At 40.2% G+C, this 133949-nt stretch overlaps 2 protein-coding genes and 1 non-coding gene across 3 annotated transcripts in view; 2 read left to right on the top strand and 1 right to left on the bottom strand.

Annotated features, from left to right (window-relative positions):
- Positions 1-26255: 26255 nt before the first annotated feature.
- On the bottom strand, positions 26256-75880 carry jph1b (junctophilin 1b). Its single transcript, XM_036556096.1, has 6 exons — positions 74797-75880; positions 69026-69791; positions 47476-47594; positions 33952-34613; positions 32956-33053; positions 26256-28808 (listed from the first exon to the last, which is right to left on the bottom strand). Exons 1-5 carry the CDS (start codon positions 75173-75175, stop codon positions 32973-32975), a joined length of 2007 nt encoding a protein of 668 aa, XP_036411989.1. The 5' UTR covers positions 75176-75880; the 3' UTR covers positions 26256-28808; positions 32956-32972.
- trnav-uac lies at positions 35802-35895 on the top strand. Its single transcript has 2 exons — positions 35802-35839; positions 35860-35895. It is a non-coding gene; the product is annotated as a tRNA-Val (tRNA).
- A 48161-nt stretch (positions 75881-124041) lies between the features above and the next one.
- Positions 124042-133949, top strand: part of pi15b (peptidase inhibitor 15b) — a 15635-nt gene continuing 5727 nt past the window's right edge. Inside the window, exons 1-4 of the mRNA XM_036556773.1 lie at positions 124042-124621; positions 128592-128710; positions 131304-131436; positions 131904-132019. Coding sequence (XP_036412666.1) covers positions 124352-124621; positions 128592-128710; positions 131304-131436; positions 131904-132019 — 638 coding nt within the window. The 5' untranslated portion in view covers positions 124042-124351. The remainder of the gene's footprint in view (positions 124622-128591; positions 128711-131303; positions 131437-131903; positions 132020-133949) is intronic.

Raw genomic sequence — 133949 nt, 5'->3', positions numbered from 1 at the left:
TGACCGTGTCAAGGCCTCAAAAAAGCTCAGTTCCTTTTTTTTTGTCTTATTCCCTCCATTGAAGCACGAGTTCAGACTCTCAGGTGGATTTGATTTATTAGTTAGAGGCTTTTTTTTACAAACTTGTGGAGGAAATCTCTAAAATTCTGAAATTCATGTTAAAATTTCAAAGACTCTCTTTACCCTTAGGTGTTATCAATCAGCAGTAGATTATCATAGTGAAAAATATCGAGAACATAATGTAAAAAATGGGAAAAGTCTTATCAGTAATCAGGAGATGTGCGGCATGTTTAGCTCCGACTCACTAAAACTAGTGTCCCAATCATTAGTACGATGTAATTTAGATTATTGCGCTGCAAAATGGTCAAAAACAGCAAAGAAACATTGGATGAAACTGCAAATAATGAGCCAGTATGAATAAAATGCATCATAAACTTGAATGGTTTAGGGTAGAAGACAGTGATCCTATAACCCCATTTCCAAAAAAGTTGGGAGGCTGTGCAAAATGTAAATAAAAACAAAATGCAATAATGTGCAAATCATTTAAACCCTGTATTTCATTGAGAATAGTACAAAGACAACATATCAAATGTTGAAACTGAGAAATTGTATTGTTTTTTAAAAATTATACGCCCTTTTTGAATTTGATGCCAACAACACATTACAAAAAAGTTGGGACGGGGGCCTGTTTACCACTGAGTTTCATCACCTCTTCTTTTAAGAACACTCTCTAAGCTGTGGGAACTGAGGAGACCAACTGCTGTAGTTTTAGTCTTTCAGTCTTACTTGATATGGGATTTCAGCTGATCAACAGTTTCAGGGTCTCCTTTGTCATATTTTTCATCTCATAACCCTCCAAATGTTTTCAGTGGGTGACATGTCTGGACTGCAGGCAGGTCAGTTTAGCACCTGGACTCTTTTAATACGGAGCGATGCTGTTGTAATATGTGCAGAATGTAGTCTGACATTGTCTTGCTGAAATAAGCAAATCTTTCCCTGAAAAAGACGTCGTCTGGATGGCAGCATATGTTGCCACAACATGTATATATCATTCAGCATTAATGGTGCCTTCACAGATGTACACGTCACCAATGCCATGTGCACTAATGCCCCCCTATACCATCATGAATACTGACTTTTGAACTGTGCACTGATAACAAGCTGAGTAGGACACTTTTCCACTTCACCTCAGTCCATTTTAAATGAGCTCAGGCCCAGAGAAGGTGGGAGCGTTTCTGGATCCTGTTTATATGTGGTCTCTTCTTTGTGTTTTAGACTTTTAACTTGCATTTGTGGATGCAGCAACGAAATGTTTTCACAGACAGTGGTTTTCAGAAGTGTTTCTGAGCCCATGCAGTGATTTCCACTACAGAATCATATCTGTTTTTAATGCAGTGCTGCCTGAGGGCCCAAAGATCACGGCCAGCAAATACTGGTTTTTGGCCTTGTCCCTTACATACAGAGATTTCTCCAGATAATCTTTTAATGTTATTATGTACTGTAGATGATGAAAAGCAGAAGTTCTTTGCTGTTTTATGTTGAGAAACATTATTCTTGAATTGTTGCACTATTTGATGGTGCAGTCTTTCACAGAGTGGTGAACCCCTCCTCATCTTTACTTCTGAAAGACTCCGCCTCTCTGAGATGCTCTTTTTATACCCAGTCATGTTACTGATGTGTTGCCAATTAACCTCCAGGTGTTTTTTCAGCATTACACAATTTTACCAGCCTTTTGTTGCCCCATCCCAACTATTTTGGCACGTGTTGTTGGCATCAAATTCAAAATGGGCAAATATTTTTCAAAAAACCTTTCAACATTTGATTTGTTGTCTTTGTTCTATTTTCAATGAAATATAGGGTTTAAATCATTTGCACATCATTGCATTTTGTTTTTATTTAAATTTTGCACAGCCTCCCAACTTTTTTGGAAATGGGGTTATAATACAAGATATACAACAAAAATTGGTTACTAATTACCTGGAGCAAAAACGAGCTACGTGTCGAACAGTAATGTATAGAGCTATAACGGAGCGTAATTAAAATTGAGGGTAAAATAATGTTTAAAAACTCATTAAAAGACACTATTTAACAAATGTAAACATCTGTTAGGTAGACAGGACCTTGACAGTTGGAACAACACTAGGGTGGAGTTTCATGGTGGGTAGGGATGAAGACACTTACCAGAATAGAGTCGTCTAAGGTCTTTGTGAGATGTACCAAATGACCTTTTCTTTTAGTCTGATTTTTCAGTTTTTAATCGTCTTTTTACAGTGATTTTATTTTTTTTTCATTTGTCCTACTATGTTATTTTCCAGTTTTATTTTCTCTCAGTTCCTTTTTCTTTTTCTTTTTTTACTCTTGTTTTGTATGACTTGTTTCATTGATTGTTACTGCACTGTTTTGTAATGTACAGTATGTCTGATGGACCCCAGGAAAAATAGCCAGCAGCTAATTGGGATCCTAAAAATAAACACATAAGCAAAGATGCACTTGCTGTCACATTATTTAGTCTGTCTGAGTTTTGTGAACAGAAGAACCAGCAGAAAAGTATTATTAGTGCTGCCAAGTCATTTCTGTTTGGGTCTTAAGGCTTTTGAAGGGCTGGTTCATTATAGCTCTGATTGTATCCATCCATCTCGTAGCTGGTCGTCCTCTTTAACCTTTAACTGTTCCAAGCATGATGGGCTTTTCCAATGAACTGGTTCTTCTCAGAGTGTGTCCAAAGTCAGAGGACTTCGGTTTGGTCATCTGGGCTTTGAGGTAAAGCTTGATTTGTTCGAGGATCCATTTGTTTGTTTTCTTTACAAGAGATTACCGTGTTTTAATTACAGCTCATTACTGTAAGTGTACAGCAGAATAACAGCTACATCACAGTAATCTTGTGGGCCAGGTGACTGTAAAGTTGTTATTTTACTGTTATTTCCTGTTATTACGGCATGTTATTATGGTTTAGTGAAAGAAAAGCACCCAGTACCCAGTGAATTATTGTAATTTACAATATGTTCAGTAGTCTTGTTATTAAATTAGATCAACAATAATAATTATAATAATAATAATAGCTATTATTATTATTGTTTGTTAGTTTTTATTATATAGAAAGAATATACAGATAGAATAAAACACATATACATATATATCTTTTATCTCACACTTTATATAATTCCACTACTGCTCAAACATTTGAAATCATTTGTTATATTAATTATTTATGTTGTATATACAATATTAAGTTAGGTATGTAGGTTTTTGAGTTATTATACACTGTAAATTCTATACTGCAATTAGAGCTTATTTACAGTAAGTTGTTGTTGTTATCTCTCTTTGCTTCTCTTAAAGTCCTACTGACTACTTAAAAGCTTAACCCACTCAGCCATACTGAATGTATTCCATGCATTTATCTGAAACCAAACTGGTCACTGGTAATCCTGAACTCACGGGTTGGAATTGGGCTGTTTCAATGTGATCAGTGCTCTCAGGCTGGACTGGAAGTGAAAGCTACTGTAATAACAGTGGCTGTTGTACTTCTTGGGAGATGACCAATCATAACGCTGCTCGTTTGGTTAGACTCTCTGTGGTCTTGACTGAGGAAAACCCAGTAAGGGTTTCCAGTTAGACTGTGACGGTGAACACTGCTGCAAGTAAGATTAGACTTTGTGCTTACAGTGAACATCAGGCCATGGAGCTACGGTACAGTATAACCGCTCTCAGAGTGACTGTAATGGTCATGGCTGTGTGCTGTATCGGATGGAGTTTCACAGAAAAACGACTGCTGTGCTCTTCAGAATCCATGAGCATCTGGTATGAAGTAGATGGTAAGTAAAATATTATAAAACTGTGAAATATGATAATAAGCTCAGAAAATGAGGTACTTGACTGTATCGTTCTGGATTCAATTTTTATGATTTTATTTAATTTATTTATTAGTTTATGCATTCAGATATATATTCTGTAGTCCTTCTGTTGCTCTGCTTTGCTACCCTGTTTTTCAGGTGACAGGGTCAGGGTCAGTATACTATATAAAGCATATATATATATATATATATATATATATGTGTGTGTGTGTGTGTGTGTTTATTATGGCAAGCCAAACAGGGAATATTTAATGAACTTTGATATGTATGGAATGAACTTTGATATATATTGTGTATATATTATGTATATATTGAAGCTCCACCCATCTGTGTCTTCACATCATATATCAGCCACTCTCAGGTCACTCTGTCCATGGGATCACTGTGTATAGATACTGGTCACTTTATCAGAATTCCCTTCCTTTAAGCTCCACCTGGAGTTTGTTAATGCCCATTTATTGATGTACAGTTTTTCTTGGCCATCTTCAACCCTTCAACAGCGACTTTCATTCAGTATATATCAATGTTCATTCTATATATATCAAAGTTCATTTTATATATATATTAATGTTCATTCCATATATATCAGAGTTCATTAAATATTTCCTGTTTGGCTTGTGTGTGTGTGTGTGTGTGTGTGTGTGTGTGTGTTGTTATTGAGTGGGCATTTTGAGTTGGAATTTATTGAAACTCAAACTTGTCTTTTTTTTTGCGCTCTGCTGTTATTTGAATGTGATCTAATCTCTTTTTCAGGGCTGCATTTCTACTACCTCTCAGTGAACATGTCGCACTGCTACACAGGCATGACAGACTTTACTCTGAACTTCACAGTGATTCCAAGTATGTTTTTGTCACTTCAGTATGATGTAGGGAGAAGCCCAATGAACCATACCAGTGCATCTGAGGGTGTTTAGTGTGGAGGCATTGCACATAGTGCAGTATAATAAAGCAACCATTCACTTTTCATAAAAGTCAGCCTAGAAGTAGCTAAGACTATACATTAATCAGCTCTTACTAGATGTACATGCTTGCTGGTCCAAGAAAATCACTAGTACACTTTAGCTGCGTTCCAAAAGCCAGGCTGTGGTCCAGTTGGGCTGGATTTTTAGAATGCAGTGTCACCCAAGGCCGTTCCAGGCGAAAGAATTCAGCCGAGAAATGCAGCCTACATTTAGGCAATTTGCAGTCTTGTCTTGCCCACAAATCCTGTCCTGAGGAAAGTTTACGAGAAAAAATGCCAGCAGATGAAACCGACTGCTGCATTTTCTTTAAAAAGGCCAGTGAAACATACAGTTGGCACGGGGCGATATGGCCAAAAATGTTATCACAATAAAATAAAATAAAAATTCATATCAGTCAATATCGATTAATATCACGATAAATGTCAAATCAAAGTTTAAAGGCTGATTTTTGCTCCTGAGTCGTTAATTGTCATTTTAAACTATTGCTTATGGTCAGAACATGACAAAAACTTGCCAAACAGTAGAATATTTCACAAATCTGTCATGGGATAGTGGGAGAAAGTTAGCTGTTTTTGCCAGCTGGCACAGCATGGCCACGATTCATAAAATAATATTAATAATTAAAAAAAGAACCACATCAACTCACACCAGACAAACAGAGTCCTCCGTTTAGGTACTTTTAAACTGAAATCAGTGTTTTTTCGTCTTGTTTGATTGACAGTAAGATCAGTTTGGCCGTGCTGTACGAGTGATGGAGCGCTGCTTCAAGTTAGCCAGCTGCTAAAAACAGCTAGCCTCGAAAACTAGCTTTCTCCTGCTTTCCTATTCCACACATACAGGATCTTTACTTTCGTTTAAATCAGGGCTGTAATTTGCATGAACCCACTTCTTTCTTTCACTTGTGTTGCTTGGGAAAGTATATTTGGCATCTCATTTTACTCGTCGCTCCCTCCCTCTCTAATCATGTCAAAAAACTCGGAAGTGTGCCCTCTTGTGGCAACAGCAAAGTAGTGTTGCTTTCCTTGCATTAGAAAACTCCACCGGGTCTGTCACTAGAAGTGTGAGAATGGCCTATTATATAGAACATTTATCGAACATTTCTCATATTTCTAACAAGTAAAATTATATCGCGATAATTATCGTTATCGGTTTATCGCCCAGCCCTACATACAGTGCACTTGTTTATTTTGTAAAAGTTTGTAAACTGAATCCATGGTATGAAATACCCCTGTTTTCAGCGAGTTGTGCAGTTTTTAGCTCGCCGGACAGTTTTTACAAACAAATTCATATTTAGTTTGCTGCACATTACGCTGTGGGCAACTGTGACGCTTGTGTGGAATTTTCCACTTCCCTCAACTAGGAACAGTCCCTTTACACAAAAAACGGAAGTGCATGAATTCCAAAAACAAATTCTGCTATTACCTTAGAAATACTGGCGGTCAAATCACTTTGTAGGGGAACTCCACCAATTTCCCAAAGTTTCTACATAATTAAATTATTAAGATATAAAGACAGTCATTCACAGTGGTTTGGTGTGAAACGCTCCGTTCTACAGAAACTTATCCAGTCAGAATTGTTCACAGTGGTGGTGATAGGAACCAGACGTCCACCTCTAAAAGCCCCTCACGGACAGTTATTACATGAAATTGTTCTGAATGCACTGCTAGATATCTGAGACGTTGTTTTACGATAGTTTTGTGACAAAGTTTTGGTCCGAAGCGTCTCGTTAATCCATTTATTTTAACCCATTCATGGTGGAGGGGTTCCCAAAAATATTCCTAATTTTTAGGAAACCTAATTTATTAGTTATTATTAGTTTTCCACCATTGCACCATTATGAAGATTTCTTATAAAACTTAGAAGACACTTGTGGGTTCACTGGTGGTTTCGGTTCCTATCACCACTACTGTGAACAGTCTGTAACCATTTTTTCTACAATAAGCCATTTTACAGTCTAAACGACTTTTTGCAAAAAAACTTTTGAAATTTTGTGGAATTCCCGTTTGAAACTGTCCAGAATTGTTGGAGAACACCAAACACACAACAACAGGGGAGTCCAAACCTCTTTTTTAGGTGACACTTTCTGTCATAGGACAGGGCTGTGGAGAACCCACCTTCCTCAGCTACAGCCTAGCTTTCAGAATGCAGCTTGTCAGCAGTGGTTACACCTGAATTCACTAAGACTTTTGAACATACACTCACTGGCCACTTTATTAAGTACACCTACCTTGTATCTGCACTCATTGTTCATTTGATCAGGTCAACTTGCCATATAGGTGCACTTTGTAGTTCTACGATTACAGCAGGGTCACTGCTGGACTGAGAGGGGTCACTGCCGGACTGAGAGAGGTCCCAAAACCAAACATCTCCAGCCAACAGCGTCAGATGGACTACAGTCTGTGACTGTAGAACTACAAAGTGCACCTATATGGTCAGTGGACCTGATCAAATGGAGAGTGATATAAAGTAGGTGTACCTAATGAAGTGGTCAGTGAGAGTATAGTGTACATCGCAGTATGCCGCAGTATGTACGGTAATGCAGCGAGCACACACTGTGCTGCTTTTCAGAGGATTTTCCTTTTCAAACATCCACATTCGTGTGGCTGGCTTGAACGTGGGCCCTTTACCTTCATTATTTCCCTGACACTAACAGCAGCTAACACTTTGTCCTCTGCCCTCTGTCTACCCTTCCAGTGTACACGGCTGTGCATGTGGGCTACAGCGGCGTCATCCTGTACAAAAATAAAACGTGGATGGAATTCTCTAACCGTGAGGATCCCTGTGAGGATATAAAAATATGTGAAATAATCAAAGGAGGTACGATCTTCCTGAATGTAGGCTTTCAAATCAGAGTCAACCTTCTCACCACCTGAGACCACATTGAAAATCTGGGATTTTTTCAACAGGCAGTTTTGGAATTGTGAAATATTTAAAACAAAGCAAAGTCAAGACGAGTAAAAATGAAGATCACATATCAAGATGCTACACTACTTCTTAAGGCCTTAGTACAAAAAGATCAGTCTGTGAGCTGAAGTGTTCAGACGACTCTCGGTTGCATCTGATCTGCTTATCAGAGGCTTCTGGACAAACTACAAAAACAGGCCAGCTTGAGTGCACAGTGAACGCGTTTACATGCACTCAGTAATCCGACCATAATCAGATTTCTGCAGTTATCTGTTTATTCAAATGGTCATGTTAACAACATGCTTCGATCTAGAAATCTGATAAAGAGGCTGGATTTTAGCTCAATAATCAGATTTCTCAGCGCGTGTGAACCCTTACTCTGATTTCTTTCGGATTTCTCAGTCTGTGCATGTGCTTTGACAGTGTGCCACGGTGTGAATTTTTACTTCACGTCTTCCTCTGTGAGTTTATTGGCTGGTTGTAAAACAGAAATCTGATTACTGTCTGACTCATGTAGACCCAGAGTTTTTTACATTATCTGATTACTCAAGTGCATGTAAACGTGTTGACGTATTGACCAAAGCTGACTTTCTGCAGTTATTGGATTATTGAGTGCATGTAAACGTACTCAGTGTCATTAAAGCAAAGGGGAGACACACCAAACACTAAAAAAGTCTGAGATTCATGTAAATATTTCAAAGATTCTACTTTTCACTCAAATTGTTACACTGACAATAGAATTTATAATGAAAAAAGTGTGTTAAATAAAAAAAAGAATGCACAATAGAAGCATTACTACTAGAGGTCTCAGACTTTTAGACCCCACTGTAGTTCCTCTAGAACACAGTGCTGCAGTCGTTTGCAAAATTTCGATCACATCCAGTCAAATTATTAAATATAAATATTTTCCTGCAATTTTACAGCACAATTTCTGGTTATTTGCTGCATTTAACATACTGGGAAAAATATAAAAAATATATAAAATATAAAATTTCCCATAATTTTTGCACAGGCCACATTTTATACTTTATTCTTTCCAATATGTTAAATTCTGTAAGGGACCCTCGTAACTGCCATAAACTGAATAAACAGCAGTATCGTCAGATTTCTGTCACTGTACTTATGCTCGGTTTATTTTATGTCGGAAGACAAGTGACAAGCGTTTAGAGTTCAAGTTCACCTCCATAAGCTGGAAATAAGTGAAGCATCAACAGCATCAATGCACCCTCACTCAGCACTTAAACTCCAGCCTTACTGGAGAAACTGACCAGGCGAATTGACCATTTTCCTCATGGTAACAAAACAAAAGAGACAGAGCTCTCTCTGTTTGACCAATTTTAACAGCTTCTGCAGTTAAAAGAAGCGCAACATTCAAGACGAGCCTGAAGTTGACTTTTTATTCACCAGCTTCACACTGGAATTTGTGGTTCCGCTGCACCGTTTAAGGTGGAATGGAAAATTCAAATAGTAGGGTGGCAAAAAAAGTCAACTTTAGCTTCGTACATTCACCATCATTTTACTGTCTTTTCTGTAAACTTTGTTCAGTTTGGTCATTTTGGTTTCTGTTGTCGTCTAAATTCAATTCAAACTAGCGGATGTTGTGCTGAGCTAGTTTTTATTTTAATCCTGTGCCCCCAATGTTCCCAAAAATCATCAAAAATGATCTGAAATCTAAAGTTTTTCTTTGAAATTAAGCTCAGCAGTACTTTTTAAATTCTTTCCATATGTACTGCACTACTCTTTGTGTATACAGTATGTCTGTCATGGTTATCTGTGTACCATGGATTTTGTATTTTAGTTGGAATGGTTAAAAAAAAAAATAATAATAATATACAGCCACACACTGCTAACACGCTGTCATTAAAAGGCTACAGTATGGTAACCATTATTCAGTGTTATGGCCTTAAATTAGCTGAAGAATGCAGACAGATTTGTTTAGGACTTGAAGATTAGGACTATTGACTTGAGACTCACCTGTACTGCCTCAGGACTCAAATTAAGATTTGACTTTCTTGACTTGGGACTTGAGTGTGAAGACATGAGACTTACCTGTTATGTGCAACGAGTGACTTGTTCCCACCTCTGACAGACAATAAACACAATAAATACAGTGAAAAATATACACTAAACACTTTAGATATACAGCAGTGACTCTGTATATGTATTAGCTGTGTGCATTGATCATAGATCAAAATGAAAGTAATAAAATATAAAGTAGCACTGTAATCTAATATAAATGTTCCTTCTGAATGTTCAGCCTTCAGATAACATTAATTCATTTCCTTCCTCATTACAGAAACGATTCATGAATCACTTACAATCACTATAAGACCATATTACATGCCTGTGGTGAGTACCTACCCCCAAATACAGTCTCCTCCGAAACTATTATGCTACAACCCAAATGTTAATAAGAGCCATTTTGTTCTTTCAGCAAAAATCTAACCACTTTGGGAGCCACAACATTTTATGTCCATTTTACCATCTTGGCTGTAAATATGTCTCAGTATGTGCTAATGTACTAATATGGGCTTAAAATATAATAATATAAACAAAAACACAGACTTACTTTGCTCTGCTTTAAGTTTATAGCTGCTTTTCTCACATCTCTGGCAGGAAACCTTTCCACAAAAGTGGAAATCTTTCTTTTTGCCTTTTCATTAGCTACTAGTTAGGTGAGATTGTTGTCTGTGTTACTATGGTGACCAGCAGTCTGTGTGCAAACCTTCAGGGTTACGAGCAAACCTCCAGAGTTTAAGACCATTTATTGTTAAAACTGTGTTTAAACGATCAGCAGAGCTTTATTTTACTGCAAAGGAGAATTATTTTATTTTTACCTTAAAATCTGCTGTGGAGCCGCAGAAGGACAGTACAAGAGCCACAAGACATTTGGGTTTGAGATCAAAGAGGAATAACAGACCTGCCTCTGGGACAAAAACAAGTCAGTTTGAAGTTGAGAAAGGATGGAAAATCAATCAGAGCCATTGCACAAGAATTGAGCAAAAGCAATTTGGAATTTCCTGATAAAGAAAAAAAACATTTGTGCCTTAACAACCAGGAATCTGACAGGTCGGCCATGGAAAAACAGCAGTTAAAGACAGAAACATTGTGAGATGAAAAACCCACAGACAAAAAGTCATGTACAGGGAAGAGGTGAAGGCATCACAATCTACAATTTGAAGGAGACTTTGACAGCAGAAATATAGAGGTCATACCACAAGATGCAAACCACTCATCAGCAGTAAGAATCTGAAGGCCAGATTGGAATTCAGAAACAAATACAGAGTCTTCTGAACTGATGAGTACAAGATTGACCTCTAAGGGATAGAAAGACCAAAATGTGGAGAAAGAAAAGATCATGATGGTAGCACCATTCTGGCTAATCGAGAGGAACTTCATCATGCAGCAAGACATTGACTCAAAACACACTGCCCTACACTACAAGAGACTTCATCAGGGAAAAACGTAGGTGGGGTTTAGACCGACCAAGTCAATCCCCAGACCTTAACCCCATTGATCATGCATTTAACCTTCTGAAGAGGAGACTGAAGGAAGAACCCCTCCCAAAAAGTACAACAACTGAGAGAAGCTATGGTAAAAGCCTGGAAAGGCATTTTTGAAGAAGAATACAGCAGCTTAGTGATGTCAGTGGGTCACCAGCTTGATGCAGATTCTGAATCGATTCACAAATGTCAAAAATTGATTTTCTGAATATTTAATTTATAACGTAACGATGACGGAACGCAAAAGGCGGAACTTGAAAGTGGGTAAGTGCAGCGCCCGGACAGTCTGTGGCGGCACATAACAAAAACACAACTGGATGAGTGAGAAATCCGACCGGCTCCCTCTGCATTAAAGCCAGGTTAGATCAGGAGTCACAACACAAATGATAAGAAGAGACATTTTGTCCTTTCAGCAAAAATCAAACCACCTTGGGAGCCACAACATTTAATGTCCAGTATGTCTTAATGTGCTAGTTTAGGCTAAAAATATGAACGAGAGCGCAGATTTACTTCGCTCTGCTTTAAGCTTTAGCTTTAGCCGCTTTCCTCCCATCTCCGCCAGAAAACGTTTCCTCAAAACTAGAAGAGTTTCTTGTAAAATGTCTCAGCGTTTTACGAGGCTGAAGTCGCTTCTCATTCGCCAGCTTCTCGTTCTAGTTTTCCCGTTCCACCTTAAATTCTGCCTTAGGCGCCGAATGTAACTGCTGCACCATTTAAGGTGGAACGGGAATTTCGAAAGAGAAGCGAGTTCATTTTCGCAACTTTTTAGAGAAAGACAGTCTCTCAGCAGATTTAACCAACCGCGCTGCTTATAAATGCGAATAAGTCCTCCAAATGTTCGTCTTAATCTCTGTTTGTTCGTTCGCTACTGGTGAGGCCAGACCTCGGGGCTGTGTGACCTACTATTTTGCGCTATGCTGCACACTTTGGAGCCGAGATTCAGCGTCCAGTCTCGAAAATACCCCCCCTACCCTGTACAACGAGACCAAAACCGAAATTATAAAATGACTAAAGAAAACGGGAAGGACGGCTGTAACGCGCTGTGTGGACACTCATTACCACTGGATCTTATTTCAGGGCAACAGCGCATTTTATCACAGATGAGTGGCAGCAGCGTCTCTGAATGAGAGCCTTCTAGTTCACTTGCCACATCACTTCCATTTAATTTATTAATAAAAGATATTTTAGATATTTAAAGTAAAGTATTTGTAATGATCCATAATGCATTTACATTATGGATCATTACAAATACTTTGCTTTAAAACTACCAAGTCCTCAGACAGTAGGAAGATAGAAATCCTGTATAGAGAAAAAAGATGCATTGAGATGCATCGATAATCGTTTTATAATCGCATTCCAGCCCTCTGAATCGTAATCGAATCGAATCGTGAGGTCCCTAAAGATTCCCACCCCTAGTGCACACCCATTTTGTGTAATGCAAACCCTTCTTAGTGCTGCACTCGGGATATTGTCTTGATTTCCTTTACACTGGGAGATGAGCAGCTTCAGATTTGTTTGATATGTATGGTTTTTAGTGTGGGAACTGTCTTGCTCTTCTGTCAGCTGACAGTCTCCAGTCTTCACAGAATGTGTACATTCACAACTGAGTCATTGCGCTGGTCACTTTCACTACCTCTGTCGTTTTTATTTCCCTGGATTCCATAACTGCCCTGATCTCCCTCGTAATCCTTTTGACTGCCCTCACTCTCACTGTATGAAGAATCTGATGGGATGGCTTCTAGCAACAGTCTTACAACCTCCTCAGCACTCATTTTAGTTTTTCCATGATGCACTATGATATACAATATAAATCAAATTAGCTCTGTGAATTATCTCTAGTTTTGAATAAACAAATAAACACGATGTTCTACTATAGGCACAATGTCTTTCACCATTTCTCCATGTGATTACGTGTTTGTCCTAAATGCACTGTGGTCACTTTGGGAAACCACCAATTTTTAGCCATGTGACCATCTAATTCACCTACATTCACAGTGGTCACCAGGCAAAACCACCACATTTTAGCCTTATAAAATGAATATATTAGTTATTCTAATTGTTATTTTGCAAATTCTCATTCTATAGCATGTTATCTACAATTAAAGACTACAACCATACATGCACAACCAACCTGGATCACCTGGTAAGCAGTTTTGGACAGGCTCCTCCAACAACCATGCAAACCCAGCTTTGCAGCAAAACTACAGTTCTTACATCACTTCCTGTGTGCTACTTTTTGAACTGTCCCGAGAACAACATTTCAGAAAATGTAGAGGTTCCCTATTTAAACATTAATGCAAATTGAGAAATGAGAAAAAACAAAGTGGTTTCTCACAGTGACCACTGTGCCTGAAAGGGTTAATTCATCTAGACGTAAACATCAGGATTAAAAGCTGAACCTCTGATGGTCTCATATTCATCTTTTGATCTCAAACCCAAACGTCTTCAGTGTAGAGCAAAAAGAACCAACCTCGCTGTTCCAAAACTTTCAGAGGAGACTGTAATCCTACTGAATAAATGAGAGACATCTACCATACGGCACGGCTAAGCTAACTTTAACAGCTGTGTTTCTTTCATTTCTAGGGAGAATATCTGTTTATTGCCACAGTGTATTTTACCGATGACCTGGAAAGGGAATTATCTGTGAACGGAAAGATGATTGTGCATGTGAGACACAATGGCAGGGACGACCCTTTTCACCATTTGGGAGTGCTGTAGGACAGCTAGCGTCGCCATTCAGCCATTTGTGTATGAAATGGGAAGGCCGTGCTTTGCTAACCGCAGCTTTTGCAAAGCATGGAGGCTAATTTTAATAATCTTCACCCTAAAAAAGACGTCGCTGAGGATCTGTAAGCTAAGGAAAACCTCACTTAAACATGGCCAAGAATGAATAAAAGCCTGTATGGATCAGCTAACTAGTACTGATTCTACCTAAATGGTCCTCATTGTGTGTTATTGAGCACTTTTCAGTGAAGTGTTGCTCTGGACTGTAACAGATTAGGTTGAAATGAAAGCCCAGCACCATGCTGAGATTTTACACGTTCACAGGCAGCGTGTGATTTGTGAGTCAGTGTCTGACAGATACTGATTAATCACTGTGAATTATTGTTTTAGTAGGTGAAAGTCATGATTCATATAATTCAATACACAGACATAAATAAGCTGTAAAGATTTTTGTCTTGGATTTTTTCTCCTCTTTCCTCTAAACAGTCATCAGAAAATAGACGCTATAATTCATAACAATTCATAATAGAAACTAGAATTCATTTTATTGTGTGTGTTAGATAAAAATAGAGTTTGTTGTTCTTTTTGAAGTTGAAAGGAAGGTGGTCAAGCAGCTGCTTTATCGATTGTGGATGGTGATGTTTATGAATGCAGCTCCACGATAGATCAAATTATAGTCAAACTAAACTACTTTTAAATACTGGATTGCTTTGTTTTTCATAATTTTATTTCAGTTCCATTTTGTTTGTGTTGGATGTTTTATTATTAATATGTCTCATTTATTTAAAAATTCTTCATTGTTATACATTTTTCTTCAGTCAAATAAAATATTCTTTTACATTTTACTCTATAATTTGCATTTTTTTATATGTCTTACAGGGTCGCAGTACAATGGACCCTGTGCTCTCAGCGGGTTAACCTCTCCCCTATAAATAAAGTCAGTGTTTCCCACTCCAGTCTGTATTGTACAGTTTAATATTGTATTGCTATAACATATAACACCCATGCTTATCATTTTTAAGCTTTATTATTTTTTTAAAGCTCAACTCTCCATTGCACCATCATGAGAGCAATGTTTAAACAAAGTTTGGTTGACTTTTCCAAGATTCCTTTTAGGACAGTAGACAGAAATGATAGTGTCATATAGAAAACAGGACTTTTTAATTTTAACATTTGGAAAAAAAACTGAGTAAGGATAGAATTTGTTTTATATTATTTTCAGTGAAACTGTGCCATTATGATGCAACATTGTTCAGTGATTTTGATTTTGACAGTTAAAATCACATTAAAACATTAAAAGTATCACGTCAGAACAGGCAACACTGGTAAAAACAGACAGTATGCTGACTGCTACATAACAGTACTGACTGGAATAGGCTTCTAGTCACAAATATTGCATACATAAAAATAATTCAGACTTCCTTAATAAACAAAAAAAAACAATTATATATATAAACAATACATTTGAAAGATAAATGAAGAGTAACTGCAGTATATTCAGATCAAATATGTGACACTTCACTTGCTAAATCCATAGTATTGTTACTTCTGGACAACACTTTAATAAATTCCCCTTTTTTCATTATAACAATCATACTGTATGTTGTAAAAATGAACTAAACTTGAACAATCTTATTTTATTTATTTTTTTATGTAAAAGAAAATATATATTTTTTTTTAAGCGAGACTTTCAGGAATTGTTATACACAAGATGCACCATGCCAAAAAGATGTTTAAAATACTTACCAGGAGACAGTTTGCCCAAGTACAGTGCTGGTTTATTCAAACTCCTCTCTTCCTTTTGAACCATTTGTCTGTCATATGTAAATAATAAATATGTAACATGTAAGTCTGGAGTGAGGAAAACTATTGTGTATAAGAAAACAAGGTAAGTTAAGGAGCCATGTAACCTAGCCTGTCTATAAAGTACTAAGACCTAAGGTAATGAAAAACAACATGCAGTGAACTGCATGGTAACAAGTAGCTAATTGGATCGCAGCCCATTGTCCATTCTAGTTTATTAATTCACTTTTTCCAGTTGGTTGATAATTCGCCCTGGTCATTCTTAAAGCAGAATTCCATTCAATTTTTCTGTGTAGCTCAGTTGCTGTAAACAAAGTCATTGAGAGTGGTTTGATGTGTAGAGAAATGTGGATTTTCCTTACAATGGTGGTGACAGGAACCAGGAGTTGCGATGCCCACAATGCAAATTCAGTCTTTGTATTTACTGTTAAAAAATTAAAATTGACCAGTGAACCTGTGTCCAGTAAACACGTCTTCTGAGGTTATATTAAAATATTAATGGTGGTAAAATAGTGGTAAAACTGAGAAAATACCTTTCCTCACATTGCACTTCATGTAGGTCTTTTTAAATGATTCATTTTAAGCTAAAATTTTATCCCAAAACTATCGTAAAACAATGTCTCAGGTATCAGGCATCGTATTCATAACCACTTCATGCAATAAATTTCACTGAGGGAGCTTTTACAGGCATTAAACTCATTAGGACGTCTGGTTCCAATAGCCACCACTAGCTATTTTAGCAAACCCCCTTGGAATTACTGCGCTTATCATAATTTAACTTAAAATTTTGAAAAAAAGGATGAACTTCCCCTTTAAATAGTTTATGTTCATTTTAGTTTTTCATACCTTTAAAGGTGTTGCTGATGTTGTGCTGCTGCTTCCAACTTTTTCACCAACTTTACAAATCATATTATGTATCATGTATCATGATGTTACAACCTCATTGGCTGAGCGCCTCCCTGTGTGTTGTGCATTTCCTGGGGCAGCAGAGACGCAGGGGTGGGGTGTCACGGGCTGTTCTGGCACAGGCCGCAGCGCTGCAGGCCTGATGAGTGGCAGCAGGTGTTTTCGGACGCCTCGACCTCACAGCTCTGACCCACGGGGCCTATCAGTCTAGTTCTAATGGTGGGGAGGGGGGCGTAAGAGAACAGGGTTAATTAAGGAGCGTCCATGTAAAGCAGCCCATCCACGAAGTACCAAGAGCAAAGGAGAGAGAAACTGGAAAATAAAAATGACGTGAAGTGTGTAGAGGAGCAGATGGTGGAGTTGACTTTAAGGACTTGGACAGCTGCATCTTCTGTCCACTTCCACACAGAAGCTTCCTGATAACTCCTGACCAGGGCATTTCTGCCTAGATTGCAGTAGCTCAGTAGATAATTTACATACTAGCTGCAGGGTAGAAAAAAATGATAGTGATTACTGACTAATGAGCCTCAATAATAATAACTGAACAACAGGTTTTCAATATTTCTCCATATCCCAGTAGTTGAGATATAAACGATGTCGTTCAGAAGGTTTTCATGTGAAGTGGTTCAGTGAGGAGACACTTAGGGGTATCTTTACAGTGGTGGTGATAGGAACCAGGGGTCGCTGTAAGTACATCACAGATAGAGCCATTTTATTTACTATCCAAAACAAGTTTTTACATGTAATGTTAATAAACTACAATGAATCTGAAAAAAATAAGTTTTCTTTGGGGACTATTTTGCTTTACAACACACTACATGTACCTCTTAACCCTAAATATATTAAGAAATACACTTTATATCAAAACTAGTGTAAAACTATGTCTCAAACTTCAGGCAGCTTATTCATACTCATTTTTGCATATACTTTACGTGAGGCAGCTTTTAGGGGCATTAAATGCTTCGGACGTCTGGTTTCATTGGTACGTTTGACATCAAATCACGCTGAATGTCTTTAAATACATCTTAATAATTTTACTGAAAAATTACCATTTAAAGCAATAGCTCGACCCAACATGCTAACATGGCTAATTATGAATGGAAGCTAGCCCTTAATGCTAACTGCGGGTTATACATTTTCATCCACTGTTAGCAACGTTAGCATTTGGGACGTAGACATTACTTTAAAGTCATTCATGAAGATTGAAACGTCCAATGAAGCTAGAATGAACCAGATTACAGCATCATATTCTATGAATGTAGCATGTATTTCTAACAGATGAGCCTGTAGGCCTCCACAAATACAACGCGCTGCCACTCTGTCTTTCCTTTACTTCAGAACACAGTATGTACAGTGGGTCCAACGCTAATGCTCACTGAAAGACTGAATGAGAAGAGACTATACAGGGCCTCCGACCCCCCTCCGAGAGCCATTCCTGTGTCTCAGCCGGTGGGAGTGTTTTCGACAGTACGAAAAAAGCAATAAAGGGAGGTCCTGTGAAACGTGAGGCTGTGTGTGAAGTCCGAGATGTTTGAGGTTTGACGCTGTCTCTCGTTCGCATACCGTGGATTCTCCGTAACCGATGCGGCTCGACCTTGACTCTTCCCAGCGAAATATTTTGCAAACTGCAGCGGTGTCCCTCAGTCCATCTGGCCATTTGTGCAGGAGAGCCTTTTTATGGGCCAGCAATAGGTCTACGGCATCAACTCAGTTACAACTTCCATTGACAGCAAGTTGATGACACTGTTTGCTAAGTTCGGGCGATATTAAGACTTGCATCACATTTCTGAGTCTATAATGGGCTGGTCAGCACTTTCAGAACACTGAACAATTGCATGCGTCACAAAAAGACAGATTTAGACCAATTATACACACTTTAAGAAGGTTCTTCAAAGGTTTTAGTACGGAAAATGGTTCTATTTAGCATCATGAACACTCAAAGAACCCTTTGCATGATTAAACAGTTCTCTTAAGTTAATTAAAAAAGCAATTCATACCAAACTTTAAAGTCCTATGGGCATTTGGTGCAAAATAAACAAAAATAACCCCCTTAAGGAAGAATTTTTACACTTCCGATCTAGGCATCTAGGCTGAAACGATGTGATACAGCTATCTATATGAGCACTTTCAGTGTACATACATGAAGCGTGCTGTATCCTCCCTCACACACTGTGGTAAGATGTCGGAGTTACAGCTCAGACTGTATTAAACCTCCTCTGACATCTGAACATTCTACAGGGAGTTTGGCCAAAACTGAAAACTGTAAGTTTTTAACAACGGTAATGAGTATTTTAAACTCTACTGTGTCATTGTTGACAACAATTTATTTGCCTTTTGCTCTAAAATACAGTTAACCTAACATAATCTACCCTAATCTAATGGGTACATGGAAAACAGGCAGTGCAGATGACACTGTATCAAAACGCTACCCGGATATTAGCCTAACTTATAGGCCCCTTGCAGAAATCCAGAAAAGATTTGTTGGCAGCCATACAGCGTCTTTTGAATGTAAGCAGGGTTTGAGAAGTAATTCAAAATCTTATCAAAGTATTTGGCAGCACCCAAAGACTGTCGTCACGGCACCCACTTTGAGATAGCCTGTCCTGTAGGGCACGTTGTAGGGAGACTGTGGGAGACTGAATCTCATTTCCTTCACTGGCCTTTCTCACTTGGAAGGGTGTCTAAGAGGGCACTTGACAAGACACCTGTAGGGAACGTCAAGTTTATCCTATTCTGAGGGCACCTATAGAACCACATCACAGCTTCTTTACTGGAGGGGCATCATTTAGGAAAGTTCCCCACATTTTCACTCACCCTTTACAGCACTGCTTCACACTTTATCCACAGGAGGTTCAGTTCTTCATCAGAGAAGCAGCTAATTCGGCACTTCATCATGTTTTCTTACCTGTAGGAGTTCCCTAAACAGCACTGCATCCCGTTTTCTACTGGAAAGGGCACTCTTTGGGTCACTGTCATGTTGGGGTGGCATAGAAGGCACTTCATTACAGCACCCATAACTTCTTAAGGGCACCCATAGGAAATGTCAAGTTAGACCATGGTAAGGGCACCTTACAGGGCACTGCATCACGCTTTCTCTGCTAGAAGGGCAGTCATTAAGACGTTATCCAGTTCTCTTGCTTTAGAGAGCACAACCTGCATGAAGGGGCACCCTAGAGGGCATTTTTCCCAGGTGAAGGGCAGCCAATAGTGGATCATTCTCAGCACTGCAGTGACACTGTTGCAGTAGTGGCGTGTTAGCGAGAGTTGCACTGGTACGAGTGGATCAGACAGTCAACAGCGTCCTGTGGGCAGCGTCCTGTGACCCCTGATGAAGGACTAGAGGATGACCAACACAAACTGTGCAGCAGCAGATGAGCTATCGTCTCTGATTTTACATCTACAAGGTGGACCAACGAGGTTGGAGTGTCTAATAGAGTGGACAGTGAGTGGACACAGTGTTTAATGTCCTCCTTAACGTCCCAATAATTCAGAGAACCGAGAAATGTTTGGAGGTACAACGTCCGAACATTTTTGTTGAGCACCGGAGCAGCATTTCCTTGATAAACGAAGAAAACCAGCTCAGACCTGGAGGAAGGATATTAGCATTAACATCTTAACCAATTCCTCATTCACAAAACTACATAACATACAGATTAGCTGACCAAATAATAAGTCTCGAGGTTATTAAATGAAAAATGGTAAAAGAATAAGTCATTTTTTTGTTGGATCTGTGAGATCTGCTGCCTGTAATACTAAGCCACTAATGTTAATTGTCTTGTGTCAGAAAGGCCATTGTCCAGCCAAAGCAATTTGAGCCACACACTACAGCTGTCATAATTCTTGTCCTCACTGCACCGTGCGAGAGTGTGTGGGCAAGTGTGTGTGGTGTGCAATAGAGGGAGGAGTGATATAAATACTGTTGAAGCTGGAAAGTTGTCTCATTATTTTGCTGCATGCTAGCTATTCTAAGGAATATAACATCATCATCTCTTTTGTAGACACACCTTTGTTTAATATCCTTGTTCCTGCTCAGGCTTGTGTGTTCAGACGGCTTGCGGTCAGAGAGTGGGAAGTCAGTGTGTTTCTGGAGAAGGCGAACCTGCTGTGTAGCGTCTCTTGGCACAGTGTGTATGACTCAGCACTCCTCATGTCCTGTGTCTTCTATGAATATGCATTCTCCCACTTCTGCTCTTAAAGGAACATTTCAGCAAAAAAAATCTAATTTACACAACTCTCGCCATGCCCTACTGAATCCACCAGGACAGGTTTGGTGTCCGAGGTTTGCTTCATTAGTTTTGCATTAGAGCTACGAGGCTGATGTTGCTAACAAGTAATGTAAGTTAACAACCCAGAGACTTACATCATGTAAACCCAAAGCCTATCTGAGGTCATCCATACGTTCTCAGGGTTCTATGTTTCTAGGGTCCTTTGTTAACAGGGCCCTATTTTGCCCATGGTCCAATATTCCCTGGGCCCTATGTTTCCAGTGCATTATGTTCTCAGCCTCCTATTTTCCCAGGGTCCTTTATTTGCTAATTGCAGTGTCTCTATATTCCTAAGGCCCTATGTTCCCTCATTGAAATTCTCTAGGAAATAAGCTTAATGTCCATATATGGAGCTAAATCAGTGTCACTAGAACTTGAACCTAAATTCATAATGCTTGAAATAATGCATGCATAATCTTAAATTTTCTCACTGTGAATTTTACATTTTTGAATATACTAAGTCTTTAAACTTTGGGTCTTGAAAAATTCAGGTCAAAAAACGGTTCAGGTTCAAAAAATTTAGGTAATACTTATTTAGTAAGCAAGTCAAGTTTTAAAAAAGATCTACAAAATTCTCGTTCAAAGAACTTGTACAAACTACAAAATGCAGCACCTCATACTGGAATGACAGTGAAAAATTCAGGTTGAGGAATTTCAGGGAAAAAAACTCCAGGCTACTCTTTGTACCAGGATTTTGTAGATCTGTTTTTATTTTTACACCTGAATTTTTTACTACCTGGATTTTTTTTAGCCTAAACTTTTTAAGAGCTCATTTTTTTTACCTAAATTTTTTATAACCTGTACTTTTCAAGATCTGAATTTTAAAGAAGAAAATTCAGACTCGGAATTTTCAAATATCTAAAATTTGCAGTGAAACTAGTCCAGAACATCAAATTATGCATTTTTTTCAAGTATCATTATTCAGGTTCAGGTTCTAGTGACACTAATTCTCTGATGTATTTACACACATATTCTGATATGTTCAAGTTCAGTGGATAATATCCGATTTTAAATCTAGTTGACAGAAATGCCGCTTCCGAAGAGATTCTCTTGTTAAAACATATTCCGATTGAATATTTCAATGAACAAGAGAGAGAATCTATTCGGTGATTAGATTAGCCAATTCATGACTTAATTTCAACTTCACAATATTAGCATTCATGCTAATCACAGAATCTTTGAATCATTGAAATCTTTGATCTACTCTCCTTTGAAATACTGTTTTAACACGCCCTCATCATCTCCTCTTGGGGAAATGCCATCTTATGTGCCGTCCCTTTAGTGTATTAGGTCGACTCACTCCTTGAAGCAGGGAGGGATCATGTCAACAAAAGCAGAACTTGGCCCTGTTTGATGTAACATTTATTTAGTTCATTACATAATATTTTCAAAATATGATGTTCGGTTTGCTATGTCCAAACTATTATTGGCCGAGCTATTAAACTTTTGTTATATGTATCTGTTGATGGATGTTTGTTACTTTATTCTGCTACCTTGCTAGTTGGTAAGCTAAGGGTTAATAGGCCAGCACAAACACAACGATTATTCAAAAAGGTTATGAATTCTACACTTTGACTTCTCAGAGATTTGCATTACAAAGTTTGCTTAGCTAGCTAATTAGCTCCCTGAGGACAGCAAAGCCGAGTGCAAATACATTCTTGAAAAAATTCACTCCTGGTTGTTTCCTGTATGACCTTTGGTGACCACAGGACTCTAATCATGACATTAAAAACCTTTTTTTTTTCTACACTTACAGTTCACTCTTGCAGATCTTGAACACATGTATGTTTCTACAGGGAGGTTCTCCACAGGGAGGCCCCGGATATTCTGTTGTAACTCCTATTAGGATGATCGGCTTGTTCGAAGCTCCATATACTGAGGAGCTCATTGCACATTGTTTGGTTCAGATCGCTTCGTCCTAGAGAGAGTTATTACAGAATATTCGGGGCCTCTTTCAAATGAATCTCCCTGTAAAATGAACCATACTGAAGTATGATGTGTCATATAAAGAGCTGGGAACGCAGGACCCTGGGAACACTGGTACACTCACGACTAAACTGACACACACACACACACACACACACACACCATGTAGATTTGTTAAGTAATTTAAGGTAGACTTGCTTTATATGTTTCTGACTGGGTGTGATCTTTTCCAAAAATAGGAAATGAGTACAGACAAACTTCAGGCTTAAAGGAATGCTTTGACGAAGACCAATGGGCAGAGACATGTTTAGATTCCAAATTTTGCTTCTCTGAGGTAGAACTGGAGTGCCGAGGCTAACACTGCTAACAAACACTGCGACGCAATAGTCACCGAAATGGTGTCTATAAAAATACATCACCAAAACGGCTTTCAACTCAAACTACTACTAAAATCTGTGTGCTTTTATGGTAATAGCTGGCAGCTTCCATTGTTTGCTACTTACATTAGCATCATAGCCTCAGGGCAAAACTAAAGAAGCAAAATGTTTGACCGAAGGCGTTCGCTGGGCATGTAAAGATCCCGGGCTCAGCCCAGTTGACTGTAGGAATGTTTTGGGGTATCCTTCATAAGATTTTTGAAACCTTTTTAATTTAATGTGAAGATATAGACATCATGTCTATATGATGATGTATCTTTACGTACAAAATTATAAAAACCAAAATGATAAAAAACCAAGAGAAAAGATGCCTGAAAACACTGCTTGCAATAGAAAACAGATGTTCCCCCGATATTAAAGACCTCTTCACATTTCCTCTCTACATCAACCATCTCCAACACATCTGCTCCCTAATGTCTACTAACAGAGAAACAATTGATTAGATTCAATCGAACTGAATCGAATCAATTGATTAGATTCAATCGAACTGAATCGAGTCAATTGATTAGATTCAATTGAAGTCGATTATTTATGTAAAGAGTTCATTTGCAAGATCCTTAAAAAAACAAGCTGACTGTTGTGAGTTATTCTAACACTAATTCAGAAGCCTAAATATATTTGGTCACAAAAGCCATTATAGTTCATTGTCAAGGCGTAGCAAGTTCACATTTTACAGCAGAAACAGTTGAACGCCAACGTTGTTCTCCAGCAGAACCCAATAAATCCACTCAGCCAACCGTTTTAGGCCGAATCTTAAAAGACTCCCTTCTCCCTATAAAGTGCAGCACGTAGGTCTTAAAATAACGACTACTCCATCTGAACAGAGCACAGTGAGTCTAACAGAGAACCACTTTGGATTCAGACGTGTGTGCACAATTCATACTGGACATAAAGACCAATATTTGGGTGTAAAATTTCATAACTTACACAGTGCACTATATAGGGAGCAGTGAGCCGCCTGAGGTTCAGCCTTAGGATTATCCGAGTTTTGATCTTATAGAAGTTTAATGTTGCTTTATTAATGGACTGCATTTGTCGCAGTTTTCAGCTCTTTACCTTCTTGTTTTATGTTAAAGAATGTTAAATACTGCACTTAAAAGAAACACAGGGCTTAAAAACTCCAGCAGCACTGCTGTGTCTGATCCACTCGTACCAGCGCAACACACACTAACACGCCACCACCACGCCAGTGTCACTGCAGTGCGAAGAATGACCCACCACCCAAATAATACCTGTTCTTTGGGGGTCCTGACCATTGAAGAACAGGGTAACAAAGTATGCAGAGAAACAGATGGACTACAGTCTGTAACCGTAGAACTACAGAGTGCTCCTATATGGTCAGTGGAGCTGATAAAATGGACAATGAGTGTAGATATAATTCATTGAGGGTGTATATTCATTCATTCATGCTGGAGCCTATCCCAGCACTCACTGACAGGGAACACACTGGACAGGTCGCCAGTATTACGAGTGTGTGTATGTGATTTTTCGTGCAAAACATGGGAATCCAGCTGGGTTTGTTTTCCAATAATTGTTTTTTTAATGAAGTAGATTTGCCCTTTTTCCCCAAAATTGTGTGTGCTTGCACACTGTCTCTCTTGCAGTCTCTCTAGTAATGTTATAGTCTAGCTGCATTCTTAATAGCAGAGTTTGAGGGGCGGTTAAATGTGCCCCTGAATAAAACAAGTGTTGGTTTGGGGCTGGTTGAAACATATTTGGGGCTATAGCCCTGGAAGCCCAGGCCAGGTGATGCCCCTGCTCTGGAAGCCAGACTGCAGGATGTCTTGGCTGAGTAACTACATTCAGGGTAAGGGGGAAAACTGCAAGTGTAATTCTGCACCAAATAAAATCTCTGAAGAAACACACCACCTAAAAATACTAACATGGATGTGAATCAGTGACAAGAGGAAGCCAGTGAGCCTGATTTGTGTAATGCTAGCTGGCCCCAACTAGCTTCCTTTCGTGATTAGCAATGCTAGCATTTTTCACCAAGATTCAGCTCAGGCACAGGCCTGGAAGCAGCGGTAATTCGCTCTGGCTTCTTTCTACAGTAACGTCAGCGCAGCCCATGTTCACATGCAGAAAGAGCGCAGAAAAGCAGGTGCAGTATGACCTTCCATTCCAGAGAGAGAGAGAGAGAGAGAGAGAGAGACAGAGGCAAGGACAGAGACAGCGTGGAAGAGAAAGAGGGAGAGAAACAGGGGGACAGAAGCGTAGGGCAAGAAAGAGACAGAGGGAGAGATACACACAGAGGACATCAGATGAAGGGATACTGAGAGAGAAGAAAGACAGAAAGAGAAAGAAAGAACAACATGGGAAGAAAGAGGGAGAGAGAGAAATAGAAAGGAAGACAGAGAGGGAGCAGACGGCCGCTTTGGTCCAGCAGCAGCTGTCGGTAACTATATTTGTCTGAGGATCACCACTGCTGTCCCCCAGACAAGCGCCAGTTTTCACACTGTGGTCGAGGGGCGGGTGGGGTGGGGGGTGTCTAAAATAAACTGCACTGTAACTATAGGGGCCATGAGCTGCTCTATAGCTCTATAGCATGGGGAACTCCCACCCAAATCCTACGCTTTACTCTTTAATTCGGTCCTTCCTTCTTCAGTAATGTGGGAAAGTGAATGGCAATGTTAGGGGACCAAGCATTGAAGATGCATACATGAAAATTGTAAAGTCATTATTTTTTTATTATAACTTATAACTTAAACAATTAAAGGTTTGAGGGACAGTCAATACCAAAATGAAAACATTAAGATTCAATTCTGAAAATATCAAATCGACTCAATACCCAATACTATCAAATGCAATACAATCATATACTTTTTCCCATCAAAACATAAGTTTACTGAAATAAGTTTTATGTTTTTAGAAAAATACAGACAAATTTAGCTGAACTTTGTATAAATGCTTAAAAATAGCACAGATATTCTTCACTGGTGCAAGTCAGACCAATAGGGGGCTCTTATTTTAGAACTTTTTTTTTGGCTTCAATTTAGGATGGAATAAAAACGTAAAAGAAAAAAAAAATACAGCCATTTACATAGCCACTTTATATAAATATGATGCAAAGGGGACACTCCCCTATCCTAAAAAAAAAAGAACAACAAAACAAAAAAATTAACAACTTCCTCAGTTCAAAACCCCTAAAAACAAAAAACAAAACAAAAAAAAACATTGTTTGAAGATGGTTCAACTTTTCCCATCTGACGCTCCTCCTTCCTTCCCTCCATCTCACATGCTCTCGCAGTCTGACCAAACCTCTGCAAAAACAGTCGCCCCGTTACTGCTCCGAAACCCGGAGATCTGCCCGTCCATCACACGCACACACACTCACGCGACGTCTCTCAATAACGAGCCTAAAGCAGTAACCAACTTCAAAATGTACCATGCACACAAGATGATCAAATTAACCCGCCAAAAAATGAAAAAAGATGCGCAATATAATTTAGGTATAGAACAACTAAATATATATATTCATACTATGTATATAAAATATATGCATTTATATATTATTTAGTTCAAATACTGGCACAAAACTGCCACATAGAGCTTAATCTAAAGTAAAACCACTTCTTCATGCACCACCAGACAAATAAATATACTACAGAATAATATCAGATTTCAATAAAATCTCCAATTAAATTAAGACAAAATTGAAAAAAAAAAAAAATCACTAATTTTCTGAGGTAAACTATAACACTTTTTTTAAAAAATAAAAGTCCTTTAAGGCATCTGTCTACATTCAACCTGCAGACCCAGTGGCTCAACCTGAATGCATTCAACCGCTCGGGGTGTTGTGTGTACGCGTCCGGTGAGAGTAGGGGTTAAAAGGTCTAAACCAGCACAGTCTCTGACCACTACATGTGCAAAATCCAGTGCAACAATCAATCATTCCTCAAAAGAAATAAATAAATACAAAAATAAATAAACACCATGCATAAAATCCTATATTTTACAATATCTGCACTTTATAAGAACTGCTACTCAACCCAATGATACAATTCTATTTGTATAACTCAAGTTTCTTGAAAAATTCACACGTTGATTTTTTTTTTTTTATTAGCGATGCACCGATCCGATACACTGGCACCGATACTGACCTTATTAAATGGACTGGGTATCGTCCAGACGTGATCAATTTATTATCAGTCCTGTTTCTTAGACACGGTCGCTTTAAAATGGAAGTGTCATTCCAAAACCTGATACACATCAATAGCGTGTCAAAATAAAAGCCCCTCTTAAAGTGTGACACAGTGCATCACAATAAAAGTCCTGGTGCTTCACACCAACTTCTTTAGCAAATAACTATTTCACACTTTTTACCAATGTAGACTTACGAACTGAAATACTGTTAGATTTTTGAGCAATTTTGAGATAATAAGCTGACAGTCAGATGTTTACAGTGACAGACTTCGCAGCCCAAAATTACTGGGGAAAAATAGAAAAACCTTGAAATACTTGTCCAGTGCGCATCATTTTTAAAAATCCTTCGTAAAATAGATATGTCATGTTTTGGAATAAGCTCTTCAATTAAAATAAACAGATGTTAAATTGAACTGTCGGATCGGTGCGTCCCTAGTTTTTATGTGAGCCAATCATAAATGCTTGTATCTTATATTAGCACAATGAATAAGTCTAAACATGGTAGCACAAAATATCGCCTTCGAAAGCTGTCCCACCACTGACACTGTTTTAGAGGACAAAACCTGACGTTTTTTCATATTTGAAGGATGGATATAAAAGTATATAGAAAAAGAAAAATAAAAAACACACACACAAAGAAACAAATGATCAAGACAAAGTTAAACTAGTACCACACGCAAGCATGGCATTGATCAACCTCCTAAAAACAAAGTGAGCAAGAGGTGTTAGACAAGGGCTTCAGAGACGGCTAACGCAATAAGACTGGCAAGTGACCCTTTTTTTAATGTGCATGGTGTTTTGATCTGAGCGAAGAGTGGACGCTGGTACACACTCTCTGGTGTCCAAGCACACACACACACACACGCACACACACACACACACACACACACACACGCACACACACACACACTGGCATCGCACTGCACATCTCCCCTTGACAACGTCAGATGGTAAAATAGTAAGGCAGCTGTTCGCTTCCGTCAACTAAAAGTGCATCTCCGAACATATCCAGTTAAGACCACCCTCCCATACCCTTCTCAACCATCCCCAACCCCCCCGCCCAGCCCAGTCCGTCCCACAGCAGTGGGGCGCCCATGCACTTGACTGGGAACGGCTTGGATCAGCAGATTTTTTTATTTTTTATTTTTTTCCTTTCCCAACGACTGCTTTGCTTCAGCTTTCACAGAGCCCAAGCGAGTCTCAAATCGTGGCCGGAGGAACTGGGGTGGTTCTCAGCTCCGGGACGTTCTCCCCCAGCGTTTTCGCTCTAATTCCAGTCGTCCAGTCCTTTGCCTGTGTCTGAGTCTGAGCGGCGTGTGTCTAAAGGCCGTCGACGCAACTGCAGAGAATTATGGGGCCTACGCCGCGCGTTCTGAAGAACTCGCTGAAGGGCCAAAACAGTTAGAGGGTCAGTGATTATGTTTCATCACATTCAGGCACAACTGCAAGAGCAACTAACCCATCAATGCTCCGCCCACAAATGCGTCGTTTCACAGGTGCTGTTGTGAGGTTGGAACGTTGGCAAATCAGAGTTTTGTCAAAATACCTCATGTCAGAATATTTACTTCAAACTAATTTTAATTGTGGGAAAAAAAAGGCTTTGGTTTATGAGGAGACTTTGTCAGCGATTATCCTAGCTTAGCTGAAGATAATTTCCTTTAGTGACTAATGCAGCGGTCTGGTCCAGGACAGCTACCTTCCTGCAGAGTTTAGTTTCACCCTGTATCCAATTAGCTGCCCTGCCCCAAACTTAACTCCTATACATCTGACCCAGCCAATCAGGGACTCGGTAAGACATTGATTAGCTGGAGCAGGTGTGGCAAACGGTGTCTGAAACTACACTCTGCAGGAAGGTAGATCTCCAGGACCAAGGTTGGAGACCACAGGACTGTGTTGGTGCCAAGCTAACAGTGCTGAATAATCACTTTCCTACCCTGGGTGTAATACTACTCATAGCATTTCTATCTCAAACACTCGTTTTAAAAAGTCTGTAAGACATTCACACATACTTTTATTCTGTATGTTGCAGTTGCACAGCAAATCCTTCAGCTTAGAGTTTAATACTGCAGAATTTCATAATTGACATTTGCAGGATTGAGATTCAAAGTGGGGAAAAACATGGATGCTTTCTTAAAGTTAAAAACAAGCTAGCCGCCTAACGTAACGGGAGTGCTAACTTTAATGGTCATGTTGTATTTACCTCCTTAAAACAGTGAAATTTAAGGTCAGTGTTACACATTTAAAGCAACATTATGTATCAGTTTCACCCTAAAAATAACAGCTTCTACATTGTTTTGATGGTTACACTGACTTACAATAGTGAGAACGGCGTCTCTGTCATTGCCACTCCAGACCTGGAATGCCTGCTATAGCACGGCACCAAACCTCTCGCAAGAACTGTGCAACACTTTACAGCACCATATCACACACTAACAGCTATGGGTCTTCAGCTGGCTATAAGAAGAAGCTAGCTTGGTATTCCCAGCATGGACATCACAGCAGAGGCTGCGAAGAGACCAAAGAAGAAGACGCCGGAGTAAGTGAGCAAGAGACAAAGAGAGAGACCAAGCAAGACTGGCTTTTACTCGTTGGCGAGGGCTGAAAGAGATACGGTCTCATGGCTACTGAGAAAACAAAGGAAATCATCGCTGCCACTGTTATTTATTAAGGATTGCGACGTAGGCTGTAACCTTATCGATGTCATCTCTGTCTCACTGAGTTTTAAAGCTTCTCTAAATGCTAAAAGTCATCTCATTTCAGTCCTGTTAGCCTCACGCCCAAAATTTTGGTCAGTCTTTGCCAAATTAGCCTTGAAAGTTTACAACTTCCTGTGATAAAATCCTCTATTATTACTCCACCTTGTAAGCTGGTATGGCTCTGTCTCTTTGGATACTGTATTTGCTGATGTAGTGCCGGATTCCATCTCGCTGGCAGAATCCGACTCAACTTTGCATGCCCATGTGTCGCGCAGGGATATGGATGTTACAGATCTTAATCGTGATTTTGGTTATTAACATAGGAACAACCAAATTTGCGAGTGTAATCGGTAGCGTCCATTTGCCTGTGTGACGTGCGTGCATGCAAAGAGGAGTCAGATTCTGTATCCTTTGCAAATCCTTTAATAAATGCACGTATACAACTGCCCATGGGCAGCAGAATTTGCCCAGAAATCACTGCAAATTTGAAAATAAGGCCATATAAAGATGTAAACCACAGAAAAATGACTTTAAATCGCTTAACATTTCAAAAACATGACATTCGATTTGACAGGCTTTGGCCTGACAACGACTCTATTGTGTAACTCTACTGCTGATACAACTTCATGATTTTACTTGGCTGGCTGGCTAATCATCATTAAAAAGGCACCACACCACGGGTCTACACCAAGGCCCAATCCCATTTCACCCCTCGCCCCGACCACTGAGCCCTTAGCCCTCTGTTTTCCGTGTTCACGTCTAGGGGTAGGGTGTCCCAATTCTTGTTGAGACAGAGGGGTAGGGTGAAGTGCTGGGGCTACATGACCCTCCAAACAGAGGTTTTTCAGAGACTCCAAACAGAGAGTTATGAGAAAAAAAGAAAAACCGTCAAGATGGAGAACAAGAGACCAAAGAAACCCACAAATGTGAGAATTTTCTCCGTTAAAAAATCACGAAAACCACAGTTTTATCTTAGTTTAATGTCGTTTCAATGTATTATGGTTGTTATCTTTATAACAAGCATAAAAAATCGCTAATAGGAAGCTAATGTCTCGGTAGCTAGCTACCCAGCGAACTTTCCGTTCCACCTTAAATAGTCCGGCAGTTCTGACGCCTGAAGCGCCAGAATGTAACTGCTGCTTCATTTAAGGTGGAACGAGAAAATTCAAACAAGAAGCTGGACTCTGCTGTGAATAGCTGACTTCAGCGTCATATCACTGAAGAATCAGTGGTGGGCAATAATAAATATTTGTCTTATACCTCCTCTTTGAAAGCATATGATGCCCTAAATGTAACTAAAGCCCAGCAGCTGAACTTTTCCCTTCTCTGCTATCACTGAAGACGGGCCGGATCGCCTACAGAGCAGCGATAGCAGCCGTTAATCAAGCAATGTTTGTTTTGGTTTTTTTGTCCCATTTCGTAGGGCAAGCTTCCAACCACTACCCCTTGTAACTCCGTTCCAAGGGGTTAGGGTGACACTCGAAAACAAGAGGAAGGGGTAAAAAGAAGAAATGGGATTGGGCCCAAATCTACAGCCAGGCGGAGCAATTTCACACGAATGTTCTGCACGTTATGCTCAATCTTCTCAAAAATACATTTTGCATTGCAAAGTTTGCACGGCCAGCCAATTAGCCCACTAAGGCTAGCCTGCTGAGGGCGAGTGTGTTGTCTTTGAATGATCTGCTCCTCACTGTCCCCTCTACCCTTCTGCGACGACTGACCACTTGTGTATCACAAATGTGATGCACATTCGGGCAGTGATTCGAAGTGGGCAAGGGCAAGATGATGACTGTGTAGCAGAGAGCCTCGAATGCCACTGCTATCATAATAAGAGTCCTATTTAATATATAAGAGTCCTATTTAATTTATACCAATCTATATATTATAAATAGATTGGTTTGCTTGAATAGTTACTAAACATTTTATTTATTATTATAATATTATTATTAATAGTAGTATTAGTAGTGGTGTTCACAGTGATGTGATGCTGATGTCAAGTTAGCTAACATTACATTGGTGTACAAATGTAACTTTACAAAGTGATATTTCTAAAAATAGAGAACCTCTATCCTGTTGTCACAGACACTTGTGTGAGAAATGCCATGCTGCTGGTGGAGGTCCAGTAAAACTAGGCTTGCCTAGTCTTGTTTGTTTATATCTTTCGACTGAGCTGACTGCTTCTCATGGTCTGCTGCTAAACAAGGTCTTCAAGATTGCGGGAAACAAAGTGATGTGATTAAACCTTCCCACGGAGTAAATATCGACACTACAGCAAAAAAACTGAAATCAAAACAATATGTTGTTGTGTTATAATGAGGTCAAGCTGCTTAGTGACGGAGTGAGACAAACAGATAGAAATCTCACATCACATGATGAAATGATAAGCCACACCAAGTCTCCATAAAGGTAAGGGACGGATGCTGTGACGCAGGAAGATGTTGCACTAAATCTGTTCTAACTGTGATCTTTGCAACTAATTTGATTTAAATTGAAGTTAACAATGCCCTCTACAACCCCTACAGTTCCTTATCATCTTGAATGGGATTTTTGCCAACGTTCAGTAGAACTTGTCCAACCTCGCAACAGTAGCTATGAAAGAACGCACCTGGGGGTGGAGCACGGACAGGTCAATTGCACATCAAAAAATTTCTACGCTAGCTGGGAAAGCAGCCACAAACAGGTGCATGTGTTCTCAAAGCATGGTGCAACAGAAGAGCAGATCGAGGATCAGATTCGGAAGAAGCTGATCTGACCTCGGATGCTTTGAGAACACCTGCTCAGGTATTTCTGCAGGGAGGGAGCATCAGCCTTAGTGAATTCGGATCAGCGTCTTACCTGAGTTTGATGATGCGTCAAGTCAGGAAATGGACGAAAATAATTGCTAGTCCGATATTTATCAGCATCACTAGTGCCACCAGGATTGAGTTAGGACCCTACAGAGGAGTGGACACAACAAAGATTAAATTAGCAACTCAATTAGCAACTGCTAGTTTTTTCAACTCGGCCAATTCAGCCCCTCTGTCACTTTTTAATGATTTATTAGTACTCATAATTTTTTGTATTACTGTTAAGCTGTCTGTAAAGGACTCCGAGCTGCCACCAGCATAAAAAGTGCTATATAAATAAAGATTGTCATTATTATTATTATTATTATTATTATTAATATTATAATGCCGTCACATAATGCTTCAAACCTGGGAAGATGAAGGTTAGCAAACCCTTCCTCTGAGACGTGAATCACCACCAGATCTTGTCGAACTGCTGCTAACACAGTGTCAGGTAACAGAAGCACACATTGGCTAGCATCATGCTGAGTAGGAGGACCATCCAGCCAACCCACGGACAGCAAGGCCAATTATGCCATTATGGATGGCCGTGGGATCAAACCTGTAAACGCCTGCCAATATTTATTTACTAAGCGATGTTCTAATGGTTTAGTTTACTGACAGCTGTAATCTCGATGTCAAGGAGACGTTCGCCAATTTATGTAAATATTTATTTAAACAAGAAAAAAAAAACATGGAATCATGGAATACTTCCTCACTTTCTTGAAATAAGTAAGTTTGATGTAGTATAAAACACAGGGTTCACTCTCCAGTCCTTACAGGCTATATATGTAAACCAAGCCGCAAAAACAGTCTGTTTTGTATTCACTGTTTACAACAGGTTTACATACATCTACCTATTTTAGCCGACAGCAGTTTAGCCCCGCCCATTCATACTGAAGTTATAAGGAGTGTTTCTTAATGGTGCAGTAACAAAAACAGCCAGAATAAGGGCCCTTCGAGCATCTACAGGACACATGATTTTAGTTACGATGACTTTACTTACTGACTCTTCCTCAACCACGTCAGTGGTAATTTCCATGCTGGCTTTCTTGGTTTCTGCTAGACTCTTTGGCTTCAGAGATTCCTGCTTCCTCAGCTTGGGTTCTGGCTTGCTCTCTCTGACGCTGGAGCCCCCAGAGCTGACGGAGGTGTACTGCTGCTTGGTGGGTGGCGGCATCCTGGCCAGTGCGGTGGGAGTGGCATGATGCCCCTCGTCCTCCGGCTCCTCAGGCGGGATCATAACTTCCGCCTTCACATAGTAACCGTGGTACTGTGAGTGGAGCTCGCCGTTTCCGGGGCTCGAGGGGTTGGCGACCTGCGCCGTCGGCTTGTGGGGTGCGGACGAGTGTGGGACGGGAACCACTTCCTGCTTCGCGTCCTGTTTGGCGGACGTCCTCGCGGCGGGTTTGGCCGTGCTCTCGGCTGCGGGCACTTTGCTCTCTTTGGCAGTTTTCGGGGCACTCCGGTTGAAGAAGGATTTCTTCTTGCCGGGTGGTGGCGAGGGTGGCGGGGTGGGGCCCGGGCTCTGGGTGGGCGTCTGGGTGGGCGTGGTGCCCTTGCGATAGAAATGGGGGCTTCCTGAGGGGGATTTCTCCTTTTTCTCTTCGGGAACTTCTTTAATCTCTATTGGCTCGCTGGAAAACCTCTGCTTGATGTAATCGGGCCCTTTAAAGAGAGCATGGCAAAGATAAACACGTTTACTATGTGTACATTATACGCTGTACACAGTCGTAAAAGTCTGAACACCCTCAGTTAAATACAAATTACACGTTGATTTTCTACATGATACTGCATAGTTTCTGTTTTTAACATATCGGAATAAAAATTAAATATAAAATGTGTCATAACTGTTGCACAGGCCACATTTTATGTTTCTTATTCCCCTCAATATGTTCAACTCTGCAAACAAACAGCAATTGTGCATTTAAATGTTTTCTCTGTAGAGGACATGTCCTTGTTTTCACGTGTCATTTGACCGGGGTGCCAAAACTTTTGCATACGACTGTATGCAACGTTAGAACTTCCGCTTTTAAAAGAGATTTGATCTTTGAATTCACGTCAGGTTAAGCATTTGTAAACAACTTGAATGGCTAAATGAAAGCTGACGTAGCGATATGCGTATCACCATCATCAAATGCGGTTCAACTGGTTACATTATAATGCATTATATCTAAAGCTATGAAAGTAAGTTTCCCGTGACGGACATTTTAAACAACTACATCTCATAATTTCCCTGTTAAAAGTTACCGCATTCTAGAAAGAACATTAAATTGCAGAAACTGATTTTAAAGGCCTGATGAGCAAAAAAGTGCCACCATAAAAAATGGCCATAAAGCTTAAGCCAAGTTGCTCAGGGCAACAATTAAAATGTGTAAAACCAGACTTACAAAGCTAACACGCCAATGTTAGCTAGATAAACAGTGTTTTAGGACAGAAACGTTTTTAAATGTTTTGTCAGCATAAAGTGTTTGCCCTTTTTCATTTGTTGATGTTCAGTTCTAAGCAGTTATAGTTATATGCAAAAGCGCCTGGTCAAATAACTTTTCGTTGATTTTGTAAGTGAAAACAAGGCAACACATCCTCTTCAGAGTACACAGTTCAGCACATCTAAATGCATTTGTGTGTTAAGTTTTTCCCCAATATGTTAAACTCAGCAAATAAACAGAAAATAAAGAAGCTGTGCACTACGATGTCAGAGGATGTGGTAACGTATTTTCACTTATAAAAATAAAAAAAAAAAACATTCAATTTTACTGGAAGTGTTCAAAGTTTTGCATTCGATTGTACAAACAGGGAGACAGCTGTGCAATGTAGGTGTTTAAAGTTACTGTTTAAAATGGAAGACAGTTTGGAGCTCCAGTGGCGCAATCGGTTAGCGCGCGGAACTTACACAGCAGTACAATGCAGAGCAATGCCGAGGTTGTGAGTTCGAGCCTCACCTGGAGCAGATCTTTGGGGGCAGTCGTGGGCTGGAGGTTAGGGAACCAGCCCTTGTGACCGGAAGGTCGCCGGTTCGATCCCCTCAGCTGACAGTGACAGTACGTCACTGAAGTGCCCTTGAGCAAGGCACCTAACCCCCAACTGCTCCCCGGGCGTCGTGGATAGGGCTGCCCACCACTCCAGGCAAGTGTGCTCACTGCCCCCTAGTGTGTGTGTTCACTAGTGTGTATGTGGTGTTTCACTGCACGGATGGGTTAAATGTGGAGGTCTAATTCTGATGTGTTCACACAAAGTTGGCTAAAAGGTTCATTTCATTCATTTTTTAATTCAACCACTTGAACGACATCTGACCACGTACAATAAATTTATTACTGAGCTTAAGAAACGTAGCTCCTTTTCAGCTTCCAGTGAACTGCAAGTTAATTTATTCAACGCTTAATAGGATGTTCACACGGATCTGCATGGAAAAGTCCTGCTGATTTCACTGTATTTTTAATTTCCATATCAAATAAAAACTTTATTATATGTCACATGCTAAAAACAAACTGGAACTGGTCTTCTTAATGTGTATAAATGCAATGTTTATTTGCACTTGTGTTCTCCCCTCCATCTCCCCCCGTTTCTGTAGAGTTTTAGCGAAAGACCCCACAATAAGACACACTGGCCCTCCTTTAGAGTTTCTTCAGGGCTGGAGAATCAGACACTGCGCAGCTGCTTTATGATCGGAGTGTGAGCTTCCAGGCATTCTCCAGATTCTCCTCGGCACATACGCGGCCAAAGTGGCCTCGCAGCTGACACGGACGGGCTTTCTAGAACTCTTACTGGAGCGCCTCCAGCTCTGGCCATAGCCTGCCGCATAAATCACTCTGTTTATCAGACGCATCTCACAGCCTGCTCGGAATTCTGCTCGGAATCGTGAGGGAAAAGTTCCATTTTACAGAGTAAAGAACAGCTGTAAAAACCCTCTTCACATGAGCCTGGCACTGTTTGGACTGAAAAATGATGGTGCTGATTGGTAATTTAAACATACTGCTGAACTAAATTGCATCATTTGTGCTTCTCCATAAAACATTCACTTTAGCTTTATGACTAAGCACATGTCCAGTAAGTCAGTGTTAAAAAAGGACGTCCACTATTTTATCAATTTATTTATTTTTTTTTAGCTTTGTATCTTCAAAGTCATAACCTGATTAGCGATGGGAAAAAAAGCTCTTAATATCTGTTAAATTAACTTTAAAATCAGAGTGGTTTGACGTGAAATAGATCGTTGTAGAGAAACTTACAGACTGATTTCTTTACAGTGGTTGTGACAGGAGCCAGGGGTCTCAGTGTAGACATTGCGCCCCTCATTTTATTTACTATCCAAAATGACCAATTAACATCCATGTGTCTTCTGAGGTTTTAAATGGAATTTTTATATGGATAAAATAGTAGTAAATAGGGGAAAATAGGGACTACTTCGCCATACAACGCCCATGTATTTAGTTTTTAAAAAACATGTTTTGGGCCAAAACCTTCTATAAACGATCAAAAACAGGGCTCAGACATCAGGCAGTGTATTGACCTTTTCATGTAGTAACTTTCTGTGAGGGAGCTTTTAGAGGTGGACGTCTGGTTCCTATCACCACCACTGTGAACAGTTCTGACTCGGTAAGTTTCTCTAGAACAGAGCGTTTCACACCAAACCACTCTGAATGAACTTTGTTTACGTCTTACGCCATTTTAAAATGCAGAAATTTTGGAAAAACAGAAATCGCCTGTATGACTGGCATCGTAGTAAGTTAGAGTTAGAAGTAGAAGTAAGCTGAGTTAAAGGTGTTTAAGCAGAATGTTAATCAAAATGCCACTTTTCATCGCTTTTTTTCACTCACAGTCCAATTTACTTATTTTTCCTTCTTTTCTTCCTTTGGTTGCCCTTTCTAAATGAGTTCAGTACATAATGTTAACAGTACTATCATAAATTAAGCCGATTATAAACCTGTAACCAACCTAGCCCAGCGCTATCATCAATATTTTCAACACAATCATTTTACGTTAAGTCTAATCGTTAATGTTAAAATAAAGGGTTATGTGAAGTCAGACCTTGTGTGCAGGACAATCATCTGGGTGGTCCGAGGGTGGACCAGCAGTGGCACAGAATGACCTCATATGCCAGCTGACTGATATATGCTTGCCATCTGCAGTTTATGTCTGAAGTTTGCATCTTCCTTTGTGTACTGAAGCTATTAGGCTAATTCGCTACCGAAGCCTCTGAACAGCAATTAGCACTGTGCTAACTAACTGCACGCCTAAATCATCACAAACCTGCCTCAAACCACATCAAATGGTTCAGTAATCTCAAACAGACTTGCTTTTGTGGCTTCTGACACTGTATGTCATACAGTTACCTATAAAAATGGACAAAAATACATCGCTAAGCTAGCAAATGAATTGCTAAAAACAACAGTAATAGCCACCATGAAGCCGTAATTCTGTCTATTTTGACCGACATGGTTTGTGGTAAGTGTGTGGTAATTCAGACCATCCTGAAGCTCTAATTTTATCTATACTTTTGACTATTTTTATTTAACGCAGTTTGAGGAAAATAATTTAGGCATGAAGCTTACATAATGCTAACTAGTGGCTAAAAGCTTCCATTACTTAGCTACGTTTGTCTTTGCAAATTATGCAAATTTGATGTTTTTTTGCCAAAATATCACTTTCACTGCTTTCAACCAACCTGTCCAGGGTGTTTCCTGCCTTTCACGCATTGACTGCTGGGATAGGCTCCAGCTTCCCCCACGGCCCAGAAGGATAAGCGGCTTAGAAGATGTGTGTGTGTGTGTGTGTGTGTGTGTGTGTATGTGCGCGCTTTCAACCAAGATTTTAATGAGTTTAATCAGGTACATTACTGCTTGGCTGCAGCAAAAGCTTGGACCCACACTGCCCTTTTGTAAGACCACTGGGGTCCGGCTGTGCCGAGCAGATGTGAGATCAGAGATAAGGCTGGAACGGCCTGGCTGTTTTCGTACTCTGCACAAACACTGACTGCGTTGTTGAGAATGTGCTGAAGTCTCTGCCGACTCTTGGCAGCGATACTTATGCAGCACTGCCGAAGACAAAGGAAGCTGTGAGCTTCAGGGCGTTTGAGCAATCCAGGAGGAGAAGAGGGAGACGTCTCTGACACAAAGGAACAACCGACGGAAGACGTGATCGTTGTGTGACAGAGAAAAGCCGAGCAAAGTGACTTTTTTATTTGTGTTCTATCATTTAGACCTGCAACCTTATAGTACACGACTCATTAGTTACAGGGGTGCATCCTCTACTGCGAACACACTTCTGCACATTTTATTGCACAGTCACTGTTTATTCGCTGGGTTTAACATACTGGAGGGAAAACACTGCCTGTGCAAAAGTTATGGCACATTTTCTATGCGCAAAAAGTTTCAAATAAAATAATACAAATCTGCAAAATAAAGTTTCAAAGTGTCCTAAATATGTTGCAAATGCAAATAATGAGAGTTTAATGAAACCTAACTATTAACCTAAAGTTTTTGCTTTAATTTGTTTCTATATGCTAATTTTTCCTGGTTTATTTTTTGCTTTTACTCCAAATCAGTTGACCAATGGTGAGTGCAGCCCTTCTAAGGCCTTTTAAAAAGTGCCACAAGTCAGAAGTAAAAGAGAAGTGTTAACTTAAACATTTAATTTGACCAGGGGTGTTCAAATTTTTGCATACACTTGTACGATAGTATACTTTCCATCAGCAGAAAACAGACCTTAATTTTTTTATTCAAAGTTCTTATTGTAAACAGTAAACAAAGCTATCTGGCAACAACTTAGGAAGCCAGTTCAGTTCCAAATGATAGAGTCATTGAGGAGAAATGGTTAAATAGATCTGCATTACTATTCAAAAAGTTTGGAATTATTTGCCATATTAACAGTTTTTGCTACTTTTGCAGTGAGAATTTAAATACTACTAAAATGTTTTAGATGTTTTATTCAATATTTCAAAAATTCTGTTAATAAGACGTTCAATTTTAAATATTATACTCTAATTGTCTATTCACAATTTTTCGTCATGTTACCTGCTTTGAGATTTGATCCCCACTTTTGAAATCCGATCAATTTTAAATATTATTATATTATAAACCTTTTTGATTCTATACAGCTCAGTCATTTCAGAATCTGTTTATCTGATATGAAATATTAGAATATTTTACACTTGTCAGCAACAAAGGTGGTTTTATATTACAAAAAAAAACATTGATTGCAATCTTGTGTATACAGTCATATGCAAAAGTTTGGGCACCCTGGTCAAATTTACTTGTTTTTCTATTTGAAAAAAAGTTCACATCCTCAAGTTCACACGGCATATTATATATATATATATATATTTTTGGAGTTTTTAAAACAAGTCAAAGTCAGTACAAAATAATAATTGTGCCCTCAAATTTGCAGAACAATTACATTTTTAAGATACATTCATTTATTTTTACTTAGAAAATCAACAATATATGTAATTTGGTGTTTACATTTAAATACGAGTGCATCATCTTTGCTATAAAGCTCAAAATAACGAATTAATAATTTTTAACCATATTGTCCAAACTTGCTTCTAAAGGTTAAGTACTGCGAGAATTTTCAGATATTTAAGTGACACATACGTCTATTTCTCAAATGCATATGACTGGACTGTGTTTTTAGTAGCAGAGTCTGTGTCCAGCAGTAAAGTGCTCTATCAATAAATGATGTTTCATCTGCGGTAGGGAACACCTAGATCAGAACCCGGATATCAACTACCTCAAAGCTAAATCTCTCATGTACATTAGAGTGATTATGTCTGTACAATGTCAGCCCACTGCCTTTGTTACCTAACAGTATTTTTAAAATGATTAAGGATAACGCATGGAATTAGGACGTGAGGTCACACAGGTCAGAAACTGGGACTGAGAGTTGGAGATCAGCCATTGAAAAAGCATTTGAGCCCATTCAGTCTCAACCCACGGTCCCTTTGGCCCTTCTGCTTAGAGGCAGGGGCGTCACGATTATGGTTTAATACTAATTGCTCAATTAAAAAAATAATATATTACAATTTACCTCCTTGATGAGTAGACATGAATAAGTTTGCATGATGGCAACACATATCTGAACGATGGTAATGGATATCTTGATAGACACACATTTAAAGGCATTTTTTGCCACATAGTGTTTTAATATGCCTTCCTGTTTATTGTTTTTCATATTTAAGTATGTTAGAATCTTTGAAAGGCCATTCATAGTTTGTTATTGTTCAGTTAAGTTCATTTTCATTGTTGTATTATCTGATTACTTAAACAACTGTCAAAGCAATTGGTAGACTGAAACTCAACTGCTAATATAATTGACAGTGATTGGCTTAATTATGCTGGGGTATAAAAGGAGCATCCAAAAAAGGCCGAGCTCTTTATGAGTGACGACGGGTCGAGGCTCATCGTTTTTTTAAGAAATGTATTTCTTGGTGAATGAGGCCCATTGTTTCTCAATGAACATTTGCAAGGACTGTGAGTATTTCACCCTCTGCAGTGCACAGTATCACCAAAAGACTCTGAATCTGACTGGGCGAGGCCAAAAACCAGTATTGAATGCTTGTGTCCTCCCTCAGATGGCACTGTATTAAAAACAGTTTTTTTTCCATAATGAATACACACACACGGGCTCAGGAATTCTTCGGAAAACGCTTGTCGATAAAAGTCACTCACTGCATCCACAAATGCAGGTTAAGAAACGACTACTGACCGTTAAATACACAAAACAATTCGCAAATCATTGCTTCCTGTTTTTCCTTGCATTTTATCACCTGCCCCAATGTTTTTGGAACTGGGTTTGTATATTTTACTTGAATTATGCAATATAAAGTGTGATATCAGACAGACAGCCTTAAATTGAAATGGTTTCCATTATCCAGTACTATGAAAAACATTACATGATATTCCTTAAAGAGACGACCAAGGCATACTGTATGTCCAAAAGTATCCAGACAGACCTTCTAATTAGACTTCAGCTAATTTAAGTTTGATTGTGCACACAGCTTTTATAATATCCATAGAACGCACTGCCAAAAGAATAGGGTGCTCTGGAGCAGCTGGGCATGATCCTAAGACCACAATCTAATGCCAAGCCTCAGCTTGCAGGGGAGAACCGCCCCCCCCGCACTGGGCTGTGGAGCGGTGGAACTGTGCTCTCCGGAGTGACAGAGCATTATCTAACACCTTTGGGATGAGTTGGAGTGATCCAGAACTGACCATCCAACATCAGGACCTGACCTGAGCAGGTGTCTTCAAACTTTTGGACATACAGTGTAAACAAAAACTAAAAAGCTCCCCAACACTGCACTTGAACCCTTTTACTCTGTGCATGTATTTAAATGTATTTGTTTAAGAAAATTACTCGTTTGTGGTAATTATGCTCTCACCAGGTGCTGTAGTCCTGCACTGACAATTGGACTTGGTGCAAAAACTGCGATACATATTGTTTCGAGAAAACTGAGTATGGTAACACCGCTGATAGAACCACTAGTGTGTAGTGTAATTATTCTGTAGTCTGCGTCAGCCAAGTGCACAAACATACCCAAACAAGCCAACAATCTTTGTCAGGTGTGGTAGTACAGTTGCTTCGGCAGTAGTAGAGTAAATTATTATTAGCTGGTGTTATTATATAATAGTGCTTTCGTTTCATGTAAGACTTACTGTCACGCAAAGTCTTTTCAGAATGCAGGACTGGTAGCTTGCTATTAGCACGGATGTCGCATTTATATTTTGACTCCTTAAAGAAGAACTCGGAGGATCCAGTGACACTCGGTGAAAAAGGTACGCAAGACAAAACGTATTGGGTTTGTATAGGGCTGGGCGATAAAACGATAACGATAAGTATCGCGATATAACTTTTCCTCGATAGAGCGATAAGACATGTTCGATAAATGTTCGATATAATACACCATTCTCACACTTCCACGTTTTAGCGAAAGCCCCGGTGGCGTTTTCTACTGCAAGGAAAGCGACACTACTCTGCTGTCGCCAGGAGAGGGCGCACTTCCGAATTTTTCGACTTGATTAGAGAGGGAGGGGGCCACGAGTAAAAAAAGGGTCGCCAAATATACTTTAGCAACGGCTGAAATGCGGAGTTATACATTCCCTGTTTGAGTGGAGCGACCGGCGATCTGTTCTCCCGTGACTGAGTGACGAGGTCAGTGGCGTATCTGTACTGTCCTGCGGTGAACTCACCTCTTTCCATGCATCCTAACAACTTCAGCGGTGTTAAATCACGTCTGCAGCGCCGTGTTACAGCGCCAAACCGTCATATTTCAGTATTGGTGCATTCTCGAGCAACGAAAGTGAAAGAAAGAAGTGGGTTCATGTTCGAACGTAAACTGAGGAAGCTGTGAGGCACTGGAGAGCGGGAGAGCGCTGTCTCTCCAGGCTAGCTGTTTTTAGCTGCTGGCTAATTAAAGCGGCGCTCCGGCAAAACACGGTGAATTGATGATACTGTAGATCAAACAAGACACAAAATCACCGCTTTCAGTTTAAACACACCTAAAAGGAGGACTCTGTGACTGGTGTGAGAGATTCACACTGCAGATAATGCTTTTACACAGCGAGCGTCAGATACACTGCGGTTCACCCCTTAAACTACTACGATAGCATAGAGAAACCCAGCCGTCTAGCTGGTGTCTGAATACTGTGATCTGCTCTGACATGGATGTGGTAGGAGTGACCGCAGTGACCTACCGAACCGAGTTGACGTTGTTGAGAAACTAAAGAGTTTAGCTCTGTTGTTGGCCACTTGTTTAGCGTTTGTAGCGGGGTAGCCGAGCGCTCGTCACCAGACAGATAAAATAATCTGTTTTCTTTCTTAAATCATGACTATTACAAAAATTGCAGCTGTGCTTTTCCAGCTGATAAAAACAGCTCAGAAACTTTCTCCCACTGTCCCGAGACAGATTAGTGAAATGTTCCACTGTTTGCCGAGTGTTTGTTATGATCGGACCATGAGTGATAGTTTAAAACCACAGTTAACCACCCAGGAGCAAAATCAGCCTTCAAACGTGAAAGAAATCATGATTTGACATTTATCGCGATATGTATCAATAATCAATGAATTTTGTTTATCGTGATAACGTTTTTGGCCATATCGCCCAGCTCTAGGTTTGGAACATTTTTGTGTACCACGGAGTGCAATAGCAGCACTTTTCACAAATCACTCTAGCTTAGACCTGGAGTTGATTAGGCTGGCTTAGGCTTGAGTGATCTAAAAATTGTCAGCATGATACTTTACGGTTAAAAATCGTGATTAGCGATTATATCCCCCTAACCCACACACAAGGTCTGCTGCAGCTTCAATCTACATTGTATTGTTTTTTAAGTTTATATGCTTGTTTGAACATTTACTGTTTTGATGAAAATCTTTGGTCAAAACACGTTATAATACTGAGTAACCCAACACCCTTTGAAAAATAATTCACCTGGCCTTTTAATACATGTTGCTGCAAATGTGCCCTCGTGAGCTCCTTCTGGTGTAGATTCATGGCAACTTGCCTGCTAGTAGCGCTTCCTGCTGGATAAACTTTAGACTGCTAGTGCCAAGTTTCCAAAGTCGCTGGGTATGTCACAAGGTATTTTCTGTTAATACAGAAAAGTCACTCTGGAATCTAGCTATTACACACAAATATTATGTGTACATATTATTTAAGCTTATTTTTTTTTACCCTTTTCTGATCCTGTTTCCTGGCTGTACTGCTGAACTTTCCGTACTGCTAGAAGTTCCAGGGCTGGAGTTAGCTGCTCTAGGGTAATGACAGCTAGTTTGGTTGTTTTACTGCAGTAAGTCACACTGAAGCGGTTTAAAGTTCCAAAACACGTCAGCATTTGTTTTAAGTTGCACGTGCTCAAGCTAAACCTAACGTAAAATACAGTAAGTAGAAGTAGAAGAGCCTTGAAGTAGGTAAAGCTAGCATTATACTGAGTAGCAGAGAGAACTAAAAAGCAGCTTCTTAATGACCCCCTCACTCTATTGAACAACCCCAAAGTCCCAAAATATGTAGCAAACTGTTTAACGGTATATTAGTTCCCTCTAGTTCACCTCTCTGGTTCTCTGACAGTTTCCCAATATAGCGATCATTGCCTTCTAAACATTGCCATAGGGTTACTTGTCAATCACTGACGATATCCGATTACACTGTCCTGTCACTCAGGCCTACCCGGAGTTGCTAACATGGGAATGACGCCGATTACAGAACGACACAGGACTTCATAGGTCTATACTGAGGATAAAGACAAAAGGCAGGCAGTGAAACCGTACAGAGCGCTCACTCAAACGTAATGCTGTCTTAAGGTGTGTGATGTCTTTACACTGTTACGTGCTAAATTTTTACAAAAAAAGCTCAAGTAACGAGAGCAAACATCTTCTGAAGGCTATTGTTCATAACCAGTTTCTTTTGAGTGTCTTCTAAAGGTTGCGAGTGGAAAGCTCACTATTGCATAATCGAGCACCAGCCTAAAATACACAGCCCAGCATTTTTGGGATCCACTGAACAGAAGCATTTCCTGTCAGTGAGGAAAAAAACCCGACCCTCGCGTTTTCTTAAAATAATCTCCCCACGCTTAAAAGCAGAGTGAGCCGACTGGCTGCAGCGAACAGAACAGCAGATAATTCATGCAAATGATATGCCTCCCCTTCAGAATGCATTTGCATTCGCATCTGCTCAACTTTCTCTTCGCCCAATAAAGACGCACTCGAGCCAGACACAAAGACGAGGACACAAAGACGTTATACGTGTGATGAGGCGGGGGTGGTGATGCGTCGTGTGTGCATGTAGAGCTGAATGATTTGTAAAAAAATGACTGCAAAAATATGACGATGATGATAATATACGTGACGCAGAAGAAAACTTATGCTAATTATGTGGTGTAAAATGGCCTGCTCTGATTGGGTGTAGGCAGAGAGAAGGAGGGACTATAACCTCTCAAAACAACCCATCTGCATGTCTTAAGCTACTTAGATTTGACTGATTTATCAGGGGATGTTAAGTATTCCTCTGTGATAAAATATATACAGACGACAAAAAGGAGGCACAAGTTTTGGTCTGTAATTCCTATGAACACGGATGTTTACGTCACACGTGGTTATATGATCACGCTCCATTCGCATATACAGTAATGCTCTGATGATATTATGTAGCTGTATGTGAATATGAAGTGCTGTATACACATAGCTGCCAGTATAATTGCCCCTTTAATGAGAGTTTAATTGCAAACTCTCTCTGATAGACCTTATTTTGTTTCTCCTCCTGCTACTGCTCTTCCAGTTTAGAGAGGATGGAGACGAAGTTCTACCTCCCCGATAAAGTAAATGGCTGAAAGACTTCCAAAGCATCCAGTGTTTCAGAATTAGGAAAATATTTAATACGCATATGCTCATTAAATGACTAAATTCAGTGAGTATAATTGGTCAAAAACCTATTTTTTTCCCCAATGCAATGCAAGATGTGACTGAAAAAAAAAAACACCAAATCAAAGGGATTTGTAACCAAATTAGCACCACTATTTTTTTAATGCAGTTAACTCCTCTTACTATTGTGACCCCCTCAATCATCCATAGTTCCATGAAGCACGTAAGCTTCCTATTTGAATTTGCCGTTCCACCTTAAATGGTGCAGCAGTTGCATTCTGCCACCTGTACCATTTAAGGTGGAACTGCAAATTTGAATTAGAAGATAATCTTAATTTCAAGCAGCTCCAGCCTAAACATCTTAAACAACCACAACTTCCTGCTGATGCTGACAATATTGGTAATATCAATAACAATATCAGTAACATTAGCACCAAATGACACCTTAATAAGACTACATTGGACAGTGGTCACAGGATCACTATGGATAACCTAACAAGCAGCAAATTAACAGAGTGGAAAACTACAGTTTCCCCTCAAAACTAGAGATAACAGCATTATGAGAGCGAGGCTACAATTACAGAGGTGTTCAAACACAGAGCTGCTCTTTTCCTCACTGGATGGATAGACGGTCCAACAAATATTAACCAAATGTTAGTCCAAAAAAAAAATTAATCAGGAAAGTGAGTGACTGAGAAAGCTGTTGAGAATTAAGTCATAATAATATAGAATTTATTATAGTTTAGAAGTGGAGGTCAAATATCAAGGCAGAAAAAATGATGTAAATAGACAATTACAAAATATTATTTATCATTTATTCACTTCTTGTTTATTTAAGTCTTAAAATATTGAATAAAACATGTAAATAAACCATTTGGTGAACAGGTTGTAAGTTTTTGAGCACTACTGTGCAAAAGGGGTGTAAATCTCCGAAATCATGAATCATGAAATCTTACATTTCAATTCAATTCGATTATTCTGGTGTGAACATAGACAACAAGAACAACACACTAAGCTTCTTTCTTTATGTTTTAGAAATAGGCTACCAATTTTATTTATATACTTCATTGAATATTATTTTAACTATAATTCCAAAATCAATACAGTTGAATCAACACCTGCAGACCGATCGCGATGCATCACTGCATTTTTCCACCAGTGTTTGCATGTTTGAGGTGTTTACCTGGCTGATGGAAGTTGGGGGACAGCTCTCTGGCCACTGCTCGGGCAACATCCGAATTTTGGCAGGCGGACAGTGCAGCCTGGTCAGCTGCTTCAGCCTTCGCTCGGGCATGGGCCGTCCTTAAAGATAGAGAGATACAGGGTTAGACTGGGGTGAGAGGAAAGAATGAAAGATGGAAGAAGGGACGAGAGGCGGAAATAAAAACACACGCAATCACACAGTGAGGAGGGGATGAGGGATCGGTCACAGTTCTGGACCATCTCAGCTGGGTGGAGCTACTCTGTATGGATAAAGTGATGAACTTTCTTGACTTGATGCAAACATACATAATTTCTTAATAATATATTACTGGAGATGGCACAATATCGCTTCTTCTTTACTGCTACCAACTCTGACACTGAAACCTCGCTCTCTGCAGAGCCGTTTTCACAGCCTTCTGTCAGCTGTACTGGGTCGTAGCCCTAAGGATGGCTTTACATAGTGAAAGTTTCATGCAAATGTTGCTTGAAAGTTACATGAAACTGCACAGCACTTGAGTTACACCATGTTAAGCATCCTGCAACCCAGTAGCAGCAGTTGCAGGCGGCTCAACTTCACGAAACCAATCAAAATGTCAAAAATGCATCACATGATCATGTCAATCGACATGCTTCAAAATGAGTGATTACACAGATTCGATGGAAAATAGATGATGGTGAGACTTGATGCTCTTGACGCTCCCTAATTTTACCCAGAATTTTACATAGAATTTACAGATTATTTTTTGATCCGAAGAAAGAAAATCACAATAGGAGTGGAGACTGAGCTGTCTGTGTTGAACCTGTTGTGGCTCTAGGTCAAGATAAGCGAGGCCTCAAGTAGGCTATGAAGTAGGCTGAATGTGTTGCGTGCAACTTCAACTGTTTTTACTTGCTTTGTGTAACTGTTAAGTTGCACAGAAATTACGTTGCAATCCATAACATGCAACTACAGTATTTGCAAGTTTCACTGTGTAAAGGCAGTCTAGCAGTTCAGAGACGCCAGCCAGAGGAGGTAGCGCCCCGTTTAATGAAGGCTTAAGTTGCTGTCCCACTTCAGCGTCACCCACCGAAGCCCTGGGAATCTCAGTTGTAAATGTAGTGTTTCAATTCACAAACTACCCAGTGTTCAAAACTAACACACACAGAACAGGACAACGTTTAAACTGTTCTGGGATGCTTCAGGGACGACTGCAAAACATATTCATAAAATCATGAATGTACCAGCTGCTCACGCCCACCCTAAATACAGCAATGTTAAATCCAGAAACTCTTTTTAATTTGCTTTTATTAATGGCATTTTTTTTCACTCAAATTCGTGAGCATAATGCTAATTTTCATTAGCCTGTCAATGGGAATTACTTTATAATATTAGCATCAAGCTAACAATTACATCTTCATGTTTTTAGCCCTGATACCATTCTAAATAGTATGTTCAAAATAGTAACGGCCCCACTGGTGTTGTACTGATTTTTTCCATATTTTATATGCAGTTTGAGACACGACCAATGATGTTGATCATCAGAAGGAAAAGAAACACGTCTTTCGTTCCCAGTATATCATCACTTAATTGAAAAATCTGTTCCTTTCACCATTTTCTTGAATTTCTCCTTCACTGATAAACCAACTTTGTCACCACATCCGAAACACAAAGCTTTTTTTTTGCAGTATTTAGACATTTTATTTGAATTTCTGGCTATTCAACCAATGTTTTTTATACATATTTTCAAAATTCACATAAAAGAGGTGGATGAAAACCTTCATGTGAGTGTGTGCTATTTCAGAACAGATTTGTTACAGGACTGGACCAGATTAATTCTTTTATCCCTCTGATATCCGATATTTTCAGCTCGGCCAATACCGATACCCATCGATACGGATACAGCATCTTTAAAACCACATGCATATCGATCGGTATTGATATCGATCCACATTGATATGGATATAGCACCTTTATATATTACATGAACACAATTTTGTCTTTCGGTGGGCGATAATTGTGGTTGCTGTAATATTTTTCATTCACGTTGAAATAATGTACAATTCAATTTGTTGTGTTTAGCTTCAGAAGCGAATAGGCTATTTTGGATTTCTCATTTTCAGGGGCCAAAGGGGGGTCTGACCTTGTTGTCACAGGTGCACCCGATCCCCTTGGCTCTGCTTTAGGCACCAGTGCTGGTCACCAGTTCCACATGCACACTTCATGTATATGCTTCATAGAGTCAATACAGTTCTCAAATCATTACTTCTAAGGAAGTAGTTAATGAGCATTCATTGAAAATGAGCAAGGCAGATAGTGAGCAGGTCAGAGTGATATGGACATGCAGTCTTGGAGAGCAGTGAGGGCTTCAACAGCTCAACCAAAAACGAGCCTCTAATTTTAGTCCCGTCTAGCGTTTCAGTCCAGCAGCGTGGCCTCTTTGCCTGTTATTCATGTCAGGCCGAGTGGACTGGCCCTGTTTAGAGAGCTGATCTATTTGAGGAGTCCAAATCACATCTGCTGAGAGAAACTTCAAGGCACAGGCTTCCGGAAAAGACCTCCACTTTCGACCTGCTTAAGAAACTGGAGTCTGACATTTCAATTCATGACAGTTACAGGAGTTCATTAAAAAGAGCTTCTGAAATCAACACTGATCATTAATAATGTCACCGAAGGTAGTTTAGCTGCTTATAAATTGGCTTTCAAAAGCTTTACAATGTTAAACTCGTCCTTAGGCACAAGCATCTTTAAATCTTTCATCTCTCACAGAACCCCTTTAGTCATTTACTGGGATTTGTTGTGAGTTTTTAGAATAATAGAGCAGCACAACTTTTACAGCACTAACTCAAGGCCTGCTCACAATGTTTTTGTCAGCGAAAGTCTGCACTACAATAAGCGGCTTTGTGACGGTCCAGGAAAAATACACTTTACGTACGTACACCTTTGATTACTTCATCAACTGCATTTTTCTAACGACATTCATAGAAAACAGATGTATTCCATAACGTATTGGCTCATTCCCCATCTCTATAATGCCAATAATTTCGCCAAGTCTGGTATTTTAAAGCAAAAATCCACTCTGGATTTGCTGTGTTATAGTGAAGGGGTGTTGTTGGGCATCACTCACAGACACATGACTGTAGCACATGGCCATGAAGGGCTTACTGCTTTTATAATAATTTTACAATTTTTAATAACGTTAATAATACAGCACTAATAATACAACTGGAACATTTGTAGGGCAGGCCATATCATGTCTGACCTTCAAAACAGAAAATGAGTGCTAAAGGGAATAAATGTGCTCAACCAAATTAGCAACACTGCGATGTTTTTCCACTAAACTGCACTTATGCATGCCTGAAAATAAGGCCCTATACATTACATGAACGGTCCTATAGCAGCTCATGGACTGAATGGAGGAAGAGACCAGTAATTATGTGATGACCAGGAAACAAACGCAGATGGAATCAGATCAGTGGTAGAGACCAAGGATGCAGGGCCGGCGCTGATGAGGCTGAACTGCTGAACTACTGATGATGGTGAGGGGCTGGGCTCAGCCGCTGTAATACTCCCACAGAGCGGGATTAAAGCTTCATTACGGCTCCTGACACAGCTCACTCTGACCAGGCCTACCTCCCTCACCGCAGGCAGCTGGCTACAGGCTTAAAGGGCCCTTATTTGACAATTTACTCACATTAGATTTTAATGTAATGTTAAAACTCACAATTCGTTTATATGAACATCTTATACCTTATCTTTATCCTTTACAATTAAACAGGGCGTTTGTGTTACTGTGCTTTTAAGGATCCTTCAGAAAGAAAACTTATTTGTTTTCCACCCAGACCTTCCTCTCCGGTAACTCTGCTACGGATTGTCTGCAGTAATAACATGTTCATGTATCATTTCAGGGGGAAAGGCTAGGACCAAACTAGGCCTGTCATGATCATAAAATTGTAGCTGACAATTCATTGCCATATAACCAATCATAATTAACATTTCTTTATTGTTCATTGTGTTCAACTGTTACAGTACCAATATAAAGTTTCCAAACTGGTTAATTATCTTCTATCCTAGCAGTCAATACTTGGTGGTTTCCCTTACAGCTCGACCTCAAATGGACAAACATAACTTACTACTTCCCTCTGAAGGTGTTATGGCACCAGCTGGAACGTGTGTTACTTCTGCTGTTTTTTTGTACCATTTTCAGGTTGCGGTTTTACAGCTAGAACAACAGAATTTAGCAGGTCATACTGCCTATATGATAACAGTGTGTCTACAGCAGTGGCCTAGTAACATCTTAGCGACCAGCTGAGATAATATAGCAATGGCCTAGCAACACCTTAACACCTGCCTGGTATTCCATAGCAATGGCCTAGCAACAACCTTAGCAACCATGTGGGCTGATATAGCAATGGCCTAGCAAAAACCTGAGCAACCACCTGGGATAACATAGCAATGGCCTAGCAACACCTTAGCAATCACCTGGAATAACATAGCAATGGCCTATCAACACCTTAGCAATCACCTGGGATAACATAGCAATGGCATAACAACACCTTAGCAACAACCTGGAATAACATAGCATTGGCCTAGCAACACCTTAGCAACCACCTGGAATTTCATAGCAATGGCCTAGCAACAACTTTAGCAACCATGTGGGCTGACATAGAAATGGCCTAGCAACAACCTTAGCAACCATGTGGGATAACATAGCAATGGCCTAGCAACAACCTTAGCAACCATGTGGGCTGATATAGCAATGGCCTAGCAACAACCTGAGCAACCACCTGGGATTCCAGAGCAATGGCCTAGCAACAACCTTAGCAACCATGTGGGCTGACATAGCAATGGCCTAGCAACAACCTTAGCAACCATATGGGATAACATAGCAATGGCCTAGCAACACCTTAGCAACCACCTGGGATTCCAGAGCAATGGCCTAGCAAAAACCTTAGCAACCATGTGGGCTGACATAGCAATGGCCTAGCAACAACCTTAGCAACCATATGGGATAACATAGCAATGGCCTAGTAACACCTTAGCAACCACCTGGGATAACATAGCAATGGCCTAGCAACAACCTTAGCAATCCCCTAGGATAACATAGCAATGGCCTAGCAACACCTTAGCAACCACCTGGGATTCCAGAGCAATGGCCTAGCAAAAACCTTAGCAACCATGTGGGCTGACATAGCAATGGCCTAGCAACAACCTTAGCAACCATATGGGATAACATAGCAATGGCCTAGTAACACCTTAGCAACCACCTGGGATAACATAGCAATGGCCTAGCAACAACCTTAGCAATCCCCTAGGATAACATAGCAATGGCCTAGCAACACCTTAGCAACCACCTGGGATTCCAGAGCAATGGCCTAGCAAAAACCTTAGCAACCATGTGGGCTGACATAGCAATGGCCTAGCAACAACCTTAGCAACCATATGGGATAACATAGCAATGGCCTAGTAACACCTTAGCAACCACCTGGGATAACATAGCAATGGCCTAGCAACAACCTTAGCAATCCCCTAGGATAACATAGCAATGGCCTAGCAACACCTGATCAACCACCTGGGATTCCAGAGCAATGGCCTAGCAACAACCTTAGCAATCCCATGGGAAAACACAGCAACAGCCTAGCAACAACCTGAGCAACCACCTGGGATTCCAGAGCAATGGCCTAGCAACACCTTAGCAACCACCTGGGATTCCAGAACAATGGTCTAGCAACACCTTAGCAACCACCTGGGATTCCAGAACAATGGCCTAGCAACACCTTAGCAACCACCTGGGATTCCAGAGCAATGGTCTAGCAACACCTTAGCAACCACCTGGGAAAACACAGCAATGGCCTAGCAACACCTTAGCAACCACCTGGGATAACAACTGGAAAACAACTGCGGTCAGCTTATTATTATTCAGCTCCAATAACTGCGATCAGGCGATTACGTCATGATTGTGAAAGGCCTAGGCCGACCTGATGCTGGCTGAATAGTTCGTTATGCAGTCCTGTATGTTAAATTTTGCACTAAAATTTGCTAAAAATTTTAAGTCAAATTATTTTCCTTGAAAAAAATGACCAAAAAAACTTTTGCATATGACGATGCACATTCTGACATCACAACCACAATGAACCGCTGGGGAGTGCACGGCATGTTTACAAACATGTGTGCACACTTTAAAAAAAGCAAGGATACGTCGCTTTCCCATTATACGGGTTCTTTACTGAATCAAGCTGTAAATCACCTGAGTTTTGAGCTACAATCATTATCATCAAGTATTTATCGCCATCACTGCAATATTTAATGACCACTTGCACCACTGATTATCATCACCGCCAGCTTAAAGACTTAACAAGCCCTGCTGAGCTTCGCGAATGACACACTGAATGTTCACACTTAAAGTGTGTCGGTGGAGAAGAACACACAGGCTTCCTCACGCTCACTGTGTACCAGAAAAAAAAAAAACAGGAGACCTTTACTTTTTCTGAGCTATGTTGGCAGTATCATACTCTGCGTTCTTCAACAGGCCGGATCTAATGTGTTATACAGTAGAGCTGGAGCCAAAGAACATCTCCTTGACGACAGATGGAGCAGTTGCAGAAATTCTGAGGTTTTAATTTGGCAGCAGTGAGCTCCCCCCTCCCTCCCCCCACATACACACATCCACCCACTCTCTCTCTATCACACACACAAGAGCGCAGATAAAGATGTCAAGAGGCGCGTATCCTCCTCCCTCCCTTCCTTTAGAAACGCTCACACCAAATCCTGCAGGGATTCAGCAGCATCCTTGTATTTACTGTTAGATCTAGGAAACAGAAAAAAATCTATCTATATATCTATCTATATAATATATACACACACACATTCACATCAGATATACATCACTACACAGTGGTGTTCATAATAAGGCTGTCAGTATTGATTATATTTATTTCAGTAGTAAAATAGTACTGAAATAAAGTAAGCAATAGGTATGATAAGACATTTTCACAATACACAATACGCACACTTTTTCTTGTTTTCCTGAGATTTTTCTAAGTTGAAATGTTTCATATACTGCACTAAATCCCATTAACCAGGGCTAAATATACTGTCCTTGTAACGAAACATGCACTTAGTCATCACTGACGATTTCCATGATATGCTCAGAAAAGCTGGCTGTGATGTAATTCATCATGATAAGGATAAATATCATCACTTTAGCCACCAGCCCTAGGAAGCCTTTTGATGGTAAAACATCGATGGTAACACTTTACTTGAGTCCTGCTACATAACGCAGACATAACCATGTGAAGTGGTACCCAATAGGAAAAAACACGGTGTGGCTAAAAATGCTTCTAAATGATGTGTTTCTTACTGTAAGAGAGCAGTAAGTGAATTTAAAATATTACAACATTATCATCATGCAAACTGACAACTCAGCACCTCCAGTTGATCTAGAAGGGTACGTTTTTTTATTTATTAGTTTAATGTTAATCGATATTAATCATGACATCGTAAATAACTTCTGGAAAACATCTATGACTTAAAACCATGAGAGTAAAATTAAATATTGCGCAAAATTATCAGTTTTTGGTATTAATACTTTATTGTTAAAGCAAAATTCCACAGATTTTTCAGAACGTCCGCATAACAGAAACGTGGTTTGATGAAAAATCACAAAGTAAAGAAACTTACTGGCTCTAATTTCTTTACAGTGGTGGTGATAGGAACCAGGAGTGGTGATGTCTACTGGGCAAATATAGTCATTTTATTCACTACCCAAAACCAACTGTGAACCTACGCACATCTCCTGAGTTTTTAGTAAGGTTGATGATGGTAAAACAGTGGTAAATCTGAAAAAATCTGTTTTCTTTGGGGACTATTTTGCCTTAAAACACCCTGCATGTACCTCTCCACCATAAATAAATGGTGTTTTTAGGCCAGAATGTTCTGAAAAACAGGCATCAGGCAGCATATTCATAACCATTTAATGTAATAACTTAATAGAAGAATTAAACACTTCAACCGCTTGGTCCCTATCAACCACTCAAACCACTGACTCTCAATGGCGCATTTCAGTCAAACAACTCTGACTAACCTTGTTTACCTATTAACGACTGAATTATGCAGAAATTTGGAAAAAAATCTGTGCAACACCCCCTCAAAGTACTCTGAAAATATCTGAAAAGCAGTAATACACAAGGAACTCTTTTCACCAAAGGTATTATCTCTCATATTTCAGAATAAATAAATAAATAAAAAAAATAAAAAAACAAACAGACCCACAATTAAAGAACATATGAAATTATCAATACCTATATTACTGTTCAGTTTTCAGTTTCTAACTATGCAAAGGTGTGTTATACTGCTGTACACTCTAAAATCAACGGTCTCTGAAACTTCAGTGGGTTTCACACTGTGGGACATATTTAAAATCAGTCAACATCCCATCCTTCACGTGTGGGAACACAGCCTGTGCATCACAGAACACATGACGTTTACATGTGGATGTGGGATTCTGTGCATCGGATTACGTTAAGCAGGAAGCAGATGTGCTGAATTTGCCTCCATATAACGGGGCCTTAATGTATACAGACAGTCAGTGTTGGACTAAGACGCTTCTCCATTCACTGAACACAAATTCGATGCAACCAATTCGCCCAGGATTAAAGTGGATCGTTAATCTGCGCAGGTAATCCCATCCAGAAGACACAGCACCAAAACCTTAGGCAGATGAGGAAAAGAATCAAACCTTAGTGTAATTACAGAATTAATCAGGTATGAAGTGAGGATGAAGACTCTGCTATTAAACTCCACATTCACTACTGGGCTCACTGTGAAAATCAGGCGACTGAACAAACTACAAGAGAGCCTCCTTTCCAAAAATCTCATCACATCTCTCTCTGATTCTAGCACTCTGTTTAGCCTCCCTCCCTCACACCCTCTCTCGCTCTCTCTCCTCTTCCTCTCCTCCTCTGTGAGCTAACTGAAGGCTTCAACGCAGCCAAAAAGGGGATTTTCAGACAGTCAGAATCTAAGAACTGTTCCTTCTGATAGGCGGTCAGTCATGATTGTACGCAGTGTTGGCCACATACAGTTCCTTAAATCTGCTGCGGTTTTATGTGTAGCTGGGCAAGACATGCCAAACGGCTTCGTGGGAAATGGTACACATGCTAACATGCTATCAAGAAATGCTCCATACTTAAAAAAGATGGTTCTTCAAGGGTTCTTTGTAAAGGCACTGGTTCTACTCTGAACCATGAGCTCTGTGTAGAACCATTTCATGCTTAAGGTCTTTGCATGGTGAAATGGTTCTTTGGATTGATGAAGAAATGGTTCTATATGGCACAAAAAAGGGTTATGCTATTGTCACAAGCTTGACATCGGTTTGGTTCTCTACAGAACCACATGCAGCACAATTCTCTGTCAATCTGAAGAACCAACTCACCACGTAAAGAACCATAAAATGGTTCGGTATCGTACTCTATAGTACTCTGGTTCTAAATAGAACCATTGGCTTTATGGCATTCGGCAGATGCTCTTGTCCAAAGCGACTTTTGGACATTTTTTACACAGGTGGGTGAAGGTAGTGTTAGGAGTCTTGCCCAAGGACCCTTATCATTGGTCTAGGGACTGAAGCCCAGTCTAGAGCGCGGGAGCCAAAAGGGTTACCCATTACACTATATAGAGACAGAAGAACAATGTATCTTTAAGTTATCCTTCACCATAAAGGAGTTTATGAATAACTACATAAAAAACATGCTACACATGCTTGTATCACATGCTATCAAGAAATACTACACTCTTAAAAAAGATGCTTCTTCAAAGGTTCTTAAGTAAAGAAAATGATTCTATATAGAACCATGAACACTCAAAGAGCCCTTTGCATGAGTTCTTTACATCATGAAACGGTTCTTCAGATAGCTGCAGAAGCTTCAGATGCAGAAGCTACAACCTTACAGTGAAATATAATTTATCTTTAAACAATCCTTCGCTGTAAGGCTGCAGCTCCTGCTATTAGCTTTTTATGCCGAAAGGCTTTGTAGACCAGTACATGTACCACAAGCAGGAAATGTTAAATACATTACCATTAAAAGTTATAAAAGCAGCTCTGTTACAGATACGTGTAAGAAATGGTAATAATTTGTGCCATAATTTGTAGAAAGAACAAAATCTGGATGATGAACAGAGCTGTAGATGATTTGGTAATAACTGAGAAAGCTGTATAGCATCAATAATTTACTTATAATATGACCAGAATAATATAAGCAGGCTCCAAAACCTGCTGATCAAATACCTACTTACGTAATTTTTTGTGAGAAGAAACGACCAAGAATAGATCATTTCCTAACAGATCTGCTGTTTTCTACTATTTTATGACCTTTTGTAGTTCACATTATTTCAGTGATGAAATAATGTGAGTTGTTACTGGATAAGAATTATTATTACGACAAATGGTTGTAAACCTTTCAGCAGCAGTGCGTGTGCCAACAGCTGAAGCTAAGTTGCGAGTCATAGTGGTAAATTAAATGGCACCTACAGGCAGACTGCATCCGCTAAGCGCCTGAGTAAATAACAGGACCAGGCTGACCACTCTATAATCTCACCTCAATAAACTATTCTATAGTGTCTGTATTTATGAATATATGCGCAGAAACAGGCTAAAATGCTTAGCAGGAAATAATTTAAACAGTAATGTGCCAAAGTCAAAGACCACCCTTTATTTGTCTCCTGATTTCTAGTCAAAGTTGCCAATAACACATTCAAATCTGAGGCTTATTATTCAGTAACTACAGGGACTTTAATGCAAACTGGCCGAGCTATTTTTAGGTTATAGAAGCGTGTAATAAAACTTTGGGCTCTGGCCATTTAAGGAGTTAAATACAAGTTATTTATTTTTCAGGAACTATTTGGAGGAGATTAGATAAAGACAATCCACTTGCGTAGTGAAGAGGGCAGATAAAGGAAAATAAGTGAAAAAACAGGACTTTCCAAAAACGATTAGTTCAAAAATGTATTATAAGATATGGAGAACATGGGACTCATGTTAAGGAAATATATATCCATGCATGTTTTAAAATGTGTTAGATTTGTGATATATGTCCATATATGTTTGACATAATGTTTGACACTATTACACATATTTCATCTACTATCTGTACGTATACTGGCATGTATTTAAAAATTCCAAATTTCCAAAAAAAATGGAAAAATATTTAATATTGTTGCCATCCAGAAAAAAAAACAGACACAAGTATCTTAATTTTTTTCTACACTGTTTGAGCTCAGCACTTGCCTTTTATCTTACGTGATGAATGGATCAATAGATACGCTTCAAAATACGTTTTACATAAACTTACATTCAGTAACGTTTTTCCCTTTTCCTCTGAAGTTGCCATTTAGGAATTTTCTACAACATCTCATGCAAGCGTATCTTTAATCTAAGAAAATAACCTATCGCTGTTGCCTTCTGTCCGATGACTGCTGGGATAGGCTCCAGCACCCCCCGCGACCCAGAAGGATAAGCGGCTTAGAAGATGTGTGTGTGTGTGTTGTCGGGAGAAAACCTCGCATCTCCAAAATGAGAACTTTACCAGAAAAGGAAAAAAAACCTACTTTACTTTTAATGCGAGTCAACGAAACCAGACTTTGTCCCAAGACAATTTGGGCCATTTCCTTTGGTCCATTCTCCATGAAATTTACAAACAATATAAAGGGCATCTGGTATTTTCAAATCATGTCAAAAACAGAAAAACAACAACACTGGAGATGCGAGGTTTTCTTCCGACAGCAGCGATATATTTTTATTCCATATGGTAACAACCATGCAAGATCTGGTAGACCACCAGAAACTGACCCATCAGATAAACAGCACTTTGAGAGAGAGGAGAAAATCAAGCTGCTTCAGATCTGAAAACATCCACAGGTGTTTCTGTCCATCTGTGAGAAGACGACTCAGCGCTGTGGGTCTGAAAGGATGTGTAGCTGTCAAGAAGAACCTCACTGAGAAAAGGAGACGGACACAGAAGAAAATCTGCGAACAAACAAAGCACCGCTGGTGTTCTGAGAAGACTCCAGACCTCAACATCACTGAATGTGTCTGTGATTATTTGGATCACAGAAGCAGAAAATGCAACCAACTTCCAAGACTGAACTTTGAAGGAGTGAAAAATATGCAGATTTCTCAAAACAAACTGACGCTGAGTTTTTGTGGGTATTTTAAATGGAAAGTAAATGAAAGGTCATCTGACTTTCGCACAGACCTGCATATGCTTGTATACTATTCTAGTGAGAAGAGCTATATGCTAGAGTGCCGAGGCTAAGCTGCAAGTTATCTTAGAGGCAAACTAACACACACACACACACACACACACACACACACACACACACACCAAACACGCTCACTCTGCTGAGTGCTCCAACAGATGATAGGAGCACAGATTGACTACTGTATCAGTCGCAGGACTATATTCTTGTCAGCGGTTGAGGAGCCAACTCCTGCCTTGCCTTATTTAGTCAGGCCTAAGAGACGCCACACTGCAGAGAGAGAGAGAGAGAGAGAGAGAGAGAGAGAGAGAGAGAGAGAGAGAGAGAGAGTACAGCCTCACAGGCTTTTTCTCCCTCTCTCAGTCTCCCCATCTCGTTTTCTCATTCTGTCTCACAGTTTGCTCTCTCTCTCTCTCTCTCTCTCTCTATCACCACCACCTTCGGCCTCAAGCCCTCTCAGCCTCTCCTCACATTCCGAAAGTCCTCTCAGTGCTTATCACTTCTCTCCATAACAGTCTTCAAAGGCACGGAGAGATATTTAATTCATACCGCTGCTCTGGGACATATTACTATTTCATTAGCGGCACGGATTGTGTAAGCCTCGTTATTGGAGCTTTCATTAAAATTCATATTCCAGGCCATCAGAATGATGCACATGGTAATGAGTGGCCTGAGCTGAGACAACAGCACCGCATGCATACAGAACCTGTTCGAAGACAGAGAGGGACTGGAAAAAGGCCTTTATATAACGATTCACACTGATTTAACGTGACTGAGCCGCTACTTAGCCACAGAAATCCGCTGCTGCGAACCGGAACACGCCATCAGGTTAAGATAAAGGAAACAGACGCGAGGTCAAACGCAGTGTAAAGCACAGAAGACTGAAAGACGTTTAACAGAAACTGCCTGTTCGAGCGAAACTCTGCATAAATTGTAGAGAAATCCTACACCAGCTAAGCCATCACTCTACAGCGCGCTACTGCTCGCTTTCACACCTCGCGTGTCCTAACACGAACTGACGCCTCACGTGACGACACAGTTGAGTGGACCATTCCTCTTTAGCCAAAAAGCTAAAGTGGCTTACAAAGGTGTTTTTACAAACAAAGGTGTATATATAATACACATAATGTGCCATATCTTATTTCAACTTCATAAATCAACAAAATTGATCAGGGACACCCAAACTTTCGCTTACAACTGTAAGTTTAAGGGGCTCTTCTGGCCTAAAACTAGCATTTAATACGCTATTCGTCATGTAAGGTAAAGCATTCTTTAGCCTCCTCAGTTTGACAGAATTTGATAGAATCCATGATTCTGGGTCCTTTTTGTGTTTTCGTCCATCAGTGTTCTCTCACTACACTACCCATCATGCATTACATCACACCACCACCGGGCAGCCCCACATTTAGAAATCCTACTGCTAGCATAGCCACTGAGGTGCCTACACTTTTGCCAAAGACAGCATGTGTCACTATACTGAAATATACGCACATATACTGATTAAATATGTACTAATGCCAGTTTAACATTTTTGTATATGTCCAAAATATAGCTAAACATTCAACAAACTTGGCGAAGGTTTTGAAAAACGTATGTAAATGTATTTATGTATTTGTAAGTGAACGTTCGATGTAATCCGGATATTTTTTAATCACTTAATTCTCAACGTTACACAGCTGCCTTGGTCATTTTAGAATCTTTTCTGGCTCTGCTCGTCATTCTGGAAAGCTCTAAAAAAGTCCTTCATCTTTATTTACAGCTACAGCTTCTGCTAATTATTATTATTATTATTATTATTATTATTATTAAAGTTGGACAGGACTAGCAGGCCACCCTCCTGAACAGCCATTCCAAACTCAAGCTAGCACAGCGAACACGGGATCGAAGCTAAGCTGGTAAGAACCTTTTAGCATGAACTCTCTTGTGTAATGCTAACCAGCCTCTACTAGCTTACCTTCTTTATAAGCATTTAGCACTGACATTAGCATTTTTCAGTGTAAACAGAGCCGGTTTATGAGGAGCCTGGCCACTTCCTATTTCCCCCATTATATCAAAAACAGTACTGCTAAACAGCAGAGGGCGCCCGTGAGCAAGTCCTCAATGAATGGGAGTGAATGGAGCTCAACGGCTAAAATCAAACAGTTAAAATAGTTTCTAATCACTGAACCAGAACTTTCCTTTAATTTTAGAAAGCAGACGGATGGATTTCACTAAAACAGCAAAGAAAACTCACCTGTATGTTTCCTTTTTTCTACAGCAAACAGGTTTTGGGCAGCAGGACGCTAACATTACTGCTGCTGAGTGCTGATTGGTTGGCGAGCGGAGCAGCTCATTGGCTGTTCGTGCTCACTGACGTCATGGACGTACATGAGGCGCCGTTTTAAACTCCTATAACTCGAGTTTAAAAGCTCTTAAAATATAACAGCGGTGTTAAAATGTTTTGTTCATAACTATTATTTTACATTAACAATGCATTTATAAACTATGATTTTGCTCAAATGCTCCATCTTAACCCATTCATTTCGAACTTGCTCGGGAGCGCCCCCTAGTGTTTGAGAAACCCAGAAGACATTACAGAGCAGAAATTCTCTACAACTTCTCTGGTATATCCCTTGCTTTAGCATGCATGCTAAGTCACACACTGACGTAGCTTAGCTACAGAGGGAATACCAGGGAATAATACAAGGGAAATAACGAATAATATCCATAACAATAAGTAGCTATTTTGTAGGAGGAGCTGCTTAGTGGATTTTTTAGAAGAGAAACTCCAGCATTTCCAGTATAACCTGAAAAATGAAGCACTTGGACTGTGTGTTCTGACTTGTGGCACAGGTGGCATCCTTTGACTGTGCCATGTTTAAAGTCTCAGTACGACCCATTCTACTGTCAGTGTGTGTCTATGGAGATCACATGGCTGTGTGCCTGAATTTACACCTGTTATTCAAGTAATTTGGGGCCATTTCTATTATTCCATTCACCATAACATTTTGGCAGAATGTGACAGCTGGCTTTTTCAAATTATGTCAAAAAATAAAAACAAATGTTGTACAAAGTTTTGTACTGGTAGTATTTTTTTTCATATGTCCATATATCCTGATAGCAAGAGGAATAGTGGGCCGCTGTTGGCCCGCTGATGGCAAAACTGGTGGTCCACTGGCATTTTGCTCAGCATTTTCTGGGCGGCCCACCGGCGGTCAGGCAGAGTATTGGACTAAATTCCACTTATCATCGCTCATTTTCCACAAACAGTCCAATTTACTTATTTTTTGCTTCCTTCCTTTCTTTAGTTATACTGTGTAAATTAGTTTAGTAAATCTTTTTAATCTATCACAGTGTCAGCGACGACACTGTCTACAAAATCTTCTAATATCAGCCAAGTCATTATTTTTTTGTTTGTAATATTTGTCTTTGTTTATTTTCTAAAATAAATTTTAAATCTGTTCGAGAAGACTAAATACTAGTTAGAGCTTGTATGCAGGACAATAATCCGGGTGGTCCAAGGGTGGACCAGCGGTAGCAAAGAGTCAGCGGGGTGCGACCTCATCAAGCCAGAGGACCGATATATGCTCGCTATCTGGGATATGCAGAAAATATATGCAAGTTTTCATTACAGATGGATTTAAAAATGACCATCTGCAAACACTTTCAAATGTATTTGATAGATACAGTAAGGATATATTTATTTTCCATATGGGAACGCATTTGTTTCTTCCTACATACGTGCCACACACCCCATAATTACATAAGAATCTTCTCTCCTAGCAACACCTCACCCCCGACAACATGTGCGCGAGTTTTTTTCATGGCCTTCTTTTCTTTGGAATAACCACAAATGCATTAGAGTTGATTTTGTGTGTCAAACCAACTTCCCATGAATTCCTACTCAGAATGATCAGAGGCATTTGGAGGTTCTCATGCCGCTGCCACTGCCGCTGCCGCTGCCGCTGCCCCCCATGCCTCTGTGACTTCATCGCCGACACATCCTGTTGGCCCTGCATCGATTAGATGTTCAGCAGGAGCTGTGGCTGCGGGGCATATGACGGCACTCATGCGGACAGACTATTCAACACGGCCGCTCTCCACAACACCCGCCTCTCTCTCTCTCTCTCTCTCTCTCTCTCTCTCTCCCTCTCTTCATCTTTCTGTCTCTCTCTTCCCATCTCTCTCTGTCTATCTCTTTCTCTCTCTCTCTCTCTCTCCCTCTCTATATCTTTCTGTCACTCGCTTCCCATCTCTCTCTATCTCTTTCTCTCTCTCCCTCCCTCTCTCGTTCCTTCTTTTTCTCTCCCCCCCTTTTTTTATATATCTTTCTCTCCCCCTCTCTATATCTCTCTCTTCCTCTCTCTCCATCTCTCCCTCCCTCTCTTCTTTTCCATCTCTTTCGCTCTCCCCCATATCTCTTTCTCTCTCTATATATATCTTTCTGTCTCTCTTCCCATCTCTCTATCTCTTTCTCTCTCCCTCCCTCTCTCTCTTTCTTTTTCTCTCTCCCCCCTTTTCTATATATCTTTCTCTCCCCCTCTCTATATCTCTCTTCCTCTCTCTCCCTCCCTCTCTTCTTTCTATCTCTTTCACTCTCCCCATATCTCTCTTTCTCTCTCCCCCCTCTATGTATCTTTGTCTCTCTCTCTCCATCTCTCTCTTATCCATCTTCTTCTCTCTCTCTCCTCGTCTGTCTTTCTCCCTCTTTCTCTCTCCTCCCTTTCTCTCTCCCCGTCTGTCTCTTTCTCTCTCCCTCTCTTCCTTACCTTTTGCTCTCCCCATATCTCTCTTTCTCTCTCCCCCCTCTATGTATCTTTGTCTCTCTCTCTCCATCTCTCTCTTATCCATCTTCTTCGCTCTCTCTCCTCGTCTGTCTTTCTCCCTCTTTCTCTCTCCTCCCTTTCTCTCTCCCCGTCTGTCTCTTTCTCTCTCCCTCTCTTCCTTATCTTTTGCTCTCCCCCTGTATCTCTCTTTCTCTCCCCCCTCGATATTTCTCTTCCTCTCTCCATCTCTCTCTTCCTTTGTCTCTCTCTTTCTCTCTCTCATCTATCTTTCTTTCTCTTTCTCTATCCTCCTTTTCTATCTCTCTCTTTCTCTCCCTCTCTTCCTTATCTCTTTTGCTCTCCCCTGTATCTTTCTCTCTCTCCCCCTCTCTATATATCTCTCTTCCTCTCTCTCCATCTCTATCTTCCTTTATGTCTCTCTCTCTCCCCCTCTCTATATATCTCTCTTCCCCCCTCTCTCTCTCTCTCTCTCTATATATATATATATATATAATTTTTTTCCTCTCTCCATCTCTATCTTCCTTTATGTCTCTCTCTCTCCCTCTATATATCTCTCTTCCTCTCTCTCTCTCTCTCTCTATATATATATATATATATATATATAATTTTTTTTCCTCTCTCTCCATCTCTATCTTCCTTTATGTCTCTCTCTCTCCCCCTCTCTATATATCTATCTTCCTCTCTCTCCATCTCTATCTTCCTTTATCTCTCTCTCTCTCTCTCTCTCTCTCTCTCCATCCATCTCTCTCTCTTTGTCTTGTAAGGGACTGGTCATGAAACAGCTCCTTGTTGAATTTACCTATTACCCCCTTGTTGACAATGTGGACTAATTGTTTTGTTCTATGGGGGTCTTGCTTTGTGGACCTGATGAACTTAGTGGGTTTGTGTTAAATCTGTGAATTGACCTCTCTGTAATTTGGCTAAGTTGCCTTTTGCTTTATTTGTCTTTCCTACTTTGTTATGGTTTTGAATTTGGCCTGAGCTGGCTGTGACCGCTCTTATTACGTGGACAAAGGTTGATTAAAGGGGTTTCAAAGTCAAAGTCTCTCTCTTTATCTCTATATCTCGCTTCCTCCCTTTCTCGCTGTTTCTCTCTTCTTCTCTCTGTTCCTTTCTGTCTCTCTCTCTCTCTTTCTCTCTCTCTCTCCCACACTTACTCATTCCATGGCCATGGGAGAGAAAACAAAAGTGATATGACTCTCACAACTGGAATCAATGACTCAAGTTTAGTTAGGTAAGAAAGTTCAACACTGTAACCATGGTTACACCTCACAACAACACAGCTTCCAGAAAATTTCTCTGATTATCATTATTATTGGTGTTGTTGCCATCAGTAAAAAAGCTGTTTTTTCATCTTCAATCCTTAAATTTGGCTGATCGTTCATACATATCAGCTCATTAGCAACCCAGCACATACATCTAACACAGACTGACCGACAAACTGCCACGAGCAAGAGGCCGCGCGTTACAGTGATGTTGCCAGGGCTAATACCACATTCACATGTTCGTGTTGAAAAAAGCGCCATTCTGCACCTCACAGCCTTCGTCGTGGTTCTATTGAAGAAAACGGAGTATCCAGTTCATATATCGTCCATCTACCTGTGAACGTTATTAAGCACAACAAAACGTGGAGTAAAACTACCCATCACTGCAATGCACTGCCTTGCGAACTGAACCAGGTTCTTTCTTCATTAGTGCACTTGGGTCCAACCCCATTTCACCCCTCGCCCCTACCACTTAGCCCTTAGCCCTCTGTTTTGCACGTTCACATCTAGGGGTAGGGTGTCCCAGTATTTGTTGAGATGGAGGGGTAGGGCAAAGTGAAAAGGTTTTTCAGAGGTTATGAGAAAAAAAGAAAAATGATAACCACTGTATTATTTTAGTTTGATGTCGTTTCAGTGTATTATGGTCATTTTCTTCGTAACAAGCATAACAAATCGCTAAAAGTATGCTAAAGTCTCGGTAGCTAGCTAGCTAATTTTCCCGTTCCACCTTAAATAGTCCAGCAGTTCTGACGCCTGAAGCGCCAGAATGTAACTGCTGCACCATTTAAGGTGGAACGGGAAAATTTGAACAAGAACCTGGTGAATATCTGACTTCAGCTTCGTATCACTGAAGAATTAGCAGTGGGTGATAATAAATAATTGCCCCCCTCTTTGAAGTCACATGACGCCCTAAATGTAACTAAAGCCCAGCAGTGAGGAGCTGAACTTTACCCTCCTCTGCTGTCACTGAAGACGGGCCGGACTGCCAGTGGAGAACCGCTAGCAGCCGTTAATGAAGCAATTTTTTTTTTTTTTTTAATTTGAGGGTCCCATTTCAGAGGGCAAGATTTCAACCACTACCCCTTGTAACTCCGTTCCAAGGGGTTAGGGTGACACTCGAAAACAAGGGGTAGGGGTAAAAAGAAGAAATGGGATTGGGCCTTGGTGCTCCATGCAACCATCATGACAGTCAAAGATTATTCCATTAAACAGCAGAAGGATTTTTAGTGACTTGTCGCAGTGAGACTGAAATCAGTTGTCAGTCAGTAGGTGTGCGTATACTGGACATTTCACAACAGCTTCGACGCAGCTGAGCCAATCAGAATGCAAAACTGGAACTACCTGTTTTACAGCTCTCATTCTGCTCACGATAACAAAATAATCTATTTTAATTCATTATTTGTTTTGTCACTTATATGGAAAATAGACAAGACAGAGGGGGTGGAAATGAGGTCACTGGGTTGCTAGCTGCCTAAGGCACATATTAAAGGGTTTGCCATTGCTATCTAGAACCCCTTCAAGAATTTATTAACCATATCAGCTCTAAGCTATTCAGTTTTTTATCTGAAGGCTTATTCAGTAACTACTATAAAAGTAATAAAACTAAATGCAACTATGAGAGTTCAGTATTGAAGTACAGGCCCACATAGAGAGCCCAAGCTCTTAGTCTTGGGGGGGCCAAGGTGTATGTTTGTGCTGGGCCGGGGGCCAAAAAGACAGCCAACTGTGACGCTTTCCTGACCTATGAAGCAGAATGTCTTTAAATTCCCTAAAAAGATATTCTTCACTCCAGTGGTCCCTAAATCTCCCCTTGTTGTCCACATAGCACTGTCTGTTATGAGCACTGTCCATGTCATTAGTTCATACCTGGTAGCCACATATGTGATGCTACATCTCTGTTGCAGGACTGCTGTTAAAAAAATGAAAATCATTTCATATGACCAAAGAATCAGTGGTGGGTGACAATAAATAATTGTCTCCCCCTCTTTGAAAGCATATGATGTCCTAAAGCCCAGCAGTGAAGAGCTGAACTTTACCCTCCTCTGCTGTCACTGCAGACTGGCAGGGTCGCCTACAGAGCAGCGCCGGTAGCTGTTAATGAAGTAATGCTCTTTTTATTTGAGGGTCCCATTTCAGAAGGAAGATTTCAACCACTACCCCTAAAACACAGATCCAAAGGGCAAGGTGACACTCTGAAACAAGGGGTTGGGGTACAAATAAGGAATAAGATTGGGTCTTAGCACCATTCCTCCTAGACTGGCATGTAAACGCAACACGTATTGAGCTGAACTGCTAGAACGGACGACTTTCACATAACGAATCAAGTAAACAGTTCTTTATCACTCAGAGAGCCTGGTACAGCAGTGAACGAGCCACCTTCATCGAGATGAACTGATGACCGCTCCAAAGCCCTTACTGTAAGAGTGAGGTGTTGGTAGTACACCACTGCCAAAAAGGGCTCTCTGAAGCCATTTCATAGAACAAGTACGTTTAGATCTACGGCAATTAAATGTTTTTACTTGAGCCAAACATGCAAGCCATTTAGGAACCTTTATTTTTAAGGGTGTGGCATTGTTTAATTAGAACAACTTCAGCTGAATTAAAATCACAGTTTAATTTACTGTTTGTCCGTATTAAAGGGGCACTCTGTAACCATTCTTGCATCTATTGCAAACTGGAGCAGTGGTCTTCAAACCAGTCCTCAGGACCCGCAAACAGTCCACGTTCTTGTTTTTATGTAACTCAAACTGCAGAAGGATGGAGAAAAATCTGGACCGTTTAGAGGGGCCTTCAGCACACATGCTCTAGAGCAAAATTTAGCAGCTTAAAAATTAGGAAAAGCCCTTTCTGAGGATGTATCTCGAAGACGGAACTGTTGAGAAGCTGCTATCCTTTGTGGATACTGGACGGTGGGCTATATCTGTTTACTTCGGCTATTTAGAAGATAGAAATCATGTCTTTGTTTATTAGCCACGTCAGCGTCTATGCTAGCAAAAGGATTTCTTAATGTGAAAACACAAAAAAGGACACAAAATTGTCAATCCTGTCAAATTCTGTCAACTCGATGAGGCTGAGGAACGCAGTATATTACATTCAACAAAGCACAGAATTTGACCAGGGTTTTTTGACCCTTAAAATCTATATTGGACACAAAATGCTCACCCTGGTCAAACCTTTTTCTATTTAACATATAAATCCATCAAATTTCACTAATCTAAATAACACTGATGTTTTTGGTTATTGTGATAGCTGTGGTGTCGTTCAGTTTACCTCGAGGTGGCGATCTCCACTTTCGTCCGGGCGATAGCAGCTGCTCTGATGGCTCCTTCAACAGCACGGTCCACCTTCTGCTTGGTCTTGGTGTTCTTGAGGGGTATGAGCTGTTTCTTGATGCCGCGGACCAGCACGTTGTTCTTGTACTTGCCCTCCTCACGTGTGCCGTCTGGGAACATTGTGCAGCCGTAGCCGTGGCGCTTGTTGTTGGTCCACTCGCCCTCGTACTTCATGCCGTTGGACCGCTCGCTGACCCCGAAGCCATTGCGCTTGTCATTCTTCCACTCGCCCATGTAGGACTCGGTGGTGGTGGCGTCCACATTGTCTTCCATGGGTGTGTACTCGTCCGCCCCTTCTCCCTCTCCAAAGCTGATGGTGGAGTTGGCGTCGCTGGAGCTGATGCGGCTCATGGTGGCGTCGCTGCGGGCCGAGCTGCGCTTGCTGGAGATGGACGAGCGCGAGTCGGATTTGCGAAGCTGCTTCAGGCTGCCGAACAGCGAGCCACGTCGGAACAGTCCTTTCTTCCGGGCCGGACCTCCCAGCTCGCTGTCGCTGTGGAAGTTGAGCACAAAGCCGCCGCGAGTTCCAGCCGGACTGTCCGCCAGACGCTCATGAAGGACAGAGCCGTTACTCTGCTCGCTGCGCAGCGAGGCCAGAGAGGTGCGGAGCGGAGAGCGGATCACCGTGGCCATTCCGTACGGAACGCTCTGACGGACACCATAGCCGTGCCGCATGCCCCCCATCCACTGGCCCTGATACGTACCTGCCAAAAACAACAGGCAATAGTTAGCAGAAACAGCACGTACAACATTACGTATTATTATAATCAAAAAATATAAGTCTAACTTTCTGAAATCAATGCAACTGAATTGCTTCCTTCAAATGAATCTTTCATAACATCTCTCCAGATTTGCAAAAGACAGAACAGCTGTGAATCCATTTCACCGTTTAAACTCTAGGCTTACTATTCATTTATTAATCATAACACTTACTATTCTTTAAGAACTAAAAATGCTGACTAATGTGAAAGTAATGTGTAAGTTATTGCCCACATATCAGCCCCATACAGATCAATTCTATTAAATTTCAGCAGAATTTGATCACTGAGATGTAAAATTCATTCATAGTAATTAAATGGTTAATGATAAAGAAACCTTCTAACTCAGATTTCTTTAGATTGAAAGAAACCAGGGGTCACAATGCCTACAACACAAATATACCTACTTTATTTACTTTATTTACTGTAGGTAATGTTGATGATGGTAAAATAGTGGTAGATTTGATACAATAAGCTTTATTTGGGGACTTTTTTTCCTTATAACCTATATAATAGCATGTAGCACTAAATCACTTGATTAGAATTGAAAAAAAAAACACATTTTATGCAAAACTTTATCTATAAACTGTCATAAAACGATATCTCAGGCATCAGGCAGCATCATTTCATTTAACAGTTTCCTGCAAGGCAGCTTTAAAATGTATTAAATGCTTCTGATATCTGGTTCCTAGCAACAATTCTGACCAGGTACTTTTCTGATCTCTTTGTTTTTCAGCATTTTTCCCCAATTTAGTCGGGTCCAATTCCACCTACTAGCTAGATCTTCCCCAGTCACACGATGCTATCAGCACTAAGAGGGTGAAGGCCAGCACATGCTTCCTCTGAGTCAGGTAAAGCTCCACCACATCACTGGACAGCTCGACACACTTGGAGGAGAGCACTAAGTGCTAATTCTGTTGCATCAGCTAACAGACGCATGCCATCCTACCCAGAGAGAGAGAACAGCTGCTCTCTTGGACCCCCAGCCATGGACGGCGAACTGATGATAGGGCCAACACTTACACAGTTGTCCAGAAAATGATCTAATTAAGTACAGGCGTAAAGCTTAAATTTCGCAGTGAATCAATTTGATAATAATGACGATTATTTTAATGTGATTATGAATAAACTGAACAGACAAATGCCACAAAAGACATGTTGCAAAAGGTAACGGTATAACTAACACAACTCATATCACTATATCACTGAACATCAGTTTCATAGTAGTTACACTTCCATAAACATAATATGTTATATATACTAAAATGAATCACTCTTTATTTAGATGATCCTCTCCAATGAAAAATCATACATTAACCATTCTAAGTCTTTTGGGATTATTAGTTATTTTGTTTTCTATTTTATTCTGTACAAGCTTTCACATTAAGGAGCTAAACTATGGTCTAGTTGTTTCAGTGACCAATTTATTTTAAACACAAAATATCAAATGATGTCATACCATGCTTATATGACTTTTATTACTAAAATATCACATATACTGGTTTTGGTTGCAAGGGCTCAGTTATTTAGGGAAGTTTTTAGGGAAATCTCACTACAAATGCTGACTTGCCTGTCAGTTTAGTGCTAAGAATGCTAAGACTTTTTGAACTGATACACAGAAAACATCAGTTTTCTGGCTCTGATTTTGAAACATATCGAATTGCAGCACATAAGGAGTCCAGAAACTGATCAACCGTAAAACGTCAACACCAATAAGCGTTTTCTTGGAAAGGTTGCCAGTTCAAATAGTTCTGTTTCTCTGCATACTAGAGACAAACAAATGGGCCTAATACAACTACCACTGAAAATACAATTAAGGCTGAGAGAAATGGTCAAGTCTAAATTCTGAATTGATCATATTATCAATATTGTCAAATGTTAGCTATTTCAGGACTTTCCCTGAGTCAAATCCCCTTCTTGTCCTTTCCCACTAAACATACTGGAGTTTTTCCCTTAAAGGGCCCATATCATGAAAAACCAAACATGCGTTTTTGAAATAAAAGCGTTTAAAGTAAGATGTGAACTTTGTTACAGTTTCAAAACATACCAGTCCATACAGACCATATATGCTGCAAAAATAGCCTGTTTTGAATGTGTTTTTGTGATGTCACAAGAACCAACCCATTTCCATATATCCAGCTATTCAGCCTAGAGCAGTTTAGCCCCACCCATTCACACTTAAGTTATAAGGAGTGTTTCAGCCTGGACTGCTTTTTGAACAGGTACAATAGAGGGAAGCCAATAATTTACATATATCAGTCTTAAAGGCACAGTAACAGCCTGTTTTACTCTGAAAGATAAACAGAGGGTGGTCATGTAAAATTAGTTATGACCATTTTGGTATGCACAAACGTTAGAAGTGGACCTTAGAGGAAAAAGAAAATACAAGAAAACATAAGCCCTAATGTAAAAACGCTCCCTCTGTGTGATTAAGAGATGGTTCAAATCACTTATACAGTTGAAGCGTAAAGTACGATGTGCTAACGTGAATGAATATAGCAGCTTCGTATTGCTGTCTTATATGTCAAAGAATGTTTCAGACCGCGCCATCTTATGTATGGCTGGGACAGTAATACCCCAATTACTACACACCAAGTGTAACCCTAGCTGTGGAATGACGAGTGTGTGACAGAGTGGATGGCTGTCCCTCCTATATCTCGGCCGCCAGTGTGTCAGGCCTGACAGCCTCCCCAGAACACCCAGACCTATTTTAAAACATGGAAGTAACCCGAGACATCGTGAAATTTGTAGCTTATGCCAACCATAACTCTGATTTATTTACCCCATTTATACAAGCCGTTACTCATGTCTGTACTTTACTACCTGTCACTCTCTCCTGATCAATAATATGGAAGGTTTCAGAGTGAAAAATAGAAAAGACAGTGGTAATTAAATAGTTGTTATTTGGGGAAGCTTACCACACTTTTAGGTAATATGCTGGGTGAAAGTTTTGATGCTATTATTGTACTATAATATAAAGCAAATTGGGACTGTACAGCTTGTGCAACTGTTCTAAAATGGCCCAGATTTGAAAGAAAACTACAATTGTGTTCAGAGTTTAATGCACCAAACATATATTATTATGATGACGGCCCAGATTTCAGCCATTCTTTCCACTGACAGCCTCCTCCCACCTTTTTTTGAGCAACAGCGGAATCTTTCCTACTAACATGCCTATTACATATGAGCATGAAACCTAATGCAGTGGACGTCAGTGTCCTTATCCGTTCCTATTCAGTTGCCTGTGACCGCAGCACCCAGTTTAACACATGATCACATAATTAATGCAACAGTTTCTTGTTTGCTGAATAAAAAAAAACAAACAAGCAACCAACCAATCAAACCAGCGAAGATCAATACTTGTCTTTAGGTCTGTGCTGGTTAAAAGGGACTTTGATTCGAAGGCTTGCAGATGTTACTATTTTTAGCAACGACCTCTATGACTGACCAGTCCTGTCCAACGCCATATATCAATATAACCACCCAGTCTAGCTCTGCTTTACCTGTTATTATTAAACTCAAATGTGGTCAACATGCTTGTGTTGCAACTTCAAGACAGCAACAAATGGGCTTTCTGCAAGGCCAGTGGTGGGGTTTAAGTGGTGGTGCTCAACCACCAAACCTTGCATTGTGCTGACCACCAGTCTAGCCAAGAGCAAACTGGAATGTTTCCCAACATTAGCTCCACTCCACCTGTTATACCATCCAAATGTAGTCGAGTTGTTGCTTCAACAAAGCAACAAATGGAGCTTTTTGTGGATGGCCCTGGTTTACAACAGAGGCTCCACATATAGGCGAGACCACCAAGCTCAACATTGTACTGGCCAAAATCACTGTACCGGCTTCAGATATGGTCAAGAATAATCATGTGGCAGCCACAACAACCTCAGTATTACCCGTGGTGATATACTTGCGCTGTACTTTCAACAGAGCAACAACTGGACCTTCTGGTGGCCTGATGGTGAAGGTTTATGGCTGAGGCTTCACATATGGGCTAAACCACCAAACTTAACATTGCACTAGCCAACGGTCCAGCCAAAATCAGCTCCAAATCAGGTCAAGAATAACTAAGTTGCAGCTTCAACACAGCCACAAATTGACCTCCAGTGGGTTGGTGATGAAGGTTTATGGCTGAGGCTTCACATGCAGGCTAAAAAACTAAACCCAACATTGCTTTGGCCAAAAGTCCAGCCAAAATCACCCGACCTGCTTCAAAAGCAGTCACAGCTTCAGAGCAACAAACAGATCTAGTACACCAGTGGTGAAGGTCTACGTCTGTGGCTTCACATATTCTTGACCACCAAACCCCCACACTGCACTGGCCAACACACTTTGATTCAACCACTAAACCTCATGCTGCTCTCAGTGGTCCAATCAAAAACACTTTGGGATTTTCTCTCACTGTTTAGGCCCGTGTTACCACCAAGCAGGTCAAAGGGAAGCTGACCCAGACCCCTATGGAGTTAAATCAGTGTCACTAGAGCCTGAACCTGAATTCATGATGCTTGAAAAAAAGTACATACATCATTTTCACTGTAGATTTTAAATATACTGTCCTAAATATACCTCTTTAAAATGCAGGTAATAAAAAAATCAGTCTCAAAAAATTAAGTTAGTAGGAAATTTAGGATATTTTCCTTGAATTTCTCTATGGTGCCAATATAAGGTGTTCCATTTTGTACAGGTTTTAATTTTTTGAACATGAATTTTGTAAATATTTATTTTAAACCTGAATTTCTTACCATTTTTTTTATCTGAACTTTTTATGACTTGATTTTTTAACCTAAACCTGAATTTCCCAGATCTGAATCTCGAGGTAAATATATTCAAATCTCTAAAATTCATATTGAGAGTTTTCCAAGAACATAAAATTAAACATGCATTTTTTTTCCCGAGCATCAGTGACGCTAATTTAACTCCATAAAGCCCCCAACTTCCCACCAATACTCACCCCCATCGGCGTAGGTCTCGACCCCGTACCCGTCCTGCAGCCCGTTACTCCACGTGCCCTCGTATCTGGCCGGTGTGTTGAGGCTCTGGCGGACCCCGTAGCGCCCCTTAAAGCCGTGCGTCCACTCCCCGCGGTACAGCCACCTGCCTTTGGACTCGACGCCCAGGCCGTGGCGCTTGCCCTGCGCCCAGTGGCCCTGGTACGTGTTGCCGCTGGGCCACGTGTACACGCCGGACACCTCGAAGCCGCTCGCCCACGAGCCCGAGTACTCGCCCTGGCCCTTGGGTCCCGTGCAGATGCCGTGGCCGTGGGCCTTGCCGTCCTCCCAGCCGCCGCAGTACGTGCCTCCATCGTCGAAGTCGAAGCGTCCGCCCGTCATTCAGCTCGAGGAAAACAAACACACGCACGCACGCACACGCTCGCACTCTCTCCCTCTGTCGCTCGCGCGCGCACTCGCATGCACCGGGCTCGCGGATGGACGGACAGACGGATGAACGGAATGGTTTTGACGCCGTTCAGACGCGGAGTCGAAGCCGGAGAAGAAAGATGGAGAAGGGACCGCGCTGATGGAGCTCCGGATGAGGTTGGTGGTGACAGGGGTGGGTGGGGGGCATTTGGGGGTAAGAAGGGCCGGATGGCTGTGGCTCTTCACTCTTCTGCTGTCCTGCTGTTGCTGATTCTCTCTCTGTCTCTGTCTGTCTGTCTCTCTCTCTCTCTTTCTCCCTCCCTCCCTTGCTCGCCTTCCCAGCGAGGGAGAGAGGAGAGGAGCCCAAAGCCCGGAGAGACACACCGGGCTGCTGACGTCAGAGCGCTGGCATAGCCACGCCCCCTCTTATCCACCCACCCCCCCCCTCCTGTTAAAGGCGCTGGATCATCTGGAGCTGCAATTTCTCTTTGGATGTATTATTTTTCCCCCTCTGAGCTGAACTGAGCAGCTTAAGCTGGGAGGAGGCACCGCCGAAAAAGCTGCACTGAACTGACCTGATTCAGATAAAGACAACACACACACAATGTGTCCAAAAGTTTGTGGACACCTGCTCATCCTCGTTTCTTCTGAAATGAAGCGCATTCAAAGTGAGCTTGTCCTCCTGCGCTGCAGTAACAGCCTCGACTCTTCTGGAAGGCTTTACGCTAGGTGTTGGAACATTGCTGCGAGGATTTGATTAAGAGCATTAGTGAGGTCAGGTGCTGATCAGTTCTGGATCACTCCAACTCATCCCATAGTGGCATTGAGGCCTTAGGCCCATGTGTGGCTGCTCCAGGGCCTCCTATTCTACTAGTAATGCTTTTGCCCCATAGAATACCTTTAAAAATATGAAATAGAAACGCAGAATTGTTTACGCAGAGTTAACTTGTTCTGTAGTTCGACTAAAGCTGTTTGACTACAGAATGCAGTCAATACTCTTTCTCACAGGTGAGCCGAGCAGACAGTACTTCAGCCATGGTCTATAAAATGGACAAAAGTACAGAGAATATTAAAAACAGGGTATCCTTCTGGATCTAAACGATCATGCTTTGTCCTTTTCAGTGTTTATTCTTTGTGCTACTAGAAGTTTCCTCGTTTCAGTCTTGGGGCTTGAATTGTAAAACGTATTTGAATTTCATTCTGAAGTTGCTCTTAAGATTTACCTGTGAATGATTTATAAAAACATAATTCACGCACTTTAATGCATGTAGCACATTAACACTGCTGTTATGAAACGTTTGCAGAGACGCAGTAAGGTGTTTTAAGTAGGGGTTTAGGCAGCGTGTATGTGACTTGAACGATGATGTCATGCAAAATAATTTCCGTCTTCATTTGATTTTTTTTTTGTTCTAATTATTTTCTAATTTTCATCAAACAGAATGCGTCATATAGTGCTATAATGAGGCTAGAGACCACAATATACTCATATAACTGACACATCAGACCACAGGCTCACACCCTGTCTCTGCTCTCTCGTTTTAGATGAACTTTAGAACCTAGAACTTTATGAGCTGAGTGGTGACCAATCAGACTGTGGATAAGTGGCCTGGTAAGCAATTGTGTCACGCCCACAGTTTTTGAATGTATATATGTGTATATATATTACAGTTGCGGTCCTGACATCAGGGGGTGCCGTGCCCCTGAACGTTTGTACATCAGGATGGAAACTTTAGTTGATCTTCACAAGTTTTCACATTTTATGAAGCAAAGCTTAAGATTTTCACATATGGCAGTTTTAGGGTCAAATCCATGCATATTCATATTCTGTAAATGAGGCATTAAACTCACATCTTCTAAGTCGCTTAGAATCCTTCTGGGTCACAGGGGGAGCTGGAGCCTATCCCAGCGGTCACTGGGCAGAAGGCAGGAAACACTGGACTGTGGGAGGAAACCGGAGTACCTGGAGAAAACCCACACAGACATGAGGAGAACATGCAAACCCCACACAGAAAGAACCCTGGTCGCCCGGCCGGGAACAGAAACCCAGGCCTTTCTTGCTGTGAGGCGTCAGCACTACCCACTGCGCCACCGTGCTGCCTGGCATTAAGCTCCTAAAGGACATTGTCTTCAGTAGTGGTGCTCATTTGGCTGGAACCACATTTATTTTGAATTCTAGCACATATTATATTATATTATATTATATTATACTATATTATATTATGCTGTCAGTATAGAAAATGTTACTGTCTGTTCATGCACTGGTTCCAAAAGACAACATAAACACAAAACCCAAAAGTTAAAACTCTTGCAACACTGTAACCGGTTATGTTTTAACATGTGAGGTTGATCAAATGTGACCAGACCTGTTCCAAAATTCTTATGAACATCTATGGTTATCTGTAATAACCAGCCAAATATGACTGCACATGCCAAAATCCTGCAATCATTCCACATAACCTGGGTTTATTTTTTGCATACTGGCTGCAAGTGTGTGTGTGTGTGTGTGTGTGTGTGTGTGGTAGTTGTTCTGGGGTAATATTTTACACCCCTCCCCCCACACACACACGTTACAAGAAAACATTATGCAATGCAACTCTATGCTATTAGCTATGTTATTCAAAGCCAGACCACATAAACAGCCGTTTTAATACTGAACACAGTGATACTTCCTTTAAAGTGTAATTCCACAATTATTTTTTTTATTTCTGCATAATTCAATAGGTAAGACGTCAAAAACGTCATTCAAGGCAGTTTCGTGTGAAACGCTCCTTCTAGAGAAACTTGCCAAGTTCACAGTGGTGGTGATAGGAACCAGACGTCCACCTCTAAAAGCTCCCTCACAGAAAGTTCCTACATGAAATGGTTATGAATTCACTGCCTGATGACTGAGACACTGTTTTATGATAGATTCGAGGGAGTAAAGTGAGTTTGTAAACTACACGCAGGGTGGAGGGATTCAGAGAGAGTGTTTTCTATAATTACTAAGGCAAAATAGTACCAAAAAAAAAAAAAAGTTTACAGTTTTCAACTTCGCATATAAAATTTGCAACTTTTGCATACAGAAAGTTGTGCCTCACTTAAAAGTAAAAAAAAAACTACAAAAAAGTACAAATATGTGTTTGTATTATAACTGCTTATATATACAGAATAGTGTATTAATACCATACATACAGATAATATCATAATAGGCTGACATCCAGCCAGCTACTTGTTACTATGCAGTTTATACAGTTACTGCACGTTGGTTGTTGCATACATGTTTTCTATAATTGGTCTGTCGTCATGGTATCGCCATACAGTGCAGTGTAAAAAGTCAGTACCCTTGATTTATTCAATTTCCAGTCAAAATAGACACAGTTATTCATTTTCATGAGATATTTCTGATGAGATTAGATATAAAATAATGCACCTGCATAAGGAGTTCAAAAATGTATTAAAGTATACAGAGAAAATGGGACTCCTAACAACTATGCAAGGTCTGGTAGACCACCAACACTGTCCCCATCAGATAAACAGCATTGTAAGCTTTCATCTTTGAGAGAGAGGAGAAAATCAAGCTGCTTCAGATCTGAAACAATCAACAAACATCCTTCCACTGTGAGAAGACGACTCAGCGCTGTGGGTCTGAAAGGATGTGTCGCTGTCTAGAAGCCGTTAGTGAGAAAAGGAGGATAAATAAGAAGAAAATCTGCAAAATCTGCTTTTTTTCCTCAGAATAATGGACTGACCACCCCAGAGTCCAGACCTCAGCATCACTGAAAGAGCTGAATGAAAATGCAACCAACTTCTAAGACTGAACTTTGGAGGTGTGGAAAAATCTCCCTGCAGATTCCTTTGAAAAACTGAAAGAAAGACTCTTTAAAAGAATGGAAGATGAAAAATGTGATATTATATTTAGTTGTTAAGGCTTAATATGTAATTTTCTGTTAAATATGTGTCTCTGCTTTTTTCTTAACGCTGAGAAATGAATGAACTTGTACTTGTGACTGATTTGCGGCTGTTTTGACTGTAAATTAAATAAAGGAAGGGTGGTCTCTGACTTAGTGCTGCATTGCTCATACCTAAGTTGACTCACACTCAGATCCATCACCAGCTATCATCAACACCTGGATCCAGTCGTTTCTTACGCGCTCACTGGCATGCTGACCAGCATTTTTTTTAGTTGTCTTTGCAGAGCAATTGCTCAAACGAGGGCTGAGAGTTGTTGAAAGACAAATGAACTTGTGCTGTTCAAAAGGTGACAAAGAACGTCATCGTCTTCTCAGAATAGAAAGTGAGATCCATGAGGCGCAGGGTGTTCCACAGCGCTAACACCACGAGGCCCAGACTGTTCAACACTGACCCGATCACACTAAGACCACCGCTGTCTGCTCTGTGTGATCGTTTGTATGAAAGTTGTTGCATTACTGTGTTTGTGTGTAAATAAGGTTTGAAAGTTTGTGCTTTTAATAATCCATGAATTTGAGTATTTGACTGACGGGGTGATCAGTGACAACCATTAAATTGTCGGAGATTTGTGTGCATTTCAGATTATACGATGTGATAACTGATCATTCCTGTAGCAATAAATTCGATTTTTATTGACCTGCACAATCAAACAGACAGATTTCTGTAGACAGAAGACAATTTCTGTATTCCAGCTGTGAAGATTTGAGTTCTAATTTTAGGTTTGTTGTATTCTAAACTGCTTCTGTTTATAAAGTTTGATATAGTAAGGCCTACAGTAAGTGAAATAACATCAAACAGCACTGCCTGCCTATTGAAAACATGAACAACAGTGACACCTAGTGTTTATGGTGTGTATTTGAAAGAAATGAAAGCTCAATATCTGAATGGAGTATGGATGAATCCATACGCAAAGAAAAAACAAGCTTAATAATTTCAATAATATCCTTTTTTTTGTTTATTTGTTTAGAAACTATGCAGAACAGAGTAGCATGCCCAAACAAACTAGCAAACAAGCAAAATAAAAGTCTGTATTATTTAGATCAGAAAACGGCTCCAGCTTTGCTTAACCCTCTTATCTATCTATCTATCTATCTATCTATCTATCTATCTATCTATCTATCTATCTATGAACCTAGCTCACTATCTAGATAGGTTATCAAGCAAACTAGCTAGTGCTATTCCCGGTTAAAGTGACTTTATGAAGTTTAGATTCCCCTTGGAGATCAATAAAGTCCATGAAAGTATCTATCTAGATTATCTATCCTGCTAGAACAACCAGCATGGACCAGCATTGCTGGACACCAGCAAAACCAGCATATATTGATTTGGGTGCTGGTCAGCAGCAATGGAAACTCATCACAAAAGCAAAAGCTGGTATGCTGGTCAACCAGGATTCATGTTAATGCTGGATTCATGGATTCATGTTAATGCTGGGTGACCAGCTAAACCAGCACCAGACCAGCATAAAAATATAAAATATCTATCTATCTATCTATCTATCTATCTATGCACATGAGCTGCCCGTGTCCAATGCCCTAGGTTAACCAAAGGGGTTTTAAGCCCCCTAGCACTGGACTGTGAAGCAGTGGAACTGCCTTCTCTATAGTGACAGACCACTATCCAATACCTCTGGGATGAATTAGAGTGACGTTTCTGATCCAGACGTAATTACCAACAGCAGCGCCTGACCTCACTCATGCTCTTGTGGCTGAATTTGGTCAAATCCTCACAGCAATGTTCCAACATCTAGTGTAAAGCATTTCCAAAGGAGTAGAGGCTGTTACTGCAGCAAAAGGGGACAACTTCCCTATTAATGTGCTTGATTTCAGATGAAACATTAGATGAGCAAATGTTTAGACATATATTCTATCCATTAAGCTGACTAGCTTGCTCTGTATCTTTATTGAAGAGGCCTTGTTAAATTGAAAGAATGCAGTTCCTATAACTCACCACTAGATGTCAGCACAGGCTTTTATTTCACTGAGGCCTTGTGTGGCACTGTCACTCTATATGCCAACTGTCTGCAGCCTCCATCTCTGACTGTAAATCATTACAGCAGGCAGCTCTGCTGTTTGGCTTTCTAATCACATGCCAAACACCAGACACGTCACACCGGTTACCAAACGTCCCTACTTTCCTCCTGTGGAGTAAACTATTAAACTATTATTACACTAAATGAACTGGTTTTTAGGCGTCTTTAGACGATGGTTTGGCTGAGTGGTGCGATGATGTCAGGGTGTGTTTTCTCTCCAAGCAGCTGTGTTTAAATGACTGACCAGAAGAAGAGCCACTCCCAAACACAGCTCCATCCTTCTAGGCCTGTCAGGATGGAGTGTTGCGCCAAGCGCAGAGATTTAAAGACGAAATGAACCCACAGCAGATATAAACACCATGAGCCTTCTTTGTAGTCGTATGATGGACAGGCTGAAGTTTCTATACTGAGGCTGTATCATAGGGACAGCAAAAGCTGGGCAGCTCCACTTACATTTACCTTTATCTTTCATTCATTCATTAAATGCTTCTTATTCAGAGGGACTTTCAAAATGTGCAAACAGTGAAGCCAAAGTGATACTAAGGACACAGAGAAACTGTAGCAGTTGAAAAATACATCAGTAAATCTACAGAGGGCAACTCTCAGGTCCTTTTAGGCCTTCAGAGGTCTAATGATTTCTGGAAACTAAAAATATGTCATAATTTAATTCAATTTTCTTTCAAACAGAAATTAGGACTCAAGAATAGTTTTTCTTCACAGTTTCTGGGCAGATATAGCTAAATAAACTCTCCTATTAGTTCGGACTTCAACAGCTGAAGAGCTTACAGCATGCAGTGATCAGCCATAACATTAAAACCACCTCCTTGTCTTTACCCTCATCCATTTTATCAGCCCCACTGACCATAGAGGAGCACTTTGTAGTTCTACAGTTACAGACTGTAGTCCATCTGTTTCTCTGCATACTTTGTTACCCTGTTCTTCAGTGGTCAGCACCCCCACAGAGCAGGTACTATTTGGGTGGCGGATCACTCTCAGCGCTGCAATGACAGTAATGACGTTGTGGTGGTGTGTTAGTGTGTGTTGCGCTTGTGAGAGTGGATCAGACACAGCAGTGCTGCTGGAGTTTTTTTTCTACCACCCTGGAGAGCTCAGATCCAACACACCTGGCTCATTTAATCGGATGCCCCTGAAGGCCTTGATTACCTGGATCAGGTTTGTTAGATGAGGGTTGGAGCTAAGCTCTGCAGGGTGGTAGATCTCCAGGACCAGGACTGAGCATCCCTGTTCTAAGGCAATATAGCCCCCCCAAAAACACTTTTTCAGATTTACTGCTACTTTAAAATGATCAAATTTACAGACTCAGAAGAGACGTGTAGGTTCACTGGCCATTTTGGATAGTGAATAGAATGGCAATATGTAAGTTATAGACATCACCACTCCTGTTTCCTATCGCCTAATCTCACACCAAACCATTGTTTAAAACCCAACAACTGATTTTGGGTGGAATTCCCCTTTATGGTTGACCCAGTCATTAATTATACTGTAGATTTATGATCCATTATAGTCAAATCTAATATCCAGTCTGTCTGCATGTAGGAATGCCTATAGTTTAGACACAGTTCAGTTGGCTGGCAAAGAACTAACTCAATCAGCCAGTGACATAAGCAAACATCAAACTTACTCAAGTTTCTTCTAATTAATAACGAAGTCAATTAGCCGAGACACGTTTGGTGTCTGAACTTTGCTTTTTTAGTTTTGCACTGGAGCTACGTGGCTAATGTAGCTAAGCAATAGAAGCTTATACCTCACAGATTAGCATTGCGCCAACTGCCTGCCTAAACCATGTCTGGTTGTTAAGTAACGTCGATTAGACTTATTTACATGGTTTCCGCTGTATGACGTACTGTTATCTATAAAGAATGGACAAAATTAGCTCACCTAGCTAAAGTAGTAGCCAGGCTGAAGTCTGAATTTCGCCTGTGTCTATAGACCACTGTAGTCGTGGTCATTCTGTAGTCCTCGTTATGCCCATATTAGGAACTCCGGGTCTGAGCTCCATTTCTCTATGGGCAGAATGAATAGGGTTTTCGCCTCTAGCGCCCCCTGTGTTCAATAAAAATGTTCAGAACCTGATACGTTTTGTCCTGTGAACATTTTTCTCCTGAATACCACTGGATCCTCCGAATTACGAGGTCGTTAAAGAGCTATAATACTAATATTGCTACATGCGAGCTGAAACTACTGCGCATCAATTTGATATCACTAAGCTACACTAAACTAAGGCGGCTGTGGCGCTGCTCTGACGAGCTGCGCTACCTTTTTGAAATGTTCGACAGTAGCGCGTATTCACAGGTATACCTGTAAATAAAACATCTGGGTGGGATATTCTGATAGACTAAAACTCCTTATCAAAAACACTACCCGTGTTAAACTACGAGGCTGAATTTAGCTTCTTGTTTGAATGTTCCCATTCCTCCTTAAATGTGCAGCAGCTGTGACTAGCTGTCACAAACATCAGCAAACGAGACAAAACACTGACCTGTCGGTTCTGTAAAACAGCAAAAAGAAGTTAGTGTCACTGAGCTGTTCAGCGGAAACAGAGGAACCTCCTCATATCAGGCCTTTCAGCCCTCCATGAAGCTGAAGTCAGCTTCTTTTTCTCCGGCTGCTTATTCGACTTTTCCCGTTCCACCTTAAATGGCGCAGCAGTTCAGAACGTGACCGCTGCGCCATTTAAGGTGGAGCGGGAAAAGTCGAACAAAAAGCTGGCGAATGTCCTGAGAAAATGTCCTCAGAAAAAAATGTTACCAGCATTCAAGTAATAATGAGGATATTCTGAGAGCCGAAATCAGTTTATCAGGGGGTGAAAACCTGATTAAGGAGGCCGCCAGTCTAATGACGTGAATTCAGAGCGCAGTAGCTTTAGCTCACATGTAGCAATATTCATATTTCAGCTCTTTAACAGCCTCGTAATTCAGAGGATCCAGTGTTATTCGAGAGAAGAACGTTCACAGGACAAAACGTACCAGGTTCTGAACATTTTTATTGAACACAGGGGGCGATGGAGGCGATTTTTCGAAAATCCTGCTCACTCTGGCCGATAGAGAAATGAAGCTCAGACCCAGAGTTCTTAACATGGGCATAACAACATGGCGCCGACTACAGACTGACGACACGACTACAGTGGTCTATTCAGGAAAAATACTAAAATGCTCACAACAGCGTATTTGAGATCCAGGGTTGGGAACCACTGCTCTGAGCAAATATACCAATGACGCTAGATGTCAAGGCCAAACATAAATTGGTCTGCAATCAGTTCCACTTGATAGATGAGGGTGTGTTCAGTGTGTCAACACTTGGCTGGTGGTTGGTGAGAGCCTGTCCTTGGCACAAACATACGGTGACGTCATGGGGGTTCCCAGCAAATCTAAGTGTTACTGGAAGGTTAGACTGCACTCAGGTCATGTTCTGTTGAACTGTGTATCTCCTGGATTTGCGTCTGGGGGACTGAGGAGAGCACAGTGTTTAAACTCAGGGCAAATATGGTTAAACTGATGGTTTACACCGTGTCTCCCTCGTCCCAAACGCTGTAAATCAACCAAGACATGTTTGGCTTCTGAAGTTTGCCTCTTTGCCTTTTCTCTGGAGCAAAATGATGAAAGAAAGCTGAAGTATGGACAAAGTTCAGGCTTCAAGATGGCAGCTATTACTGCTCTTAGCCATGTGAGCCTCTTTTGTCATTTTTTTTAAATAATAGTTTGTAAAACAGTGCCGGGAAACACGTGCAGGGTCATTTGAGATTACCTGACACAGTCTGAGGTCAGCATGTGATGATTTATGTTTGCAGTTTGTATGATACGCATCAGTTATTTGGGTAACACTTTCTATGAATGTCACATTTGTAAGCATCTATAAACACATTTATAACATGTTATAATGCATTCATACGGCATTATAAACATGATCATAAACTTTTATAAAAATGAATTACACTTTATAGCCATGTTTATTATACAGTATGAATTGTTAATATAATGCATTATAAATAGTGTTAATAACATGTTATACTGTCAGTGCCAAAGAAGCCAGTCCCAGCTTGGAGAGCGTAAAGTAAAGACAAATCCCAAGCTAACGGTGGTGAACATTACCTTTCCCACATTGGGTAAAACACTGATGGCAGCGCTAGTTTAAATGTGCTTTACTGTGAATGTTTTAGTGTTTCAGTAAATCCTTCAGTAAATACTTCAACTTGAAGCCTCACTCTGAACACTGGAGGAGGCTTTAGTACAGTACGCTTCACTTTACTTAGAGCGGACAAATACCACTTATGAGCTCTTATAATTTGTTATGATCAGTACTTATAATGTATTATGTTAACAATTCATAATGCATAATAAGCATGGCTATAACGTGTAATGCATTTTTATACATATTTATAGCCATGTTTATAATGTCTTATGAATGCATTATAACATGTTATGAATGTGTTTATAGGTGCTTACAAAGGTGACATTCATAGAAAGTGTTACCGTTATTTGTTTATATGTCTTTGGTTGATCAACTACATTTGGGGAAAACTACGTACAAACTACGTACAAAACTTCTACATGGCAAGAGGGGGAACAATTTCAAACTGTAAGCTTGGTTTACTCTGTAAATCCAGTATCTATAGCTATGTTGAGAAATGTTAGCATGCTGGCATATTCACACACGTTAGTTAAAGTTGTCCATGTTATTGATTTGATAGTTATACTAATCTTGCCAGCCAATTAGCCTCTTATATATATTAATTACTGAGTCTGGGTACTTATTAATATTGTGGCGCCCACCACTTGCTCCATGTTTCAGACGGGTCTTTAGGGGCATCGTCAAAAAGACAGTCAAAAAGACAGTTGTTGTTGCTGTTATTGTTGTTTATGTTGTCATTGTTGGTTTAAGGTGTGTTATTGTGTTGACGGTGTTGTTTATGTGATTATTATGTAGGGCTATGAGGGTGTTAGTGTGGGTTTGTGTGTCTACCATGCAGAGAAGTGGTATGGCTGGAAGTGACCATAAGAGTACCCTGCCACACACACACACTTTTTGGTGAAAGTCACCAGCTTTTACATGAATTACACTAATATTATATTAATAAGCATCACTGTTAACAGTGGCAGTGGTGACCGTGTTGCTTTTTGCTTACATAATGGCTTCAGTTACTTTATATTTACATCGTATGATTTCTCCACGGAAAATAAAGCCACTCAGCCGTGCTTTCAACACACTTTCATTAGTCGTTTCATGCCTCGTTTTCTTCGTTTGTCCTAATGTGGTGTTCCGTAGTGGATGAAGAGGGACCTTTCAGACACTGTTCTTTATCAGCTCTCTTATATCAGCTGGAACAGACACAGAGGGATTACGTCATTGCTGCTTTTAGAAACAGTGATTTCAGCCAGTACAGCATGAGCTCTTGCCATTATGTCATGTTATTGTTCAGGCCAGCTGTTTCTGAAGCCAGAACGGACTAATTCTCATCTTCTTTCTGTTTCTCTGAGACGTGCTGTGCTGTACAGTTAACAATACAGATAGGGACACTTCTTGTGATAAGTACGTTCACCCACTATGTTCTACTACTCTGTTGCACAGCCTCTTTTCTCACCTTACCTTAAAGGAGTACTCCAAGTACATCAGGAGATCACAAGTTCGATCCCCGGTGATGCCTCAGCCATCTGTGGAGGGGAGTCAAGGAGAGGACAACTGGCCTATCTTGCTCTGTCTGGGTGGGTAAGATGACTCTCTCACCCCCATCACTCAGCATGATGCTAACATAACAGAACTGGCAGTTTGTGCTCTCCTCCAAGCACATTGAGTGCACTGACGTTAGTGGCAGGTCGAAATGACGCGGTGGTGCTTCACATGATTCAGAGGAAGCGCATGCTAGCCTTCAGCCTCCTAACTTTGGTGGCATCGTGTGCCTGGGGGAGACCTAGCTGGCAGGTGGAAGTAGACATATACATATATGGTGCTAATTTCCTTAATTATCTGACAAACCCTATTTAACTGGCAGCCTAACTTTCCAGTTTTCACTGACTTTGCAAGATGGTGAGCCGTTCCAAAGTGACTGAAGCCCTCCAGCAGCAGGTTGTCCAGACGAAGGCCGAAGGGGTGACCCTATCAGCCACAGCAAGAGAAGTTGGTCGTTCCAAGTCTGCAATCTCTACAGTACAACATCACAAACTCATTCAAGTCCCCCAAGAAGGCTGGTCGCCCACGAAGGACAAATGCAAGAGAGGACAGGATAATGCGGAGAACCTCCATGGGTATGAGCATTTGGACTGAAAGCCCACTCTGCAGTGACCAAACCTCTCATTAGCAGAAAGAATCAAAAGGCTAGACTAACCTTTGCTGAGGAGCATGTTGTGTGGTCAGAGGAGAAGTGGTCCAGAGTTCACTTTAGTGATGAAAGCAAGTGTAATTTATTTGGGTCTGATGGGAAACATTATGTTCGTCGACAAACTGAGGAAAGACTGAACCCAAAGTGTGGAAAGAAGTCAGTGAAAGGTGGAGGAGGAAGTCTCAGGGTTTGGGGAATGTTTTCGGCAGCAGGATTTGGACCCCTCATACAGCTACATGGCAGAGTGAATGCAAGTGTGCATCAGAACCTTCGTCAACAACACGTGGTTCCTTCCTTGCGTTCATCAATCCGCCAGCAATTTTCAGGCAGGACAATGCCCCCCGTCACACAGCGAAACGGGTAAAGCAGTTCCTTGAAAGTGAAAACACTGAAACAATGAAATGGCCAGCCCAGAGTCCTGATCTTAACCCCAATAGAAAATGTCTGGAAAATCCTTGGTGACAAAGTTATGGCCAAGAGAAGAGTGGAGCAAAACCACACCAGAGCAGTGTGAGAGACTAGTGATGTCCTGTGGCCGCAGATGTGCTGAAGTCATCCAAAGCAACGGCCTGGACACTTCCTACTGATTGGTGACTGTTGTAACCTTCAGAATATTGAGTTGTGATCTTTCTCTGTGCTCTGTCATTGCTGTTCTCTAATTTTGATCATTGTGTTTTCTGCTAAATAAAGGTTTTATGTTGAAGTACCTTGGTTATTTTGGCTTGGTATACCCCTAACAAAAAAAATCCTTCAAATGTTGACCAATGAAGATTACATTATTTCTGAAAAAATCAAGTGTTCATAAATTGTTCTCTAATTTTCATCTCCAGTGTATGAGTATACACTGAGGAATTAGGAATTGTATTAGGAGCACATATACCCCTATATACCTAAATTGTTTTGTTGAACAAAGTGATCCAACATTAAATGTCTCTGTTGGCAAATGTATGTGAACCTCTGCTGCTTTAAGTAACTGGTCTGACCCCTTTGAGCAGCAATGATGCCAACCAAACGGTTCCTGTAACTGTTGATCAGCACTGCACATTGATTTGGAGGAATCTTGGCCCATTCCTCTTTACAGAACTGCTTCCACTGTGCTATGTTGGTGAGCTTACTTGCATGAATGCCACATGTTGGGTTCTGCACCAATATTTCTATTGGATTAAGGTCTGGGCTTTGACTCAGCCATCTTTTCTTTTTTTTTCATCTGTTCTTCTGCTTCTAATTGTCTTTCTGCAGGACCAGTCTTATGTAGCGCTTCAGTTGACAGACGGATGCCCTACTCCTGTAGAATATCTTGATGCAATACAGAATTCATAGCTTCATCAAGAGATGGCGAGCTGCCCTGGTCTAACAGAGCAAAATAGCCAGGATAACATGATTTCTTTAGTCTTCTAGCTCTTCCAGATGGTCTTCAGGACACTTTAAACAAGCAGCATTGGGGAATAGTGGCTTTCTCTATGCTGTCATTCCATGCATACTATTCTTGTTCAGTGTTTGTCCAATGGTAGACTCATGAACACTGACATTAGCCAGTGTAAGAGAGGCCTGCAGATCCTTGGATGTTACCCTGGGCTTCTTTGTGCTTCCCAGAGTATTGTTATACCTTACTCTTGGAGGCATTTCTGTTGGATAGGAAGGGTAACAGTTGAATTCCCTCTATTTGTACATGGATCAGTGAAGTCCAAACTCTTCCAGCCTATTAAGCATTGACAAATGCTTTTCTGAGTTCCTCACAAATCTCATTCGGCTGAGACATAGTATGCACCTAAAATGTGTGTAATACAGACCAGACTTGACCAGACTCAAGTTAATGTTTTCTAAAGAGGGCAGGATTAGCTACATTTGCACCTAATCGTCATCCAATCGATCAAACCTCTTGACCTTAATTACCACCTATTCCAAACTGATAAATCTAGAGGTTCACATACTTTTGTCAAATTATTTAACGGTTAATCACTTTGTTCGATACACAAATGAGAAATTATATAATTGCGTATCTTATTTGTTTTATTTGGTGAAATAAAGTTCTGGTCACATTTTAAGTCAAACTTATGCAGAAATGCACAAAATGCTAAGGGTTCACAAACTTTCAAGCAGCACTGTATGTATACACTCACCGAGCGCTTTAATAGGAACACAATACCAACACTGCATACGGCCTCTCTTTGCTGTCACAGATTCCACAAGATGTTGGGAACATTCCTCTGAGATTCCGGTCCCTGCTGACTTGATTGCATCATGCAATTCCTGCAGTTTTTTAAGGTGCACTTTCATGCTGTGAATCTCCTCTTCTACCACATCCCAAAGGTTCTACTGGATTCAGATCTGGTGACTGGGAAGACCACTGAAGAGAACTGCACCCATGTCTATGTTCACGAAACCAGTTTGAGACGACTTTTGCTTTGCGACATGGTGCATCATCATGCTGGAAGTAGCCATTAGAAGATGGCAAATTGTGGTCTTGAAGGAACACACATGGTCAGCAACAACACTCAAACAGGGTGTGGCACTGAAGCGATAATTGATTTGTATTAATGGGCCCAAAGTGTGCCGAGAACTGTCCAGTTTTGTGAGCCTCAGCTTATGCGGAACCTTATGTGGTCTTCTGCTGTTGTAGCCCATCCGCCATAAGGTATAATGCACTGTGCTTTCTGAGACGCTTTTCTGCTCACCACAATTACAGAAAGTGGTTATCTGAGTTACCATAGCCTCTCTGTAAGCTCAAACCAGTGTGGCTACTCTCTGTTGACCTAGTATCATGGTGTTAACCAGTAAGACATTTCCATCTGCAGAGCTGCTGCTCACTGGATGCTTTTTCTTTATTGCATATTCTGAGTAACTCTGGAGACTGTTGTGTATGAAAATGCCAGAAGATCAGCAGTTATATATGCATGTATACACACACATGCAGTTTTCTGACCATATATGTACTAAATTTGTGATACATATGTATGGATTGGATATGCAGCATAGAAATACTCCATGTTACTCCAACATATTCAGGTTAGAGCTTGGCTTTAAAAGTCATTTAGTGCCAGCATCTGCATTAATAGTTAGCGTGTTTGTAATACCTGTCTGTGCTGCCTAATTTTGAAGTGAAATGCTATATATGGTAATGCGAGCACTTGGCATACATATCTGGCATACATATGATTAGAAAAAAGGCAGTGGAATGCGCTGGACTGAGTTGTGCTTCTGCAATGATGGACATATTTGTACTCATAATGTGTAGTCTACCACACACACACACACACACACACACACACACACACACACACAAAACTGCCCTGCTCGCCATGAATATGCATACCGACTGAACCATACTTTTTAAGTGATGTCGTTTCTTAAAGCTCGAGGAATATTTCCTCAGAATAGCAGCTGGAATGAGACGGAAATAGCAACACAATTGCATATTCCTTTTTTAATGCACTGACATCAGGAAAAAGGGAGAGCGTGCTATAGAGTTAGTTCTAGGGTGAAGTCAGTTCATTCTTAGTTTTAGTGCAAACTTCATCCAGAACTGACCAAATACATCACACTAGTACAGTAATTTTCTTGTCCCATCATAAAAAACGTTTTAACCTTTGTTTAAATGAAAATAGTATGCCTCATTATTTAAGGATTGCTTGATATGATGTGTGTCCAAACATTTATGGACACCTGCTCATCCTCATTTCTTCTGAAATGAAGGGTATAAATAGTGAGTTTGTCCTCTGCTGCAGTAACAGCCTCTACTCTTCCGGAAAGTCCTTACACTAGATGTTGGAACATTGCTGTGAGGATTTGATTGAGCGTTAGTGAGGTCAGGTGCTGATGTTGGATGATCAGATCTGGATCACTCCAACTCATCTCAAAGATATGGGAGCTCCATCACCCCAGAGAACACAGTTCCACTGCTCCACAGCCCAATACTGGGGGCTTTATACCCCACTAGCCCACCCCATGCTTGGCACTAGGCAAAGTCTCTGACTTTCAAACAGTACTGCATCTTAAGTGTGTTATAATTGTTCCTTATATAAGTAATCTAATCATGATATAATACACTTGTACATAGCGTAGGTACTAAAAAACTCTAGCATGTCTCCTCTCTTCATGACAGGCCATCTGGGCCGCCAGTAATGCTATTGTGGCCATTTCCACTTCCTGTCCAGACGAGACGGCTGACCAGCATGGCTGTCGGTCACTCAGATTTTGCCAAGAAACGTGGCTGCTGTTCCCTTCTGTCCCAGCCACATTAACATTCCCAGTGATGGAACATGACATTTTACAGCTTACAGTATGTACTCACACACTGTCCCACATCACACACTGTAATTCAGATCTATTTAAAGGGCCTGCATTTGGATTGTCCAGAATGAGGCCAGTTCTCTGGTCAGCCAGCACCAGCTGGACTTTAGTACTGCACTCTTGAATTGAGCACTGCACAGTTTTTTTTGCTGCAGTACAACAACATGTTCTACTGGCTTCCTTATAATGTTTTACAGTAATTGTGGAACAACGTGACTTAATGAGCTGAAGCTGCTGAACTGAGGTAGAACGATTATTCACATCATTCAATACAGCTCAGTTTCGTAATTAGACACTCCGGCCAAGATAAAGAACTGCACCATCACAACATCGGTCACATCGTACAGCAGTGCTGTAGTAGTGTCTAGTGGGAGTGCGATTTTCTGGTTTGAAGACTAGGAACCCTCTTCTGATGATGTGTCTTGAAGGTGGGAGGAACATTTGAAAAACTAGAAACGCTTAGCTTTGTTAGCTGGTGAATGCAGAAGGAAGGCAAATAGGTAATGTTAATGCTAGGAAGCCAAATACAGATATTCTGGTCATATCCATCCATCCATCCATCATCTAAACCGCTTATCCTTCTGGGTCGCGGTGGGGTGCTGGAGCCTATCCCAGCTGTCATCGGGCGGAAGGCAGGATACACCCTGGACAGGTCGCCAGTCCATCGCAGGGCAGACAAACAGACATATACATCCACACACTCACACCTAGGGGCAATTTTAGTATGTCCAATCAGCCTGACTGCATGTTTTTAGGACTGTGGGAGGAAACCGGAGTACCCGGAGGAAACCCACGCAGACACGGGGAGAACATGCAAACTCCACACAGAAACGACCCTGGTCACCCAGCCGGGAATCGAACCCAGGCCATTCTTGCTGTGAGGCGACAGCGCTACCCACTGCGCCACCGTGCTGCCCTATTCTGGTCATATACGTCTAGTAAATATCTTCAAATCACTCATTACAATCAAATCAACCTAAATTCATCATTACAATGAAGAGAATGACTTATCAAAATGACAGCTTAAGTGTCAGATGAAGACTGACAGCCAGCTAAAGTTAACAGTGTAGCTACCTGGCTGTCTAGAGACTTTGGGTTTAACTTCTTTTTTCTCACTAAAAGGACAAAAACTTCATATCCATTCTGAGCTGTGTGAAGATAAATGCTGTTTTCTTTACAGTTTTGCTTGATGACTGAGATTATACTTACACTAATGCTTGTGTAAAGGCTAAAGATTAGTAACTAGGCTAGCACTCAGGATTGGTTGACACCACATGGATAAAACTAGAGCATGTTTTTTCTTTCCTGGTTATCTAGAAACTTTATCTGGGCTTGGTTTATCTGTTCAGTTAATAGTGCAGTGTGTAAGAGTTAATGGCATCTTGCAGTGAGGTTGCCTATTGCAACCAATTGAATTCCCCTCCCTCACCCCTCCCTTTCCAAGCATGTAGTAGAACCTACGTTGGCCCTCAGGTAGTTTGGTAACTAGCAGAAAACAGGCAACTTGTACGTCACTCTGAAAACATTTGTGCCTCATCATCGATTTCCTTCTGGAAGAGGCCTCACCAGTGTTTTTGTCTTGTTTTCTGCCGTCGCCTGTCCCGATTTCGTTTTGCTTCTTCATGTTTTTGCTCTTTTGATGGAGAGGATTCACCCTCCCATGCATTTTATGTGCTGAATAATAAGCCTGATCCTCTATTTGTCAAAATTTAGGTTCTCAAAAATGCTTAGACAGCTCTGTCAGCAACAGCTGAGTCTTCTCCTTTCTACGTCTTCCAACTGGAGCTACAGTGCCACCACATTCAAGCTTCCACTTCAGTGTAAAAGTGTGAAAAGCGCCCTCTAGAGCCAGTGTTTGGTTTATCCATTCTAGGCTTTTGTAGAAACATGGCGGCGCAACATGATGGGCTTTGTTGAAAGAGGAGCTGCTCCCTGTGTGGATATGAAGGGCTCATTCTAAGTTATAAGCTGGGAGTCATATTTCCAGGTGATTATAAACTAATGAAATGGTCTTACATACTTTATTCCATTTCTGCTAATAAATCCCTCTAAATCCTAAACACTGCACTTTTAGAGGATAAAAAACTTGCCGCTGGCATCCACCGGTGGAATAAAGACAGAATCGCTGTTTCCTTAACAATTTTGTTTGATGTCCGAGGTTATAGTTACACTAATGCTAGTGTAAAGCCTGAGGATCGTGGCTAGACTAGCACTCAGGACTGGTTGACAACTCAGGGATAAAAGTAATGGATGTTTTTTTTCTGCAAAACAAGACAAATCACAATTAATCTCCTCCTCTACTAAACACAATGTTGTATGGAATGAAAATTAAGAATCTCTCACAGGCTTCAAAAGCCATGGCCACCCCCACCCCCGAAATATGATTACAGACCTGAGGTTGTGCGCTATTTTAGCATTTTATATCTGGCGACATGCCCAAATATTGAAGTCTGGTTCTGACCTGTTTGTTTCTATGAGACAAAAAAACTGCCATTTTCAGAAACTGATAAGTTTTGTCACCCGCAGTTTTCCCCAAATGCTACAGGACCCTCTGTATTATGAGGTCAATGAGGAGTTGAAATATGGATGTTGCTACATGCAAGCTAACATTGCTGTGCACTGAATTGACCCCAAAATAACCCATGCAACCCCCAGGTTTTTCAAAGGTTTTGCTAGCAGTGGCCTGAAATGTAGGTAGCTGGTTGTTATGTCAGTCTTTAGACTCACTTTCATGTAAAATCAGTGATGCGCAGGAGCATTAGCTTGCTTGTAGCATGTATTTAGCAAATTTTTAAACTATTTAGACTCCTAGTGACCTTATAAGACAAAGGATCCAGTGATATTTGGGTGAAAAATGTACACAAACCAAAATATACTGTCCTTGGAACATTTTTGTTTACCAGTGTTTTGAAGCGATGATTTTAAAAATTGTCATTTGTTTTTGTCCCATAGAGAAAACAGCTTGGACCCGCAGTTCTTCATCCAGGAATGTGATACATAACTTTAGTGGTCTACATAGACTGTGCATTTTTAACCTGGCTTTAGCACAATAACACGATTCTGGACGCTATTGATCTGAAAGTACTGTTTTGACCTACTGTTTAGTTTAGAAGTATGGGATGCAGCCCATGTGTCTCAGCTCCTATCAAGGATTCTAACAAGATGTTGGCCAACATGGAAACTCGAAGCCTGTTTAATGTGTGATAAATACAAATATGCAAACATTGCCGGATGGTTGGATGGTGAAACCCTCCAAAATCAGATCAGTCTGTTCTGGGATGTTAAAAAGTTGCCCTTGAACGATTTCGCTATGGGCCACATCAATCACATGTCATACTTCATATGGCAGGGCTGACCGGGTCCAGTCTCAGAGGATGGCAGAACTATTTTCCCTGCTCTAGCAAACTGATTTCAAAAGCTTTGGAAGTCAGACAAAAGTGTTTGAGCAGGTGGAAACACGGACTTCACATGTCATAGTGGTAAGACGAAAACAGACAGAGGCTAAAGTTCAGCTGGGAAACTTCATTGTCTTTAATTCATAAAGCAGATGGAGCTGCACTGGTCCAAGACCGCTGTCAGAGGGTCATATAGTTGGGCAGTGCCCCACTGACTATCATCCTGGACCACTAAATCCATCATGTTGACCGTGCTTCTATATTGGCAAGTAAATAAAAAATACAATCAAAGTGAAATTCAACTTTAGCACAGTTTAACCGGTTGTATACCAGCGAAGGTGAATAGCCAGGTGGAAACTCCAGAAAACAGTTTATCTGTTAAACACAAAGTCCAAAGTACTTGGAAATACTGTACGAGATGAAACCAATTTCATTGCAATCTGCATAAAAACCACACTGACAATCCCACAAGCCAGACTGTTGGTTTCAGAACCAGCAACTTTGCTAGGAAAGGGCCATTTGACTGGCATGCAAAACTACCAATCACAGACCATTTAGTGTGACTGCAGTGGTTGATGGCTCATCTGTGCAGCAGCAGATGAGCTATCGTCTCTGACTTTACATCTACAAGGTGAAATGACAAGGTAGGAGTGTCTAATAGAGTGGACAGTGAGTGGACACAGTGTTTAAAAACTCCAGCAGCACTGCTGTGTCTGATCCACTCAGACCAGCACAACACACACTAACACACCACCACCACGTCAGTGTTACTGCAGTGCTCAGAATGATCCACCCAAATAGTACCTACTCTGTGAGGGTCCATGGGGGTCCTGACCACTGAAGAACAGGGTAAAAGTGGGCTAACAAAGTATCAGAGAAACAGATGGACTACAGTCTGTAACTGTAGAACTACAAAGTGCACCTATATAGTAAGTGGAGCTGATAAAATGGACAATGAGCGTAGAAACAAGGAGGTGGTCATAATGTTATGCCTGATATGGACAAAAGTATTGGGACACACTTCTTACTCATTGAATTCAGGTGTTTCATTCTGTCTCATGCCACACGTGGTACTGTAATAGGACGCCACTGTTGTAATAAGTCAGTATCTTACATTTTTTCCCTCCTAAATACAACGGTGAATGGTATTGTTGAAAAGTGGAAGTGTTTAGGAACCACAGCAATACAGCCACGAATTGTTAGACCATGTGAAGTTGCAGACTTCCAAACCTCTTTTGGCATTAACATCAGGAGAAAAACTGCACCGGGAGCTTCAGGGCAGGGTTTCCATGGCTGAGCAGCTGCATGCAAGCCTTACATCACCAAGCACAATGCCAAGTGTCAGATGGAGTGGAGTAAAGCACCACCACTGGACTCTGGAGCAGTGGTGCTCCAGAGTCCCTTCTATCTGTCAGTCTGATGGACGAGTCTGTGTTTGGAGAATGCCAGGAGAACGTTACCTGCCTGCATTCCCTACATTGCCCACTGTAAGGTTTGGTGGAGGAGGGATGATGATATGGGGTTGTTTTTCAGGGGTTGGTCTAGACCCCTTAGTTCCAGTGAAGGGAAACCTTAATGCTTCAGCACCAAGACATTTTGGACAACCCCATTTGACCTCAACCCCATCAAACACCTTTGGGATGAACTAGAACAGAGATTGTGAGTCAGGCCTTTTCGTCCAACATCAGTGTCTGACCTCTCAAATGCTCTTCTGGATGAATGGACAAAAATTCCCACAGACACTCTCTAAAATCTTTCAGAAAGCTTTCCAGAAGAGTGGAAGCCTTAATAGTTGCAAAGGGGGACCAACTCCATATTAATGGCACTGGATTTATTATGGGATTCATAAAAGCTCCTTTAGGTGTGATGTGTAGCTGTCCTAATACTTTTGTCCATATAGTGTATCATTTATAGGGTACTTTCTATTAGGAGGTGACTGTCCCAAATCCCAGCTGCTAAATTAAAACCTAGCTGAAAGATGTAGATTCATGATGTCAGGAAGTCAAAACAGATCAGATGCTTGCTTAAAAGACAAGGTTGTAGTTTACTTGAGGGCTTTGGAGTATCACAAAGAGTGTAGTCATAACAGACCAGGGTCAAAACCAGAGAGCACGATAACCAAAACAAAAGGGACATTCAGAGAGAATCCACTAACCAGTCCAGGTTTGAAAAGACCAAGAGATCAATAATGTTCAGCAATCAAACCAAAAGGGCAAACATGAGAAGACAAGTCAACAAACACAAACACAACTAACTGATCACACGTCACAGAAAACAGGTGTACGAACTCAAAACTCCAGTGAGGTCGAGCTGGAAGGGAAGTCCTTTGGCTGAGGCAATGACTAAGGAGTCATGTGATCTCCCACTGATTCATGGGAAATGGAGTTTTCAGTACAGTCCATGCACTCAAGTGAGCCCACAGGAGGACAAGCAGAGGAGGCGCCTTCGGCAGGCGGTGTGACACATCATTATTAAAATAAAAAACTAAAAAAAAATGCTATCTCATGTATTTATCTCACGACCAAAACACAAAGAGTTTTAGGCCATGGGCAGGTTCTTATTTAAGACACACCCCTGCACTTTAGAGCAGGAAGTGAGGCTGCATCCCTGTCCTTCATGGCCACATGGTCAGCAGTTAGATCCCATTGTTTTGAAGTAAATGTTTCCCAAAATCTGAAAATCAGTAACATTAAGAATTGTTTAAGAACTTTTTTTGTGCTTAAATGAAAGTCATCATGATTGTATGTATGCACTGTTCAGTTGTTCAAAGCTGTGGTCACGTACTGGCTAGCATTTTTGAGTTCTGCTCAAAAGTAGCTAAACTGTAACTACCGAAACAGGCCCTACTGAAACAATCGCTACTGAGACATTTGGTAAAGTTTGGGAAACATTATGATTATTATGTTATGAATGTTTAATCATTTATTTTAATAAAATAAACACAATAATGCATATGGTCACTCAAAATCAGTCAAAATCTAAAAAATAGGACATTATTTCAACATAATCAGGTTAAAATCTCAAGAAAATGAGACTTTATTTCAACATAATCAGGTCAAAACCTCAAGAAAAATCCCTTTATTTCTACATATCAGGTCAAAATCCCAAGAAAACAACAATTATTTTTGAAATAATCTGACAAAATCTTGAGAAAATAAGACGTGTCAACATAATCAGTCAAAATTTTGAGAAACATCGGTCAAAATCTTGAGGAAATAAGACATTATGTCAACATAATCAGGTCAAAATCTATAAAAAACATTATTTTGACATATTCAGATCAAACTATTTAAAAAAATGTTTTTGCCATAATCAATCATAATCTAAAAAAGAAAAGGACATTACTACAATATGATCAGCCATAATCTAAAAAAAAAAAGATGTTATTTAGACATGATCAGTTGAATTATGCCAGAAACAGAGAGGGACCAGTTGTTCTCACTGTATACTTGTTAAGGTATTCGTGTTGTATTCGGGCTGTATTGCTCCGGGGCCACTGAGTTTACAGGGATTTTCCAGTAAATAAATCTGACACGTGAACTCCTCCTCTGCACTCTGCTGTTAGACCACAGCGGAGCTCCTCTGAGCTCTCCACCTCGCCAGGTTCCCAAGCCTCAAGCTGGTGGCCTACTGCCACACGGACCATAATCACACACGCTATACTTAGGACTTTTAGCAGGATTATGGATTCCCACACATAGTTTTATGATGGTGTGGGCCCGGCTCATCTTTGGTGGGTGTAATGAGTTACGAGGTGGCCGGCGTAAATCACGCTGAGGATTCTGGACGTTAAACTGAAAGCTAAACTGCTGTATTGTGTGCTGGTAGTGTAAGGTCATCTGCTGGAGTGTTGGTTAAAGCTAAAAAAAGACAGACCTAAATATAGGCAAACTGATGAAAATACAACCATACTTTTACTGTTGTTTGTTTGTTTTTGTTTGTGTAAATAAGAGGAATATTAGAAATTGAATTCAGCATAATGATAATCAAGAATAATAAACAGGCTCTGATCAAAATAATCAAGAGTGGACTACCTTTATGACTAAAACAATAGAGAAAATAAATGTAAAAATAAAAATAATCAACAAAATGAATGAATTATTTCGTCAGTTAAAGAGTGCAGGCAGAAATAAGACAAAAATAAATGAATAAATAAATAAAATCTCTTAACTGAGCCACTGAATCAGCTGCTACAGTCTAACAGCTACACTTAAAACACTGCACAGGGAAACTTAACCAAGGCTTTTAAAAGAGCTAAATTCATGTATGGACTGATGACAGTGTGAGACTCCACAAGTCTGTCCAGTAAAAAGTTAAAAATGTAAAGCTGTTGTACTTTTTATATGCAAATAAGACAAATTGTACTTAACGGCAAGTTATAACGGCAAATGTAATTGGTCCACAGACAGAATGATTAACTATGTTAGCACTGTTACTGGTTAAGTGCCCTTGGCCCCTTGACTTATTATTCAGTTATGAATTTTACAGCTTAAAATTCAGTAGCTACTATAATGTTAATTATAATTCAGTAGCTATAATAGTTTAGCAACAAATTATTATGAATTATTCAATAACTAATATGAATTATTCAGCAGCTACTATAATTGTTCAGTAAGTACAATGAATTATCCAGTAACTGCTATAAATTATTTATTAACTAGAACGAATTATTCAGTAACCAATTATTATGAATTATTATGAGTAGCTATATACATTATTTAGTAACTACTATAAAACACAATTAATTATTCATAAACTACTATTAGTTAAACTACTGTGAATTATTTAGTAACTACTATGAACTATGATAAACTATTCAGAGACTATGAATTATTTAGTAATTGCCAAAAACTATTCAGCAAATACAACTACCAACAATTATTCAGAAGCTGCTATGAATTATTCAGTATTTACTATGTCATTCATAAACCACTATATTTTATTCAGTAACTACAACAAATTAGCCAGTGTCTGCTACGAATTATTTAGTAACAACCATCAATTATTCATAAACTACTATAAATTTTTCAGTAACTGCTATGAATTATTCATTAACCACTAAAATGTATAGAGTAACTGCTATGTATTATTCAGTATCTACTATAAATGACTCAAAAACTACAATAAATTATTCAGTATCTACTGTAAATTATTTAGTGACTACCATGAATTATTCTACTAATTACTATAACACTAAAATGTAATGTATCCTTACAGGTTAACCTATAGCAGTCGAGGCTTATTGTCATGATGCTAAACTGTGCAAATGTAACTAAGTATATAATTAACCCTTAAACAGGCAGGAGTTGTAAAAAATAATGTAATGTTACTACTTACTACTTACCTTGTTTGCATCTAAGTAAAACATTTCCATTTTTACATATGTTGTGTATATCAGATCAGAGTCATATCTCCCAGGCTATGCTGCTCTATTAAGGTGTAGAAAGATTCAAAATGGTACACATTTTAATGTTTTATATGATTAAGAGAAGTGATACATTCTTGTTTTCCCAGGTCATTTACATCACGCATAGTATTTTTTAAATTGATTTTGTCATTTCTATTATAGTATCGGCCTACCTGGTAATCAGTTCTGCCAAGTGAATAGCAACCAAATAGCACAGGCTCACTAAAACTGGACAGTTGAAGACTAGAAAAATGTAGGCTGGTCTGATCTGAGTCCTTCAAAGTTCAACAATGATGCAGAAATTAAGTTTTTGGTAACACTTTCTATGAATGTCACCTTTGTAAGCATCTATAAACACATTTATAACATGTTATAATGTATTCAAAAGGCATTATAAAAATGGTTATAAATATTTATAAAAAAGAATTACACTGAATTACACTTTATAGCCATGTTTATTATACATTATGAATTGTTAATATAATGCATTATAAATAGTGTTAATAACATGTTATAATGTCAGTGCCAAAGAAGTCAGTCCCAGTAAGTAAAGACAAATACCAAGCTAACGGTGGTGAACATTACCTTTCCCACATTGGGTAAAACACTGATGCAGCTCTAGTTTAAACTCTGTCATTTGAAGCCTGTAATGTGCTTTACTGTGAATGTTTTAGTGTTTCAGTAAATCCTTCAGTAAATACTTCAACTTGAAGCCTCACTCTGAACACTGGAGGAGGCTTTAGTACAGTACGCTTCACTTTACTTAGAGCGGACTAATACGACTTATGAGCTCTTATAATTTGTTATGATCAGTACTTATAATGTATTATGTTAACAATTCATAATGCATAATAAACATGGCTATAACGTATAATGCATTTTTATAAATATTTATAGCCAGTTTATAATGTCTTATGCATGCATTATAACATGTTATGAATGCATTTATAGCTGCTTACAAAGGTGACATTCATAGAAAGTGTTACCAAAATTATTTGTGTTTATTTCTTAAGAAAATGGACATTTTTGCACGGTTATGTACACAACCAATGAAGTTCCATCTGCAATATTACTAAATAAAAGTTGTATTAACATTAAACCATTGCCAAGCTCACATGAACATCTGTTTCTACATTAATACTAAATTTTTAAATTTATTTTTGAGTAAAATATAATTTAGCTGTGTTCTTGAGTTTGCTTTTCTCCTTTCACACCAACTTATTTATCCATTAAAATAATGTGCTATCACATTCAAAAGCTGGTCAATTTTTTGTTTTATTTTGCAATATTCATAAAAAATGCACAAAGACTATTTTCAGCAAAAACAAATTGAAAACTGACTGAAATTTTACATTTGAACATGAAAGATTTCATACAAAAACACATGAAATAAATTAACCTTTTGTGCGAATCTATTAACATGAAACTGGTTAAGTTAATGTTAACAATTATTTGTAATATTTTATTTATCCATGGTTAATATTTCAGCCCAGTTCAGTCATTTTATAAGCAGTTAAATTCAATATTTAAATATTTAATTTAGAGCTCGCTGGGTCAAACTTGGAAAATGCATAACTCAGTAACCATCTGGAGCACAGTTTTGAAATTTTGCATGGTCGTATATATTAAACAGAACTTTTTCCTTGATTTTTTTCAGGGAAATCTATCAAATGATCTGCCAGTTCAAAGCAGCGGTGTAGGCAGCCTGTGAAAAAGTTGGTAGGCCAGTTTGGTAGTTACAATTTCCAAACACATAAATGTCCTGCAATATACTTACATAAGGCACTAGCCTCTTCCTGACAGCCATCATCTATTTCAACACTTCCAACCTTTGGTAATTACCATAATCTGGCAACGAAACAAAATATTGGATTTACATAAATGCAACAAACACCAGGGCACCCTCTATTGTAAAGACTAGAAAGCATGTGTCTGTAGCCACAGGCCAGTGCCCAATGAAGACGACATAAGAACTTAATAAAGTTAAACTCGGGCAGCTGAGATGTACAAAGGAGAGAAAAACAATGCAGCAAACTTAAAAACCTAAACCTAATCATTGAAGCCAATAACATATTACCAGGGCAGGCAATTAAAAGTTTATGGTCCATTTGTGTCTTACCTTTGATTGATTGAAGTAAAATTAGCTTTGTTTGCTTTGACATTTTTACAAAGGACATTTTAGCTTTGGTAGTAAAACTTTGGGCAGGTAGGAAACAACACTGGTGCACTGATAATGAGCTGAAAGCTTGGAGCAAAGGCGACAGCAACAGTTGCTGCGCAGTGATTGGAAGGTTGAGAAAATAAGGCAAAATTCAGCAGACTGTAATAATTTGAATGGCCATAGTACAGTGACAGCACTTACAGAACAAATGAAATTGTATCTTTAAAAAATTTGGCTTAGTAAGTATTATTTCCACATTTGACTGGGAAGGCCTGTGATCCATCTGGGCAGGCCTTGGTTTCAAGCAAGTTAGCATAGAATATTTCTTCCTCCCTTCAGTAGCCACAGGACAGCAGGAGGTGAATTGGGCCAGTGTTATCAGGAGAGTGACAGAAGGTTATGCAAGGACATTGTAGAAAAAATAGCCACACCACTCCAATCACTGGCTGGACGGCACTGTGCTGAAATGCACAACTTTTATAAGGCAATAAATCAGTGCTGATGAAATTTCATGGAACGACTCCAGAGTTTATGAGGGATTATCAATCATTAGAAGCTCAGGATGACATTGCAAAAGCTGCACACAAGTTGATCTCATTACAATGACAGTATACTGTACGTTCACAAATGCTAATCTCATTTCTACTTTCATAAACGCCAACAGCAACAACCGCACTGCCCTAAAATGGAGCTGAAGTAGTGTGAACAGGGGTTGATGTCATGTTTCTGGTTGAGCTGAAGGTTAGGGCTCATGGTGGTCCGGGAAACTCCGTGAAAAGAGTCAGAAGGACGGAGGTCTTTAATCAGCCTGTTTTTCCTATCGCAGGAAATCTTAGGAAAAAGCCGCTAATGACCTACAGAACAACGCTGTACTCAGACAGCAGCATAAAATATGATATCCAATGAGTTCAGTTGTTTTCCAGCTTTTCTATATGTGGAAGTAAAATCACAAAACCATGGGAAAGGCAATGCAACAATATGATGATATTATGTCACAATACAGTTTTCCAAGTACATCACGGGTACCGTCAGTAATTCCAGAACAAAACAATCTTACAACTGCAGTTGATAATAAAAGTCTTTAATTTGACCAAAATGTTAGCAGGAGATTTAGCTGTCCAAGAATCGGGACGTCGTAATAGAAAACAACAACGCATTTCTAGTGCTCAGTGATTATCTATAGACTACGAATAAAACCATTCTGAGCAAGCAAACATGATTACAAACATATTTCAAATTCAAAATATATATTATATATATATTTATATACACCGATCAGGCATAACATTATGACCACCTCCATGTTTCTACACTCATTGTCCATTTTATTAGCTCCGCTTACTACAGTGGTGTGAAAAAGTATTTGCCCCCTTCCTGATTTCTTATTCTTTTGCATGTTTGTCACACTTAAATGTTTCTTGATTGAGAACAGGTGTGGCAGTAATCAGGCCTGGGTGTGGCTAGGGAAATTGAACTCAGCTTTCCAAAGATGTGACAAACCACAGTTAATTTATGTTTTAACGGGGGGGCAACCACTTTTTCACACAGGGCCCTGTAGGTTTGGATTTCTTTTTCCCTTAATAATAAAGACCTTCATTTATAAAGTGCATTTGGTGTTTACTTGTGTTATCTTTGTCTAATATTTAAATTTGTTTGGTGATCTGAAACATTTAAGTGTGTCAAACATGCAAAAGAATAAGAAATCAGGAAGGGGGCAAACACTTTTTCACACCACTGTATATAGGTGCACTTTGTAGTTCTACAGTTACAAACTGCAGTCCATCTGTTTCTCTTTTACCCTGTTCTTCAGTGGTCAGGACCCCCATGGAGCCTCAGAGCAGGTACTATTTGGGTGGTGGATCATTCTCAGCACTGACATGGTGGTGGTGTGTTAGTGTGCGTTGTGCTGGTCTGAGTGGATCAGACACAGCAGTGCTGCTGGAGTTTTTAAACACTGTGTCCACTCACTGTCCACTCTATTAGACACTCCTACCTTGTCAGTCCACCTTGTAGATGTAATGTCAGAGACGATAGCTCATCTGCTGCTGCACAGTTTGTGTTGGTCATCCTCTAGTCCTTCATCAGTGGTCACAGGACGCTGCCCACAGGACGCTGTCAGCTGGATATTTTTGGTTGGTGGACTATTCTCAGTCCAGCGGTGACACTGAGGTGTTTAAAAACTCCAGCAGCACTGCTGTCTCTGATCCACTCAGACCAGCACAACACACACTAACACACCACCACCACGTCAGTGTTACTGCGGTGCTGAGAATGATCCACCACCCAAATAGTACCTGCTCTGTGAGGGTCCATGGGGGTCCTGACCACTGAAGTACAGGGTAAAAGGGGGCTAACAAAGTATCAGAGAAACAGATGGACTACAGTCTGTAACTGTAGAACTACAAAGTGCACCTATATAGTAAGTGGAGCTGATAAAATGGACAATGAGCGTAGAAACAAGGAGGTGGTCAGAATGTTATGACTGATCGGTGTACGTATAGATACAGTCATAGGCAAACATTTGAACAATCCTGGTAAAATTACATGCATTGTTGTTTTTCTAAGTGAAAATAAGTGAACACATCTTCCACAGGAAACAAACTCAAATTGTATTTCCTTTTTGATGAGTTTAACATATTGGAAAAAAGGAAAAAACATAAAATGTGTCATAGTTTTTGCCTCAGTTTGTTAAACTAACAGCAATTGTGCATTAAAATGTGCAGAAGTGTGTTCTCTGTGAAGGACGTGTAACTTATTTTCACTTAGAAAATCAGCTAAATCTAACACGACTAGGGGTGTCCAAACTTTTGTATGTATATATTTGCAAGTTTCCTGTATATAACAAATTTCCATAGTGATGTGAATTGCATTCTGAATGTGTCTTGCTCAGCACACTGCATCCAACAATAAAGGCAGCATGGAGCTTCTTTTTTACAGTGATAGGAAACACAGTAGCTCACAGAAAGCTCCAATTCCACATGCTGTTCCATTTTACTATGACCAACATGGACATGCGCACTCACCAACCACTCTAAGGGGCAGACTTGAGTTAAAGCAGACAAGGCAAAGACTCTGAATGTTTTGCTGGTGAGCTGTTTAAAGTTTCACCCTGTTGTCTGGAAATTACGAGTCTGAATGCTGACCATGCAAAACAGAAGAAAACAATAGGAATAATGATAAAAGGAAAAGCAGATAACAAATTGAATAATATGAAACAAAAACAGATTCTTTGCTCTAAATAGATGAGAAAAAGGAAGCAGAGAAGAGCAGAGAGAGACTCTGGCTTTTCTTCAGCATTGGGGAGATACACATCTGGCCAATGAACAGATGTTTCAAACAGTGATTTGTGCTAGCTGGTTTAGTCTGTGCCATGTGCACTGAGGAGTCAGAACTACTTACTGTTCTCTGAAGGTGGACCCACTTACCTTTCTTAGAGCAGAATCAGGTTAACAGTAAAGCCAGGCTATACAGATAGTGAGGAACAGATCAAAGCAATGGTTCATTCTATTTTTTGCACAGTGACAAAATCCACTTAAACAAGTCTTGTTGAGATGATTTAACAACGTAGCACAGTTTGAAACAAGCGTGTGATGATTTAGGCATTTGCTAATTTCTTGGGCTGTAGAAGCAAGAAGAAGTAAGCTTCTATGACTTGTTAGCTACATTAGCTTCGTAGCTTCAGTTCAGAACTAAACAAGGAAAGTTTGCACACCAAACATGTCTTGGCTGAACACCTACATTCGGTTTAAGATGGAAATCGTGTAAATTTATTTTGGCCAAACTGTCACTTTAAGCATCCAGGAATCTTTTGGCAATAATCTTTTGGATAGTGGCTCTTCTACTTGATAACATCACACTGTCATAACTGGACAGGCTATTACACATTAGGACACTATGTTTTGCAAATAATTCACACTATTAAATCATGTAATCTTTAATTTATATGTAATAAAAAACTAAGTGACCCCATAAAAAATTCAATTAGGCCTCACAGCATGCCAACTCTGCTTATTCCTCTACAACACCACGCTGGACTTTCGCCACTTTTACATTAATATGAACACATGCTGTATTTTTCAGGCAGATTCTGGTGTTGGTGTCATGGCCTTTCTGAGTCACATGTTGGCTGCAGTACTGTGGGGTCTGACAACACACACCGAGCCAACATCTGAAAAAAAACATTCTCATAGTCATCACCTCTGGTGGTCAGCCAGCTCCATGGCCCTGCCTGCCAAAGCATGAAAGCCCGGAGCTGAAGCCAGCAGATCAGGGTGAAAAATGGACTCTGTGGTTGTGTATAAATCCTTGGAGGGCAACTGAGCACTGTACTGTACATGCATTTCTACACAAATCCTTTAAAGCCATGGTTTGGCCTTAAATTTACACAATTTTCCCCCCTTACCCCAAACCCACTCCATCAACCAAGACAGGTTTGGTGTCTGAAGTTTGCTTTGCGCTGGTGCTACAAGGCTAGGAGGCAATATAGGTTTGTACACCGTCAATTAGCATAGTGCTAGCTGAATGCATCATCACACTTTCCTCAGACTGCATTTAGTCGTTAAGTAATCTCAGTTGTAAAGTAGATAGTCTCAGTCCTTAAACTTGACTGTAAACTTTGACTAAAATCTAATTTCGATATACGCACATCAATCGCCTTATTTGAGGTTTGTAAAAGACATATTAAGACATGCATATTAACACATATTTGACCTTCCGGTTTTTCAGTGACTCCTGCAGTAAAGAACTCTGACTGAACTGATTGAAACCTGGTTAGGCTGCCGCTCGTATTCACAGTCATACCTAGGACTTTCAAAAGGCCTAGAGTGGCATATTTCATAAAACTGGTCCCACCCTTTGAAAATGAAAACGTCACGTCCTAATTATGTTGTTAATTATGTTGGTAGTCTGACACATTAGGCCTTCAGCTCAGTTCCAGACAGCCTAACCAATGGGAGAGCTTGCTTGGCTGTATCTACCTAGATACCCCAGGAAAAAATATGATTATGTAAGAACTTAACCCTTTTGTTTCCAACCAATACTTAACAATGAAATAAGACTATTACTACAAAAACAATTAAAAACATTTACAGACCTTCTCTGAAGGCCTGGAAGGCTCTGAGGGCTCCCCACTGAATTCCCACCATGTTGGAGACACAATACGTAACAATATGTAAAGGAACCATGAATGTTGCTTTTGCTGGACAACATCCTGTAAGACAAGTATAGATCTAGCGCTGTATTTCTTGAACAATGGATCACAACCCAATTTGTCATGGATGCGATGTGCTGGGTCGCCACTAGTTGTGTGATTAGGACCAGACGTGATCTTGGAACAAGAATACAGGTCTGAGGACAGCTTGCAAAATCTTCCACAAATAAGGATACGACCTCTCTATAAACTGCCCCCAAATTCCTGTAGTTCACGCTCTTTTAACATCCAGAACAATAGATAACGCAAGCAAAACAAGCTATCTAGTAAAATGCTGTCATTAACTAATAAAACTGTTTTTTCCCTGTAAGAGGTGATGTATATTTTTATCATATGTTATGCATGCAACAAATATCTATGTAGTTAATTGGAGTTTTGAGGAGAACTTTTCAGTCATGCTAACTTATGTTCCATTCATGAGCTAACGACAGGCTCGCGGTCTATTGAACAGTGTTGACAGGCGCACTTCAGTACCACAGAAAGCCACGGCTGCCACTCAAACATCTACCACGAACGTGTGAGGAGATGGACGAGGGCCTGGACACGCCCCATTAGTCAGTATGTGCAGATCTGATGTGATATGCTGTGATATGAAGGGCCTTTAATTACATACTCAGCAGCAGAAAAGGCCACAGATAGCAGCGTCAAGCCGTTAGCAGCAGATCTCACGTGTGACAGGCAGGATCACTAATGCTCCAGATTAACACAGAAACAAGTCTGTTATCTTAAAAAGGAGGAATAAAGAGAGATTTGGAGATTTTAATGGTCTCCTAATGGGGTTCATGCATGGGCAGGCTGAGAGATATGAGTGGAGCGGACAGCAATAGCATCTGACCAAAGCTGTGCTGTGTTTTCACACCCGAGTTGACTATTTTACATATACATCACATAAACCTGCCCTGATGAAGCTACATCCACTCGGTCAGCAGCCTATAAACGAGGAATGCACAGCATAAGGCCCTAAAACGAGGATCTACCCACTGAGGAACTGCATCTGCCTGTAAAAGCTCTGTTTTCAGTAACACAAACTGATTTAATAAAAACAAAAGAAAAAAATAGTAGCTTTATAGTAGAAAATAAATGAAAAACACTCATGACACTAATTTAACTTATAGACTTAATAAACTTAAAATGCATTTCATGCATTTTTCTTGTGTTTTTCCCCACGAGGTCCATTTATAACAATTGCATGAGTTTAACTATGAATAAACTGTCATAATTCATGTTTACAGAACTATTTTCCAGTCTCTCTTTTTTGCCTTAAACAGGCGATTTTTGTTGCTGTGCCTTTAAGCGCCTTTAATATACAGCACTGTGCAAAAGTCAAAGACCACCCTTCATTTATTTAATCCAGTCCAAAATTGCTTTCAGTTCCTCGAAGAATCTGCAGACTCACCTCCAAAGTTCAGTCTTAGAAGCTGGTTGATCATTTTCTGAAGTAATCAAACACATTCAGTGGTGTTGAGGTCTGGACTCTGGGGTGGTCAGTCCATTGTTCAGCTTCTTTGTTTGATGTGTCCGTCTCCTTTTCTCAGTGAGGTTCTTCTTGACAGCTACACATCCTTTCAGACCCACAGCGCTGAGTCGTCTTCTCACAGTGGAAGGATGGACAGAAACACCTGTGGATGTTTTCAGATCTGAGCTTGTCTCTCTTTTCTCTGAAGGATGGAAGCCCCAAGTGCTGTTTATCTGATGGTGACGTGTTTGGTGTCTACCAGGTCTTTCACGGTTGCTAGGAGTCCACTTTGATGTCCAGTTTTGGAAACTCTATTTTTTTCCTTTGACTTTTCTCTTCTATCGTCCACCTTCATAAGGCAGTGGATTGGTTTAGCACTTTCACTCTCAGCTTGTTCCCACACTAATAAATCTACTTTTCCTCCCACATTTAGACCAAAATTTCTCAAAATGTCTCGCTCTGGTTATGAGTTTACATCATGAACGTTGATGTCTTTCATCTGCATCTTTCATTTCTTCTTTCTCTTCATCTTCATGCTCAGGGAGCTTTTAATGAAAAATGAGTGTGGTAAAAAATGCAACTTTTTTTAAGAGAAGAGACATTTATTAAGCCACTGGAAAATATAAATATGATCACGTGGGACGCGCCGCTGTCAGTTTTTAAAGTATAAAGTTTAAGAACCCCTGATGTAGTGTACTTTTGCATAACTGAATTACATTACACTTGATGTACATAAGCAACCCCATCTGTGGCTTTTCCATCAGTGTGACTCAGTGGAGTGAGCTGTTTATGACCTTCTAATACTATCACTGATTTATTAAGTGTGTTTGTTGGCTGGAGGGAACCCTGAGTGAAACATGAGATCGGAAAGTACTGAGAAGCTCAAGTAAGTCTGTGAGTTTGTGTGTGTGTGTGTGTGAGTGTGTGTGTGTGCGTGTGTGTGTGTGTGTGTGTGTGTGCATGTGTGTTTATGTGCTCCAATATGTATGTGTGCCAAACATCTGTTCTTGCTCTGAACATCTGCCCCACGAGTTAACTGACAGATGTTTTGCAGGCGTATCGCCACTTTTTTGGGACAATGTCATTTTTGTAAATTTAAAACTGCCTTTACACTTTCAGAAACTTTACTGAAACTTTCACTGCTTGAGACCAGCCAGCATTCGATTGGCATAATATAAAGCATCCTGCAACTCAGCCACAACAATTGCACACACCTCAACTTTGTGAAACAAGTTTCATGAAACAGCCAATTAAAATAGCAATAACGCATCGTATGCAAAACTTTGGACCCTTTTAAAATTACGTTTTGTTGATTTTCTAAGTGAAACTGAGGCCCAATCCCACTTCTTATTGTTACCCCTACTGCTGTTTTCGAGTGTCCCTTGGAACTGAGTTGCAAGGAGTAGTGGTCGAAATCTCAAATAAAAAAGAGCATCACTTCACTAACAGCTACCAGCGCTGCTCTGTAGGCGACCCTGCCAGTCTGCAGTGACAGCAGAGGAGGGTAAAGTTCAGCTCCTCACTGCTGGGCTTTAGTTACATTTAGGGCATCATATGCCTTCAAAGAGGGGGGCAATTATTTATTATCATCCACCCCTAATTCTTCAGTGATATGAAGCTGAAGTCAGATATTCGCCAGCTTCTTGTTCGAATTTTCCCGTTCCACTTTAAATGGTGTAGCAGTTCTTATGCCTGAGGTGCCAGAATGAAACGGCTGCACCATTTAAGGTGGAACAGGAAGTTTAGCTACCTAGCTACGACGTCAGCATACTACTAGTGATATTTTATGCTTGTAATAAAGAAAAGGACCAAAATACATTGAAACGACATTAAACTGAGCTAAAGCAGTGGTTATTGTAATTTTTTAACAAAGAAAATTTTCACATTTGTGGGTTTCTTTGGTCTCTTCTTGTCGGTTTCTCTCTTTTTTTTTCTATAACAGTCTGTTTGGAGTGAGCCTCTGAAAAACCATGCAGCCCTAACAGCCTACCCCTCTATTTCAACTAAAATCGGGACACCCTGCCCCTAGGCCTGAACTCGCAATCCAGAGGGGGATTGGCGCTTAGTCAACACGCTTCTGCACATTTTAATGCTACGAATACTGTTAATTTAAATTCTTATTTTACTGTCTAATACAAGTACAGAAACACATTCAGCATTAGGGTATGTGGTAACTCTGTCTTATAGCAAACAACAACGAGTCTAGGAGGTTCACAAAAGAGTCGAAGGAAAATGTAGACAGGCCAGAGGGAAAGAAAGCAAAAAAAGACTTACAATATGGAAATGGACGATGCCAGGAGCCACTGAGAAAGATGCTGAGTTTTACTCAATAAGTTTGCACTGACCAAATAAACACTTATCAAGGAAAGCTGACAAGTCTCTGTATTTCACTGAAACAACACAACTGACTCAGTTTCACTCAGTCACACGCATTTGTTGAGTGACATCAACGACAGGAAACATCAACGGGTGATTTCATTTATTTTTTTGTAAAAAAAAAAAGTACTAAAAATCATAAAAACAAAGAAAATCCATCCAGTGGTACTAAAAGCACCTGTTCTCGCTCTGCTCAGCATTAGTCTGTGAATCCACCACGCTGTGCTCGCTGTGAAGTGATGCCTGTTAATGTCAACACATTACTCACATCATTCCCAGAAGGTCCTACTGACCTAAAGAAGTAGTGGCTCGGAAAACTCCCCAAACAGCGCATACAGTACTGTAACAGTGTTATTACAGCCACAGCCCTCTCTGTTTACTCAATTACTGTACAAAAAAAACTGCAAAAAAATGAGTAGAGACAGGCTGAAGGGAGGGACTTCATAGAAGAGTTGCTTCAGAAACAACAACAAAAGTTCCTGAGGGCTGATGACAGTGACGCAATAATTCCAGCTTATTTGTTATGGCCTTTAACGGCCTTTTCAGCGTGAAAAGTCTTCTCCCTCACACTGACATGTGAAAAGCAATTGTTCTGGCGCAGGTGGAGCGTGCATGCTGGCACCAAGGCGAATGTCACCAGATACTATTCATTTCTACACATGGTGTAACAGTAATAAGGCTATGGCAGCCTTTTTGCTGGAAATGGAAATCTAATAAAGAAGGCTTCCAGGCCCCAAGGTGCTACTCAAACTTTTATTAAGAGATAAATCGGAGTTTAATACGCACTGCACAGCTGCGCTCACCAGCCCAGCATTTGCAGATTAAAAGGCTGCTGTGCTTATTTTCCATTTTTAAGAATATAAACACAATCGTTATACATAGAAGTCATTGCCTTCAGTGAACTGGTGCCTGATTACAGGTTTGTCCTTTGCTAGTTTTGCTTGGACGGATGTTACGACCTAAAGCCAGCGCAGCAGTGCGGAGAAATGAAGCCGTATTTTGTGACACAAAGACACAAAGTGTACTGTGAGGTCTCTCTCTCACTCGTGCTCTCTGTGTTTCTCTCTCCACCAAATCTGCCTGCCAAAGATTTGGGGAGCCGTAGCCTTTTTATACAAATCAGCATTTTTTTGTCAGATTAAAATAATATATATTAAAGGGTTCATATCACAGGAAAACAGTTTAATGTAGTATGTAAATATTGATAACTTTTCCAAATGTACTACATCTTCACCAGTCCATATGACCCACATACATCTACCTATTCGGCCTACAGCAGTTTAGCTCCACCCATTAATGCTGAAGTTTTGAAGAGGGTTTTAGTCTGCACTACTTTTTGAGACATAATACAGGACAGCCAAACAATACATAGTTCATATACATATATCTGTTTTTGGTACAGAAAGCCATTCAAATGTAGTTGAAAAATACAACAAAAATACAGAATATGGGCTCTTTAAGGCCTAAACAGGTTTGTATTGAAGAAAACAGTATCACATGAAAATATCTGTGACAATATCTAAAACTATTTTGTACAGCATTACGACAAAAAAAAAGAGCACTGACATTTTTGCACCATGTCAGTGTCACTGTGGGTGGAGCCTGGTCAGTGGTGGTCTGATCAGAAAAAGGACATTTATGTACAAACATTGTAAATGGGCTGTTTGATTTTCCTTTAGCAAGTAAGAAAGAGAGCAAACTTAGGAAAGCTGAATATCACGTATGCATTCATTAGCCACATCAATGGCTAGGCTAGCAGTCAGGACTTGTCAGAAGTGGGAACAAGTCACTATTCGCTGGAGTCCTGAGTCAAGTCCCAAGTCAAGACAGTCAAGGCTTGATTCTAGTCCCAAATCAATACAGGTAATTCTCGTCAAGTACCAAGTCAGTACAGGCAAGTATCAAGTCATGTCATAAGTCAAGACAGTTAAGTCCCAAATCAAGACAGTCGAGTCCCAAGACAAGAAAGTCAAGTCTAAAGTTCCAATTCAATTCAGGCAAATCTCAAGTTAAGTCCCAAGTTAATACAAGCAAGTCTGCAGGTAAGTTCCAGGTCAATGCATGCATGTCTACAGTCAAGTCTCAAGTCAGTACAGGCAAGTCTCAAGTTAGTTACCAAGTCAATACAGGCACATCTAAAGTCAAGTCTCGAGTCAGTACAAGCAAGTCTCAGGTCAAGTCCCAAAGCCAATACAGTCAAGTCTCCAGGCAAGTTCCAAGCCAGTACAGGCAAGTCTCAACTCAAGGCAAGACAGTCAAGTCTCAAGTCAGTACAGGCAAGTCTCAGATCATGTCCCAATCCAAGATAGTCAGGTCTCAAGTCAGTACGGGCAAGTCTCAAGTGAAGTCCCAAGTCAATACAAGCAAGTGTCAAGTCCCAGGTCAAGACAGTCAAGTCCAAAGTCAAGACAATCACGTCTCAAGTCATGTCCTAAGCAAAAAACTGTCAAGTCCAAAATCAAGATAGTCAAGTCTCAAATAAGTACAAGCAAGTCTTAATTCAAACCCAAGTCAAGACAAGCAAATCTCCAGTCTTCTTCAGCAAATTTAATGTAATTTCACTGAAAACAAAAAAAATATTGTACTGGCTTTTTAATGACAGCGTGTTAGTTGTGTATGGTTATTTATAACATTTTTTTCACAAAAAAAAACAAAATCCAAGATACACAGATAACCATGACAGACATTATGGTATATACACAAATAATAGTGCAAAAAAGAATTTTCAAATTACTACTGAACGTAATAAAAACTTTATAGTTAAAGATTATTGTTTTTGATGATTTTTGGGAGCATGGGATTAAGATAAAAACCCAGCTCAGCACTAAAACTATCCCAGCAAACTAGAAACGACAGCTAGTGTGAACTGAATTTAGATTTGGACTAAAATCAGAAACCAAACCACTGAAAAACGTTTTCAAAACAGACAGCAAATTTAGCTTCTTTTCTGTTCCACCTTAAATAAAAACGTTACATGCTAGAATGTACTGGCATTGTTTGTTTATGAGATTGCTTGTCTATGTGTTTGATTTTATACACCTGCTAGCAATGAGTGTGGCTGAAATACCTGAGCTCAGGTGGGGTGTCCACAAACTTTTGACCATATAGTGTAAATGCAGCACAGAATAGAGCAAAGACACATAGATTCAACCTCGCACACGTTTCTACTGAGTCTGTTAGCACCAGACCATAAATATACACAGTTAAAAGCTCATGCACTCTCTGTCTACTGTACTACCATCCCACAGGACACCCGTTTCCCCAGAGTATATTCCATAATCAGATAATTAGCAGTGCAATGACTGGAATGATCATACAGTAATGGAACACTGACTAGGCCCAATTTCAAAATTTAATTGAAGCCTTGCGTTTTCATAGCGAGCCGTCTCCATGTTGCTATTGTCTAACTTGGCGTTGACTCTGTTAAACACATTATCTGTTAAAAAAATGGTTCTACCATTAAGTGTCATAATCCTGCACAGAGCTGAAATGAAACACTAGATGTTCCACTCTGGATATAAATCAGACTATATTGCCCTTTTTTTGTTGCTTATTCGATCTTTTATTTTGTAATGCCTTTGATTTTAAGCTGCGGCTATATCGCCTTTCAAATCATTCCCAGACACATTCATTTCAGAGAGAAATCATTATGCATTGTGTCACCCTAAGGCAAAGAACTTAGAGGAAAATTGCATCTAAATGTGATAACATAGCTCACAATGTGTGAAAAGTAGCACTTAGCATTCTTATTCGCTAACTTCAATGACATATAAAGTGACTGATGAAAAACCTAGTCAGTTTATAAATACAGTATATCAATAAATTTGCCCTTAATGGAGGTTTACAACGGCCAAATCTGTTGGCTTTCCAATGGGCTGCACATGGCACAACTGGGATTTAAACCTGAATTCCTTTTGAATAGAGCGAGCTGGAGAATGCAATCCTGTTTTTTCTTTGCTGTGTTAAAAAGCCCATAGATCTAATAGAAGCACGGCAGGTATATTTTATTTCACATTCACAAGCGTTTTTACTCATGTAAAAGGTGAAAGGTCACGCTATACATCATATCTTGTAAACTTGTGTAGAATACCAAATATATCACTTGTAACATGGACATGTTTACCGCTGTGTTTCATCACCTCTTCTTTTAACAACACTTTGTAAGTGTTTGGGAACTGAGGAGACCAATTGCTGTAGTTTTGAAAGTGAAATGTTTTCTCATAATTGTTTGATATAGGATTTCAGCTGCTCATCAGTTCGGGGTCTCCTTTGTCTTTTTTTTTCATGTTGTAATGCAGCAAATGTTTTCAGTGGTGACAGGTCTGGACTAAAGGCAGGTCAGTTTAGCACCTGGACTCTTTTAATATGGAGCAATGTTGTTGTAATACATGCAGAATGTGGTTTGACATTGTCTTGCTGAAATAATCAAGGCCTTCCCTGAAAAAGACGTCGTCTGGATGGCAGCATATGTTGCCAAAACATGTATATATCATTCAGCATTAATGGTGTCTTCACAGATGTGCACGTCACCCATGCCATGTGCACTAATGCCCCCCTATTCCATCATGAATACTGGCTTTTGAACTGTGCACTGATAACAAGCTGAGTGGTCTTTAGCCCGGAGGACACAGTGTCCACGATTTTCAAAAAAAAATTTTCAGATGTCGACTTGTCGGACTACAGGACACTTTCCCACTTCCCCTCAGTCCATTTTAAATGAGCTCGGGCCCAGAGAAGGTGGCAGCATTTCTGGATCCTGTTTATATATGGTTTCTTTGTGTTTTAGAGGGGCGGCACGGTGGCGCAGTGGGTAGCGCTGTCGCCTCACAGCAAGAAGGGCCTGGGTTCGATTCCCGGTGGGGCGACCAGGGTCATTTCTGTGTGGAGTTTGCCTGTTCTCCCCGTGTCTGCGTGGGTTTCCTCCGGGTACTGCGGTTTCCTCCCACAGTCCAAAAAAACATGCAGTCAGGCTGATTGGACATACTAAAATTGCCCCTAGGTGTGAGTGTGTGGTTGTGTATGTCTGTCTGCCCTGCGACGGACTGGCGACCTGTCCAGGGTGTATCCTGCCTTCCGCCCAATGACAGCTGGGATAGGCTCCAGCACCCCACCGCGACCCAGAAGGATAAGCGGTTTAGATGATGTATGTATGAGTTTTAGAGTTTTAACTTGCATTTGTGGATGCAGTGACGAACTGTTTTCACAGACAGTGTTTTTCAGAAGTGTTTCTGAGCCCATGCAGTGATTTCCACTGCAGAATCATGTCTGATCAAAGATCACGGCCAGCAAATATTGGTTTTTGGACTTGTACCTTGCATAGAGAGATTTCTCCAGATTCTCTGAGTCTTTTAATATTATTATGTACTGTAGATGATGAAAGACAAAAGGTCTTTGCTATTTTACATTGAGAAACGTTATTCTTGAATTGTTGCACTGCTCAATCTTTCACAGAGTGGTGAACCCCTCCGCATCTTTACTTCAGAAAGCCTCTCTGAGATGCTCTTTTATACCCAATCATGTTACTGACCTGTTGTCAATCAACCACCAGGTGTTTCTATTAGCATTACACAACTTTACCAGCGTCCAAACTTTTTTGGAACGTGTCGTTGGCATCAAATTCAAAACGGGCGTATATTTTTCAAAAAAACAATAAAATTTCTCAGTTTCAACATTTGATAAGTTGTCTTTGTAATATTTTCAATGAAGTATAGGGTTTAAATGTTTTGCACATCATTGCATTTTGTTTTTTATTTACATTTTGAACAGCGTCCAACTTTTTTGGAAATGGGGCTGTACCCAGGGCTCTAAGCACTTAGCTGCGACTGTAGAGAATGCCTCAAATCCTTGTAGTCGCTCATTGAGGAAGATCGTTCTCGTTCATTGTTCAAAGTGGCGAGTCTTGACCCTTATTGCTCATAAAGGACTTGGCCTTCTACCTGAAGCTCCTTGTACACCCATGATTGTATGTTTACACTTAACTATGTTCCTGGTCTTAAACTGCCCTGTCCCAACTTGGAATGTGTTCCAGGCATTAATCTCAGATTAGGCGCATATTCACAAAAAAACATGTTGATCACATTAAATATCCTGTCTTTGAACTTTTATCATTTAAAATGAAATCAAATTGGATTTAAAAATTATTGCTTTCTGTTTTTGTTTACATTTCACATACCGTCCCAAGCTTTTGGGAATGTGGGTTTGTATATGATGATTAATGATCAGCTAAAAAGTCATGATTGTGACAGGCCTAGGCTATTCCTAAACATCAAATGGACTGAGCTATAAGGTAAAGCAATGTGCGAGCTTGAGGCTAAGGATTTAGGTGACGGTGGACTGGTCCTCTGCATCACTGTAATTTCTAAGAAAAGTGGAGTACGCTCAGTTCAGGAGAAAAGAGGAGGGGTCTTACAAAATCTGCGTCACACAGCTCTCTCTGCCAGGCTTCACCTGCCAAACAAAACAAGCCCCATCTGAAGGGCTTCTTAGCTTGGCTCTCCACTCGTGCTGAGAGAAAAGCGCTTCAGATCCAAACACAGAACAAGTGCAGATACATAACGAGTATGACAAGAAAAACAAACACGAGAGAAGCCCGTCAAAATGGTATCTCCATAAAACCCAATCACAATCTTTTATCTAGAATGTACATAATGTTCAGGCACATGAAGTTCTATGTGATTAATTAAGTTACACTAAGCGACTTCTCAGAATCTGCTGTTGACTGAAATATGAAAATAAATCTGGACAGTCTGCTGCGTGGTGAATGACCCTTTAGTAAGGTCAGGGGCTGGGAGTGTGCAGTGCTTCAACGTTGCGATCATCACTTTATTAAACTTGATCAAAACCACTACCATTTTCCTTTTTGATGAATTAGTAATGATTAGAGGTTGATTTGCATGATCCTGCAAGTTGTTGCTGTTGGAACAACACTTTCCAGGCAGAGACAAAGTAACCAGGCGTTCTGCAGGAAGCAATTCTGGAACATTTCTTTCAGTATGAACTTCACACACAACGTAAAGGGAAGCTGAAAATGTGTAAATGTAAAGTGTAAATTATGTAAAAAAAAAATTAAATGATGATGAGTTTTGTTCCAAAAGCGCAATATTTTTAAAGAGTCTAAAGGACACACCCCCTTTATAATAAATAATTAAGTCTGCTCACTGCTTGTGGGCCTTTCCATGCTGTTTGCTGTTGCACAGAAGCTTACAATGGGACCTGAATGCAGACGTATGCTTTTTATGCTTTTATTATTTTTTGGAATGCATCAGTCGTCCACACAAGCTAGAAACTCTCTCAATCTCACTAGAAAACTTGCTACCTTAGCGAAGAAACTGATGAGTTCTGTGTGATTCTGCTTGAACCATGTAAACTTGACTTCATCCAAACGAACGTCTTCCCTCCAAACGTTCACTGTCAACAGTTCCATGTAAAAGCAGTCAAACTGTCATTTTCAGCGAAGAGAAAAAGAGCCGCTATTTCTCTACTTTTGGAGAAAGTTATGTTTGCTGTTCGTGACGAAGACCAGCCTGATTGGCTAGACGCAGTGCGGTGGCCACATTTATTTGCATAAAGCCTTAAATCTGCTGAACCGTTTGTTTGCGGTAGATGGACAATGGCAAACCGGACATTCCGTTGTTTTCTGTGAAGCCACAAAGGAAAATTCTGCCACTGCAAGCGGCAGCATTCTGCCCCCTGTAGCGCTGAGCGGAATAATCCGTCGAGTTAAATTTCCCAACTTTTGCCATCGACCAACGGTTGAACCGGATGTTGATTTCTGGGGGCCATAGATGCCAACGTCTTCCAGACAGAGCATCCAACTGCCTTTTTCAACCTTAAATAAACAATCTACACTGATAACGCTCTCCTCTGATAATCATCCATTTTGTTGGTAAACATGCAAACATGTGAATGAAACATTGGCCTCAGCTCTGGACTCCTGTCTTGGCTCCCAGCTCCGACTGACTCACAGTTCTTCTGGTTCTAACACACACATCATAGACTTAAATACATAATCGCTGCACTGACTGCTGGATTGTGCGTCAACGTTGCCGCCATATTGGTCCAGGCAGCTTGTTATAACTCTCAGAAGACTGAACTGGAATAAAAATGCCTGAATCGTGTGCAGCTGGGCTGTGTAAACCACAATCCAAACCAAATCTCAGGGAATTACCTTTTACAGGTAAGACTGGACACTTATTTGTGGATGTATTTGGCTATTATGGCATTATGTTGAGAGCTAACTGGTGGGCCACTAGTTGGTCAGGTTATTAATCGCTAATGTTAGCGATTAACGCTAGCTAGCTATGAAAGCTGAGACTTTATAAGAAATGATATGAACTAAATTGCCCATAATCGAGATTTTCATCTATATTCCATTTCTCCAAATTAATTTTTATGACAAGCTGCACGTGTCAGCTGAGTGACTGACATATTATGAAGCTGACTGTAGTTCGATGGCTAGCTAACTTTGCTCACACTTTGGAGGTTTCTCACAGAGAAAGAGTTGAGGAGTCAGTGAGAGTTAGCTTTAAGAAGGGTTTTCAATTAGTAAGTCAATTATTAGTACTTAATGAAGTGCTGTCTAATGTTTTTTCAGTATTTCACAGTGAAAGAACTCCATTCTGACCACGTGGTGCCGGCGCACCATTAAGATAACTGTTGCATGATTTAAGGTGGAACGGAAAAGTCGAATAAGAAGTAGAAAAACTTCAGCCTCGGTTGGAAAAATGTAAATGTTATAGTTCTTTTTATACAGCAAAAACACAGCTCCTCCTCTTTTATTTGCATTCGTGTACAGGCCAGACTTGCCTTGACCAATATGGCGGACACGTTCACGTATGGCAGCAATGGGCTGAAGCAGCCAATGCAGAGTCTATGTCGACCACTGCTGCTAAGGACGCTGCAAAGGACGCACGCTACCTAGCAACCATAGGTGTCGCCATTGCCGGTTTATGAGAAGCCTGGCCACTTCCTATTCCTCCGTTATATCAAAAACCGGACTGCTAAACAGCAGAGGGCGCCTGCGAGCGAGTCCTCAATGAATGGGAGTAAATGGCGCTCAACGGCTAAAAATGAAAAGTTAAAATAGTTTCTAATCACTGAACCAGAACTTTCCATTAATTTTAGAAAGTAGACGGATGTCTTATCTTACCTGTATGTTTCCTTTTTTCTACATCTTCTTTTGGGCAGCAGAAGGCGGGCATTACTGCTAGAGCGTGATGATTGATTGGCGAGTGGAGCAGCTCATTGGCTGTTTGCGCTCACTGACGTCATGAATGCACATGAGGCGCCGTTTTAAACTCCTATAACTCGAGTTTAAAAGCTCTTAAAAATATAACAGCAGTGTTAAAATGTTTCATGATATTCAGTGTTCAGGAAACAATTGTATTCTTTTACATTAAAAATATTTATATTTTATATTTAGCATTTATAAACTATGATTTTGCTCAAATGCTCCATATCAACTTCATTTTCACATCTCGGGAGCGCCCTCTAGCGTTAGAGAATCCCGGAAGACATCGCAGAGTGGAAATTCTCATCTCTACAAATTCTATGGTGTCGCATTGATTCCTGTCAGGCATGTCAACTGCGCCGCCATTTTGGGGAGGTCAGCATTGCTGCTGGACTACATTCAGTACCATTACACTCATGTCTGTGTGATGATTACTGTTTGTGTGATGTTTGTGTAGATATGGCCGTGTGGTTGGTGAAGCACAGAGAACCTGCTGATGTGATTGTTTTTCCTCTGGTTTTATATTAAAGTTATTTCATTTAATAGTCTATTCAGGATCTTAACTTTATGTATAGTTATTTATTTACAGTGATGGTTAAAGCTTTGCAGCTACGTAATTTATAGCATTCCTTAATCCATGTAGATCCATAATAGATTAGCATTAGCACCTTCTTACACGAACCTGAAGTCAGCTTCCTATTTGCCAGCTTCTTGTTTGAGTTTTCCCATTCTACTTTAAATGGTGCTTTAGCCAGCATCTTGTTCGAATTTTCCTGTTCCACCTTAAATGGTTTAGGCACCCGAAAGTGACTGCTGCACCATTTAAGGTGCAATGGGAAAACTGAAACAACAAGCTGTCAAATAGGAAGCCCACCTTAGCTCCGTCCTTCTGTGTTTTGGGGGTTTAATTTATTTTAATGTGTCTTAAGATTAGAAGTGATTCACACATTGATGTATTTGCTGATTGTGAGATTATGTTTCTCCTCGGCTAAACAACTGATGTGTGGGGGTGAACTGTAAATGTGATGTGTGGGGGTGAACTGTAATGTGATGTGTGTGGGGGTGAACTGTAAATGTGATGTGTGGGTGTGAACTGTAAACGTGATGTGTGTGGGGAGAACTGTTAATGTGATGTGTGTGGGTGAACTGTAAATGTGATGTGTGTGGTGTGAACTGTTAATGTGATGTGTGTGGGGTGAACTGTTAATGTGATGTGTGGGGGTGAACTGTAAATGTGATGTGTATGGGGTGTAGTGTAAATGTGATGTGTGTGGGGGTGTAGTGTAAATGTGATGTGTTTGGGTGAACTGTAAATGTGATGTGTGGGGGTGAACTGTAAATGTGATGTGTGTGGGGTGAACTGTAAATGTGATGTGTGGGGGTGTATTGTAAATGTGATGTGTGGGGGTGTACTGTAAATGTGATGTGTGTGGGGTGAACTGTAAATGTGATGTGTGTGGGGGTGAACTGTAAATGTGATGTGTGGGGTGTACTGTAAATGTGATGTGTGTGGGGTGAACTGTAAATGTGATGTGTGGAGGTGAACTGTAAATGTGATGTTTGGGGTGAACTGTAAATGTGATGTGTGGGGTGGACTGTAAATGTGATGTGTGGGGGTGTAGTGTAAATGTGATGTGTGGGGTGAACTGTAAATGTGATGTGTGGGGGTGAACTGTAAATGTGATGTTTGGGGTGAACTGTAAATGTGATGTGTTTGGGGTGAACTGTAAATGTGATGTGTGGGGGTGTAGTGTAAATGTGATGTGTGGGGGTGAACTGTAAATGTGATGTGTGGGGGTGAACTGTAAATGTGATGTGTTTGGGGTGAACTGTAAATGTGATGTGTGGGGGTGAACTGTAAATGTGATGTGTGGGGGTGAACTGTAAATGTGATGTGTTTGGGGTGAACTGTAAATGTGATGTGTGGGGGTGAACTGTAAATGTGATGTGTGGGGGTGAACTGTAAATGTGATATGTTTGGGGTGAACTGTAAATGTGATGTGTTTGGGGTGAACTGTAAATGTGATGTGTGGGGGTGTAGTGTAAATGTGATGTGTGGGGGTGAACTGTAAATGTGATGTGTGTGGGGTGAACTGTAAATGTGATGTGTGGGGGTGTAGTGTAAATGTGATGTGTGGGGGTGAACTGTAAATGTGATGTGTGGGGGTGAACTGTAAATGTGATGTGTTTGGGGTGAACTGTAAATGTGATGTGTTTGGGGTGAACTGTAAATGTGATGTGTGGGGGTGTAGTGTAAATGTGATGTGTTTGGGGTGAACTGTAAATGTGATGTGTTTGGGGTGAACTGTAAATGTGATGTGTGGGGGTGTAGTGTAAATGTGATGTGTTTGGGGTGAACTGTAAATGTGATGTGTTGGGGTGAACTGTAAATGTGATGTGTGGGGGTGTAGTGTAAATGTGATGTGTGGGGGTGAACTGTAAATGTGATGTGTTTGGGGTGAACTGTAAATGTGATGTGTTTGGGGTGAACTGTAAATGTGATGTGTGTGGGGTGAACTGTAAATGTGATGTGTGGGGGTGAACTGTAAATGTGATGTGTGTGGGGGTGAACTGTAAATGTGATGTGTGGGGGTGTACTGTAAATGTGATGTGTGGGGTGAACTGTAAATGTGATGTGTGGGGTGAACTGTAAATGTGATGTGTGGAGGTAAACTGTAAATGTGATGTGTTTGGGGTGAACTGTAAATGTGATGTTTGGGGTGAACTGTAAATGTGATGTGTTTGGGGTGAACTGTTAATGTGATGTGTGGGGGTGAACTGTAAATGTGATGTGTTTGGGGTGAACTGTAAATGTGATGTGTTTGGGGTGAACTGTAAATGTGATGTGTGGGGGTGTACTGTAAATGTGATGTGTTTGGGGTGAACTGTAAATGTGATGTGTGTGGGGGTGAACTGTAAATGTGATGTGTGGGGGTGTAGTGTAAATGTGATGTGTGGCTGAACTATTGCTTTAAGCACGTTGTCCCCGCGGTGTCCGGCTCCAGGTGACAGGGAGGGACTGTAAGGGTGCACCTTGAGCAGCACTATATAAAGCAGAGAAAAGAGCAGTTAGACATTAGCAGGGTGAGAGAGAGAGAGAGGGAGAGAAAGAGAGAGAGAGAGAGAGAGAGAGAGAGAGAGAGAGAGAGAGAGAGAGAGAGAGAGAGAGGTGGAAGCTCAGTGTTGAACAGTGCGAGCTGGGGTTGTTTTCGCTGTTATTTAAGTGTTCCTGCTTCTCTCTGCTCCTCGCTCGCTGTTAGCCTTTAGCGGTTAGCCGCGTCGTTCTCGCTGACTCCAGTCTGACTGAGGAGGATGAGGAACAGCGACGTTTTCCTCATCGACCTGATGCTCTTATGCATCGCCACTGAAACAAGTGCGTGGACTCCGCGGAACGCCACTGACTCGCTCTCAGGAGCGAACGGGACTGTCAGCAGCAGCAGCGCGGAGGAGCACCTGGACGCATCTCTGCCCAGATCCAGGAGAAAGCGCTACATCTCCCAGAGCGACATGATCGCCATCCTGGATTATCATAACAAAGTTCGAGCCAGCGTGTTCCCACCTGCAGCCAACATGGAGTACATGGTGAGTGTCTCAGTCTACGTTAGGTCTCCAAAAGTATCCAGAGACCCCTTCATACTGAATGCAGCTACTTCAAAGGGGAATTCCACCGATTTTTCAAAATATCTGCATAATTCAGTGTATTTATTGTAGAGAAACTGACAGACTTTAGATCTAGATAGATGTGGTGATGGGAACCAGGAGTCACAGTGTCCACAAACCTAAATATAGCCCCTTTATTTACTATCCAAACCCACCAGTGAACCTACACGTGTCTTGAGTGTTTTATATGTAGTGTTGATGATGGTAAAATAGTCATACAACTGAAAAAAATATGTTTTCTTGCGGGACTGTTTTGCCTCACAGCGATCTGCATGTACCCCTCCGCCAAGAATGGATTCAAATAAATGGATTCGAATACGTTTTAAGACAAAACGTAAACTATCATAAAACAATATCAGACATCAGGCAACATATTCATGACCATTTTATGTAATAACTTTCTGTGAGGGACATTTCAGCGGCATTAACCTCTTCAGACGTCTGGTTCCTATTACCACCACTGTGAACAATTCTGGCTTGGCAAGTTTCTCTAGAACAGAGCGTTTCTCACCAAACCACTCTGAGCGACTTTGGTTACACTTTGGTTAATCATGCAGAAATGTTGAAAAATCATTGGAGTTCCTTTTTAAGGTTCTGTCAGTCGCTCACACAGTTTATAACCTCAATGTAAAGGCATTGCTAATTGAATAGGATGCTCTGGAGCAGCCACACATGAGCCTAACGTCACCATATCCAATGCCAAGCATCAGGGGGTACAAAGACCCCCAGCTTTGGGCTGTGGAGCAATGAAACTGTGTTCTGTTGAGGGATGGAGAACCTTTGGAATGAGTTGGAGTGGCATTTTTCATCCATCCAACATTAGTACCTGACTAGCTATTGCTCTTGTGGCTGAATGCAGTCATATCTTCACAGCAATGTTCCAGCATCTAGTCTTTAGTCTTCCCAGAAGAGTGGAGGCTGTTACTGCAGCAAAGGAGGACAAACTCACTGTTAATACCCTTCATTTCAGAAGAAACGCTGCTTGAGCAGGTGTCTACAAACCTTTTGAGCATGAATAGATGGTTCTTCAAAGGTTCTTCAGTAAGGACAATGGTTCTATTTAGAACTAGGAGTTCTATGTAGAACCATTTCATGCTTAAATGGTTCTTTGCATGGTGAAATGGTGCTTCAGATTAATGGAGAATGGGTTGTATACGGTTCTATAGCAGCAAAAAGGGTTTTTTTATTGTTATGATGTCAAGCTTGCAACAATAGAAGAACCTTTTTGGTACTATTTAGAACCATTCAGATTCAGATTGGCCGGTCTTTTGTATTTAATGTGTCTGGACTGTTCTGCCACCTGCTTGGACGCTTTTTTTTCCTCAAAGGAAGGGAAGAGGTTTGCAATCCTTTATGTCATTCAGTACTTTAAGTGTTGATCTCTGGATGATGATTCCTCTCATGAATATATATTTGAAATGATTCTGTAAGTTTTGCATTACGTTTTTCATTTTATGTTCAGCTGAGGAAACTCCAAAATCAGGTTGGCGAAAACTTACTGGATCAATTTAGCTTTGTAACAAACAAAATATACATTATGCATTTTCTTTACAAAAGTACACTAAAGTAAAAAAAGCTCCATCCTATAGGTTGATGTATGTGCATTAAAGCAATAGATTCACATATTGACCTTTTATTGACTGTAACTGATGTATTGGTCCACTCTTACTAACCAGCCGCCTGTTTGAGGGCAAAAGTTCACCATTTGGGGTCGTTTTGGTGCTTTCTGTTGCACCCAAAGCCTGAATGGAAATGGAAAGTGCAGCTGTTGGAGAAACAGCGCCACGCTCAGTTGTAACGCGACTAGTTCCACTGTCAGGTGTATGTAAGGTCTCCCCCTGCTGGACAGTCTGAAACGGTGATCTGCTCTGTGTAATATTACCTTACAAGGCCGGTCAGGCAAGATGGACATATTTTCAAACATATTTCCTAAATCTGGGATCAAGGTGGAATTTAAACAGATATGTGTTGCTTTTAATAGAAATAGCGTTCGTGTTTTAGCGCTGCTTTCACTGGGGTGGGAGAGCTGTGGTGTGATCTACCATCATAGGATCAGGTCTTTCTGGACTGGATGAATGGATTGCTGTCCAACTGACTGTTTTTTTTCTTTGAGCGGTAAAGGCCTCAGCCACCTGGATTTACTGGCAAATTAGGGCAGGAATATCTTCACACTGTTGTGTGTTTTGGGTTGATATATGTTAGGGTTCTCCTCCAAACATGTTGAAGAACTCAGTGATTTGGAGAGATGTGCAACTTTTGCAGAAACATTGAGAGAAAAAGGGGGAAATTAAGCAAAAAGTTGAAAATAACTATAGATCTGATCGTGTATTCTTTGTAATCTGTATAATTGCCTCTCTGGATGCTATTTTTTTTATATTGAATAAAAGCTAGCACTGGCTAATGCAAATGAGATTATACTACAAACACACAGGATTGTTTTTGAACATTTTCATGTTATTATTTCATATTATTTTATCAAAAACACAATTAATACATTGTTAATTTTGATAAAAAATACATTTTCAGTAAACACTAATGTAAACACCATAAAACAGTAACTGACTTTATAAAGGGGAAACATGGTCTTGTGCCAGAGGCACCTGAAGTTTTATTACACGCTTCTACAACCTAAGAATAGCTCAGCCAGTTTGCACTGAAGACCCTGTAGTGTGTAACAAGCCTTAGTGTGTAATAAGCCTGTGATTTTAAGGGTCAAGGGGAACTGTTGGTGTTTTTTTAAAAATGTTCCATAATTTAATAGTTACGGTGTAAACAAAGGTGCATTCTAGAGTCAGAACTGTTCACAGTGGTGGTGACAATTGGTTATGAATACGCTGCCCAGAGCCTGAGACACTGTTTTATGATAGTTCTGAGATAATGTTTTGGCCTAAAATGGAATTTGTAAAATCCATTCATGGTGGAGAGGCACATACAGGGTGTTGTGAGGTAAAATAGTGCCCAAAGAAAATGTATTTGATCAGATTTACCACTATTTTGCCATCATCAACATTCCATATAAACACTCAGAAGATGTGTGTAGATTTACTGGTGGTTTTGGATAGTAAATAAAACGGATATGCGTTGTAGACGTTGTGACTCCTGGTTCCTATCACCACCACTGTAAAGAAATCTAAGCCTATAGGTGTCACTACAGTTAACAATTTCACATCAAACCACTCTGAATGACTGTTTACATCTCAACGATTGAATTATACAGAAATTTTGAAAGATTGGTGGAGTTCTCCATTAAATGCCGTGTGCTGTGTTTCTGCCATACTGATACTGATTACATGATGACTGACACAGAAGATAAAAACTATTCTCAGGCTGTGGCTCAGCTGACTGCTTACATCGCTTATAGCAAGAAAAACGTACATAACACGTTTTATTTTGGTCAGCATTAAGCTTTTTATGACTACTGGAGTTCCATATGATATATTAGCAGTTACTCTATGTTCAGTAATACTGATCTGGATTTCTGTAGTGTAATTTCATTTGCAGTATGCCAAAGCCCCGCCAATATATTGGTTGGCTGATAATATTGGCCAATATTGACATCAAATTTATCAGTATTGGCCAAAATCCCTTTATAAAGAACAGATAATTAATGACTTATTTTATATTGAAACATACAGACACACTGAAAATGTGTGGCTGTTGGACTGTGTTTAATTTTTAGCAATATTAAATTATATCAGAGTTATTGGGGCCTAAAAATCAGAGTCGGTCTCAAAATGTTTATAACACTCAGGCAGTAATGCTAATTGGTCTGCTGGTGGCTTTGATCCTTATAAGCCAAGTAAGAATTTTTTGGGTGAAGTATCTCTTTAATATTTAGCTGTACCAGTGAGGGATCTCTCAGTCTTCATCAGTGCGCTCTGTGTATGAGCAGGTGTGGGACGAGGGATTGGCTCGGTCAGCGGAGGCCTGGGCAGCCACCTGTATCTGGGACCATGGACCACCATACCTGCTCCGGTACCTGGGCCAAAACCTCTCCGTCCGCACCGGCAAGTAAGTCTGACGGACTCTAGACTGGGTGTTTGAAACAGGCTCTTATAAACTGAAGAACGTTCATAACGTTCATAAAGTTCATAAGATAGTTAGGTAACCCTTTCATGACAACTGACATAAAACCTACATAAACATTCATAAAGGCTTATTCTAATAAGCTGCAGTCATAAAGTCATAAAGGCTGCTTTTGTCAACTTTAACATAACACCTATATCAGGTGACAAGTTTGTGCTGACATTAGCTGCTAATACTTGTTTTGGGTGAAATGACAGCTGATTTTTTAGTGGCGTTGTGTCCATTTCACAGTTCGTCTCCTGTGTCTTATACTGTCCATTTCACATGCAATTCCTAAAATACTATACTGGACATTTTAATCCTGACGAATTTTTTGACCCATGTTGCTCCCAAAGGCGACAAAAATGGCCTGAAACTATCCGACATCAAGGTAGCTTTTTGAGTGTTTTAGCATTTATATTAAGCTTCATAATATAAACAGCAAAATGAAACTCACTTTATGTAAGGGTCAGAGAAAACATGCATAACTCTGTCATTACAGTGTCATGGCATTGCCATAGTGATTGCGTTTACATGCACTCAGTAAACCGATCATATGTCTGATTTCTGCTGTTATCTGATTATTCAAATGGTCATGCAAACAGCACACTCTGATTTCTTAGATCGGAGTAAGGTCTAGAAATCTGATTAAGAAATCCAATAAAGAGGCTGGATTTGAGCTCAGTAATCAGATTTCTCAGTGCATTTAAACTCTTACTCTGATTTCTTTCGAATTTCTGCTTTGTTGATCAGTTGATCAGTTAAATGTCTCTCAACGTTTGACTGTTTTACGAGGCTGAAGTCGTTTCTTATTCTCCAGCTTCTTGTTCGAATTTACCCGTTCCACCTTAAATTCTAACTGAGGCGCGGAATGTAAATGCGGCACCATTTAAGGTGGAACGGGAGAATTCGAAAGAGAAGCGACTTCATCTTCGCCACTTTTTAGTGTTTGACAGTCTCTTGTTGCAGATTTACGTACCAGGAAACCAACTGCGCTGCTTATAAATGCGAATAACGCATCGCTGCTATGTGACCTGCAGTCTGCATGCCGGTTCTCAGTCGTTGCGAAACAGGGCTTTTGCTATATGCTGCACACGTCCCGTCTCAAAGATACTTTACTGACACAGCGACCCCCCCCCACCCCCGCCTCCGTCTCTACAACGAGACCAAAACCGAAGTTATAAAATCACTAAAGAAAACGGGTAGAATAGCTGTAACGTGCTGTGTGGACGTCCATCACCACTGCATCTTATTTCACCGTAACTGCGCATTTTATCGCAGATGAGTAGCAGCAGCTTCTCGTTCTCCAAACAAGAGCAGTGAATGAGAGACTTCCAGTTCACCTGCCACATCACTTCCATTTGATTTATTAATAAAAGATATTGGAAGTAAATTCATTATGGATCATTACAAATACTTTGCTTTAAAAGTACCAAGTCACTGTAAATAACAATAACACAGAGTCACTTAGTCACTTTAAAATGTATATTGTCTTTATATTCTGTGTATATTTTGTGTATATTCAATATATTTCAGTTGTTTTTCTTGTATTTTTATTTTTACTTATTTACTTTCTGTAGAGTGATTAGCTGAGCCTCACCACAAGCATTTCAATGCATAAATGTCCTGACATGTTGTATAAGTGACAAATAAACTTGAAACTTGAACTCGAAACTGGAGCTCACACAGTGAGAGAATATAAATGCTATATAGAAAAAAAGATGCATCGATAATCGGTTTATAATCGCATCGCAGCCTCTGAATCGTAATCGAATCGAATCGTGAGGTGCCTAGAGATTCCCACCCCTAGTCAGTACAGTGTCGGGTCATAGAAGTTCATAAAGATCTTATAGAAATCAATATGAGATTCACTTTTCTTTATGATAAGTGGAATTAGCCTTTAGTCTTGATAAATGTTTATGTAAGTTTATGTCAGCTGTCATGGTAGAATTATGTTATTGTCGTGCAGCATTATGAACATGACCTACAGTAATGAGTTACCCAACATTTTTAAAAGTTTAGGGTTTTGTAATTGATGTTGTTTGAGAATTGATTCTTCAGATCCGAGTCACATACCATGTGTTGGTCAGTTTCAGCACCATGGACAGACTATGAAAATTTTTCCAGTATGAGTTACTTTATGTGCTGTAGGGGAATCTAAACGAGTATGATTGACATATGTTTAGATATTATATTAAATTTGCCCTGAATTAATATATGGCAACCCATCGTGTCCTCTTCACTGCTGGTAAAGTTGATTCAGTGATTCAGCAGCTTTTCAGGTCACATGATGGGGCACTGAGTTGAAGATGACACACATAGTGTTCAGCTTTGACATTAATAGCTTTGTGTGCAGTTATGTTCTGAATGAAACTTTAAAGTTTGGCTGCACGACTCTGAATGACTCTGTTTACTTCTCAAAGACTGAATTATACAGAATTTTTTTTTTTTTTAAAATGTGGATTTTCACTGGAAAGCCAGTCAATAGCACTTACCTTCCCACTCAGTGGCACTTACAAATTTCCTTGTCCCTTCCCAGCTATCGCTCTATCCTCCAGCTGGTTAAGCCCTGGTACGATGAAGTGAAGGACTACGTGTTTCCATATCCACGAGACTGTAACCCCAGGTGCCCTATGCGCTGTTATGGACCCATGTGTACACATTATACACAAGTAAGTGTGAAAACAAGCTGTAGTTTCTGACAAGCTCATCAGTAAAGGTTGAGTTAGAACAATAGTTTGGTTAAAAAATTGAATGTACATTATTTTACCACCTACCCCAGATGTAGTTGATCAAGAGGACACAGTTGGTGTCTGAAGTTTGCTTCTGTAGTTTACACTGCTGCTGTGGTTCTAATGTAGCTAAGAAGTAAGGGAAGATTGTAATAATAGAATTGTGCAAAACATCCACATCTTTAACCACATAAGCAAATTTTCATGCAGTTTTTTTTTTACAATGCTATTGATGTGCTTAAACTTCAATTACTAGTTAGCTACATTAGGCCTGTAGCACCAGTGCTAAAGCTAAAGAAGAATGGCTGATTGGCTACATTTGAGGTCAGGAGAAAATTATGTGAGTTTAATTTTTTTGACTCTGCTTTTAGTTTAGTTTAAGATCTGATGACCTGTGCTTTATGCAGATGGTCTGGGCGACATCAAACCGAGTCGGCTGCGCAATTCAGACGTGTTACAACATGGTGGTGTGGGGAGCAGTGTGGAGACAGGCGACTTACCTGGTTTGCAATTACTCTCCAAAGTGAGTACCGTGTCTTAGATAAACACAATGGGTATGTAGAAAATGAACCCTTAGAAGTTTAGCATTATTATCTATGTTTTTGCAATGAAATTTACCTAATTACATATTCAACTACATTATTAGTTACATTTCCTTTTGTTTTACATTCTGTATCTTACATTCTGCTTGTTTTAATGTCAAAAAATGTAAATGCAAAAAACAAGACTGTACACACAACAAGCTTTTCATCTACAACCCCATTTCCAAAAAAGTTGGGACGCTGTGCAAAGTGTAAATAAAAACAAAATGCAATGATGTGCAAATCATTTAAACCCTATATTTAATTGAAAATAGTACAAAGACAACATATCAGATGTTGAAACTTTTATTATTTTTTTGAAAAATTTATGCCCATTTTGAATTTGATGCCAACAACACGTTCCAAAAAAGTTGTGATGGGCAACAAAAGGCTGATAGAGTTGTGCAATGCTAAAAAAAACATCTAGTGGTTGATTGGCAACAGGTCAGTAACATGACTGGGTATAAAAAGAGCATCTCAGAGAGGCGGAGTCTTTCAGAAGTAAAGATGAGGAGGGGTTCACCACTCTGTGAAAGATTCTGTGGGCAAATAGTGCAACAATTCAAGAATAACGTTTCTCAACATAAAATAGCAAAGAACGTCTGCTTTTCATCATCTACGGTACATAATAACATTAAAAGATTCAGAGAATCTGGAGAAATCTCTGTATGTAAGGGACAAGGCCAAAAACCAGTATTTGCTGGCCGTGATCTTTGGGCCCTCAGACAGCACTGCATTAAAAACAGACACGGTTCTGTAGTGGAAATCACTGCATGAGCTCAGAAACACTTCTGACAAACCACTGTCTGTGAAAACAGTTCATCACTGCATCCACAAGTTAAAACTCTAAAATGCAAAGAAGAAACCAAATATAAACAGGATCCAGAAATGCTGCCACCTTCTCTGGGCCCGAGCTCATTTAAGATGGACTGAGAGGAAGTGGAAAAGTGTTCTGTAGTCCGGTGAATCAACATTTGAAATTCTTTTTGGAAATCATGGACACTGTCTCCTCCGGGCTAAAGACCACTCAGCTTGTTATTATCACAGTTCAAAAGCCAGTATTCATGATGGTATAGGGGGGCATTAGTGCACATGGCATGGGTGACGTGCACATGTGTGAGGGCATCATTAATGCTGAATGAATGTTTTGACAACATATACTGCCATGAAGACGACGTCTTTTTCAGGGAAGGCCTTGATTATTTCAGCAAGACGATGTAAAACCACATTCTACATGTATTACAACAGCATTGCTCTGTATTAAAAGAGTACAAGTGCTAAACTGACCTGCCTGCAGTCCAGACCTGTCACCACTGAAAACATTTGGCACATTATGAAATGAAAAATACAACAAAGGAGCCCCTGAACTGATGAGCAACTGAAATCCTATATTAAACAAGAATGGGAAACATTTCTGTTTCTAAACTACAGCAGTGTCTCCTCAGTTCCCAAACACTTACAGAGTGTTGTTAAAGAAGAGGTGATGAAACACAGTGGTAAACAGGCCCCCGTCCCAACTTTTTTTGTTGTGTTGTTGGCATCAAATTCAGAATGGGCATATATTAAAAAAATAATAACATTTCTCGGTTTTTCAAAAGGTAAATAAAAATATTAGTAAAAAAATCAACAAAATATAATTTCAGGAGGGGTGCTCAAACTTTTGAAAATGACTGTATTAATCAATTATTGTGATTAAAAATTATTAAAATTATTTAGTAATGGCTGTGAAACTAATATGTAATTTACGTAGCTATAAAAACAGGTTATGAAAATGGGTGTTTTTTGAAAAGAATAAAAGCTGATGTAAAATGGAAAACACACTTTTATTTTGCTAAATAATTATATATATATATATATATATATATAATTAAT

The sequence above is a fragment of the Colossoma macropomum genome, unplaced genomic scaffold (assembly GCF_904425465.1).
Source record: "Colossoma macropomum unplaced genomic scaffold, Colossoma_macropomum, whole genome shotgun sequence".
NCBI lineage: Eukaryota > Metazoa > Chordata > Actinopteri > Characiformes > Serrasalmidae > Colossoma > Colossoma macropomum.
This window is presented reverse-complemented; position numbering and strand designations above follow the sequence as displayed.

Coding starts and splice junctions, on each gene's coding strand:
- jph1b (XM_036556096.1), bottom strand. CDS start 75,175: ATGACGGGCGGACGCTTCGACTTCGACGATGGAGGCACGTACTGCGGC. Junction 69,792..74,796: donor CGAGACCTACGCCGATGGGG/GTGAGTATTGGT, acceptor TGTTTTTGGCAG/GTACGTATCAGGGCCAGTGG. Junction 47,595..69,025: donor GTGGAGATCGCCACCTCGAG/GTAAACTGAACG, acceptor TCTATCTTTAAG/GACGGCCCATGCCCGAGCGA.